At 44.0% G+C, this 144179-nt stretch overlaps 1 protein-coding gene across 2 annotated transcripts; it reads right to left on the bottom strand.

The window, feature by feature from the left end:
- Positions 1-69706: 69706 nt before the first annotated feature.
- Positions 69707-122503, bottom strand: BOD1L1 (biorientation of chromosomes in cell division 1 like 1). 2 transcript variants are annotated; one of them, XM_040419094.1, is made up of 22 exons: positions 122300-122503; positions 113146-113270; positions 111106-111296; positions 107309-107920; positions 104740-104889; positions 103254-103423; positions 101157-101271; positions 99699-99831; positions 98806-98884; positions 90762-96128; positions 87647-88433; positions 86283-86329; positions 83990-84071; positions 83807-83892; positions 83624-83714; positions 83481-83536; positions 80056-80095; positions 75953-75999; positions 75792-75873; positions 73707-73881; positions 73441-73596; positions 69707-70761 (listed from the first exon to the last, which is right to left on the bottom strand). In XM_040419094.1, the coding sequence occupies exons 1-22, from the start codon at positions 122414-122416 to the stop codon at positions 70641-70643; spliced, it is 8829 nt and encodes a 2942-aa protein (XP_040275028.1). In that variant the 5' UTR covers positions 122417-122503; the 3' UTR covers positions 69707-70640. The 2 variants fall into 2 exon arrangements, with proteins under 2 accessions (XP_040275028.1, XP_040275029.1); XM_040419095.1 differs by having other exon boundaries at positions 87647-88432; positions 90779-96128.
- Positions 122504-144179: the final 21676 nt, after the last annotated feature.

The following is a 144179-nucleotide window of genomic DNA, read 5'->3' as shown; positions in this document are numbered from 1 at the left end:
TCGTAGGCAGGATCCAACTTTTCACAAGAGGACTTAATTATATTACAAGTTTATGCCTAACCTCCTGTTAGCAGGGAGGGAAGCCCCTCTTTAACCCTCCTTTGCCCATGTGAGGAACACTGCGTTGCTACGTCTATACATTCTTATACCCCTCGGGCCCAGAATTGCTCTTTCCTGTCACTATCTTAGACGGGGCAGTGACAACTGACATTTGTAGTTAGGAGAACCTCCAGAATCCATACAATATATTAAAATCTAATGCAATAGTGTATATTTTATAATACGATACACCCTGGACTCCATCGCAAAACCTGTGGCAAGCGGAGGAAAATATGTTATATTTAGCATTAAAGGGTTTTTCTGGGCTCTTAATAGATCAATATCTGATTGATAAATGGGAGCTGCAGTAACCCAGCATGGCCACTACACTTTGAACTGCGCTGTGTTTCTGGGTCCTTTCAAGGTTCTAGTTCTACAACAGCTTATCAGTGGGGTGTCGGACCCCCACGATCAGATATTCACGACCTACCCTTAGGATAGGTCACTAGCTCAGAAACCCCTTTAACTTTGGCTACAGTTAAACAGAAAACCAAATATGCCCAGAGGACGTTGCTCCACCATCTTACAATAGCTCCGGAGGTACTGTGGTGTATTCAAGTAGGAGGCACGTTACTAAATTGATGATGGGAATAATAGTATATAGAGCAGCAAAAGGTAGAGTTCAAAAGTATATCACTGTGTAGTCTCCTCCCAATTGCTATGTATGGGCAGCAACAATGATAGTAATAGTAGTACTCCTTGACTCTCCTTGTAAGGACACTTTGCAATCTCTCCAAATAACCACAGACATGCTTTTCTATACTTGTTAACCCTTTCTGCAGTTCCCAGTTGGCCACCTATTTATACAGACTGTACCCTTCATTGTGATAAGGCCACGTTTTCTCCCTCCAGCTACATACCATGTCATCCACATATCCCCATCAGTGTCATCCACAGATCCCCATCAGTGTCATCCACAGATCCCCCATCAGTGTCATCCACAGATCCCCATCAGTGTCATCCACAGATCCCCCATAAATGTCATCCACAGATCCCCATCAGTGTCATCCACAGATCCCCATGTGCGGTGCAGAATTTAGAACCGGATAGTCTGTCCGTCTCAATGTATGGTGGGTACCGGAGGCAATGAACCCTGTCCACAGCAGTAAGGTCTCTTGACAAAAACGAGCATTACCTTACTGACATTAAGCCTGCCACCTCCTTGATAGTTTCTGGACTTTGTAAAGGACCTTTACATGGACTGAGAATCCCGCAGATAATCGCTCGTTAGCGATTATCTGGTGGTGTAAATATACTGCCGATTACCCAATGAACAATCGAAACGCTCATTTCATCGGGTAATAGATCATTGTGTAAACAGCATCTGCTGCTGGCAAAACATCTAGTCATAATGGGGACAAATGACGGCATTAACGATCACTACTCTCCACATACTGTGGAGGAGATTACTGCATGTAAATGCAGTGATCTCCTCCACCTGCGAGCACCTAGACTGCAGGAGCTGACATATGTACAGTAAGGCTACTTTCACACTCGCGATTGGTGCAGATCCGTCATGGATCTGCACAGACTGATCTGTTCAGATAATACAACCATCTGCATCCATTAAGAACGGATCAGTTTGTATTATCTGTAACATAGCCAAGACGGATCCGTTCAGATAAGGCTACTTTCAAACTGGCGTTTTGGTTTCCGTTTGCAAGGGCTTTTCTATTGTGCCATATTGTGTCCGCGAAAACAGATCCGTCACCATTGACTTACATAGTGTGTCAGGACGGATCCGTTTTCACTGACACAATATGGCACAATAGAAAACGGATCCGTCCCCCATTGACTTTCAGTCCGTTTTGGCTATGTTAAAGATAATACAAACGGATCCATTCTGAACGGATGCATGCGGTTGCATTATCTGAACGGATGCGTTTGTGCAGATCCATGACGGATCCGCACCAAACGCGAGTGTGAATTGTTTCTCTACTAAGACTCCCCTAACCAAAGGGCGGGCAAAGTCCATCAATCTGGTAGTGTTAACTATATATTGCCCATACTTTGCTATTAGGTATACACAGTCTATAAAGAAATAACTGCTTTAGCAACAAATCACAAAATTTAACTCTGCAACATTAAATAAATTAACCCTTTTAGCAGTAATTGACCCTTTGCAGTAGTTCTCTGGGGCACTACATATGATATTGCCAAAGAGCATACATGCCTTCAGTGTACTTGCATGGATTTCCAGCAAACATCTTCCAGCCATGTTCTGTGACATCCATCTCGTTGACACATATCTGAATGTATGCATTTATAGAAGCAGCAAGGAGCGTTCCCTTAATAGTTCAACCCAACACTGAAGCAAATGCCAGGCCAATTCTAACAGGTTGTTACTCTTAGCTTCAGAGCAGTACTCCTCTGGAGTAGACAAACTTAAGCCTTGTTTGTAATATTAGACCCTCTGATTTTTTTTGGGCCGGTGACAACGTTTTTCGTTAGGGAAACGTGAGGAACACATCAGAAATAGCTACGGTAGTCACATAAACAATGTCTTTGAAGACGATCATGCCTTGTTACGCGCTCCACTAAATCTCTATCAGACACAAAAGTTCACGACCCTTTCAATTTCTACAAATAAAACAAAAATGAATCTCAGTGAAAATAAACTTTGAGCTCAAATTCATATTAAACAAGTTCAGCGAGATCTTGGCCAGAGCCCAGGTAGGATCAGCTCACTACTCCCTACTGCCATTAGAATGCGCTTGGCTTCGTCTTACAGAATCTTGGCCTGGAGACAGTGTAGTCCTTCCAACATAATAAAAACCTATCTGTGACTCATTACGGCTGACTAAATATGTATCCTGCCATTGAAATGTGAAATTTTATGAAAAATAATCCTTGAAATTTACAGAAAAAGATACAACAAATAGTGACCACAGGGTTTGTATCCCAACCCTCGATTTAGCTGCGGTTCTGAATAGTAGTGTTCAATTATGGGAGACACTAGGACATTTTTTTTATATAGGTCGTTATATAAACCTCTTTTTATTTTTCATTTTACAAGAGACCTCTTGAAGTTATGAATACAGCTATAGACATATAAGGTGCTAATTCCATGAACGTGTCACGCCAACTTGGAACGCGATTTTGTTTTTAGGTTTAAAATAACGTCTGGAATTGGTTCTTAAATTAAAGTGGTTTTCTGGGACTTTTATACTTATGACCTATAATCTGGATAGGTCATCAGTATCTGATCGGTGGGGGTCTGACACTTGGGACCCCAGCCAATCAGCTGTTTGAGAAGGCATCGACCCTTGTAGTAGCGCTGCGGTCTTCTCTCAGCTCGCCAAGCACAGCGCTGTACATTGTATAGAGGCTGTGCTTGGTATCGCAGCTCAGGCCCCATTCACTTCTATGGCACTGAGGCTGCCCCTATGCTATGTGACTAAGGAAACATGATGGCAGGGCCAGAGGCCACCCCATAAGCAAGGTACGCAACCGCGTAGAGTGCACTCTTGCAGGAGGCGCCGGCCCTCTGCCCGCCAAGCGCCGCCTCGTAGGTAATTTATTCACTTCACTTGCCTCTGTTGTAATCTCGCACAGGCGCACTGGCAGAGGCATCGTCAAGCGAAGTACGCATGCGCCATCTTCCAGTGCACCTTGTTCGACGATGCCTCTGCCAGTGCGCCTGTCACGGCTGAGGATGGGAAAAACCCTCAGCCGTGCGATGACAGAGGATGGTAGTCACGTCTTGGCCAGAACCACAGAACTAGGGAGCAGGTCACCTCCTATTGCCTACCTAATCTGACCCTAAACTCCTAGCGACATGAGCCGACACTTTGAAGGTAGGAGGACTCATGCTCTGGAACCTCGGGTCCTACTTGCCCTCCGCCGTCCCTACGCTAGGAGCTGGGTAGACTACCTGTTTCCTCCTGGACCATGGAGAAATAGGAGTCTAAAGATGGCTATAAAGACAGGGGGAAACGGAAACAGGCATATGCAATGGCAGGTAAGTGCAACTAGTACTACACACCCACCTGCCACAGACACAGGGCCTGGGACCCAAGTATCAGTGCTGCTGTCCACAAACACAAACGACAGAGCGCACACACCACACAGGACACCAGGAAACCATACGCTGCAAAGAATAGACATGACACACAAACACATCCTCATAACATCGTGTATAAACAATACATAACAATTTGTTTATGACCACAAGGGTGGCCCCCACTGGCAGATGGAAATACCAGGAGGGTGTCTCCAGCAAAGCATGGCTGAAGAACCCTCAGCTTCAGATCTCCAAAGAGGCTTTATAGCCCAAAGTGGCCACACCCACACAGACACACACAGGAGAGGGAGTTAACCCTTCCAACACTAACAGGGAGTGAAACCACTTAAAGGGGAAGTGTCCAAATGCACATCACACTGTAGCTGTACCCGCAGCAACACATGGTGGCAACCATGTCCTGGGAGTCAGCCAGAAGGCCGAGACACTGCCACCACATGTACACATACCAAACGTTGCCACGCGCAGCCACAGTGAAGGGAAGTGTCACAGTGCACACCTAACATAAACCTAGTGCACACCAGACATACAAAGTGCATAACATACACACACACACACACCTAACAGAGAGGCTGCTAGGTGCAACCGCATGCACATTGCCGCAAGCTGCCTAGCACCAACTCAGGCTGCTCTACTGCGACAATACCCAACTACTTGTTGCCCGCGGCACCACAAGTGAGGCTACACACTAGCGGCCCTCACCTGTGGTTGAACAACTAAACCAGACCGCCGGCAACCGCATGCGGTAAAGGAGTCACGGCCATGACCATGGCCGTGACAGCGCCTGTGCGATTGCACAGAGGCAAGTGAAGTGAATAAATTAGCTAGGAGGCGGCGCTTGGCGGGGAGGGGATCTGTGGATGACACTTATGGGGATCTGTGGTGGATGACACTTATGGGGATCTGTGGATGACATTTATGGGGATCTGTGGTGGATGACACTTATGGGGATCTGTGGATGAAACTTATGGAGATCTGTGGATGACATTTATGGGGGATCTGTGGATGACACTGATGGGTAATCAGTATAAAAGTCTTGGAATACCCCTTTAATATATCTTTTTGTGTTAAGAGCGCCAAATGCCCTGCATAGCTATAGAATTAAGGGGGTTGTCCAGGATTTTGATATTGATGGTATATCCTCAGGATAGGCCAGTGATGGCTAACCTCTGGTACTCCAGCTGTGATGAAACTATGACTCCCAGCATGCTCCATTCATTTCTTTCAAAAATAGTTTTTATTGAGATTTTCTTAGTGTATAGTACACTTAAAACATAAAGGTAGATTTATGTTATTACAAACATTGATAAAATATTTACTTGCTGTTTTGTTACAATATATTATTGATAGTATAATTGGTCGTAGTTATGGGTTCGTATAACTTTGTTACAGCATGTTAACAGAATAGGAAAAGGAAAACATGAATCCATTTTCTGAGAACAGCCAGGCAAGTGTGCATCTTGGGTGTTGTAGTTTTACCACAGCTGGAGTGCCGGAGGTTAGTCATCACAGGGATACGCCATCAATATCAGATTAATGGGGGTCTGACACATTGAACCCTCATGATCAGCTATTCTGCAGTACCTCTGGAGCTGAAAGTCAGTTCTGGGACTACACAGCTCTGTTCACTGTGTGGTGGACATAGCAGGTTCACTACTCTCACTGAAGTGAATGGGAGAAGCGCTGCAGTTACCAGCTCTGTCCACTAATCAGTGGATGGGGTTGTGTAGTTCCGGCACCAGAGCTACTATATCAATAGGAGTATGGGATGTCAGACCCCTGCCAAACAGATATTGATGGCGTATCTCAGGGATCAGCAACCTTCGGCACTCCAGCTGCTGTGAAACTACAACTTCCAGCATGCCAACATGCTCAGCTGTTCTTCTAACTCCCACAGAAGTGAATAAAGCATTGTGGGAGTTGTAGTTTTTGAACAGCTGGAGATCCAGAGGTTGCTGATCCCTGGCATATCTAAAGGATATGCCCTCAATATCAAAAGCTTGGAGGAAGATATTATGAGATTCTGTGCCTCCTATTACTTTGCCTCTTTACTAGTGCTGATCGCGAATATTCTAATCGCATATTTTTATTGCGAATATCGGCACTTCGAGAATTTACGAAGATGTAGACTACAGGTGAAACTCGAAAAATTAGAATATCGTGCAAAAGTTTATTTATTTTAGTAATGCAACTTAAAAGGAGTTGCATTAATGCAACTTAAAATTTTAATATTGTGAAAAGGTTCAATATTCTAGGCTAAAAGTGTCACGCTCTATTCAGCTAATTAATCCATACCCCCTGAGCAAAGGGTACCTGAGATTGTGACTTTGGGGTTTCATAAGCTGTAAACCATAATCATCCAAATTATAACAAATAAATGCTTGAAATATCTCACTTTGCATGTAATGAGTCTATTTCATATGTTAATTTCACCTTTTAAGTTGCATTACTGAAATAAATGAACTTTGCACGATATTAAAATTTTTAGAGTTTCACCTGTATAGTACTATATCTTTGCAATCACGAATATTCTAGATTTTTTTCATCAGTACCCTCACTGCTTCTTGCTTGTGGGCCAATGAGAAGGCTGCAATATCTTTGTCTGAGCTTAGCAACATCCCTAGAAACCAATAGGAAAGTTGCCTACCCCTTTACTACAGTGCCTTGCCAAATTATTCACTCCCCTTGACATTTTTGGTATTTTGTTACATTACAGCCTTAAGTTCAATATTTAGTTAATCTGAATTTTATGTGATGGATCAGAACACAATAGTCTAAGTTGGCGAAGTGAAATGAGAAAAATATATAAATAAAACTATTGTTTAGAAATAGAAAACAGAAAATTGGCATGTGCGTATGTATTCACCCCCTTTGTTAGGAAGCCCATAAAAAGCTCTGATGCAACCAATTACCTTCAGAAGTCACATAATTAGTGAAATTATGTCCACCTGTGTGCAATCTAAGCATCACATGATCTGTCATTACATATACACACCTTTTTTGAAAGGCCCCAGAGGCTGCAACACCTAAGCAAGAGGCATCACTAACCAAACACTGCCATGAAGACCAAGGAACTCTCCAAACAAGTAAGTGACAATGTTGTTGAGAAGTACAAGTCAGGGTTAGATTATAAAAAAATATCCAAATCTTTGATGATCCCCAGGAGCACCATCAAATCTATCATAACCAAATGGAAAGAACATGGCACAACAGAAAACCTGCCAAGAGACGGCCGCCCACCAAAACTTATAGACCGGGCAAGGAGGGCATTAATCAGAGAGGCAGCACAGAGACCTAAGGTAACCCTGGAGGAGCTGCAGAGTTCCCCAGCAGAGACTGGAGTATCTGTACATAGGACAACAATAAGCCTTACGCTCCATAGAGTTGTGCTTTGTGGCAGAGTGGCCAGAAGAAAGCCATAACTTTCAGCTAAAAACAAAAAGGCACATTGTGAGTTTGCGAAAAGGCATGTGGGAGACTACCAAAATGTATGGAGGAAGGTGCTCTGGTCTGAAGAGACTAAAATTAAACTTTTCGACTATCCAAGAAAACGCTATATCTGGCCCAAACCCAAAACATCACATCACCCACAAATCACCATCCCCACAGTGAAACATGGTGGTGGCAGCATCATGCTGTGGGCATGTTTTTCAGCAGCCGGGACTGGGAAACTGTTCAGAAATGAGGGAAAGATGGATGGTGCTAAATACAGGGATATTCTTGAGGAAAACCTGTACCACTCTGTGCGTGATTTGAGGCTAGGACGGAGGTTCACCTTCCAGCAGGACAATGACCCTAAACACACTGCTAAAGCAACACTTGAGTGGTTTAAGGGGAAACATGTAAATGTGTTGGAATGGCCGAGTCACAGCCCAGATCTCAATCCAATAGAAAATCTATGGTCAGACTTAAAGATTGCTGTTCACAAGCACAAACCATCCAACTTGAAGGAGCTGGAGCAGTTTTGCAAGCAGGAATGGGCAAAAATCCCAGTGGTAAGATGTGGCAAGCTCATAGAGACTTATCCAAAGCGACTTGGAGCTGTGATTGCCGCAAAAGGTGGCTCTACAAAGTATTGACTTTAGGGGGGTGCATAGTTATGCACATTGACTTTTTCTGCTTTTTTGTTCTATTTGTTGTTTGCTTCACAATATAAAAAAAAACATTTTCAAAGTTGTGGGCATGTTCTGCAAATTAAATGATGCAAATCCTCAAACAATCCATATTAATTCCAGGTTGTGATGCACCAAAATACAAAAAAAGTCAAGGGGGGTGAATACTTTTGCAAGGCACTGTATATAGGAAACTCTCCAGCAGCCATTTTCTGCTGTTTTTTGCAGTTCTGAGAGAGAGAGAGAGCAGTGACATTGCTGTGCTATGTGCTTTGCTGAGTCATTTGGATCCTTATTCAATTAGATAGTTAGCTCATATACACTCACCCAAAGAATTATTAGGAACACCTGTTCTATTTCTCATTAATGCAATTATCTAGTCAACCAATCACATGGCAGTTGCTTCAATGAATTTAGGGGTGTGGTCCTGGTCAAGACAATCTCCTGAACTTCAAACTGAATGTCAGAATGGGAAAGAAAGGTGATTTAAGCAATTTTGAGCGTGGCATGGTTGTTGGTGCCAGACGGGCCGGTCTGAGTATTTCACAATCTGCTCAGTTACTGGGATTTTCACGCACAACCATTTCTAGGGTTTACAAAGAATGGTGTGAAAAGGGAAAAACATCCAGTATGTGGCAGTCCTGTGGGCAAAAATGCCTTGTGGATGCTAGAGGCCAGAGGAGAATGGGCCAACTGATTCAAGTTACAACCGAGGTATGCAGCAAAGCATTTGTGAAGCCACAACATGCACAACCTTGAGGCGGATGGGCTACAACAGCAGAAGACCCCACCGGGTACCACTCATCTCCACTACAAATAGGAAAAAGAGGCTACAATTTGCACGAGCTCACCAAAATTGGACTGTTGAAGACTGGAAAAATGTTGCCTGGTCTGATGAGTCTCGATTTCTGTTGAGACATTCAAATGGTAGAGTCTGAATTTGGCGTAAACATAATGAGAACATGTATCCATCCTCTGATGGCTACTTCCAGCAGGATAATGCACCATGTCACAAAGCTCGAATCATTTCAAATTGGTTTCTTGAACATGACAATGAGTTCACTGTACTAAAATGGCCCCCACAGTCACCAGATCTCAACCCAATAGAGCATCTTTGGGATGTGGTGGAACGGGAGCTTCGTGCCCTGCATGTGCATCCCTCAAATCTCCATCAACTGCAAGATGCTATCCTATCAATATGGGCCAACATTTCTAAAGAATGCTATCAGCACCTTGTTGAATCAATGCCACGTAGAATTAAGGCAGTTCTGAAGGCAAAAGGGGGTCCAACACCGTGTTAGTATGATGTTCCTAATAATTCTTTAGGTGAGTGTATATAATACAGTTAGTGGGAGATAGTAGTGTTGAGTGTGAATATTCGAAAAGCAAATTTTTTTCACGAATATCGGCACTTTGAGAATTTGCGAATATTTAGAGTATAGTACTATATATTCGTAATGACGAATATATATATATATATTTTTTTTTAACACAGTACATATCAGGTGATCATCCCTCCCTTCTTCTAGCTTGTGGGTTAATGAGAAGGCTTTGTCACAGCTTAGCAACATCCCTAGCAACTAATAGAAAAATTTGCCTACCCCACGCCGGTATTTTGCACGCATTACGCGAATAATACATTGCCGATTTCCGCAATCAAGAATATAATCTCGAATTCGCAAATTCACTAATATATAACGAATATTCTACAAAATATTAGCGAAATATCGCAAATTCGAAACTTGCCCCTGCAACCTATAGTCAGTATAGGTTAGATAGTGATATAGTGTGGTTGATAGGTTCCGGTGCAGGGTGTTAGGTAGTGTGATAGGAATTACTGTGCTGTGATAGGGATTAGATTCCTCCAGTCTCAGAAATCTTCTAGCAACTTGAAAAATGTAGCAAAAGTGAGCCACGTCTGTATTGCGCGTGCAATACGCACATATTACATTGCTGATTTTCACAATCAAGAAAATAATGACTGGAGATCACAAATTCTAGAATTTGCGAATTTAAGGTGAATATTAGGCCAAAAATTGGCGAAATATAGCGAAAACTAATATTGCCTATGCTACTCATCACTACTGTTTACTTATCCTAATCCTCATGTAGTTTACTAAAGGGAGTAACTATATAAAAAAATCTGGAATGCTTCTTTAAAGTGTACCTGAGTTTTCAAAAAAAGTTTGCATAATGGATGCTTATTCATACAAACATAACTGTGAAGGAGCAGTCATTTTTGGGCTTTCCTAATTTTTTTCTGCCATATTATTTCCTGTTTTAGCTGCACAGCTAGATGTATTTCACTCAGAAGCCGCCATCACTATACTACTGTGACGTTCTTTCCCTTTCTTCCCACTATATTTATTTTTAGCTCTGGAGCCCACAGAACAGATAAGGAGGTATAAATCACACTTACAGACACACAAGAGGCTCCTGTGATGTTCAGAAGCAGAGTAGAAGCAGTTATTTTTTATCAGGCTCAGGCTTATCTCAGCTAACTGTGACAACCCCCCACTTCCTCTCAGCCATCTTCTGAGTTAGCAGGGATGGATCTTGCCTGCCAACAAGCGGTGGACTGCAAATAAGGTGGAAGTGAGAACCCTGGTGGCCATGACTTTATAGCTTTTTTCAGGTGGATGCAGGCAGATTTATTAAATGAAGTAATTTGCTAATTTGTTAGTTACACCATTCTCTATTAAATGACATTGTATGACAGTATAGTGACTTACACAGCAGTATACCTGTACGACAGCACACGGTGAACTTTCAGTCTGTATTAAAGCCTCCATTATATGGCAATATTCCCCCTAGAAGCATTGCTGAATACCTCCATCCAGACACAGGTGGCACCTTCATTATACATTCCGGTCTTTGCCATTTCCAGATGCTTAGCAGAAGAAAATTTGGTGTCATGGAACTCATTACATGTTCTGCTATTGACAGTCAACCACCATCACCTTTGTTTAGGTTGATGTCATGAACAAGAATCTTGGACTGATATGGAATGGGAACCGTATTTAGCGATTCATTCAGGTTCTGTTTGGGATCCAACGATGTTGGCATTTGAGTATGGAGGCCTTATACTGCCTTTGCTGTGGAACGAAACACTGCCTCAGATGCTAGTGTGATGATAGGGGGAGTCATCGTATATGACAGTCGGTCACCCCTAGTAGTGATGTGAGGGACACTAACAGCTCAGTGATATGTGTAGGACCTCCTGCGGCCACATGTGCTGTCTCTCATGGCGGGGTTTACAACTGGCATCTTTCAGCAGGATAATGCTCACCCACACACACAGCAAAGGGTTTTCCCGGAATGTCTCTATTAGAATATGACACTTCCTTGGCTGTCCGGTCAGCATATTTATTGCCAATCGAGCATTTATAGGACCATCTGGGACATCAACTTTATCAACCTACGAGTGTGCAGGATCTACAGGCCCAGCTGTACATCTGTGGGAAAATGTGCCACAGGATACCATAGGGAACCTCTACCCTTCCATGCCGTACCGTATCTCATCTTGTAACCAGGCTAGAGGCGGCCCAGCAGGATCCTAGAGTGCGTTATTTTTTTGTCAATGAATGTACATTCAGCACTCATCTCCACTGTATGGGGATGAATGATCGCTCATCGCCATATAGATTCATTGTTTGCTGGCAGAAGTTTCCTGTTCCCAGGACAATGTGCTGACGGCAAATTATGACTTTATTTGCTAAATAAACAGTGATCACCCAAAGAATGTGCCTTTGCTTTTTTACTGGGTGTTTGGTGCACACTTATACAGGGCAATTATTGGGAACAAGCATTCCTATTAATTTTCATATTCAATAATTTCCTGGGTCGACCAATGTAATAGAACCTTTACAATAAAGGGATCCAATTCCAAATCCCTTTTTTAACCAGTACAATGGTGGAATTACAAGGGGATTAAACTGGAGTTGCACTCAACCAGCTTGGGAGGGTGCACACTTATTGTAGGGGGCATTTATATTATTTTTAGGCAGCTTTATGCCAGCCTTTAAACCTAGACATGAGTGATAACCATAGACAGGAGATAATATTGCCCTCACTGTCAGTTTGCAGCGTTTTCTGCATGATCCTAACACAAAGTCTTGTAGAAATCCTGCAGAAAACACATGGGTTATCTCCAGCTGATCTGCTCCATCTCCCGCTGGTGGCTGGCAGAGGGTGCACTGCTTAACTAAGGGTCAGGGCATAACAATCATTTTGTCCTACTGCAGACAGTACACAATCTTTTTGCCATACTGCCAGTTGTCATACAGCCAGACCCAGGACAATGTGGAGGAGAGGAAGGAGACATGGCTGAGCTCCTGGATCACACAGAGAAGAAATGAAAAAGTGGGAGTAAATGAAGAGAGGAAATGCTGAATTAATTTTTCAGCATTTTTTGTGTTTAGTGTTCCTTTAGGATTATAAGATTCTCCCCCACCCTGAAGTTCCATGTCAATGCCCTGGCTGTAGCCAGTTGCAGCATAATCTCTATCAAGCAGCCTTTTTATTCCCTCTCATCCTTCCTATGGGATCATTTCCTACCAGGTCCTGAAGGCAAGTTGTCTCAATGTAATATGTTGTCAGCGTATTTCTCTTTTTTAGTGTGCCGTTATCTAGAAATAAATTACAATCAGTGAATGCCAGGAGTCCGGAAGGTGGACTTTCTCCTTCGGGAGTCCAGAGGTTGGCATGCTGCTTTCTAGTCTTTGCTGTTTTAATATCAAATTTGCCTTTAAGTTGGTTCAGGTTAAAAAATCATATACAGGGAAAAACCACCACAAATGCACTTTTTCTTTGCGTTATTGCCTGATGATCAACGAAGCCGCTGCCAGGATCCCGCGGCGCATCAGGCTGAGTTATAGTGCGCAGGCGCCGGATCTGGCAGAGGGACGGGAGGATTGCGGAGGCGGCACTGAGGTGAGGAAGGCAGCACTGTAGACAGGGAGGGCGGCGATTAAGACTGGGAAGGAGGCGCTGGGCACCAGACGGCCGGGCACCCTGTATTAACGGACGTCCCATTGGGCACCTTAGGTAGGCGATTGACAGGGTATAAAAAACAGTTTTTTGGGCTAATAGAGCCACAAGCAGGTTTAATAAGGCCAGTTTAGGATTCATGTTATTAGTACGGACATAGGCATATGTTTAGCTTATAGGGCTAAAATCTCAAGACAGAATCCCTTTAAGTCTCACTTGCCATTGCCAAGATCATTATATGCAGCATTTCTCATGAGGAGGTTACAGAGGTTTTCAAATGTCATCTAATTTGTCATATAACACATTCCAGATTTTACTGTGTTATTATTTGTTCAGCATAGAAAGTCATTATAAAGCCATGACGTGTGAAGACCTTACCTCATGATTTGTAGATGCACCTTTAGAAGAAATAAATTGGACTAATCATTTTCTATGAGTTTCTCTAGCCTCTCACATCATACCGGAGGAATTTTTGGCCCAGTGCTCCATTAACACAGCTTCAGCTCATTGATGTTTGAGGGCATTGGCTCATTCACAACTCTCTTAAGGTCCCACCACAGTGACTCAAAGGGATTGAGGTCTGGACTGAGCTGACAATTACAATACCATCAGAAATTCCATGTACAGCTTCTCAGTTGTAAATCTGCTGCTATCATGAGGATTGTTTTTCTGCCAAGTGACCGAATTCCAACCAAACTTTAGTTGTCTGTCTGATGACATCACCATTTATTCCTGAAACATTGTGCTATAAAGAGAATATTTGTGGGGTATCTAGATTCTGTGACTTCATATAACCCCCCCCTCCCAAATCGTCACACCTGTTGGTTAACTCCTTCATTGTGGATTCATCTGTTCGAAAAGTCAATTAAAAATTCTTGAGATTTTTTTCAAATGCACCTGAGGCCAGGTTCACCACACTATTGAGGTCAACGTTTGTTGTATATGCCAGGAAATTCCCACAACTCATTTATATGTCTAAGGTACCCATAATTGAGTCAACTGCCATATTTGCCATAAGTCCCTATTTTATATATTTTACTGTATTCAAATATATATATATATATATATATATATATACACACACACACACACACACACACACTAGTCACAAAAAGTTAGGCTGATGGGTAAAATTTCAAGATGAACCTAAAATGCATTCTAACCTTTACAGGTGAACTTAATGTGACCTTCTCTAAACTTTTGAATGCACATGTCCAACTTTTCAATGTTTCAGTACTTTTTGCACAACTTGTTGTTCTCTAACAAGTAGCTTAACGGCAAAATTCACAACAGGTGTTTGATCCATAAATCGCCCAATAAATTTCCTGGTTCAATTAGAATTGGTATTTTAACAGTCCTCCTCATCATGCTGTTCACATTTTGACATCATGAGACCAAGGCAACAGCCAACAATTGATCATTGCTAGGCTTCAAGCAGGATGATCTCACAGACGGATCCGTTCAGATAATACAAACGTCTGCATCCGTTTGGATCCATTTGTATTATCTTTAACTTATTGAAAGTCAATGGATGACGGATCCGTTTTCTATTGTGCCAGATTGTGGCATAGAAAACGGATCCGTCCCCATTGACTTACATTGTGTGTCAGAACGGATCCGTTTGGCTCAGTTTCGTCAGATGGACACCAAAACGCTGCAGGCAGCGTTTTGGTGTCCGCCTCCAAAGAGGAATGGAGACGGAACGGAGGCAAACTGATGCGTTCTGAGCGGATCCTTTTCTATTCAGAATGCATTAAGGCAAAACTGATCCGTTTTGGACCGCTTGTGAGAGCCCTGAACCGATCTCACAAACGGAAAGCCAAAACATCAGTGTGAAAGTAGCCTTAGGCCTCATGCACACGACCGTGCCGTTTTTTGGGGCCCACAAACCGCGGATCCGCAAAAAAAACGGAAGCTTCCCATGTGCCTTCCGCAATTTACGGAACGGGTGGCTATCAATATAATGCCTATTCTTGTCCGCAAAGCGCTGACAAGAATAGGACATGGTATATTTTTTTAGCGGGGCCGCGGAACGGAGCAACGGATGCAGACACATTGAAGTGAATGGGTCCGCATCCGAGCCGCCAAAACGGCGGCCCGGATGCGGACCCAAACAACGGTCGTGTGCATAAGGCCTAAAAGCTTTTTCAGAGCTGAGTTTTCACTTCGTGAAAACTCAAATCCGACAGTATATTCTAACACAGAGGCATTCCCATAGTGATGGGGACGCTTCTAGTTAGAATATACTACGAACTGTGTACATGACTGCCCCCTGCTGCCTGGCAGCACCCGATCTCTTACAGGGGGCTGTGATCCGCACAATTAACCCCTCAGGTGCCGCACCTGAAGGGGTTAATTGTGCGTATCATAGCCCCCAGTAAGAGATCAGGGGCTGCCAGGCAGCAGGGGGCAGACCCCCCTCCCTCCCCAGTTTTAATTTCATTGATGGCCAGTGCGGCCCCCCCCCGCTCTATTGTATTAATATCATTGGTGGCCAGTGCGGCCCCCCCCGGCCCCGCCTCCCTCCCTTTATTGTATTATCATTGGTGGCCAGTGTGCGCCCCCCCCGGGCCCCCCTCTATTGTATTAATATCATTGGTGGCCAGTGTGCGGCCCCCCCCGCCTCCCTCTATTGTATTATCATTGGTGGCCAGTGTGTGCCCCCCCCGGCCCCCCCTCTATTGTATTAATATCATTGGTGGCCAGTGTGCGGCCTCCCCTCTCCCCCCCCCCCGATAATTGGTGGCAGCGGAGAGTTCTGATCGGAGTCCCAGTTTAATCGCTGGGGCTCCGATCGGTAACCATGGCAACCAGGATGCTACTGCAGTCCTGGTTGCCATGGTTACTTAGCAATATTAGAAGCATCATACTTACCTGCTGCGCTGTCTGTGACCGGCCGGGAGCTCCTCCTACTGGTAAGTGACAGATCATTAAGCAATGCGCCGCACAGACCTGTCACTTACCAGTAGGAGGAGCTCCCGGCCGGTCACAGACAGCGCAGCAGGTAAGTATGATGATTCTAATATTGCTAAGTAACCATGGCAACCAAAACTGCAGTAGCATCCTGGTTGCCATGGTTACCGATCGGAGCCCCAGCGATTAAACTGGGACTCCGATCGGAACTCTCCGCTGCCACCAATGATCGGGGGGGGGGGGGGAGGCCGCACACTGGCCACCAATGATATTAATACAATAGAGGGGGGCCGGGGGGGGTGCACACTGGCCATCAATGATAATACAATAGAGGGAGGGAGGGGGGGGCCGGGGGGGGCCGCACACTGGCCACCAATGATAATACAATAGAGGGAGGGAGGGGGGGCCGGGGGGGCGCACACTGGCCACCAATGATAATACAATAGAGGGAGCGAGGGGGGGCCGGGGGGGGCGCACACTGGCCACCAATGATAATACAATAGAGGGAGGGAGGGGGGGCCGGGGGGGGGTGCACACTGGCCACCAATGATAATACAATAGAGGGAGGGAGGGGGGGCCGGGGGGGCGCACACTGGCCACCAATGATATTCAAACTGGGGAGGGAGGGGGGTCTGCCCCCTGATGCCTGGCAGCCCCTGATCTCTTACAGGGGGCTATGATACACACAATTAACCCCTTCAGGTGCAGCACCTGAGGGGTTAATTGTGTTGATCACAGCCCCCTGTAAGAGATCGGGTGCTGCCAGGCAGCAGGGGGCAGTCATGTACACAGTTCGTAGTATATTCTAACTTGAAGCGTCCCCATCACCATGGGAACGCCTCTGTGTTAGAATATACTGTCGGATATGAGTTTTCACGATGTAACTCAAATTCGATGGTATATTCTAACATAGAGGCGTTTCCATGGTGATGGGGACGCTTCAAGTTAAAATATATCATCGGATTGGAGAAAACTCCGATCCGATGGTATATTATCTCCTGACTTTACATTGAAAGTCAATGGGGGACGGATCCGTTTGCAATTGCACCATATTGTGTCAAAGTCAAGCGGATCCGTCCACATTGACTTGCATTGTAAGTCAGGACGGATCCGTTTGGCTCCGCACGGCCAGGCGGACACCAAAACGACTTTTTTTTCATGTCCGTGGATCCTCCAAAAATCAAGGAAAAAAAGGATCACGGACCAACGGAACCCCGTTTTGCGGACCGTGAAAAAATACTGTCGTGTGCATGAGGCCTTACTCTGTGCTTCAGAAGCCCTTCAAAAAGACTGGGATGCCATGCCTCAGCAGACAATAAGATGACTTGTGAACAGTATGGGACGTCGTTGTCAAGCTGTAATTGATGCTCAAGGCCCCATGACAAATTATTGAGACACTGACATTTTTGTGGGGGTATACACCCACCGCTGTTGTTAGCTTTTGTTTCAATAATTTGCTTGAGATGAGGAAATCACCATTGCTGCTTCTACTTAAATGCCCTACTTTTATCATATACAGTCGTGGTCAAAAGTTTTGAGAATGACACAAATATTAGTTTTCACAAAGTTTGCTGCTAAACTGCTTTTAGATCTTTGTTTCAGTTGTTTCTGTGATGTAGTGAAATATAATTACACGCACTTCATACGTTTCAAAGGCTTTTATCGACAATTACATGACATTTATGCAAAGAGTCAGTATTTGCAGTGTTGGCCCTTCTTTTTCAGGACCTCTGCAATTCGACTGGGCATGCTCTCAATCAACTTCTGGGCCAAGTCCTGACTGATAGCAACCCATTCTTTCATAATCACTTTTGGAGTTTGTCAGAATTAGTGGGTTTTTGTTTGTCCACCCGCCTCTTGAGGATTAACCACAAGTTCTCAATTGGATTAAGATCTGGGGAGTTTCCAGGCCATGGACCCAAAATGTCAACGTTTTGGTCCCCGAGCCACTTAGTTATCACTTTTGCCTTATGGCACGGTGCTCCATCGTGCTGAAAAATGCATTGTTCTTCACCAAACTGTTGTTGGATTGTTGGAAAAAGTTGCTGTTGGAGGGTGTTTTGGTACCATTCTTTATTCATGGCTGTGTTTTTGGGCAAAATTGTGAGTGAGCCCACTCCCTTGGATGAGAAGCAACCCCACACATGAATGGTCTCAGGATGCTTTACTGTTGGCATGACACAGGACTGATGGTAGCGCTCACCTTTTCTTCTCCGGACAAGCCTTTTTTCAGATGCCCCAAACAATCGGAAAGAGGCTTCATCGGAGAATATGACTTTGCCCCAGTCCTCAGCAGTCCATTCACCATACTTTCTGCAGAAGATCAATCTGTCCCTGATGTTTTTTTTTGGAGAGAAGTGGCTTCTTTGCTGCCCTTCTTGACACCAGGCTGTCACGGCGGACGTGCACAGTTAAACAGATAACACACCAACCAGGCTCTGGACGAGAGACGGGGGAAGGGTCACCTCCTAATAATCCCTGACCTCTTTCCCTACAATGCTCAGCCCACAGATCAAATCTTAAAGGTAGATTTGCTGTGTCCACCAGCCTATGCTAACAGAACCCTGAACTCCCTGAGATGGTGAAGTGGGGAGAAAGGAGCTGCCAGCTCGCACAGAACCTGGATGGGATAGATGACATAAACAACCAAAGACACTTATCTGCTGAGAGCAGGAACAAACAGCCAACCTTCCTTTCTAGCTTCTAAGACCACAATGAAGAGTATAATCCGCTCAGAGCACCTTAGCTGGAGACTATTTAAACTAATGACTCCACCCAGTGCACCTGATGCGAGGCGGATCCAGCACAGCATCAAAACAAATACTAGACTTGTGCTGCAATCCTGGCTGACCTCCGCACATCGTCAAAGTGGGGCATGACACAGGTTATCTTCCAAAAGTCTTTGCCTCACTGTGCATGCAGATGCGCTCACACCTGCCTGCTGCCATTCCTGAGCAAGCTCTGCACTGGTGGCACTCCGATCCCGCAGCTGAATCCTCTTTAGGAGACGATCCTGGCACTTGCTGGACTCTCTTGGACGCCCTGAAGCCTTCCTAACAAGAATTGAACCTCTTTCCTTGAAGTTCTTGATGATCCTATAAATTGTTGATTGAGGTGCAATCTTAGTAGCCACAATATCCTTGCCTGTGAAGCCATTTTTATGCAACGCAACGATGGCTGCACACGTTTCTTTGCAGGTCACCATGGTTATCAATAGAAGAACAATGATTTCAAGCATCACCCTCCTTTTAACATGTCAAGTCTGCCATTTTAACCCAATCAGCCTGACATAATGATCTCCAGCCTTGTGCTCGTCAACATTCTCACCTGAGTTAACAAGACGATTACTGAAATGATCTCAGCAGGTCCTTTAATGACAGCAATGAAATGCAGTGGAAAGGTTTTTTTGGGATTAAGTAAATTTTCATGGCAAAGAAGGACTATGCAATTTATCTGATCACTCTTCATAACATTCTGGAGTATATGCAAATTGCTATTATACAAACTTAAGCAGAAACTTTTCCAATTTCCAATATTTATGTAATTCTCAAAACTTTTGGCCACGACTGTACAGATGAAACTCGAAAAATTAGAATATCGTGCAAAAGTCCATTTATTTCAGTAATGCAACTTAAAAGGAATTTCATGAATTTAGCTTAAAATTAGAATTTTGGGAAAAGGTTCAATATTCTAGGCTCAAAGTGTCACGCTCTAGTCAGCTAATTAATCCGTACCCCCTGAGCAAAGGGTGCCTCAAAATTGTGACTTTGGGGTTTCATAAGCTGTAAGCCATAATCATCCAAATTATAACAAATAAAGGCTTGAAATATCTCGCTTTGCATGTAATGAGTCTATCTCATATGTTAGTTTCCCCTTTTAAGTTGCATTACTGAAATAAATTAACTTTGCACCATATTCAGATTTTTCGAGTTTCACCTGTAATATCACTGTAGCGTGAACTTTTTATGTTTTCCATAAATTTCCACCAAAAGCTAAATATCCCTAACTTTATATATATATAATTGTACCTAAGGGATCTTTTACAAAATATTAATAGTTTGTTTTTCCAAAACATCTACATTTTAAGATTTTAAGTCATGATTACATTTTGTGCAACTTTATGAATACTTTGCTTTACTTATTTTATGCCAATTTTGAAATCGATAGGGTAGACATTACTCCCATAGATGGCAGTAAAGAAAAATGGCCTCTGACTGTTTGCCTTTGATTTACAGTAGTATTGGAGTCACTGCACCTCTATTCTCGTAAATGCCCCCTTTTAAACCAGTAGTAAAACTTTTATTTCGTTTTTATGTATTTTTGTATATGTTTTTTGTTATTTATATGTTTTAGGGTGGGTTCGCATCTGCGTTCTGGATTCCGTTATGGCTTTCCGCTATAAAATGGTTATAACGGAAAATAACGGATTCCATAAGATGCAAGTCAAAACGGAATCCTTTAGAGGCATTCCGTTTTGATCTGTCTTAATAGAAGTCTATGGGGAATCATAACGGATCTGTCTGTGTCCCGTTATGCAAGACGGAAAACAAAGTCCTGTCGACAGGACTTTTTTCTCCGTTCTGCATAACGGAAACCAGACGGATCCGTTATACTTCCCCATAGACTTCTATTAAGACGGAAAGCAAAACGGAATGCCTTTTAACTCCTTAGTGACCAAGCCTGTTTGGGCCTTTATGACCAAGTGTTTGTTTTCCTTTTTTCATGGTCCCGTTCCAAGAGCTATAACTTTTTTATTTTTTAGTCTATATAGCTTTATGAGGGATTGTTTTTTACGGGACAAGTTGTAGTTTTTAATGGCATTTTGGGGTACACATAACTTTCTGATTAACTTTTATTAACTCTTTCTGGGAGGGAGATGGGGAAAAATAGCAATACTGCCACTGCGTTTTTACATTATAAATTTTACGGCGTTCATTTTTCGGTACAAATAACATAATATATTTATTCTCTGGGTCAGTACGATTATAGTGATACTAAATGCTTATATTTTTTTTTACGTTTTACTACTTTTTTTGCAATAAAACCCCTTTTATTAACCAAAAAAATTATTTTGCATTGCCACTTTACAAGACCCATAACTTTTTATTTTTTTTTCTATGGAGTTGGGTGAGGGCTTGCTTTTTGAGGGACCACTTGTATTTTTCATTGGTATCATTTTGGAGTAAATGCCGCTTTTTGATCGCTTGTTATTACGTTTTTTTCGGTGGAAACTAAGAATAAATTAGAAATTCTGTCTTTTTTTTTATTTTATTTTTACGGCGTTCACCATAGGGGATAATTTATGTAATATTTATGTAGTCCGGGTCGTTACGGACGCGGCAATACCATGGGAGATATTTTATTTTTGCAATTTTTTTCATTGAAAAGTGTATTTTCAATAGAAAAAAAGCATATTTTTTTATTTTATGGAATTTTTTATTTTATTTAATAAATGTGTATTTTTTTTTTTTTTACTACTTAATAGTCCCACAAGGGGACTATAATATACAGTATTTTGATTGCTTTTAAAATGAAATGCATTAGACTGGGCCGCCGTAAAAACGCGTTGGCCCAGCCTAAGGCCCCTTAGTGACCGCCGTAAAAAGGCGTATGGGTGGTCACTAAGGGGTTAAAGGCTTCCGTTTTGCATTCCGTCACAATACAAGTCTATGAGCAGCATAACGGATCCGTCCTTCTGTCTTATGGATTCCGTAATTTTCAGTTATAACCATTTTATAATGGAAAGCCATAACGGAATCCAGAACTCAGATGTGAACCCACCCTTATTTGTATACATATTAACCCCTTCAGGACTCTGCAATTTTTCACCTTAAAGGGAACCTGTCATCAACTTTATGGTGACCTCACTGAGGGCAGTATAAAATAGTGACAGAAATGCTGATTTCAGCGGTGTGTCACTCAGTGGTTGCCGAGAACCAGCATCATAATCATTGCAGCCCAGGCCTAGAAAAGAGTCAAATCTACCTGAGAAGAGTCATGGTTATTATAATCTCCTGCACTCCCGCCATCTGCTGATGATTGGCAGTTCTCTCCTAGAGAGAAAGGCAGAAAACTAGGTAGAAGTCTGTCATTCATCAGCAGGTGGTCAATTCAGACCGGCGGTTTGCGGCTTTTACCTGCGGTTGCGGCGGGCGGTGCCATCGGGTCCCCATGCGGCTGTGGGGGGGACCCGATGGCATGGAAGGCAGCGCGATGTCTAAGGAAGGCATTGCGCTGCCTTCCGGTGACGAGCCTGTGAGATCCAGCCCCCTGGATCTCACAGGCCGGAAGCTGTATGAGTAATACTCACTGTAGTGAAAAAAAAGTGGAAAAAATAAAGTTTCCCCCCCAAAAAATTTAACGTTTCAAGTAAAAATAAACAAAAACGTCATTTTCCCCAATTAAAGTAAAAAAAAATTGGTAAAAAATAGAGAAAAAAAAAAGTATACATATTAGGTATCGCCGCGTCCATATCGACTGGCTCTATAAACATATCACATGACCTAACCCCTCAGATGAACCATTTTTTGGTCACCTTACATCACAAAAAGTACAACAGCAAGCGATCAAAAAGGCGTTTGCCCACCAAAATAGTACCAATTTAACCGTCACCTCATCCCACAAAAAATGAGCCCCTACCTGAGACAATCGCCCAAAAAAATAAAAAACTATGGCTCAGAATATGGAGACACTAAAACATCATTTTTTTTGTTTTAAAAAAGCTGTTATTGTGTAAAAGTTACATAAATAAAAAAAAGTATACATATTAGGTATCGCCGCATCTTTTTCGACGGGATCTATACAAATATCACATGACCTAACCCCTCAGGTGAATACTGTAAAAAAAATAAAAATAAAAACTGTGTAAAAAAAACAATTTTTTTGTCACCTTACATCACAAAAAGTGTAATAGCAAGCGATCAAAAAGTCACACACACCCCAAAATAGTGGCAATAAAACAGTCATCTCATCCCGCAAAAATCATACCCTACCCAAGGTAATCGCCCAAAAACTGAAAAAATTATGGCTCTCAGACTATGGAAACACTAAAACATGATTTTTTTTGTTTAAAAAAAAGAAATCATTGTTTAAAACTTACATAACTAAACAAAAAGTATACATATTAAATATCGCCGCGTCCGTGACTACCTGGTCTATAAAAATACCACATGATCTAACCTGTCAGATGAATTCTGTCTTTCCTTCTGCGCCCTGGCGTGTGCCCGTACAGTAGTTTACGACCACATATGGGGTGTTTCTGTAAACTACAGAATCAGGGCCATAAATATTGAGTTTTGTTTGGCTGTTAACCCTTGCTTTGTTACTGGAAAAAAATGATTAAAATGGAAAATTTGCCAAAAAATTAAAATTCTGAAATTTCATCTCCATTTCCCAATAACTCTTGTGGAACACCTAAAGGGTTAACGACGTTTGTAAAATCTGTTTTGAATACCTTGAGGGGTGTAGTTTCTTAGATGGGGTCACTTTTATGGAGTTTCTACTCTAGGCGTGCATCAGGGGGGCTTCAAATGGGACATGGTGTAAAAAAAAAAAAACAGTCCTGCAAAATCTGCCTTCCAAAAACCGTATGGCATTCCTTTCCTTCTGCGCCCTACCGTGTGCCCGTACAGCAGTTTACGACCACATATGAGGTGTTTCTGTAAACTACAGAATCCGGGCAAGAAATATTGAGTTTTGTTTGGCTGTTAACCCTTGCTTTGTTACTGGAAAAAATGGATTAAAATTGAAAATTTGCTCTGAAATTTCATCTCCAATTGCCAATAACTCTTGTGGAACACCTAAAGGGTTAACAACGTTTGTAAAATCTGTTTTGAATACCTTGAGGGGTGTAGTTTCTTAGATGGGGTCACTTTTATGGAGTTTCTACTCTACGGTTGCATCAGGGGGGCTTCAAATGGGACATGGTGTCAAAAAAAACAGTCCAGCAAAATCTGCCTTCCAAAAACCGTATGGCATTCCTTTCCTTCTGCGCCCTACTGTGTGCCTGTACAGTAGTTTATGACCACATATGGGGTGTTTCTGTAAACTACAGAATCAGGGCCATAAATATTGAGTTTTGTTTGGCTGTTAACCCTTGCTTTGTAACTGGAAAAAAAATATTAAAATGGAAAATCTGCCCAAAAAGTTAAATTTTTAAATTGTATCTCTATGTTCCATTAATTCTTGTGGAAAACCTAAAGGATTAACAAAGTTTGTAAAATCAGTTTTGAATACCTTGAGGGGTGTAGTTTCTAGAATGGGGTAATTTTTGGGTGGTTTCTATTATGTAAGCCTCACAAAGTGACTTCAGACCTGAACTGGTCCTTAAAAATTGGGTTTTTGAAAATTTCTGAAAAATTTCAGGATTTGCTTCTAAACTTCTAAACCTTGTAACATCCCCAAAAAATAAAATATCATTCCCAAAATGATCCTAACATGAAGTAGACATATGGGAGATGTAAAGTAATAACTATTTTTGGAGGTATTACTATGTATTATAGAAGTACAGAAATTGAAACTTGAAAATTTGCAATTTTTTACAAATTTTTGGTAAATTTGGTATTTTTTTTATAAATAAAAATTATTTTTTTAAATTAAATTTTACCAGTGGCATGAAGTACAATATGTGACGAAAAACAATCTCAGAATGGCCTGGATAAGTCAAAGCGTTTTAAAGTTATCACCACTTAAAGTGACACTGGTCAGATTTGCAAAAATTTGCCTGGTCCTTAAGGTAAAATAAGGCTGAGTCCTTAAGGGGTTAATGACTAACTGAAAAGATGATGACACAATTGCAAGCTTTCAAAGCTATTCAGGTCTCTTCATCAGGCATCTTTTAAGACAGTGTCTGAAGATTCACATATTTATACACCAAAATACATAGGAATAATGAGGTAGATGAGACAAGTGATGTAAAGCAGATCAGTATGAGTGGAGGAGGAAACAAACAGTTGTAGCAGTAATATTACAATACACATCATCTATGTAACAGTAAGCCAAATTAAACTAGAAATCTGTAAAATAAATAATTGTTTTACTCACCAAACTTTATGCCTACTTGCTCTCTGTTATCAGCCATTAGCAGAGAACCACAGCCCCCCACCCCCCAGTGACCAGGTTACCCCATGGGAAAGGGGAACTAGGGAAAAAATAAAATGGTGCTGCGCCCCCTGCTGGGTGACACCCTGGTTTCTTCTCTTTTACCATAGATTGCAAAGACTGCCAACCAGGCAGTCTGAATAAATCAAAAACTCTTAACAGTGAAAACTCTGCAGCATCCACCATATTGTACTTTTTATATACAGATTTTTCTGCTTTTATTTTATTTGCATGCCATTCAGTCAATGCAGAAGAAGTAGGCACAATGAAAGGATCAATTTGTGATATTTTTACCAGATATTCAGTTCTGCTGTTTAGTTTAATGAAGTTTCCATAGACAATAGTAAGTTTTCTGCCCTTTATGAAGTGCTGAAAACTTAATTTGCAGTAGTGATACGTCTACAATCGCTGCCAGAAGACATGTTTTCTTTCCTTTAGATAGCTTAAGAATAGTTGGAAACGGTCCATTAATGTAATATATGCGTGTACAGTGCAAACATGAGGCTGCTGGAAGGACTTAAAGGGGTTATCCCATGATTAATGTAAAAAATAAAATAAAATCAGACATCATAGAGTACATGACGATCTCTTTCTCACAAAGTTCCAGCCCTGTACCTCACATGGATCCAGAGATCTCCCCATTCATTGCTCCAACTACTACTAGATTTATTTTAAACTTGCAGGTCAGGAGTAGTGATGAGCGGCAGAGGCAATATTCGAATTTGCAATATTTGGCAAATATTTGGGTGAATATTCGTCATATATTCGTGAATTCGAGATTATTTTCTTGATTGCGAAAATCGGCAATGTAATATGCGCGTATTGCGCGCTCAATACCGGCGTGGGTCACTGTTGCTACATTTTTCAAGCTGCTAGAAGTTTCCTGAGACTGGAGAAAATGGTCGGCACGGCAGAACATCACAATAGCTTTATATGCAGATAGAGCGCTCCAATATATTCGCGATTGCGCAAAACAGCAATTAATGATGCGCATATTTTTGCGCAGTACGTGCAACTTCACATTTTAGCAGGTCTGACTACATATTACTGATTGGTGCACTAAGTGTTGTCACACTACCTAACACCCTGCTCTGGAACCTATCAGCTACACTACAGTATAGGGGGATAGAACCTACACTGACTATCTCCCACTAACTATATTATATATATATATATAAGCTAACTATCTATCTAATGTAATTAAACAGTAAAGCACAGAGCACGGCAATGTCACTGCTGTCTCTCTCAGAACTCCATAAAACTACAGAAAATGGCTGCTGGGGAGGTTCTTATATAGTAAGGGGGTAGGCAACTTTCCTATTGGTTGCTAGGGATGTTGCTAAGCTCTGAAAAAGATATTGCAGCCTTCTCATTGGCCCACAAGCAAGAAGGGAGGTTACTGATGGAAAAAAAATCTAGAATATTTGAGAATACAATATATAGCACTATATTCTAAATATTTGCGAATTCTCGAAGTGGCGATATTCACGATTAAAATTCGAATATTCACGCCCCAACACCAGTCAGAAGTCGTGTCTTTTCTCAGCGGGTGTGTTCTTTTCACTGCAGTTCCACTTTCTGTATCAGGGCTGTAGATCAGGCTGGTGACAGTTGAAATAAGAAACTGAGCATGTGCATCCACCTCAGAGTGGACAGAGAGATGAGGAAAAGAACAAACAGTAGGTGGCGATATACAGATACACTTTACTGAATATCTCAGTGGATATACTACATTTTTAAATATATGCAATTATAAAAGTCTTCAGAAAAATGGTTTGAAAAATGTACAATATTTTTTGTGGGACAACCACTTTAACCCTCTCAAGATTTTCTGTTTTTTCATTTTCATGTTTTACTTCCAGCCTTCCCAAAGCCATAATTGTATTTTTTTATTTTTTCATTCACATAGTCGTATGAGAGCTTTTTTTTTTTTTGCAGGACACTTTCTAATGGCACCATTTACGGTTGCATACAATAATGTGGGAAGTGGGAAAAAAATTACAAAAGGGGTGGAATTACAAAAAACACCATTTGCCAGAGTTTTATGGGGTTTTTATTACACCGTTTCCAATGCAGTGAAAGTGACCTATTACTTTAATTCTCCCGGTCATTACGATTACGTGTGTTGTAATGTGTGTGGAGCTGTGTGAGGGTTCATTTTTTTTGTGGGCCGATCTGTACTTTTTATTGATACCATTCTGGGGTGTGTATAATTATTTGATCACTTTTTATTAAATTTGTTGTAGGAGGCAAAGCGAGCAAAAATTGGCCATTTTGACTTTTTTTTCTGTTTTTCCGTTTGTCGCATGGAATAAATATTTTAATATTTTAATAGTATGGGTGTTTTCGAACATGATGATACCCTTGATGTAAATTTTTCAAATTGTTTTTTTTTTTGTAGTTTTATTTTAAATTTGGTGGAAGGGGGGTGATTAGAATTTTTATATTGTTTTATTTTTTAATATTTGTAAAACCTTTTTTTTTTTTTTACTTTTTGATAGTTCCCCTAGCAGGGCTCCATAGAAACACAGTAATGTATTGGAGTCTATGAGAATAGCAATCCAATGATTGCTTGCTATAGTTAAAATTAAAAAATACACATCATGGGTATCGACACGTGCAAAAACGCCCATAATATTAAAATATAAAAATACTTATTCCATACACAAAACAGCAAAATTATCAAAAAGTCGAATGTAACCACAAAATGGTATCACTGAGAAGTAAAGATCGGCCACCAAAAAATGAGCCCTCACACAGCTCTGTACGCATAACTACAAAAGAGTTATAGGGGTCAGAATATTTTTATTTTCAAGGTTTTTATCTTTTTTCAGTATAAAAAAAAATATAAAAAATATATATATGGTATCGGCAGATTCATACTGACCTGGAGAATGAAAGTAACTGGTCAGTTTTACCGTATAGGAAACGTCGTAAGAACAAAACCAGAAAAAACTGTTGCTGGAATGCATATTTCTATGGCAAAGCAGCAGCGAACAGGAAGAGAAACGGGAGACGGCACGTGCACACCGCTCGCACCGTCACCTCATACAGCTGATCGGCGGGGGTGCCAGGTGTCGGACCCCCGCCAATCTGATATTGATGAGCTATCCTCAGGATAGTAAAAGCCCGGAGAACCTTTAAGGAGAGCTTTATTCAGATATATATTTGTAGTAAGCATTACCGACACATGAACCTTTTGGGTTACATGGTAAAATACACTTTACCTCCGCAGCCGGTGGATTTTTCTTGAAATTACTATTTTATATAGGAGAATGTGTGCTTTGTTATTTCGCTGCGGCAGGGGACGGATCAGGTGTAATTTAGTTGTATGAAAAGAAATGGAAAATTGACACTCTGACCCCGTGTCATGTAATCTCCAAGGAATGTGTCATCTTAGGTTAGTGCAGCAATATGGTTCATCCAGAACATTTGAACTGTTTCCTAGTAAAAACCCATCCAGTTGTCGGTGAGCAGGAGGTGGTTGGGTTACTGTCTCAGGTGTCAGATACCACACCTCCTAAACACCTGTTACTATAGGACTATTACAGATCACTTTACAGTGTTGATGTCTTGCTGTCATCCTGCAAATAGGACGTGTCAAATGTGTAACAGAGCAAGTCTGCGGGATGATTAATTACCTGTTGTTATGTCTTCTCGCTCATCACTTATTTAGCTCTACTTTGGGAGGGCGCTAAGACTAGAGAACGATAACTTTCCTGTGAATGCAACTATATCCCACGCTGGATGGCATGGTGTCATCATACGTCACCGCGCACAGGGTTTCGGACGAGATCTTCAAGCAAAATGGCGGCGGTCAGACCGTCGCGATCAAATGTTTTTTGCACTATTTCCGGTTAAATCGATTCGCTGCCATGAAGCTCGAGGAAATTCGGCTTCGTGGTGAATAGAATTTATCTTGAAATTCGAATTGAAGTACACTATTCATAAGTCCGCTGCAAGGAGAAAGCAGCTGCTCTCCAAAAAGAACATTGCTGCCCGTCTGCAGTTTGTCAGAAGGCTATTGGAACAATGTTCTGTGGACGAATGAGACCAAAGTAGAACTTTTTGCTTTGAATGAGATGCCACAGATGTCCACAGAAAGGAAAACAATGCATTCCAGCAGAAAACCTCATCCCATCTGTGAAATACAGATGGGATGAGGTTTACTCCTCTTTAAGGCGAGTATACAGTACATATACACTGTATATTATACATACATATTCTAGACATTGTTATAATTATGAGCCAAGTACAAATGTCTTCATTACAGGGTATCTGTCCTTGCTTTGTACATAAATGTATAAATTGGTGGTTTAGTAGTAAAATAATGCAATAGAAACCTAACGCTTACTCATTTCTACAGTATAACCAAAAATATCAGACAGTTTACTCTCTCTCTGGATGCTCGTAAAATACTGGAGGGGGTGTATATCTCACCCAGAATACTCAGATGGTTGAGATAAAAGAATCCAGGAAAGATGGGTGGTTTTAGCAAAGTGTAGTTTGCTGAGGCACTTTTCTTTAAAATGTTTTATGGGCCTGGATTTTAATGGAATGGTGGGTTGGTTGGTAGAGGAATGTGCCATTCCCTCCCCACTGCAGTACAACACTTTCCCCTAGCCTGAAGCAAACCCAGGAGTAGTTACTGGGATCATTATTGGGGGAACAAATACAGGGCCGAGAGTCACATTCAGTGTCAGTGCCTGGAAACTGCATGACCTGCTGGATGAGGAGAGCCTGACCGTGTGTTTAAAAAGTATGTAGGTGATTAGCGCCCAAACTGTGTTACTATTTATGGTTTATTTTGCTGTGGAGTCGTACACATGACTGTACAACTTGAATACCACTATCTTGTGTTGGATGGAAAATAAAGCATTGTTTAGGCTTTTAACCTGCTGAATCTAGTGAAATCTGTCACAGCCGACCCCACGCACACAGGGATAATAGATAGATATGAGATAGATAGATATGAGATAGATAATAGATAGATATGAGATAGATAGATAGATAGATATGAGATAGATAGATAGATAATAGATAGATATGAGATAGATAGATAGATAGATAGATAGATATGAGATAGATAGATAGATAGATATGAGATAGATAGATAGATAGATAGATAATAGATTGTAGATAGATGATAGATAGATAATAGATAGATAGATAGATATGAGATAGATAGATAGACCGATAGATAGATAATAGATAGATATGAGATAGATAGATAGATAGATAGATAGATAGATATTAGATAGATAGATATTAGATAGATAGATAGATAGATAGATAGATATGAGATAGATAGATATGAGATAGATAGATATGAGATAGATAGATAGATAGATAGATAGATAGATAGATAGATAGATATGAGATAGATAGATATGAGATAGATAGATATGAGATAGATAGATAGATAGATAGATAGATAGATAGATAGATAGATAGATATGAGATAGATAGATAGATAGATAGGTAGATAAGTGATAGATAGATATTAGATAGATAGATAGATAGATAGATACTGTAGATATATATATATATATATATATATATATATATATATATAGATGCTGTAGATAGATAGAAGACACATAGATAATAGATAGATAATAGATAGATATGAGATAGATAGATAGATAGATAGATAGAATCAGAAAAGTCTAGTGTCAAATAGGTTATGAGGTGACACAGAAAATAGAAATTGATGCTTGAACAGGTGAAGGAAGGCACAATAATCAAACCAACGATCAATGAAAATATACATAATCCTCCCATACGGCGATCAATGAGGTCAAAATACACAGTAGAAAAAATATGGAAGTGTAAAACCAGTTTAATAATTCCATTGCATGATAGATTAGACAATGTCCACACTGGGGAATATTGCATGCGACATTTGCTTCTTCATTATAGAGCACATTGGCCTCAGCTGAAATATGGCCAAGTTTGTACTGTATTCCATTGACTATTATGGAGAACGAGTGCACACACCAAATTTGGGAGATGGGGTCCCCTGTATGTAACATGCAGCAATCTGATTTTTTTATTCTTTTTTATTTTATGGTTTTCTAAGGATGCCTGGGCGTAGAAGGACACAGCTGATTTCTTTCAAAAGCAGCGCCACACCTGTCCACAGGTTGTATGTGATACTGCAGTTCAGTCCCAATCACTCCAATGAAGCTGAGCTGCAATTTCAGACGCAATATGTACAGGTGTGGCACTGTTTTTGAGCCACGTTGTTCTAATCTTGTCCAAGACCTTTATCTTAATTTAACAGAGAAAGTATTCTACGCAATATCTCTTCAAGCAGAAAACATCACTACCACTAGATGGCAGTAGTGACACAGTTTTCCTTTTTCTTTCTTGTGAGGTCTGTACTTGTTCCCATTATTTATTAGCTGATATAGCACTAACATATCCTGCAGCGCTGTACAGAGGATACCACCATTAACATCAGATTCTTTCCGCTATCTAAATATGTATCATGTGTTTAAGAAAAATGTTTGCAGTTTACTTGACCAGGGGGAATAGCTTACAGGAAAAAGAGGTGTCGCTTAGTTGGGCGCCAACATTTTTTGTGGCAACCCATTGGTGATGAAAAGTTAGACAAAAGTGTCTAATGATGTTCCAAATTTATCACCCAGCCTAAGCCTCAGCACATCTTTATAATGTGCATGCAGTTTGTACCATATTGTAGTTAACATTATTTTACATAGGCACTAATTCACTTAAAGGGGTTATCCCATGAGTATATGTAAAAAATGAAAATCAGACATCATATAGGACATGACAATCTCTTTCTAACAAAGCTAGAACCAGCCCTGTACCTCACATGGATCCAGAGATCTCCACATTCATTGCTCTGCTAGATTTATATCAAGCTGACAGCTCAAGGGGAGTGTCTTCTCTGCTGCAGCTCAGGGGGCGTGTCTCAGCTCTCCCTATCACAGCTCAGGAGGCGTGTCTCAGCTCTCCCTATCACAGCTCAGGAGGCGTGTCTCAGCTCTGCCTATCACAGCTCAGGAGGCAGTTGTAGGATGAAACTGAGCATGTGCGGCCTTCTCAGTGACCAGGTCAAAGAAATAAGAAAAAATAAACAAACAGCAGGTGGCGCTATACAGTTGCATTTTATTGAAAAACTCAATGGCTATGCTAAATTGTTAATTACATGCAATTACAAAAGTATTCAGATCCAGGCGCTGGTTTGAAAACTGTAGAATATTTTTTGTGGGACAACCCCTTTAAGGATGTTTGGAGTATATGTTATGTGCATGGAGTTTGTATGTTCTCCCCGTGTTTGTGTGGGTTTCCTCCGGATACTCCGATTTCCTCCCACACTCCATAGACATCCTGATAGGGAACTTTGATTGTGAGCCCCATTGGGGACAGTGTGATGCTAATGTCTGTAAAGCGCTGAGGAATATAGTAGCGCTATATAAGTGAGTAAAAAAATAATAATTATATGCAATTAAATGTGTTAGTCTAAGTATTTGGGTCAAACTGTATTCGATGAAGCAAGGAATGCAGAGTTCAATTACTTAGGTCACTAATACTTGTTTTTCCAGAACAGTGTAGATCTGTGTGTTGTAGCTGGACTCTAAGGCTCCATTCACGGAATTGCGGAGCCATTTATTTCTATGGGGCCGCACAATGTGCGGCCCCGATTTGGAAATGCGGACCCGCACTTCCGTTCCCGAAAAAAATAGAACATGCCATATTCTTGTCCGCAATTGCGGACAAGAATAGGCATATTCTATTAGTGCCGGCAATGTGCGGTCCGCAAAATGCGGAACGCACATTGCCGGTGTCCGTGTTTTGCGGATCTGCGGATCCGCAAAACACACATGGATGTGTGAATAAACCCTAATAGATGGCCCGTCCTCTGAAATTGGCCTACCTAATATAGCTACGGCAAGATCTTGTCTATGGAATCACTGCCATCTAGTGTCCTTTTTATATTACTGCATGTCAGTCTTTTTTTGTTAAATTTTAATTTATGAAATTAGGAATTTATGAAATATTTATAAATACATTTCTCATATCTTGCAGTCATGGTTGCTCCTTCCAGGTAAAAATTTGCCAGTTCAAGTTTGGGATATTTACCCCCTTTTCTGACCCAACACAATTTCAGTTTTTTCTAGTACAATTGCTTTGGAAGGCCATACGTTTTTTTTCTTTCAGTGATGTAAAGATTTTGGTGATATTTGGGGCTTTACTTTATGCCATGTTTATTTTAGCATTTTTTGTTTTTATTTTTTTATGCCAGGGAAAATGTCAAACAAGGGGAATAATAGTCTGTTTGACAAGTTTTAATTTTTATTTAATGGCATAAAATGCAATTGAAAATAAAAATTTGTTTCCTTCCCATTAGGGCCCATTCACACGACCATATTTTTCTCTCTGCCTCCGTTCTGCAATTTGATGGATCAGATACGGATCCATTCATTTCAATAGGGCTGCAAAAGATGCGGACAGCACACCGTGTGCTGTCCACAACCGCACATCCGTTCCGTGGCCCCACAAAAAAGATAGAACATGACATATTCTTCTCCTTTTTGCGGACAAGAATTGGCATTTCTATCATAGGGCAGGATGTTCCCATCCGCAAAATGCGTAAGGCACGCGGCTGGTAACTGTGTTTTGCGGATATGCAAATTGCAGTCCGCAAAAATTAATACGGTTGTGTGAATGCACCTTAATGGTGATTTTAATATAGGGGGCTATATAGTTGCCGCAGGTGGGGCTAGAATTTGCGGTGTGCTGTTTGGTTTTTTATTGCCTTTTTTATTTTTTATTTTACACATCATACAAGACCTTTAGGAGAGGCATTTACATTTTAATTTTATTTTTTTTAACTCACTGATTTCTTTTGTAACTGGGGCTGGCATAATAGCCACAGTTAAAGGGTGAATACAGCTCCCAGAGAGGTTGTACATCGTTTTTGTAAAGCCTCAGTGCAGAGCTGATCTGGGTCTACTAAGACCCAGTACCTCCTGCAAATACCAGTTCCCTAGTGATTACATGGTCGCTAGGACCACAGCAGGAAGCGATAGCATTGCCATTTCATGATCTGTATACACAGTGCTCATTGAACGCTGTGTATACAGTGCTGGAGAAGACAAGGACGGTAAAAAAAACCATCCCTGCCTTCTCTATGGGCAGTCCTGCTGTCACTGACAATGGGCCCCCACAGCTGCACAATTAGGTTTCAGCTACTAACTCTGTAAGGACATTGAGAAACATCATTGCAGAGTTAGGTGCGGACCACATGGATGTTTATAGTCAGTGGACGGTCCTAAAGCAGTTAACGAAAGGACTTCTGTTCCCCTACCTACTGCATCTACTCCTGGCTTTGACTCAAAAAACAAAATCTTGATGCTGTCCATGCTTGCCTGGCAGCAAGAGGAAGCCCAGGAATGGGGATGGTTGAATATAAAAGTTCATGTCATAAATAAAGTTTGGTAATAGAATTGTCTTGTGTTTCTTGTATGACATCATCCTCTATTTCTTGGGTTCCGTTTTCTGCTGGGAACTGTTTCTAAATCTAAAAGAACGTATACAGAAACAAATTAGTATGTTCTGCTATCAACAAGAAATAGCTAGGTAAAGTATTGGGTGGGCCACTGTTGCTAGGTGGGTGTGCAATGAGCAGGACCGTGGTACGGTTACACGGACGCCAAATTATGCAGTGGGTCAGGATATGAGTATAATAGTCTATAGTTTTGTTCGTGACGCCAAATGCAGCGTGCGCAGGGTACTGTCGCAGGGCCCTTTAAGGTGTTGTAACTGACGTAGCAGGTTAGGACTTCCAGAGTGGTGTAATGTCTCTGTTTGGTAGTATTAATGGTGTCAACGGTGTCTCCTACCTGAGTACGGCTGGACTCCTGGATCCTGGCTCACTTGCAATAAATTGAGTGTGGTGCTAGTAGGAGTAATAGAGGAAATTGCAGCAGTAATTGAGATCCAGACTTTGGTAAAGTTCAAACTTGTCTTTACTAGTTGCAGCTTTCATCCAAGCGAGATACAGCAATAGTCTTTGGTCCCAGCAGGTATTGGCAATGTGTGGCAGGAATACAGTGATACCTCGGTTCACAAACTTATTTCGTGAACTGACTCTGGTCGCGAACCGAATTGGTTGCGAACCGAGGCACATTTTCCCATAGGGTTCAATGTAAATCCGGTTAATCTGTGCTGACCTTTTTTTGGGGGTTTTTGAAGCACAAAAATATGAAACAAATTACAATACACATTAGTACAGTATAGTATAGCTCAATGGTTATTTTCTTCACAACCTTGCTGTCACCTTTACTACTGCTCTGCACTTTCTTTTTGCCACCATGCTTGCGCTGCACATTCTTGTCACTTGCATTTCCACTTTGCACATTGTCACTTGCATTTCCACTTTGCACATTGTCTCTTGCATTTCCACTTTGCACATTGTCACCTGCATTGCTGTTCTTGTCACCTTCATTGCTGCTCCGCACTTTCTTCTTTCCACTATGCTTCTTGGGAGCCATATTGGGTGTCCAGTGAACTGTACAGTACTGTATGTGCTAAAAAGCACACCAAAAATCATAAAATCACTTAAAATGTTTGCAGAGTACTCACAGTACTTCTTTCTGTGTCTCTTCTTCTCTCCACGGTCTTCCTACAGGAAGTCACGACCATGTGACAGCCTGGAAATAGCATTAAAATGGCCACGGCTCCTGTTCGTGAACCGAGGCGGAGTTCGTGAACCGGAGCATATTTTTATGAACTTTTCTGTTCGTGAACCGAGTTGTTCGTGAACAGAAGCGTTCGTGAACCGAGGTATCACTGTATATCTTCTGCTCTATCATATGCCTGATGCTTGCAGGAAAAGAACGTCTGCTTGTTAGCTCTGTAATGTGGCAGGAATTTGGCTTCTGCGCTTACTATCTTCTGCTGTCTGGGGACTTACTAGCTGAGGAGGAATATGGATTCTCCTAGTCTCTGGACTTTGACTCACAGTTATTGTCTCAGGTTATGCTTTTCCTGTAACTGGAGGTGGCTGCTTGCTTTCTTCCAGCTGAGGCTGCAAGACTCAGGCTGGGGATGATGATCAATGTCTCAGCCGAGACAAGATCCTGGCTTTGGATTCCTATATCTGGGAGCTCCTAACACGCACAGCCTTCCCCTAGCAGGGGTGGCTGGCACACTGACTTAACTTCCTTCCTTCCCCATGAGGCAGGATATGGGAGTAATCCACTCTGCTCATAGAGGGGGGAGCTAAACTGGAATGAACTATTCTAGTCTAGAAACACTAAACTGGCTCTAAGTCTCTGCTAACACATTGCTGCCACCTGCTGGTAAACATGGAAATTACAACAATATACATGTAACAAGGCTTTCAATGCACATTTGTGAGGATGTTATGTGAAAATACATTAGATGACACAACAAATACTCTTAACAGATTGTAGCGGGGTAAAAGAGTTTCGTAACACAACTCTGGGAATGTTACAGGTGTACCTTCTCTTGACCATAAAATGTTGGCGAATCATAGATTCCTGAAAACTGTGCTTTGGTGGAAGGCCGCCAACTAGCGCCAGCTGTTGGGTAGACTAGCACATACCCGGTGGTAGCTCTCATGAAGTGTAGGCGTTCCATTCCTGTTGGATGCCAATGAAATTTTATGAAGACATCTATCTGTCTTCAATATTGTTTCCAAAGGAATTCCTTTTGCTGCAGCTCTTGTAGTAGCAGTGTCTATTCCTGCATTTTTCATGGCTGTCAGGATCCATTCTCCAACAGTATTTGCTGTAGCTGTATGATCGGAAGATCTCAAGTTATGAATACGTTTGAGATGTCCTCTCTATATGACCCGGATCTGTCCAGATTCTTTTAGTGCCTTTACTAAGCACAGGGAAGCTTCATAGGAGTCTGTAACTAAAGTGTATTTCAATAGGTTGGTAATCTATGAGGGCTGTTTTTTATTTATCTTTTAAAACAGCTCTGCTGTTCTAGCTGCCATAGCTACCGATAGTTTGATATCACAGTCTCTCAGGGGAGTATTTGCTGTTGACATTTTATTTAAACATTCCATCCATGCTGAGGAATATTTAGGCTTAATAGGTCGAGAAGTGACTGCTGCTTTCATTGAATCTTTAATCACCAAAAAATGAAACTGACTTTTGTATATATGAAAATCCAAAAAACTTTATTGTAAATATATACAGTACAGACCAAAAGTTTGGACACACCTTCTCATTCAAAGAGTTTTCTTTATTTTCATGACTATGAAGGCATCAAAACTATGAATTAACACATGTGGAATTATATACATAACAAACAAGTGTGAAACAACTGAAAATATGTAATATTCTAGGTTCTTCAAAGTAGCCACCTTTTGCTTTGATTACTGCTTTGCACACTCTTGGCATTCTCTTGATGAGCTTCAAGAGGTAGTCCCCTGAAATGGTCTTCCAACAGTCTTGAAGGAGTTCCCAGAGATGCTTAGTACTTGTTGGCCCTTTTGCCTTCACTCTGCGGTCCAGCTCACCCCAAACCATCTTGATTGGGTTCAGGTCCGGTGACTGTGGAGGCCAGGTCATCTGGCGCAGCACCCCATCACTCTCCTTCATGGTCAAATAGCCCTTACTTTCAAGTTTTTCTTAAAGTAATGATGGCCACTCGTTTTTCTTTACTTAGCTGCTTTTTTCTTGCCATAATACAAATTCTAACAGTCTATTCAGTAGGACTATCAGCTGTGTATCCACCTGACTTCTCCTCAACGCCACTGATGGTCCCAACCCCATTTATAAGGCAAGAAATCCCACTTATTAAACCTGACAGGGCACACCTGTGAAGTGAAAACCATTTCAGGGGACTACCTCTTGAAGCTCATCAAGAGAATGCCAAGAGTGTGCAAAGCAGTAATCAAAGCAAAAGGTGGCTACTTTGAAGAACCTAGAATATGACATATTTTCAGTTGTTTCACACTTGTTTGTTATGAATATAATTCCACATGTGTTAATTCATAGTTTTGATGCCTTCAGTGTGAATCTACAATTTTCATAGTCATGAAAATAAAGAAAACTCTTTGAATGAGAAGGTGTGTCCAAACTTTTGGTCTGTACTGTATGAACAATACATACATGTATAATAAAAAAGGCAGCACAAGGCGGGACACACAGATGAGGAGCAGGACCCAAGGAGAGGCCAGGAGATCAGTGCACGAAATAACAGGGAAAAAGAATGCTAGCTAAAAGAGCATACCTCAGAACCTCATAGCATCAACGCCCCAAACAAAATGCAAAGGAGGCGATTATAGAGATTGAGGTTAAGATGAAAGGAACAAAATTAGACATGCCCTGAGTGGTGCAAAGATCTCTCGGCCAACTCCTGACCCAACGCTGTTTCTCCAGTAGACCTGGCTTCTTCCGGGGATATGGACGGATATGGACGGAAGCCAGGTCTACTGGTGAAACGGCGTTGGGTCAGGAGAAGGCATCTTGGAGAAGGCATCTGTGGTTTTGAGCTATGTATATAGCATAGAAAGCATCTTTTATATCTATTTTTATTAGAAACGTGTCTATTTGGAGAAGGTAACACAAGTCTGTTATTCTCTCCGTATGGAATTTCTTTGGCTTCAAAAATTGTTTAGGTCCTTCACATTTAGAACTGGTCTTATGGACCAGTCTTTTTTTAGGAAAGAAAAAATAAGGCTTATCCAGCCCTTTTTTTTTTGTCGCATCTGATTTGGATCTGATTTTTCCTCTAAAGACTGAGTTGTCTGAAAAAGGGAACAATTTTAGTGGTAGTGTGAGGCCATTTTTTATCATATTTATTACCAATGGGTCCCAGTGGAAACTGTTTATCCTAACTTAACATATGAATGGGGAGGAAAAGATACTTGCATGCTTACCTGGATAGGGTTTCTAAGAAGTCTGGGCCTGAGTAGTATTTTCGGGACTGCCCCTGATTTGTTTGGGTCTGTCCCCAAAACCTTTGTGAGCAACCATCTGACTGAAAGGGCTTTTTAAGTTGACTAGGTCTTTTAAGTTCATCAAATGACTTGTGAGCCCTATATCTCATGTTTACCTTTTGAATAAATTCTTGACCAAACAATTACTGTTTTCTAGGTTAGGGTAGTCATGAAACTTTGGGGCCGAGTCTGCAATTCCTACTGACATGAGCCAATAGGCTTGTCTGATATTAGTAATGTATCAGGCATTCTGAGAAAATAAGACCTCACCTTCCTGTTCAAGTTTCATTAACATAAAAAGCAATGGCCCAACTGTGTCTGCTACTTTTAATTGTAAATTTTTTTAATTTTTGGTTAGCAATGTCAGTTGGATATGCAGTTCCAGTGTTAGATGGCAAAGCAGGGTTTATTTCAGAGGCAAACAGAAACAGAATGTCAGGTACCCCTATGAAATTCTTGAGAATTAAGACATCCTTTTTAACCAGAACAGAACGAAATCCCAGTTGGGTGAACTCTTTAATTTCAGAAGATTTGGGCCTGTGGGAGACTTTTACCCAAACAGGGTTTACAGACTTTACTCATAATGGAAGGTATTGCATTTATTTGCCTTAAAAAACATTCATGCTTTCTTTCCAGATACCTCAAATGAGGTGTTGACCTTTTCTGAGGAATTGACAATTCAGCAACTCTTTCCATTTTAATAATAAGTTCCTCTTCTGAGGATATTGTTGATATTGGGGACTGTGCTGCCCGCATCTCTACGTCAGTTCCGTAAATTATAGAACATGTCCTATTATGGCCCGTAACGTGGTCTACAGACCCATTGAAGTCAATGGATCCTTAAAAAATGCGGATGGCAAATGGATAGTTTCCGTATCTTGGGGATCCAAGGTGAAGTGAGGATCATTTCCATCATTTGATGGAGATGGCACTTCCATTTTTTAAATTTTTCACCTTCTATAATGGACAGTTTTTTTATTATTGTCATTTATTTGGGCCATTAAATTGTTTGCCATTGCAAAAAATATATAAAATGACCTGGTTTATATAGAAAAAAACTTACATACAATGTCCTGGCATGTATAGAGATATATCTGTAGATTCCAGTACATTTTATATGTGAATATTTAATACAATATGAATACTACTGAGGTTTTAGCCATAAGTGAGATGGGGAAACAGCTCTCATTGTCTGAACATTGTTTGTATAGATTAAATTAAATTATCTGGACTGACATTCTGCTTTTTGGCCACAAGACGCCGCTGTTTCCTAAACACAGCTAACAGACTGCATATATTTCTATATTCATGAGAGGTGGAGTTTCAGAGCCTGGAGAAGAAAGGGAGCAGCCATCTTAGAGGAAGCTGAGACTGAGGAACTGTGTGAGCAGAGGATATGACGACATCCAGGTGTGGGAGTGAAAGAAAACCGAGGGCTGGGCCCACAGGTACAGAGGGTACACGATGCCACACAGACACAGACAACGGTTCTTTCCCAGCAGTTGCATTTACTGAACAATGTAGTGAACAAGAAGCTGAGAATATATAAAACAGATTGGTACACAGAGAATAAACCAACACTAAATGTAACACTATCTAAGAAAAAAAACAGCAAATGTGATGTTTTCCCCAAAGTCCATTAAGCAGCCTAGCTGCACTTGTATGTTCCTGGTCGAGTTCCTCGTTGGGGTGCACCCTAAGTATTGCGTAATAATATTTGTAATCCACAGGGAAATTCTGTCTGTCTCTTGTAACTTTAATCTTTACTCCAGCTCCCAGCATGTAACACCCTATGAGCAGCCAGTGAGATAGGAAGGTGTCAGCGTATGAGTCCCGTACTCAGCAATGTAAATGTACTTGGAGCGTTATTGTATGTCCAAATGCCACTTCAACAGTGTGGTGCAATGTGACGCGGCAAAGCCGCACTTACAGTTATTTGAGCAAGTTATTGGTGCTTTTTTTCTTATTTCTGAACTGGATCCTACAGACACGACACTTCCAGGATCGTCGCTGCAAACCTCCCCTTCGTGCTGTCACCAGTCTCCACCGTGAGCCGGTCCATTCCCTTCCAGATTCATCAGAGATCTCCTCTTCTGGTTTCCAGCAGCACCAAGCACAGCCTCTGTCTGCTCACTTCCTACTTCAACAGGCACCTCCTCCCCGTACACAGGGAGAGTGTGATGCAATAAGTAATTTGCTAAGTGCAGTGTCAAACCATGCATATTCAGTTTGCTATCACACTTGTAAAGGTCCAAAACAGCCCATAAATTAGCTACTTACCAACTTTGCAAACTAAATAGGTTATAGTATTCCTCTGATAGGCAGCTCCAATGTAGACTTTTATCATCTTATCCTTTGCTGCCATCTACAGACCAAAGTGAGATGTTGCAGTAATTATACAATTTACAACATAGCAGCGTAATACATTTAAGATCGCTTGCCCCACATCCTTACAGAAGCATACCTCAGTGACCAAAGCTGCAGCTAAGTGAAGCTGATCGTGTCCAAGACCTTGATCCTGTCCAGAGGAACGAGGTCTGCTTCCAGTAACGCTGATGAGAGCTGAGGAGTAAAGCTACATACACTGCGGTACCGCATGCTTGTTGGAGTGGCATTTGTTCTGTCCAGAGCCACCAGCGGAGGCAGAGCAGACCGGGGGTCGGTAAGATCGTGCACGCACCTCATTACAGTGTTGGCGCCTAGAGACTGAGACCAGGCTTGTAGTTATTTAGTTAGGGTCTCCCACAAACTCAAGCCAGGCTGGCGTTTTGCTCAGGAGGAATAATCAGGCACATGCTACAAGACCAGTTATGGGAGGGGGAATACTGTAGAGCACTGTAAGATTGTAAGCTGTTGTGCTGCACCATAGGCTAGCCCGCACTGTGGCAGGTGCAGTACTATGAAGTGCCTTTTGCGCTGTGGCATTAGAAGAATTTTGATATCTCTGACTTTTAGTCTAACCAGACTGTCTATTACTCTCTAATTCCTCTAGCGCCGTTCTACGGAAACAGTATGTTTAAAGAGCTCACCAACTGCTTGAAATAACTTCTTTATTAACCTCAACTTTTCTTCATATATAACACTGCCGCCTCCGCAGCAGATAGTCCATGTACATAACACGTGTTGAAAAGATATCACAAAATGGCGATATGCATAAGATGGTGATTCAACTGTTCAATCTTGTCATTCAACATAAAATGGTGGATATATTTCTCTCTTGAGTATCTGTACTCTCACTTAAAGTTATTTAAGCACTTTATGATCTCTCTGAGAGGTATATCTAAAGTCTAATAGTTCACTTGCTGAATTTGGTCGTAATTTGCAATATGCAGTTAGCAGTAACTATTTGCAGATTGGTTGAGTATAATCTGGTATGGTTGTATGCAATTTGGATTGCAATATGGAATTTGAATTTGGATTGTGAACTTTGTAGTTTGCAATTGGTGGAACTGTAAGTAAACACACACATAAGGATACTTTCACACTAGCGTTTTTCTTAGAGTTTCGTCCTAGGGGCTCTATACCGGAAAAGAACTGATCAGTTTTATCCCCATGCATTCTAAATGGAGAGCAATCCGTTCAGGATGCATCCGGATGTCTTCAGTTCAGTCTTTTTGACGTTTTAGGACGGAGAAAATACCGGAGCATGCTGCTTTCTCTCCGGCCAAAAAAACAGAACACTTGCCGGAATGCTGGATCCGGCATTAATTTACATTGAAATGTATTAGTGCCGGATCCAGCATTAAAAATACCGCAATGCCGGATCCGTCTTTCCTGTCTGCGCATGCGCATGCGCAGACCTTTAAAAATGTAAAACAAAATTGAAACGGATCAGTTTGTCCATATGAGAAACGGACAGACAGATCCGTTCTTGCAATGCATTTGTGAGACGGATCCGCATCCGGACCTGTCTACAAATGCTGTCCGTTTGCATGCAGATTGCCTGAACCGGCAGGCAGTTCCGGCGACGGAACTGCTATCCGGAACACTCTGCCGCAAGTGTGAAAGTACCCTAACTGGTTCAGTATACAGTTCTAATCACTATATTAACAGTAGGAACATTATATAACTGTTTTAAATACCTATTTTGGTCTCTCTGCTTCCATGAAACACAGCTCTTAGTGGAGTGAATGTCTGTTCAGCTTCTCTCTCTGGTAAATAATAATTTTTAGCAGCTCCTGCTAGGGAATTTCCCACACAGGCTGTGTGTGAGGCTGGCTGTGATTGGCTAAGACTCCTGCTGTGTTTGAGGCTGGCTGTGATTGGTCTAGACTCCTGCCCAGCAACAACAGTTTAACTCTATGCTTTCTGTTGTTTCTGCTGTGTCATTGAGCTTACCTCACATCTATATAATGAATCTTAAAGGCATATTATCTTTTCTGCTTCTGTGAACACAATATATATAACAGTTATATGACATCCAAACATGAAGTCACTGTAAATAACTCTGCTTTTTCTTTAACACAAAAACATAGGAACTGTATTAAGGTTATTGGCAGGTCTAGCTGTATAAACATATAAGCTATGTTAGCAACCTGGGACAGGTCTTAGCTGGCCAGCTACACTCCCACTAAAATTACCTATGATTCTATGTTCTTAGTGGTAGGACTTAAACATGAATTTGAGGAATTTTCCATCATGTTCTCAACTTTCAAGTGTCTTTTATAACTCTTAAGTAGAACAACTAACTTCTATACAGGATGTTCCAACTTGAGTAGAGTAGTGAGACGTTTTCCTTTTTTGTCAAGTTTTGAGTCTCCTATTTGTAACAACACTCTTCTTACTAGTTTCTCTTCATCCTTTTGAACTTCTAGAACTTCCATTGACTTCTAGGTAAATCTTCTTCTTTCACTAACACTATGTCACCAACTTGGACATTTCTTCTGGGTGTTTGCCATTTACTTCTTAGCATAAGATTGGCTAAGTACTCTTTTCTCCATCTATTCTCCTTTTAGCATATAAATCCTCTTGGTGAACTTGCCAGGTGGTGGCTGTATGTAATCAGACTTGAGGTAAAGTAAAAGGTTGGGAGTTAAAGGGTCCAAACTTGTTGGATCGTTGATGTTATCAGCTGTAAGTGGACGACTGTTAACAATAGACATTGCTTCATAGAATAGGGTCGTAAGTGAAGTTTATCTATTCTTCCGGTGTTCCTTTTCAACACTGAACTTAACACATTTCTTACAGTTCTGATTTGTCTTTCCCAAACTCCTCCTGTATGGCTTGCCTGTGGAGCATTCATGTGAAAATCACACTGTTTCTCTAACAAATACTCTTACTTTTTCTTTATCGATCTCTTTTAGAGATTTCTTCAATTCATTCTTTGCTCCGACAAAATTACAGTAGTTCCTTGGTCAGATCTAACCTCACTGACAGTACCTCTAATGGCTATGAAACATCTCCAGGCGTTGATGAATGCGTCAGTTGACATATCCTCTAACATTTCCAGGTGAATTGCTCTGGAGATTAGACATGTAAATATTAGTCCATATCTCTTGTACTCCTTGCGGTTCTGTTTTGTGATGAATGGGCAAAAACAATCCATTCCGCTATAAAGAAATGGTGGTGATGGGTTTACACGATCTACCGGTAAATCTGCCATTCTTCGTTCTTCAGTAGGTCTATGTGCTGTGGGGAACCATACTCTCTTGACCAGTGTACAGAGGCAGGGACACCAAAACGTTCAACAAAAGTCCTCTTTATTTAGGCTTTTTCATCAAAAGTACAGCCAGATCGCAGCTGGATCAAACAGTTGTAGCACGCTCTGACAGTGTTACTTCACACTGTCTGCCTTTTCTCCAGACTGAGACACACCTAAGATCCAGCAGCAGGATTAAATAGGATCCCTGGACATGAGCATGCCTCAAGTCCCAGACTGGAACCTGAGGAACAGGCACCCACCCAACACATTGCATGTTCCCAGTAAAAGCCCACCCTGAACTAGCTGAACCAGCTACACTATCTATTTTCTGTGTCCACCAGCTAACTTAGTGGACACCTAGACTAGGGCTTTTACTCCACCAAGGCCTGGCACCTTGGTGGCACATTCCTGGTAAGCAAGCTGCTTTAGAATGCTTCCTGCAACATTCTGGGTGACACATATCTCCCCTCATAGATGACTCCTATCACCGCCTCACATACCCCCCCCCTTTGTTCAAACCTGTGGGGGTGAACACATGCCATACAGAGGACTCTGGACAGGGCGTCCGCATTCCCCTGCAGCGTCCCCGACCTATGTTCCACTGTAAACTTGAAATTTTGCATGGAGAGGAACCATCTGGTGACCCGAGCATTCCTCTCCTTCGCCTGACTCATCCACGTGAGAGGTGAGTGATCGGTCACCAGGCGGAACATCCTCCCCAGCAGATAATAGCGTAGTGATTCAAGTGCCCATTTCATGGCGAGACACTCCCTCTCCACTACACTATACCTAGATTCGGCTGGCGTTAGTTTGCGGCTCAGGAAACTAACGGGATGCTCCTCCACATTAACCTCCTGAGACAGTACAGCACCTAGACCTACTTCAGAGGCGTCTGTCTGTACAATAAACTCGTTATTGAAGTTGGTTGTAACTAGGACCGAGGTCCCACACAACACCGACTTCAGTGACCTGAAGGCCTCCTCTGCCTGAACACTCCAGCGGACCATCACAGACTTCCGTCCTTTCAGGAGGTTCGTTAATGGAGAAGACAACGTGGCAAAGTTGGGAATAAACCTCCGGTAATATCCCACTAACCCTAAAAAAGCTTTTACCTGCCTAGTCGTAAGAGGTCTGGGCCAGTTCTGTATGGCTTCTATTTTATTTACCTGAGGTTTAATGACTCCCCGTCCAATTACCTACCCCAGGTACCGAGCCTCTTCCAACCCTATTGTACATTTCTTCGGGTTGGCGGTCAACCCCGCTTTCCGGAGAGAGTCTGCCACCACCTGCACCTTGGGTAAGTGACTCTCCCAGTCCGTGCTAAACACTACAATATCATCGAGATAGGCCGAAGCATACTGACGATGGGGCCAGAGGATGATATCCATTAACCGTTGGAAGGTGGCCGGAGCGACATGTAAGCCAAAGGGCAACACCTTATACTGAAACAGCCCTTCGGGGGTGACAAAGGCTGTTTTCTCCTTTGCAGCCTCCGTTAGGGGTCCAAGACCGAAAAAGTATCGTGCTTGCCCTAACAGTTATATCTATTCATCGACCCGAAGCATGGGGTAGGCATAAAACTTTGATACTTCATTGAGCTTCCGAAAGTCGTTACAGAATCGTAACGTTCCGTCTGGTTTTGGTATAAGCACTATTGGACTAGCCCACTCACTCCGAGACTCTTCAATGACCCCTAGTCGCAACATCGACTTCACTTCCTCAGAGATGGCTTGTCGTGGAGCCTCAGGCACCCGATATGGCTTTAAGCGAACTTTGACCTGGGGCTCGGTGACAATGTCATGTCGGACTATGGAGGTGCGTCCAGGAAGTTCGGAGAATACATCCCTATTCCGACTCACAAACTCTCTGACCTCCTGAACCTGTTTAGTAGACAGGCCATCTGCTATCTTCACCGCAGAAGAGGCTTTCTGTGGGATCACTGGTGGCACCAGAGCCTTCCCCGCAGTCAAGACAGAGAGTGGGCGGTTCCCAAACATACTATCCCTATCTCTCCAGGGCTTTAGTAAGTTAACATGGTATACCTTCTCTGGCTTTCGCCGACCCGGCTGGTATACCTCATTGTTCACTGGTCCTACTCTCTTCATCACTTCGTAGGGTCCCTGTCACCTAGCAAGGAATTTACGGTCAACCGTGGGCACAAGTACCAGTACCCGGTCGCCCAGGTTAAAAGTCCTTACCTGGGCGGCCCGGTTGTATACCCGGCTCTGGGCCAGTTGTGCCGCCCCCATATGCTCCCGGACAATCGGCAGAACTGTCCCTATTCTTTCTTGCATTTTCTCTATGTGTTCGATAACACTCTTGTGTGGGGTGGGCTGTTGCTCCCATGCTTCTTTCGCTACGTCAAGCAACCCCCGAGGATGTCTGCCGTACAATAGTTCAAAGGGTGAGAACCCAGTGGAGGTCTGGGGCACTTCTCGTACAGCGAATAATGCATACGGCAGCAAAAGATACCAGTCCTTCCCATCTTTGGACACGGCTCTCTTGAGCATGGTCTTTAAAGTTTTGTTAAACCTTTCCACAAGTCCGTCTGTTTGGGGATGGTAAACAGACGTGTGTAAGTGTTTAACATTTAACAATCGGCAGAGTTCCTTCATGACCTTCGACATGAAGGGAGTCCTCTGGTCTGTCAAGATCTCCTTAAGTATACCTACCCGAGAGAACATGCCCATTAATTCTTTGGCTATAAGCTTAGCCGATGTATGGCGCAGTGGAATTGCCTCAGAATATCTGGTAGCGTAATCTAAGACAGACCACCAAGATATGCTGGTGACCTCTGGCCGACTTATTTATAGGGCCTACCAGATCCATGGCTATCCTTTCAAACGGTACCTCTATGATTGGCATAGGTACCAATGGACTACGGTAATGGGGCTGGGGGCTGGTTATCTGACAAACAGGACAGGACTGACAGAATCTCCTAACCTCCTCATATATCCCGGGCCAAAAAAAACGCTGCAATATTTACTCTTGGGTCTTTTTCACCCCCAGATGACTTCCCAGTACATGCGTGTGGGCCAAGTCTAACACCATCCGGCAGTAAGGCTGGGGTACCACCAGCTGCTCTACTACCTCTTGTTGCACCTTGTCCACCCTGTACAATAGGTCTTGGTTAAAAGCCAGGTGGGGAAACACAGATTCTGCTCCTGGGTGCTGAGGCACGCTATTGATTACGGTTACCCCTTCTCTTGCCCGCATCAATGTAGGATCCTGGAGCTGGGCTGTCCCGAACGTTTCTCGGGACACCTCCAGGTCCGGGATGGATGGGGTCTCTACCGTCTCACCAGACAACACCTATCCTATCGGGATTACACTCTATATCTGTGGTGGTGACCCCTATGGCTGGTACCCCAGCATCGGGGTCGTCGGGTTTAGGGCCCGGACAGTTTCCCCCCCTAAGAGAATGCGTACCGTTCTTCCACAGTGTCCAGAACATGGGTAAGTCTCTTCCCAAAAGGGCGTCATAAGGGAGATGTCGCCCCACCCTGACATCTTGTACTTCCCTGCCTGACGCGGACAGGGTAACCCTCATTGTGGGATACTCCCGGAGGTCTCCATGGATACAGATTATGGCTATTTTCAGATTTCTTGGTATTTCTTCTGAAATCAGTGACTCATGCACAAGGGTTACCAGGCTCCTAGAATCCAGCAGCGCCTTGACCAGGTACCCATTAACAGAGACCTGGCACAAGGGAGGTGTATCAGCGGCCTGCAGGGGGTCAGCAATACACACAGGCCGTGCATAGAATTAGGACCGGTGAGCGAACCCACAGTCCATGGGTTCAGAAGTCATAGGGCAGTTAGCCGCAATATGTCCCGGGCCTTGGCAGCACCAGCACCGAATCACAGTGGCCTCACGGGTCCCCGGGACTCGACTCACAGGAGTTTTAGTAGCGTTCCTCCCCATAGAAGGTCGGGCCCTTGCTCCAGGCTTCATAGGCTGGGAGGTGGGCTGGCGTCTCTCTCTCAACTGAGCAGAGTCCCGCATCAAGTCCTGGGTCACCATATACCGCTCGACCAGGTTAACCAACTGATCATGGTTGCCTGGGTCTCCTTGGCCCACCCAGCGCTGTATGGCCCTCTGCAGCGTGCGCACAAAACGGTCCACTACCACCCAATCAATTATTTGTGAGGGACTCAAGGTCTCCGGCTGGAGCCACTTCTTCACCAGGTGCAGCAAGTCATATGCCTGAGACCTGGCGGGCTGGGTCTCTGAAAAAGCCGACTGGTACACCCTTTGTCCTCTTTATTTGGGCTTTTTCATCAAAAGTACAGCCAGTACATCCAGATCGCAGCCGGGTCAAACAGTTGTAGCGCGCTCTGACAGTGTTACTTCACACTGTCTGCCTTTCCTCCAAACTGAGACACACCTAAGATCCAGCAGCAGGATTAAATAGGATCCCTGGACATGAGCATGCCTCAAGTCCCGGACTAGGACCTGGGGAACAGGCACCCACCCAACACATTGCCTGTCCCCAGTAAAAGCCCGCCCTGAACTAGCTGAACCAGCTACACTATCTATTTTCTGTGTCCACCAGCTAACTTAGTGGACAACTAGACTAGGGCTTTTACTCCACCGAGGCCGGGCACCTTGGTGGCACATTCCTGGTAAGCAAGCCGCTTTAGAATACTTCCTGCAATATTATGGGTGACACATATCTCCCCTCATAGATGACTCCTGTCACCGCCTCACAGTGCCTTTCTGCAGACTACACATTTACTTACCGTATTTTTCGCCCCATAAGACGCACTTTTTCCCCCCCAAAAGTGGGGGGAAAATGCCCCTGCGTCTTATAGGGCGAATGCTTCCATTTTAAATCGCAGTCTGCGACGCTGCAGCATCGCAGACTGCGATGTATGAGCCGGGAGAGAGGAGGGGCTGGAGTCCGTAACTAGGGGCGGGGCCCGGTGCAGTCACTGTACTCTTACACCGGGCCCCGCCGCTCACCGCAGTATTTAAAAACATGATTCCTTATCCTGTTATTAAGTTTAACTAATGCTGCGCTCTCCCATGTCCCCCCTGTATCCCCACAGCACTTACGAACACACTTCCATAGCAGGCAGAGCGGACGGCACCAGTAACGTCACTCACTGACGTTGAGCGCCTGCTCCGCCCACTTTATGAATGAAGCAGGCAGAGCAGGCGCGCAACGTCAGTAAGTGACGTTACTGCTGCCGTCCGCTCTGCCTGCTATGGAAGCGTGTTCGTAAGTGCTGTGGGGATACAGGGGGGACATGGGAGAGCACAACGATAGTTAAATTCAATAACAGGATAAGGAATCATGTTTATAGATAATTTGGCGAGCAGAGGGCCGGTGTATTGGGGGACACTGTTATGAGGGGGATCTGTGGATGACATATAGCAGTGTCATCCACAGATCCCCCCCATAACAGTTCCATCCACAGATCCCCCACCCCATAGCAGTACCATCCACAGATCCCCCCACCCCATAACAGTGCCATCCACAGATCCCCCCACCCCATAACAATGCCATCCACAGATCTCCCACCCCATAGCAGTACCATCCACAGATCCCCCCACCCCATAACAGTGCCATCCACAGATCCCCCCACCCCATAACAATGCCATCCACAGATCTCCCACCCCATAGCAGTACCATCCACAGATCCCCCATAACAGTGCCATCCACAGATCCCCCATAAAAGTGCCATCCACAGATCCCCCATAACAGTGCCATCCACAGATCCCCCATAACAGTGCCATCCACAGATCCCCCATAACAGTGCCATCCACAGATCCCCCATAACAGTGCCATCCACAGATCCCCCATAACAGTGCCATCCACAGATCCCCCATAACAGTGCCATCCACAGGTCCCCCATAACAGTGCCATCCACAGGTCCCCCATAACAGTGCCATCCACAGATCCCCCACATGACAGTGTCATCCACAGATCCCCCATAATAGTGTCATGCACAGACCACCATTAATTCGAAACCCACCAAAAGCACACCTTTTGGTTAAAAATATTTTTTTCTTATTTTCCTCCTCAAAAACCTAGCTGCGTCTTATAGGCCGGTGCGTCTTATAGGGCGAAAAATACGGTATATACTTTGCTATAACTTTGCTTCCTTTCACTATTGAAAGGGATTTTTCATAATTTTACTATTTGATACATCACAGATTATACAAGGCCTCATCTCTTGTCAAACACAGTACCCCGAATTAGCACAAATCTCACCCTGACAGTTGCTGGACACAATAGCACCTTCCTCCCTTAGGGCTCTTTCACACTTGCGTTATTGTCTTCCGGCATAGAGTTCCGTCGTCGGGACTCTATGCCGGAAGAATACTGATCAGGATTATCCTAATGCATTCTGAATGGAGAGTAATCCGTTCAGGATGCATCAGGATGTCTTCAGTTCCGGTACGGAACGTTTTTTGGCCGGAGAAAATACCGCAGCATGCTGCGCTTTTTGCTCCGGCCAAAAATCCTGAAGACTTGCCGCAAGGCCGGATCCGGGATCAATGCCCATTGAAAGGCATTGATCCGGATCCGGCCTTAAGCTAAACGTCGTTTCGGCGCATTGCCGGACCCGACGTTTAGCTTTTTCTGAATAGTTACCATGGCTGCCGGGACGCTAAAGTCCTGACAGCCATGGTAAGTGTAGCGGGGAGCAGGGGAGCAGCATACTTACCGTCCGTGCGGCTCCCCGGGCGCTCCAGAGTGACGTCAGGGCGCCCCAAGCGCATGGATCACGTGATCACATGGATCACGTCATCCATGCGCATGGGGCGCTCTGACGTCATTCTGGAGCGCCCGGGGAGCCGCACGGACTGTAAGTATACCGCTCCCCCGCTCCCCGCTCCTACTATGGCAACCAGGACTTTAATAGCGTCCTGGGTGCCATAGTAACACTGAAAGCATTTGGAAGACGGTTCCGTCTTCAAATGCTTTCAGTACACTTGCGTTGTTACGGATCCGGCAGGCACCTCCGGCAACGGAAGTGCATGCCGGATCCCAACAACGCAAGTGTGAAAGAGGCCTTAGAAAAGGCTATTTAAAATCACACCTCACATACAATGACAGCAACCTATGACAAGTCATTCAACTTATTAGCATTTAGATCAACCTGGTCAATATGTAAAATAACCCTTTCATGTATTGTATATAGCAGATACCAGTATTGTTTAACAAAGTTTCACTTGTATCTTGTCACATATTATGTTCCCACCCCAATGCCTCCTAGAATACCAGTATTGTTTCAATTGTACCTTGCCACACACTATGCTCCCACCCCCAAGTGCCCTATAAGTATGTGCTGTGAAATACAGATTTCAGATATTGACAACCTATGTTGAGTCTGGGCTTTCTTTTATCTCCTGGCCAGAGCAAATCGGATATTCGTTGTACAGGGAAATATTTATGGGTTGGAGGTCTGATGCCTCATCATATAACCATCATAAACCTGCCTGGATGAAAACCGCTAACAACTATCCAGTAACCACCTTCTCTCAAACAGCTTTGGGTAAAGTTTATTTCTTGATGCAAGGATTTGTTGTGGTAGTGATTAGGGTTGAGCGAACCCAAACTGTAAAGTTCGGGTTCGTACCGAACTTTAGGATTTTTGGACCCGAACCCGAACTTTTCAGTAAAAGCTTGGGTTCGAGTTCGGTGTTCGGCGAGTTAATGGCGCTTTTTGAAAGGTTGCAGAGCAGCCAATCAACAAGTGTTTTACTCATGTGCCCTTAGAAGCCATCACAGCCATGCCTACTATTGGCATGGCTGTGATTGGCCAGTGCAGCATGTGACCCAGCCTCTATATAAGCTTGAGTCACGTAGCGCTGCACGTCACTCTGCTATTACTAGTGTAGGGATAAGATACTGCTGCTGTGAGGGAGAGAATAGGAAAGAATCTGTTATCAGAAGTGCTTGTTAACTCTGCGATCTACAGCGATTTTGTTTTGTGGGTACATTTGCGGCTTTTGTTGCATTTGTGACAATCAAATACAAACTTTAAATACTGCAGTTATATTCTGGGTTTAAAAAAACACCCATTTTTTGCTGCATTTCTGACAGTCCAATACAAGCGTTAGATACTGCTGTTATATTCTGGTATTAAAAAACACCAATTTTGGGCAAGATAATACATTTGCGGCATTTGTGACAGTCAAATCCAAATTTTAAATACTGCAGTTATATTCTGGGTTTTAAAAAAAACACCTATTTTGGGCAAGATAATATATTTGCGACCTTTGCTGCATTTCTGACAGTCCAATACAAGCGTTAGATACTGCTGTTATTTTCTGGTATTAAAAAAACACCCGTTTTGGGCAAGATAATACAAACCGGATTCCAAAAAAGTTGGGACACTAAACAAATTGTGAATAAAAACTGAATGCAATGATGTGGAGATGGCAAATGTCAATATTTTATTTGTAATAGAACGTAGATGACAGATCAAACGTTTAATCCGAGTAAATGTATCATTTTAAAGGAAAAATACGTTGATTCAAAATTTCACGGTGTCAACAAATCCCAAAAAAGTTGGGACAAGTAGCAATAAGAGGCTGGAAAAAGTAAATTTGAGCAGAACGAAGAGCTGGAAGACCAATTAACACTAATTAGGTCAATTGGCAACATGATTGGGTATAAAAAGAGCTTCTCAGAGTGGCAGTGTCTCTCAGAAGCCAAGATGGGTAGAGGATCACCAATTCCCACAATGTTGCGCAGAAAGATGGTGGAGCAATATCAGAAAGGTGTTACCCAGCGAAAAATTGCAAAGACTTTGCATCTATCATCATCAACTGTGCATAACATCATCCGAAGATTCAGAGAATCTGGAACAATCTCTGTGCGTAAGGGTCAAGGCCGTAAAACCATACTGGATGCCCGTGATCTCCGGGCCCTTAAACGACACTGCACCACAAACAGGAATGCTACTGTAAAGGAAATCACAGAATGGGCTCAGGAATACTTCCAGAAACCATTGTCAGTGAACACAATCCACCGTGCCATCCGCCGTTGCCAGCTGAAACTCTACAGTGCAAAGAAGAAGCCATTTCTAAGCAAGATCCACAAGCTCAGGCGTTTTCACTGGGCCAGGGATCATTTAAAATGGAGTGTGGCAAGATGGAAGACTGTTCTGTGGTCAGACGAGTCACGATTCGAAGTTCTTTTTGGAAATCTGGGACGCCATGTCATCCGGACCAAAGAGGACAAGGACAACCCAAGTTGTTATCAACGCTCAGTTCAGAAGCCTGCATCTCTGATGGTATGGGGTTGCATGAGTGCGTGTGGCATGGGCAGCTTGCATGTCTGGAAAGGCACCATCAATGCAGAAAAATATATTCAGGTTCTAGAACAACATATGCTCCCATCCAGACGTCATCTCTTTCAGGGAAGACCCTGCATTTTTCAACAAGATAATGCCAGACCACATTCTGCATCAATCACAACATCATGGCTGCGTAGGAGAAGGATCCGGGTACTGAAATGGCCAGTCTGCAGTCCAGATCTTTCACCTATAGAGAACATTTGGCGCATCATAAAGAGGAAGGTGCAACAAAGAAGGCCCAAGACGATTGAACAGTTAGAGGCCTGTATTAGACAAGAATGGGAGAGCATTCCTATTTCTAAACTTGAGAAACTGGTCTCCTCGGTCCCCAGACGTCTGTTGAGTGTTGTAAGAAGAAGGGGAGATGCCACACAGTGGTGAAAATGGCCTTGTCCCAACTTTTTGGGGATTTGTTGACACCATGAAATTCTGATTCAACATATTTTCCCCTTAAAATGGTACATTTTCTCAGTTTAAACTTTTGTTCTGTGATTTATGTTCTATTCTGAATAAAATATTAGAAGTTGGCACCTCCACATCATTGCATTCAGTTTTTATTCACGATTTGTATAGTGTCCCAACTTTTTTGGAATCCGGTTTGTATATTTGCGGCCTTTGTTGCATTTGTGACAGTCAAATACAAACTTTAAATACTGCAGTTATATTCTGGGTTTAAAAAAACACCCATTTTGTGCAAGACCCTACATCTGGGGCCTTTGCTGCATTTGTCACAGTCAAATACAAGCGTTAGATACTGCTGTTATATTCTGGTATTAAAAAAAAAACATTTTGTGCAAGATAATATATTTGCGGCCTTTGCTGCATTTCTGACAGTCTAATACAAGCGTTAGATACTGCTGTTATATTCTGGTATTAAAAAAACACCCGTTTTGGGCAAAATAATACATTTGCGGCCTTTGTTGCATTTGTGACAGTCAAATACAAACTTTAAATACTGGAGTTATATTCTGGTTTTAAAAAACACCCATTTTGTGCAAGACCCTACATCTGGGGCCTTTGCTGCATTTGTCACAGTCAAATACAACCAGTCAATACTGCAGTTACATTGTTGGTTGACAAATTAAAAATTTTTGTGACCGTGAAGTAATTGTATAAAATTTGCCTGTCACACTGTTGTGTGACCTCAAGAAATTTTTCCTCTTTATGACACCGACACTGCCTTACTCTCAGTGAACTTAATTGTTGACTATTGGCGGTTACATTGTCGCCTGACATAAACCATCTATTAGTTTGGTGGGTGAACGCAAAGAATGAGGAGAGCGTCAAATAAGGGACGTGGCCCCAGTCGTGGTGCTGCTGATGGAGCTCCTGTTGCAGGGAGAGGATGTGGTCGATCTGTGCCAGCTACACGCACAAGTGAAACACCCTCCTCAGGTGCGAGTAGGCGACAGAACCTTCAGCGTTATTTGGTAGGGCCAAATGCGGCTCTACGAATGGTGAGGCCTGAACAATTACAGGCGATAGTAGATTGGGTGGCTGACAGTTCCTCCAGTTCCTTCACATTGTCTCCCACTCAGTCTCCTGCTGAAAGATCAGAGTTGGCACCTGCAGCCCATGTCCATCAGTCTTTCTCCACACCCTCTTGCAAATCAGCCAAGCAGTCTGAGCTCCAAGTCATGGAGCAGTCTCTTCTGCTTTTTGATGACTCTGTTAGCAGGGTTTCCCAGGGCCATCCACATAGCCCTGCCCCAGAAGTGGAAGAGATTGAGTGCACCGATGCCCAACCACTTATGTTTCAGGATGAGTACATGGGAGGACCACCGCAGCATGTCTCGGATGATGACGAAACACAGGTGCCAACTGCTGTGGCTTTCGAAAGTGTGCAGACCGACAAGGAGGGCAGGGGTGAAGACTTGGTGGAAGATGATGTGGAGGATGATGAGGTCCTCGACCCCACATGGAATCAAGGTCATGCGACTGACCTACGTAGTTCGGAGGAAGAGGGGGTGGTCGCACAGAGCCACCAGCACAGCAAAAGAGGGAGAAGGGTGCAAAAGCATCTGTTACATTCTTGGGTGACATTTCAAAATTTTTGCAGTGAATAAACCCCTGCTCTGCATATGTGACAGGAACCTAAATTTAAAAAAATCGTCTGTTCCATTGGTGGGTATCATTAACCCATTTTTGCCGATGAGAAAGGCCCCTGCTCTGCATAGGTGACAGGGACTTAAATTTCAAAAATTCATCTTTAATTGACGCGAGCCCCCCTCCTTTCATTCGATCCTTCTGCTTTAACAACTTGTCTCACATTTCCGCTCGATCACATTTCATCCATTGACCTCCCTTGGATGTGGTAGGGATCAGGCGGAAGTTATCTAGAGTCAACAAAGCGGCAGCAGGGCCTCTCCAGTCTAACGTTTCCTAATCCAAAATACCACAGTGGCATTCCCTATAATTTTTTTAATTAATCATTACAATAACAGGGCATCTTAAGAGTCCTGTATTGTCATTTATCGTCACTACCTCCCCGAGTCGGGAGTGGGTAATTGCCTGCTTCAATAATTTGTCCCACATTTCCGCTCGTTCACATTTAATTTCATCCATTGACCTCCGTTGGATGTGGTATCCCTTTCTCAGGCTCCCTCTCTGGCATGGAACCCTGATTCCCCATTACCCGTGATCCCCATGGTAGGCGCATGAAAGAACGTTGATAGGGAAGATTTCCAATTGGATCGTGGACATCACGGGGACGTGCGACATGGTGGAGCAGCATGTGTGCACATGCCTACACGAACTGACTGATGGGTCTGCCCCCTTCAACTTCTGGGTCTCCAAATTGGGCACATGGCCTGAGCTTGCCCTTTACGCCTTGGAGCTGCTGGCCTGCCCTGCAGCCAGTGTATTGTCTGAACGTGTGTTTAGCACGACTGAAGGGGGTTATCACAGACAAGCGCAGCCGCCTGTCCACAGCCAATGTGGACAAGCTCACGTTCATTAAAATGAACCAGGCAGGGATCCCAGAGGACTTGTCCGTACCTTGTGCAGAATAGACATGAATACCGGCCTCACCCAGCCATTGTTGTACTCCAGCGCACTTTCTCTTTGTTTTATTTTTTATATTTCCCAATGTTATAAATAAAATTAAAATAAATGAAAATAAAAAACAAAACCAAAAAACACTGTTGGCTAGCTCCTCCTCCTTCTCCACTGCCGCTTCCACCTACACCGCCACATCCACCGCCTCCTCAACCTCCTACTCCATATGGACCTTCTCCTCCTAGATCAAGATTATTATTTTATTTTTTTACGTATTTTATGTTATTTTAAGTCATTTCCCTATCCACATTTGTTTGCAGAACACTTGCCATGCTCTTAACCACCTTTTGCAGCCCTCTAGCCCTTTCCATGACTTTTTTAAAGGCATTTTAGTGCTCCAAAGTTCGGGTCCCCATTGACTTCAATGGGGTTCGGGTTCGTGGTCAAGTTCGGTTCAAGTTCGTGTCCCGAACTCAAACTTTTTTGTGAAGTTCGGCCGAACCCGAACATCCAGGTGTCCGCTCAACTCTATATAGATTATACACCTATATGGAATAATGTTAATTTGAGAGGAATTCAAAAAATTAAGCACTATGTGAATTTGGAAAGTAAAGGAATTTGATGGTTGTCACAATTGTTTGAAGGTGATGTGTTGAAAAATTTTGGAACACTGAGACAAGAATTTGGGATTCTGGATAAAGATTTATTTAAATATTTGCCATTGAGGGATGCAATTGGGTCAACACAGGCAGATTCTCAAAAATATAAAAAGGCTCCTATGGAAAATAAAAAAAAGGTTCTGGACAACAGAAAAGAAAAAGGGAGTACTGTATATTAGGAAGATATATTTAAGTAATCAATAAGAGTATTGATGAAAATGAAACAGGGAACAATCAAAATCCTGGCAAAAGAGAAGTGGAAAAGGGATATTGAAGGTATATCGGAAGAACAATGGGAAAATTTATTAAGGAATAGGCCATTGGTCTCAATGAAGGTCTCTCATGGGGTTTCCCAGTTTTTTTTAATTCATAGACTGTACCGCTCTCCAATGTTGCTAAAAAAGATGGGTCTGAGATCTTCGGTTGAATGTCCTAGATGTGGTTTGGAACAAGCAGGTCTCTATCATTTAGTTTGGAGGTGTCCCAAATTATCCCGTTATTGGTCAGAGATAGCAGATACTATCAGAAAGATTTTGGGAGTACAAATACAAGGAGATCCAGTTGCCTGTATTTTGGGAGGTACATTACAATTTCGTCTTTTAAGAATGGATAAGAGGGTACTTTGCAAACTTTTATTTGAGGCGAGATTTGTAAAAAATGGATTGCGAAGGATCCACCCTTGGTAGCGGATTGGAAGAGTTCAATGGAGAATATGATTAAAAATGGAGAGGATAATTTATAACAATAGAGGAAAGAAGGATTATTTTGATAATTTTTTGAAAAGTTGGTTAAATAGTAAGGTATGATATACCGTATCAGATTATGAATTGGGAAATGTTTATGGGATTATTATTTTTTCTCTCAGGGATGGGAGGGGTGAGGGGAGGTAGGGTAAAATGGGGATTTGAAGAATATTTTTTATGTGTATGGTTATATATTTTGTACATTTTTTTGTATATGAATAAAAATAAATAATAAAAAAATATATATATATCTGATCGGCAGGGGTCCAACAACCAGCCCCAGCTGTTCTGCGGTAGCTGCAGTAGGTCCAGTGCCGGAAGTCGGCACCAGTACCACAGTTCTGTCCATATCTGTAATGGATGGAGATGGTTACAGCAGCGCTGTTCCCACTGAAATGAAGGGGAGCAGCTAAGCCATAATCTGCTCCGTCCACTACACACAATAGATGGAGCTGCAGTTCCCTTGACAATCAGATATTGATGGCTTATATTGAGGCGGGCCATCAATAATAAAGTATCTGAAAATTACTTTTTATATTACCTGTCTATTTTATAGACCTCACTGCGCTCTGATGGAACCTCTGCATAGAACATGGCAGTGGTATCCTGTACTGATATTCTATGGTAGAGCTTTCAGCGGAAGGTACAGGCTGGAGCAGGGGATGTGCTCCCATCAGGACAGTGCTCACTGCAGCGCATGGAATAAAAATCAGTATCCATACACCGCATACATGGCTGCTGTGTACGGATTCTCTATCCACTGAAGTGAATAGCACTTCAGGAAATCTGAAGTTCAGGGGTCTAGTTTGGAGGTAAACTTAGAAAATAAATTAGGTATATTTAAAAAATTATTTTTAGGGTATTTCTAACACTTTAAAAAATGTTAGTTGAATATTTAGGGAGATTTTAAATGTATGGCAGAAATCTCATTGAACACAAACTTTTTATTTCCCAGTTATTACTCCCTTTCCCCCACATTCTTCTAAGGGGCCATGCACATGGCTGTAAGCATTTTACAGTCCGCAAATCGTGAATGTGCAAAGCACGGATAGCGGCCACGTGCATGCCACTTTTTTTTTTTTTTACTCCTGCAGAAATGTCCAATAGTATAGAACTTGTTTGGTTGTTTCTATTGCGGGACCATGAAACAGACTTTTGTGGCCCCATTGAGATGAATATGGATGGATGTGGACCAAAATTACAGCCGTGTGCATGAGCCTTAATGCAAATATGCACAACGAGCAGAGCCGCCGGTGGAGCCATTCAGTATGAAATGGGATAATATAGTAACACCAATGCCATTTTATGGGGCAGCTCTAATATCTTAATATATGATGTGTTCAGTTCTCCTGGATGATAAGTGTTGGTTTATTCCCCTCTCATTATGGCGGCACACATATACATTAGGTCATATATATATTTAGTGGGACTTTGTGGAGATAGCGGTGTCCTGAATGAGCTATCTTATGTGTATATACAGTGTGTCTGCCCTCTGTAGTCCTAATTCCCATGTGATGCTGCCATACTACTGCATCTGCCAGCACTACTGTCATCATTTCCCCCGTTCAGTGACACCATCACTGGGGCAGGGCTGCAGTGTCCCATGGTGTCCTAGCCACAGAACACTGCCCCTACTTACACACATTCATACATGACATAATACTGTGTCTGTAGAATGATATGGTAATGCTAAATAACAAGATGTTATATGATGTCACCATGTAGCTACGGACCTGCCCATGGCCTCAGACGGGACTAATAGGGGATATAAAGTAATTGTGGCTCCTCAAGCTGTGAGATCTGACAATGGGCCCCTGTGTCTAGACACATGTAGCGTTCCTTCTCACCTTACCATACAATGGACAGAAAACCCTGAAGACAAAGTCATTGCATATTGCTGTATCAGAAAGTTACTCCCTGCACATGTTCTTGTGGCCCCTGCAGCCATGCAGCATGGTTTTCCAGCGTTCATATTCTTTATGACCAGCTTTGTCACCCATTCCATATGTCATGCTGCATATTATGGATTTTTCCTTCTACGTTATAACAATCTTACTGTCATATACTGTATTTTTCGCCCCATAAGACGCACTTTTCCCCCCTCAAAATTTGAGGGGGGGGGACGTTAATGCGTCTTATGGGGTGAATACAGAAAAAAAAGTCGCTGGACATCTTATACTACCTGGCCGCCGCTGCGGGTGCTGGGAGGAAGTGGCCGGACACCGCTGCACATGGTAAGGAAAGCAGGGGCTGGCCGGTGCTGCAGTTGGTGGGAAGCAGGGGCCAGCTGTCTCTGCGGGTGCTCCGTGTTATGGACCGGCCGGCCGCAGCAAGTGCTGGGTGATATTAACCGGCTAGCCGGAAAGTGCACTGTGAAAGGTTGTCTTCTCCCAGTTTCACCCCGATCGCTTAGCTCTTCGCCCTCCAGCGCTCGCCCTGTGTCTCCCACTTGGGCTGGGACACTGAGCTTTTTCCAGCAGTTGAGCCGGGAGGGTTTGGGTCCAGGGTCCAGAGTCCAGCAGGGCGCCTCCCGCACACTGCCACAAGCGCGCCTCCTCCTGGTGGGGTACATTACAGACCGGCCTACTGATGGCAGCAGAGAGCATGATGGGAACCTGTATGTGCGAGACGCCGGGGGAGGTTACCATGCACACATCATTTCTTCTTCACTATGTTACACAGGGGCCACAAACAATGGGGCCCATGACCCTGCTGTAACTAAGAACACCACTAGATGGCATCACCCCTGATGAGTTGTGTGCTATAATCATCTCTGCAGATCTCGCAGTTTGATTGCTCATGTCTGGGCTCACTGCTCTTCTTCCCCTGCTGGACATACAGTATATCCCCACTCATCAGAGAGCAGGCTATAGTGGAGGTCCTGTTCCGCCCGATCCTGGTCACCCAGCCTGAGGTCACAGCAGAAGTCCCAGCAGGTTCCCTGAGAGCTGTGTCATCTATAAGGTACCCCTAATAAAGTGACCCCTTATTAAAGTGTCAAAGGATAGCCTCCCCCTTCCCCAATAAGTGTGTCAGCAGCAGATCCCCCCCAATAACATTGTGTCAGCAGCAGAATAGGCTACTTTCTCATTAGTGTTAGCAGTGTCCGGTAGGAACAGCCTGCCGGATGCATACTAACGCTAGCCCACGTGTGCCACCGGAAATCCACTGCAGCCACATTCACTATACCTTTTGTTCAAAATATATTTTTTCCTATTTTCACCCTCTAAAACCTAGGTGCGTCTTATAGGGTGAAAAATATGATATAACATTTCTAGAGACGTGATCAGATGATAGATTTTTTTCTGGAAATATATACACACTTTATATCATGCTCCATACTTTACATATATGGGTATATATTGTATATATGTGGGAAAAAAATATGGATTGCACACTGATGGCATACTGCTAGGACCCAGCAGCCGGAGGAAGATATTCTGCACAGCAGGTGGACTGGCCAGAGGAGGTCTCTGTGCAGGTCCTTATATTATCCAGTCCCAGAGATCAGACCCCCATGATCAGAATATTATGGCATGTCCTAGAAGTATGCTATAGCATTCTGTGATGATAATACCTCAATTTTTTAAATATATTTTTTATTTTAATTACATAATAAGAAATCATACAATTTTCTAATATACATGTATTTATCATTCTTCCTACATCCCTTTCTTACATCAGGCAGTTGACCCCTATATACACAGGAGAATGGTATAGCCCATGTATCAGTCCCGTGTAATGTATCTATGGCCTACATGAAACATGACATACATGTGCTGGGACAGCACACAGGACACATCCATGTGATCACCACATAGGACTGGTGGTGGAAGAATGATTTTATTATGGACCGACACCATCATTCATCTCTCCAATGGATACATTACACAGGACCATTAACCATATGACATTTTTATTCTTTACAGAGAGGCTATTGCACAGATATAATAAATGTCTGTGAGCAGAATGTTCTATCCATGTATATTCGAATATTGTATGACTGCCTGTTCTCTACACAAATAAATGCCATCATTAAAACTGCAATACCTCTGTAAGTTAGTACATAGAAAAGGTACTTCAAAAAATTAAATAAAAATGCAGTTAGAGTCTTTCTATACATTAACCGGTCTTCTTTGTAGACCTGCAGAAACAGCTCTGTGGCACCACAAATATGAAGGTTCATGTTTCACACGATATAGTAAGAAAGATTCAGTAAACTTTACTAATTATAAATGGATTTTTGCAGCATTTCTTTAAGTTGGCAAAAAATAAGAGATTAACTGTAGGCCATATGATATTTAGCCCAAAACCGCATTGTTAAAACTGCGAAATTGTGAATTTTTGAAAAGTCAGTAGCGCTGCTTGCTGTATTTGAATAGACTGTTTTGCATTTAAAATGGCCGCCTAAGAGACACAGAGCAGCCTGGCGGGAAACGACCAAGTGACACCACCTTCCATTGCAGAGAAAGTTAGCGCAACGCCCCATATGCAAAGTGATTATTGAAAGTGCCGCCTTCCACTCCAGTAACGGTCCGGGGAGGCCGGGTTGTATGTAAAGTGCGGCGGAGGCTGGCCAGGTTGTCCTCCAGAGACAGAGCCTTCACCAACAGGTCATTCAGGTAGGCAATCACTGCCACCCCCCGAGTGCGGAGGAGAGCGATAAGAGGGGCCAGGACTTTCGCGAAGACCCTTGGGGCGGACGCTAAGCCGAAGGGCAGAGCCACAAACTGGAAATGCAGAGAACCCACTGCGAAGCGAAGGAACCACTGATGGGCCACAGCAATGGTAATATGGAGATATGTGTCGTGTACGTCAATGGACGACAAAAATTAGCCCTCCTCCAGGGAGGCAATCACTGACCTGAGCGACTTCATGTGGAAGTGCCGGGTCCGAACAAGGCGGTTGAGCGCCTTCAGATCCAGAAAAGGGCGGAGGGAGCTGTCCTTCTTGGGTACCGTAAAAAGATTTGAATAAAATCCCTGGAAGCGTTCCGAATCGGGGACTGGAACGATCACACCGAGGGATTGAAGGGAATGAATAGCCTGGAAAAAATCTGCCGCCTTTACGGGAGACTTAAGGGGATAGCGACATGAAAAAACGACCCGAAGGAAGAGTGGAAAACTCTATCCTGTAACCGGAGGAAACGATCTCCAGGACCCATGCGTCGTCCACACTTACACGCCACGACACCTGGAAGTCGAGCAAGCGGCCCCCCACATGTGGTAAAGCGCAGTCACGCAGAAGAGGTTTTTGCAGACTGGGCTTTAAAGGCTTGGGGGCAAGAATGCCAGGCAGGCCTGGCCTTGAAGGAAGGCCCCCCCGACTTCTTCTCCGAGCGGGAGGAAGAGTCCTGAAAGGAGCGAAAATTTTTGGACCTTGAAGTCGCCAAGTGAGGGCAACGGCGGTTCTGGGGGAGGAGGGAGCTTTTTCCTCCCGTGGCCTCTGAAATAAGCTCCACCAGGCGTTTCCCAAAGAGCTTTTCACCCTGAAAAGGGAGAGAGATCAGCGCCTTTTTGGAAGCCACATCTGCCGCCCATGAACGGAGCCAGACCGTACGGTCGATGGCCACAGAGTTAGCAGCCGCCCTGCTAGTCCGGCAAGCTGATTCCAGGGAGACATCACATAGGTACCGGGAAGCCTGGAGAAGCTGAGAGGCAAGAATGGAAACCTCACCTGAAGCAGAATCTGGCAGCAAACGGATGAGCTGCTTGGCCCAGACCATGCAGGCTTTGGCGACCCAGGAGGCGGCAAAAGCAGGCTGAACAGCGGAGCCTGCCGCTACAAAAACGGCCTTAGCCAAGGAATCAATCCTCTTGTCAGCGGGATCCGACAAGAAAGCCGCATCAGCCAAGGGAAGGGCGTCAGTAGGGGGCATAGGCGCAACGCACTGCGCGCAGAGCGAGTTAGGTTGCGGGGAAGGAAAAGCCTTACTGCACTTAGAGCAAGCATAGAAAATAGGCACCCGGGCTTAAGGGTCCGTACTAGCAGAGGACATGATGGCAAAAAGAGACCAACTACAGAAAAGATGGGGACCCCAGCGAGGAAGCGGCACCCAGGAGACCACAAAGAAAAAGGGGGACCGACTGGGAGGCAGGCCCAGATGTCCAGCACATGCGTCCCTGAGCCCTATGAACAGACGCCCTGGCCAAGGTAGAAGGGATCAGTGGTACAGAGGGGGGAGAGGGGAAGGTGTACTTACCCTCTGACGTCTTCAGGCGCAGCAGGGTCACCCCATCAGCAGACTCAACACGGGGCCCTTTGGAATTCTGGCAAGCCATGAGGACTGGGTGACCAGCTGTACCGAAGTGGCAGCCCACGATGGAAACATAGAATGTGTCGGCAGATAAGAACCATTTGGCCCATCTAGTCTGCCCAAAATACTGAATACTATGGATAGCCCCCGGCCCTTATCTTATATAAAGGATGGCCTTATGCCTATCCCATGCATGCTTAAACCCCTTCACTGTATTTGCAGCTACCACTTCTGCAGGAAGGCTATTCCATGCATCCACTACTCTCTCAGTAAAGTAATACTTCCTGATATTACTTTTAAACCTTTGCCCCTCTAATTTAAAACGATATCCTCTTGTAGCAGTTTTTCTTCTTTTAAATATTCTCTCCTCTTTTACCTTGTTGATTCCCTTTATGTATTTAAAAGTTTCTATCATATCCCCTCTGTCTCGTCTTTCTTCCAAGCTATACATATTAAGGTCCTTTAACCTTTCCTGGTAAGTTTTATCCTGCAATCCATGTACTAGTTTAGTAGCTCTTCTCTGAACTCTCTCTAGAGTATCTATATCCTTCTGGAGATATGGCCTCCAGTACTGCGCACAATACTCCAAATGAGGTCTCACCAGTGTTCTGTACAGCGGCATAAGCACTTCACTCTTTCTACTGCTTATACCTCTCCCTATACATCCAAGCATTCTGCTGGCATTTCGTGCTGCTCTATTACATTGTCTTCCCACCTTTAAGTCTTCTGAAATAATTACTCCTAAATCCCTTTCCTCAGATACTGAGGTCAGGACTGTGTCAAATATTCTATATTCTGCCCTTGTGTTTTTACGCCCCAGGTGCATTATCTTGCACTTATCCACATTAAATTTCAGTTTCCAGAGTTCTGACCATTCTTCTAGTTTTCCTAAATCCTTTTCCAGGATGGAGAACCCCCTGCAGCAGGAGAAACACCTGCATAAAAAGGAAAAGAAAGAAAAAATAAAACAAAATAGCAGCAAGACCTGCAGAAAAAAAGCAGGTCGTGTCTGCCTCCTATAGACACTAGAAAAAAACTGGTTTGCTCCTGAATCTGCAGTGGGTATAGCCCAGGAGGAGCCAACACTTTTTACTTCTAGTATCAGCTGGGAATATACCCATGGTGCTGTGTCCCCCAATGCATTCAAGAGAAATAGCAAAGAGTACATTAGATTTGTCTCATATTTTGCTTGTACTATATTAGGCTACTTTCACATTAGCAGCAAGCTGTTCCGGCAGATGAACAGCCTGCCGGATCCGTGCTGCCGGAAGTCTGCTCTGGCCCCATTCACTATAATGGGGGCGGGCCGGAGGCATGTAGTTTTATTCCGACTGCCTCTCTGCATCTTTACTGTGCCCACCACCTTTATAGTGAATGGGGCCGGAGCGGACTTCTGGCGCCACGCGTGCACTAGCGTTAGCACTGATCCGGCAGGCTGTTCCGCTAATGTGAAAGAAGCCCTACACTGCAGTTTTTCTGTATGGAAAACTGCATTGTATGGAGGTACCCTTGCAGGGTGAGATCCAACACCAAAAATCACAAGCATAATGGATATGCTGAGGATTTTTTAATCTGCACAGCAGGTCAATATACACATGGAACGAAAAAGCTAAGTGTGCATGAGATTTGTCTAATCTTATACACTGCTGGTAGGAATGAGCGAACTTGTGTTTCAAGGTTATCTAAGAAATTAGGGTCCGTGATAGCGGAATCCATAACGGAATTCTTAGATAACCCGAACTTGAACCTTCTACGCAAAGTTCACTCATCCCTAACTGCTGGTACTGTATTACCCTGCAGTTCTGCATGAGAATCCATGGGGGAAAAAACCCACATGTAATCCACAACGTGTGCAGCCTAACAGTACTGATTACTCAATCTAATTTAAATGGGTTTTCTGGGCTTTTACTATTGATGACCTGTCCTCAGGACAGGTCATCAATATCAGATCGGCGGAGGGCCAACTTTGATCAGCTGTAAGAGGAGACTGCGCATGCAGCGCGCACGTGTTGTCTCAATTCTCTCTTCCTGTTCCCTCTGTGGTCTATGGCAAAGAGACCGTAGACCGCAGCAGTGAACGGGAGATGTCACATGCGCACTGTGTCTCCTCATACAGCTGATCGGCAGGGGTGCCAGGTGTTGGACCCCCACCAATCTGATATTGATGACCTATCCTGAGGATAGGTCATCAATAGTAAAAGCCCTGACAACCCCTTTAATATCAAACCATAAAGATTGGTCACTGGAACCTAAAACTTCTCTCAACTTCACCGCAGACATCAGATCTGCATTTTTTTTATACTAAATCTAAGATGCCATCTCCTCTGGTTGATGACTTAACAAGCTGTTTTAGAGACGCTCCTTTAAGAGCTTCCATGACATGTAAGTGCAGTAGGTATATTCCAATCAGTAAGCTTATTAGATGTAGATATCAGGACCTACGTTATTGATGGGAGAGAGCTCTGACGGGTAAAGCCAACACGGGCCAGACCTCGTAGAGTCCATGAAATGTCAGGTGAAGGGATCTCTAATTAACTCCTGAAAAGAAGTCCTAAGCAGGACAGAAAAATGATCTCCATCAGAGCCTATGATTTCCGGCTGGATAAATGATTCAAGCAATCTACGATTTCACTTTCATTCAACACTCTTACATTTCTAATAATTAGAAATAAATATTTCAGAGCGACTCCGTTTGGAACCAGTCTATAATTTATGTAAAAAAAACAAAACAAAAAAGAAAAAACAGAAATTAAGAAAGGATTCTTTTTTTCACAGAAAATCTCAACTGTACAAAGAAAACAAAAGCCCAACAACATAAGTCATAAATAATACACAAAAGGCAATAAAAAAAATGCTGTAACAACGCTAATCATTAGCCTGGCCGTCGCCTATAAAAGGGGCTTTCTAAGATATAACATGTTGATAATGGAAGGGGTTCAACCACTGGGACCTCACGATCACCAAAATGAAGAGACGTATGGTTCCCCCCATTGCACTTTTCAGACAGCAACACTCCGATCCAGAAGCAGCTCGTGGGTGTTCTGTCCGATACAAGTCCGAAAGGATAAAATATTCTGTAAAGGTCAGATAGGAGCAGGTCTCCAGACAGATGGAACACCGGCCATGTAAGGTATACGCTCAATTCACCGCTATGGGACTTCCACAAAGAGCCGGGCAATTTTCAGAACTATAGCGATGAATGGAGGGTGGCACCGCATGCCCAGCTTCCTCTTCCTTCACTTCAGGATTCCATTCTGGAGATAAAAGGTGGCACTCGCATCAGACATTCATAGCATCTCCCTAGTGCCACATGGGACAACGCCTTTAAGTCTAATCATTCTGATGATCATTGGTGGTTCCAACAGTTGGAAATGCCATCAATTTTACATCTCAGAAATACCCATTAGAGGAGCCGTCACCTCTCCTGACAGGTCTGGTTTAGTATGGTTACTTTCATACCTCCAGCATGTCTGATACGATGGGATGTTCTGGCAGAAATGTCGGCTGCTTGCAGGACAATAAACGCTGCATGCAACAGTATTTGCCCAGTGGCCAGATCACCTCTGGATTCCATTATAGTCAATGGGGATCCAGCTGTGAACTGTAGAATCTGGCAATGGCTGCCGGATACTTTCACTGGAGATTTGAAAGTAGCCTAAATACTTGCATGTAATAACAATTCTGGAGCATCTTTATTACTGCAGATTGTGCCATTCCTCTGTTACCCCTACTATAAATTCATGAATAAATTGCCAACAGGATATTGCCACTATGTACCTGTATGGTCTGTGACCGCCAGCGCTGATTGGACAGCACAAATTGGACTGCGCAGTGACAGAAACCCAGCTGGAAGCAACTTTGCCAATGTATTAATAAACATTTAGTAGGAATAATAGAGAAACAACACAGGTATAAGAAAAAGATTCTCCAGAATGGTCATTTCACAGGGAGTACGTTTACTAAAACAGGCATGTCAGAAGAGGTGACTACTCTTTAAAGATTAAAATACTGAAACGAGTAACTGCCGTTAAACTATGGTCATCGGGTAACAGGAAATTTACAGAGGACATGTGATAAAGAACAGACTGTACAGGTGTTAACAGGCGAGAAAAATATGTACAAATTCAAAGGAATAAGAAGCACTGGAAGGTTGGGCTTTCAGCAGAAGCAGATTTGGTTGTATTGGTTCCTATTGATGTTCAAAAATATCTAACCACTAAAAAAAAAAAAAAACTTGAATATTTCAATAAAGACTGTATATTTACAATGAAGGCAGTTAGAAAATGTAGTCACAAAATTATATAGAATTCATCAGCGTAAGGGGTCTCAACCACAGGGGTGCCCATGAGCATCACACATCAGAACGTGGGGGGTCAGGAAGCTAGGACCCGAATGAACGGACTTCAGGACAGATGACTATAGGGCCAGTTCAGTTTGGACAATGGTGCAATCCTAGCTCCCACCCCCCAACAATCTAATATCTGTCAGACAATCATATGGAAAGGCCCTTTAAGAGATTGTATGGCAATAAAGAAACATTGCTGCTTGCTTGACTCTTAGGTCCACAAATTGGGTCTAGTATTGTCATTTGATAAGGGTTGCACTGCAATACCAGATACAGCCTATGGACACTAGTGGCACTGTTTGAACACCTTTGAATCCAAAACAAGCAATACAATTTAGTTATTAACAAGCCTTAAAGGCTATGTACACCATTGGTTGCATTTTTTTTTTTTATTGTATTGTACTTATTTTGAGCTAAAAAAAATAAAATGATGAGCCGTTTTCCCTGCACAGCTTTGAGTTTATCTACTAGCAGGATCTGTATTTTCTCTGTTCTGTCAGGCAGGGAGCTGATGGGCTCCTTATCTGTGACCTCCTAAACACTCAACCCTTACCTTACTGATAAATAAGTGTTTATGACCTTTTTACTAATTTAGAGATATGGGTGGTACAAAGTGAAAGTACCAGTCACACAGCTAGAACAGTTAACCCTTTGTGACAGAACGGCTCAATGTTTTTAATAAAGACCAAACAAAATATTTATTTTTAGCCCAAAATTTTGTGTACATAGCCATGTAGCAAGGTCCACGTCTATGCTGGATTGGGTGGGAGCGAGGTCTGGATAACCCTCTGGCTTTAAACAAACTTTTCACATAACATAGGCACAAGTGAGAGTTTGGGCCCCCACTGATCGCTAGAATGAAGGGGCCTCTGGCACTCTGCTCTGTCACTATGGCTAGGATTTGAGCTAAAAACTGAAGAGGGACGGTGCTAAACAAGTGCATTGGGGCCCAGTCTTCAAGCAATAGGTGGGTTCAGTTATCAACAATTAGAAAATACAGTCTCTTCCCCACGGGTTGTGCCTGGTATCGCAGCTCCGATCTTTTCACTGTTTTTCTGGTCCACAATGCCACCCCCCCATGAAACAAAAAAATAATAATCTGCACGTTTCTACGACATGTGAGAACGTGCTAACACCAGGGGGGGGTCACTTACAGAACAGCTGATGTCAGCTATATAATAGTCCATGAAATAATGGTAGACAGGCAAGAAAGGTGAATTAAGAAAGAGAAAGGATCTATGTATAATCTCTCAGCCCATATGTTACAGATCTGTACAGTATATTGCAGAACACTGGGGAGGACGTATCTGTACAGTTCATGAACCCAAATGTCGGAGTCTCTGCTCACAACTAAAATAGGAAAAACGTGTGCCCCGTAGTCTGATGCCATCATAGTGTATTCATTTACATATCTAAGCACCTTTCCAACAATGGACTTTTTACACAGAGTATTAAATTAGAATACAATAATACAAAAACATGAACTTTATACAGTTATTGGCGCTTTATTCTTTTTGCTGCCGTTTCGTCTGATGTCTGTTGACCTCGCGATCTTGGCGTCGACGGGCTGGCTTCCCTCCGTCTCTTTGCTCCACTTGCTTGGGGTGGAGTGGACCTGGTGCAGAGAGTCAATGAGAAAAACGTTTTTAAGGAGAGTGTCTCACATTGCACTAAGGACATCGTATATCAGTGTGGCACCGCTCTGACAATAAATTAACGGGCACTGTAAAACATGGCAGGGCTATATTTATTAACCCCTAAACGACCGGGCCTGAAAAAGCCTTAATAACCTGTAATTGTGATTTACTGCATGTGGTGGTTTAACGGCCCGAACTCTAATCTGTTGGACAACTAAAATAATTTTGTCAATTTATTATTTTTTTTTAAACATGACACAAATTAATGATTTTTATTTTTAGTTTTTTAGTTTTATATAGGGAAAAATATGAAAAAGTCTTTCAAATAATATCGCTTTCTGCTTTAAATAGGCAAACTGATGCCTAAATAATTATTAAAATGGGTTCTCTATGTTGTGTCCGTCATTTTGACATACAATATGTATATTTTTACATGAACGGGGGCAACTATTTATGGTGGGCATATTTTTTCCTCTCGTTTGTATATTTTAATTTTTTTTAACTTTATTAAACATATTTTTAGCACACAGCATGTCCCCAATAGGTCATTAAAGGCCATCTGTCAGCAGATTTGTACCTATGACACTGCCTGACCTGTTGCATGTACAATTGGGACCAACACAGATGCCTTCAGCTGCCATGTTCATATGTGTCTACATTGCTGAGAAACAGGATGTTTTATCATATTCAAATGAGCCTCTAGGAGCAACGGGGGCGTTGACATTACTCCTAGAGGCTCAAGTCCCTCTGCAACAGCTGCACCCTCTCCTTGACAGGACCAGGCAGTGTAAACATCATCACCCCAGGCCCTGTCTATCAAAGTGCAGAGGATACAGCAGTTGCAGAGAGAGCAGAGTCACTAAGTGTAATGGTAACACCTCCGTTGCTCCTAGAGGTTCATTTGCATATATTAAAACATTATTTTTCACAGTAATGCGGACACGTGTGAACATGGGACAAACACAGATGTCTTCAGCTGCCAAGTGCACATGTAACAGGTCAGCCAGTGTCATAGGTACAGATCTGCTGACAGATGGCCTTTAAAAAAAACCTTTGGGGGATATTTACACTTTTTTATTTTACATTTGTCCACTATAACTGGGGAATCCAAAGGAGCCCCAGGTCCAGCAAAAAGCTGGATAGGATGGGACATCACTAAAAAAATAAATAAAAAAAAATCTCTGAAAACCCCTTCTCACTCAAGTTTATTTTCAGCAATTACTCTAGTTCCCATACTTATTGGATTGCTTCTTTTTTCAAATATACCTCATTAGCAGTTTTCTCTTATTCCCCCCATGCTTGAATCCTACTTCCTGGTTTGTCATGTGTGCTGACATCAGCAGATCATGTGACCCTAACCACACCTCTTGATCTCACCAATGACCCTTCCTACGTCCTACATTACAAGACTTCAATGCAGGATGTAACCGCAACTGAATAGCAAAATTGATTTGTCACAGGGAGCAATCGTAGACTAATAACTTTAGAATAAGGCAGTTTGGATAAATGGATTTGGGGAAAGTGATATAATTGTACCTCTCCCAACAGATATCGCTGGTATATTAGTGGCTTTAAAGGGCACCGGTTACCTCTATTATGTTAACCTTGAAGCTCAGAATTCCAGCGGGCTGTCACTTCTGGGCAAGAATTCAGTACTTTTACACGGACAGGGCGAACCTTGCAGCACACGCTAGCGCCGAGAGGGAGAGGAGTCCGATGAGACTTGTGGCTCTGCCCTCCCCCACCTCCTGCCGATGCCTGGGAAAGAAATCTGCCAGTCATAAGCAGGAGAAGGAGGGCCATGAGTCTCATAGGACCCATCTCCCTCACATCGTTAGCATGTGCTGCAAGGTTCGCCCTGTCAAGATCGCAAAAGTACTGAATTCTATCCAAGAAGTGACAGCCGGCTGAAATTAGTCGGCCTGTCACCACTATATGCTGTCCTCAGAGAGGGCAGCATAGTAGAGGTGACAGGGACCCTTTAAGCTCATTTGTGCCCTACTTTGTGCATTAGTCACAAGTCAAGGACAAATAGTAGAGAGAATGACTGCAGGATCTCCGACTACACAGAGTGTGTTGTCTGTTACCATGGAGAGTTAGGTCTGTCAAGTAGAAACGCTTGTTAGCGATGATCTGTCTGTGTAATGGTGCCGGCGATTACCCGTGCTCGTTCATCAGGCAATCACAATCTTTAAGCAGGTTTAAAAAAAATATATAAAATAGTTCGCCGGCGGCATATTGTGCTTTCTAATCACATTCTGCTGCTGCCGATTTTGCATGAGGACGCGTGATGGCATTAGTGATCACTTCTCCTCATACTGTGGAGGAGGAGATCGCTGCAGGTAATAGCAGCGGTCTCCTCCAGTGATGAGCACGCTTTCTTCCTGACAATCGCATGCAAAATCTTGCAGTATAATACAGCCCTTAGGTCTGCATAGGAGCTGCAGAAACAAACTCTAGGGCATTTTTAATCAAGACCTATCACAAACTTGTTTCAGTTCCTGTGCACTGAGAGAATAACAAGAACGTTTGTGAAAAAAAAACAAAAGCAGCTTACATTTCAAGGCCACCTAGTTCTGTGTAATGTGGCACTGTCCCCACCATGATCGGCAGAGGCATTTGATGCAAATACTATTTTAAAATCTTCAGACACTCACCGATTCTTTGTGTTTTTGCCAGCCTTGGACTCTGGTGATACCTTGCCAGTCTTGGACTCTGATGATACCGCTTTACGTCGTCTCTCTGCTGGGGAAGATTTCTCAGGACTGCTTAACTTGGACGCTGCTCGAGTTGTTGGCTTGTGGGGCAGTTTCCTACAATATATGTATTCTATCAGATATACGTTTGCAGACTCTGCCCACAATATTATCTAAATGTCATCTTTGGACAGGTATCCATCATCGATGAAGCTTAGCTTTGATACCTCTGTGCTTCTAGACGAGAGGCTGCTCGGGTGGTTGCTCCTTGTTGACCACCTTCCTCGTCTTCACTGTCATCATCATCATCATCATCATCATCATCATCATCATTATCATCTTCGTCTTCCTCTTCCTCGACACATTCTGACTTCTTACGCTTTCTTTCTGGTTCTGAACAGTCTGCATTGATAATGTAAATATACTACATTATATGGAGATGCTAATAAACATTACCAAAAAGTGCAAGCTTCCAAAAAAAAATTAGATCAGAGTTGTGCCAGAATAGACTACAAGGATTTTCCAGGATTTAAACTAAGAATAGGCCATGTCTGACTGGAGAAGGCTTTCTCTCTGGGATCCTGACCAATCATCAGAATGAAGGGGCCACTGCACTCCGCTACGAAAGCACAGTTGGGGGTTGGGCTCCACTGATCAAAAATTGATGTCCTTTCTTAAAAAGGACCTGTCGCCACAAAATGCTGTGAAATCTGCAGGCAGCGCGTTATTGAGCAGGGAAAGCAAAGCAGATCGATACACAGTTTTGTAAGAAGCAATTCAGTAAATCTTGTAATTTACACAATTATATCTCTTCTCTTCTTGAGTTTAAAGTGGCGCTGTACTTTCAGTAAACTTTTGATAAGTTACAGGGACATAGTTTAGAACAGGGTGAGTCTTAGCTCTGAGACCATAGAGCATATTTGGGAGGTTCAGTATATCCCCTTGCTGCACCGCATTCTGTTTGGTGCTACTACTGCAGCGTCCCACAGGTGTGTGTAAATGGGACACTTTAAACATCTGTATTTGCAATGTATGGTGTTTCCTATTATCTGGCTGGCAATGTCATTACATCCATTCGCCCCTAGGTGGTGCTGGCACCACATAATATATACAGCTTTGGGTGTGTTAATAAAGTTAGTTGGAGTTAGTTAGTAGTTGGTGAGAGGAGGAGAAGCAAGTTCATGGAGGAGAGAAACAGGCTAAAGTCACCATGTAGCCGTTTTCCTTTCCTCTGGGCCCTGATCAAGCCTGGAGAAGACGACCACAGCAACCAAGCACCAGACAGTGAGTCTATGTACAAAGATGCAGAGAGCCTAGCGAGGGTAACAGCTAAACCTAGCTTATGGACCTCATTAGCACAAGTGACCAGGAGTAGCTTTCCGACTGCCTGGACACAAATGGACAGTTAGTGCGCAGAATTGTCCTTATCCACTACACAAGCCTTCCGGGTCATAGTGGAAAACCTAAACCTTTTCAGAAGAGTATCCTGCAAATAATGAAGCAGAAGTGTTTGCCTGCCACGAGGGAGATCGCCATTAAAGGATAGCTAGATATATCAGCAGACTTAGTACCGGAGTGCTATAGAGTGAATTTAGGATTACCACCAGGGTCATTGCCTGTAAAGTGTCTGTTTTAAAAGGGAAAACGCCTTCATTGACAACTGCTCCTACCTGATAATAGGATTACAAACTTATTATTACTTATGCTATACAAAAAGCTTTCCATTGATGAACTGTACAACTCTCCAGAGACTATTGATTTGCAGTAAATGTTCAACTGGTTTATAACAAACAACTCCTCATTCTTACTACTGCTACTCTCAACATTTGCACCTCACGAACCAGGGGCCCAGCCACCAAAGCACCTTACACCCATTACCATCAAGGGCACCTCAACTTCCATCTGGCTGGTGTTCCCTGCAACAGAGAGTGCCCCGGAGGATTTCGTGCTGTCTTCCTCATGACTGCTAACCGTGAATACAAACAACTACTGCCCCCTTCGGTCCACCGTGAGCCTCACGTGTTTTCCCCTGCGTGTCCCGGTCGCTGCACTACCAACCAGATGATGTTTAGAGAAGTCTAACAAACATCTGTAAGGAGAGGCCACCTATGGTGTTATTTCTCATGGCCCTCACAATGAGGAGGAACGCAAGCTGTCTATCTGCATTCCAGTGATATTGTCAATCTACTCCCTCATCATTGAAGCGCTTATGTTTTCTATCACATGGATGGACATTTACATACACTCATGGCAATCAGGCTCCTCACACTACTTCAAAACAATGATAAGAGACCAGCACATGGATCTTCTACCTGTCTCAGAAGAACTTAGTGACCGTTTGCTCTTCCTTCCTCTCCTGGACACTGGCGCTGGACTTCTGTCTGAGCCGCTCTCCTGAAAAATGACAGCGCATTAAATTTCAGTTCTATCACCATCATTTTGTCATTATTATCAGTGTGTTAATGTGACTTACTTGAGATATTTTAGGGTCGCTTTCATTCTTCTTAGGGCTGGAAACATCTAAAAAAAAACAAAAAAACCCACAAACATTTGTTACAGTAAAGGAAATAAGTAAAAACAAAAAAGGGTAGACATTTAGCCAATCTTTGTGATTCATTGATCAACTGTTTTAGGATGTGGCATCCAGGTCACATTTAAAGTATAGAAAAGAAAATGCCATGTTCTTGCTGTGCCTACAAAACCATGATTAACCCCTTCACGACTGCCATACGGCTATATATGTCCTATCTGCACATACCAAGTATATAAAATGTTCTGGCAGCTCTCAATCGAAGCGCTGCAAAGTGCTTAGATTAAAGCTTCTGCCCCTGCCCTGCCGCTGTCAGGGACAGTACAGAGTCTAGTAATGCCGACAAGGGACCAATCAGAGTGGTCCCTTGTCGGCGATCGCTCTAATTGGTTAGTCTATGCAGACTAACCAATTGGAGTGCAGGAGTGTAAAAAATGCCGGTTTCAGGCTCTGATCTGCACTCTGCAGATCAGAGCCTGTAATTAGGCATTAGATGATCTTTGCCCCCAATCTGTGCCCCCTGCCCCAATCTGAGCCCCCATCTGTGCGCTGTAATGTGTCCTGCCAGCCCCTTCCGTGCCCTCTGCCCGATCAGCGCCAGCTGCCCATCTGTGCCCCCTGCTTTTAACTTTGCTGGCCGTGACTTTAACTGTTCACTGCCCCCATTTATGCCCCCTGTTGCGGTCCTACTGAATTTGATGGCGGTGGATAAGCAGCGAGTGTCAGCTGTATGCTGACACTCTGCTATACCCCCTTAGATGCCGCGGCATCCATGGTGTTAATAGAGGAAGGAAGCTCCCTCTCTCAACCATCGGGCTGCCGCGCTGCCATGGCAGCGGCCCAATGGTTGCCATGGCCATCGAACGATTTCCAAAAAGGCGTTCAGTGTTGCCATCAGGAAACCTGATAGTACTATACTTTGCAATGCAGATCCAAATGGCACTTAAGAAAAAAAAAAAATGCGAAAATAAAAAAAGTTAAGGACGTTTCACATATCTGCTCATTTAGAAACAATTTAAAAAATTGAAAAAATAAAATAAACTACACAATTGGTATCGCCGCGTCCGTAATAACCTGATCTATAAAATGATTATGGTACTAATCCCACATGTTAAACGCTCTAAAAATAAAAAACTATGCTGTTTTTTTTGCCTCACCTTCCAAAAAAAAAAAAATGAATAAAAAGTGAACAAAAAGAAGCCCTCATATAACCATGTTGGTAGAAAAATAAAAAAGGTTAGGGTCTTAGATTTTATGAAAATAAAAGTTGTAGAACATTAACCAATACAAATTTGGTGTTGCCATAACCGTATCAACCCACAGAATAAAATCATATCAACTATACCACATAGAGAACCCCATAAAAAATGAAAAACGCTGACAGAAATGCAATTTTTGTCTGCTAAAAAATGGAATAAAAAGCGCTCAAAAAGTCATAGACCCCAAAATTGTACCAGTAAAAATTACAGCCTGCCCTGCAAAAAATTAATAAAAATCAAGCTCTCACATAGCTATATTGATGAAAAAATCTAAAAGTTATGGGTCTAACAGTTTGTGAAACCAGTTTTGAGTAATTCAAGGGGCGTAGTTTCTAAAAAGGTAATTTATGGGTGGTTACTATTTATGTAAGGATTTCAAAGTGACTTCAGAACTGAACCAGTCCTTGAAACAGTCGGTTTTGAAAAAGCCTTTTAATGTCCTAAAAAAATAAAATATATTTTTTTTTATATGATGCCAACATAAAGTAAACATATAGGGAATCTTAAGTAAAAACTCTCTAACGAGGCATCACTAGCTGCCTTTAATGCGTAGAAATACAAATTTAGAAAATTAAATTTTTTTAAAAAAATTATGTAAATTTGGGAATTTTTATAATATAAAGGTCAACGCTATGATCCCAAATTTACTCCTAACATCAAGTACGAGATGTCACGAGACAACAATCTCAGAATGGCTTGGATAAATAAAAGCGTTCCAAAGTTATTACCACATAAAGTGACACTTGTCAGATTTGCAAAATTAAGCCTGGTCACCGAGGTGAAAAATAGCTTGGTCTTGAAAGGGTTAAGATACATGGGAGACCCCCAAAGCATTATGGGTTATTGAGTGCAGAATGATGGGGGAAAACTTGATTTATTTTATTTTTTATTCAAGACGGCAACATAACAAAATGTGAAAAAGTGAAAACTTTCTGGGAAGGCTTTCCACTCAAGTTAGCGAGGGTGCATTTGACAAGTTGGTCAGTGTTTTATCTGCGACGTGCCCGTTGCTGATCTGTTTCTCGCTCTCCATGTGTCATCTGTATTTTCAGAGCATCTCCTACCAATGATCAGTGAAAACGAACAGTGGTTTTCACAGACGCATAGAAGTTAATGTGCACATTTGGTCTGCGGACCAAAGTAGTGAATGAGCACATTGAAATCAATGGATGTGTGTGCTGTCCCTGAAGAACATGGACAGCACATGTCCGTGATTCACTGATAAAAGAGGCCGTAGCACAACTATGGAGATCTAAATACATATATTGAGCCACACGGCAGAAACGTTGAGCGATATGGCAGGGTTAACATCTGCGTTGTGAAGTCTGGCACTGTATCTGAAGTACATGCCGGCTTTCAGCTGGACAAAAAAAAAAAAGCTACATGCAACATTTTTTGTTCGGCCAAAAGCGGCTGGATAAGGGTACTTTCACACTTTCGGCAGAGGATTCTGGCAGGCAGTTGCGTCGCAAAACGTATGCAAACTGATGGCATTTGTCAGACGGATTTGTATGAGAAATACATTGAAATGCCGGATCTGTCTCGCCGGTGTCATCTGGAAAAACGGATCCAGCATTTATTTTTTTTCACATTTTTTGCGGTCTGAGCATGCGCAGACCGCAATGCCAGATCCGTTTTGGCGGATCCGGCACTAATGCATTTCAATGGAAAAAAATTCCGATCCGGCATTCCGGCAAGTGTTCCGGAATTTTGGACGGAGATAAAACCACAGCATGCTGCGGTATTGTCTCCGTCCTGAAAAGGCAAAAAGACTGAACTGAAGACATCCTGATGCATCCTGAACGGATTGCTCTCCATTCAGAATGCATGGGGATAAAACTGATCAGTTCTATTCCGGTATTGAGCCCCTAGGACGGAACTCAATACCGTAAAAGAATTAAGGCTACTTTCACACCTGCGTTTAGGTGCGGATCCGTCTGGTATCTGCACAGATGGATCCGCACCTATAATGCAAACGCTTGTATCCGTTAAGAACGGATCCGTTTACATTACCATGAACCATTTTTTCTTCAGGATAATGCAAACGGATCCGTTTTGACTTACATTGAAAGTCAATGGGAGGTGGATCCGTTTTCAATTGCACCATATTGTGTCAGTAAAAATGGATCCGTCCCCATTGACTTACATTGTAAGTCAGGACGGATCCGTTTGGCTCAGTTTCATCAGACGGACACCAAAACGCTGCAAGCAGTGTTTTGGTGTCCGCCTCCAGAGCGGAATGGAGGCTGAACAGGGGCAAACTGATGCATTCTGAGCGGATCCTTATCCATTTAGAATGCATTGGGGCTGAACTGATCCGTTTTGGGCCGCTTGTGAGATCCCTGAAATGTTTCTGGCAGTGTACGGTGGTATCTGGCTATGCTAGGCCGGATAAGGTGAATTGCGGCAGTCTGTTCCTCTGCCGGAACAGACTGCCAGAGTTCACAACGCAGATGTGAACACAGCCTAAGTCAGGGCCTGTAGCCAGCAATTTATTGCATGTCAAAAGGGTTAAGGTCTGGAGTCTATGTAGAGCAGTAAAGTTCTTCGACAGCAAACTTGGCAAATCTTCTCAAAGGGCCTTCCCTATCCTACTGATAATGCTCATCTATGGATCTGCATGCCTCTAATCCTACTCTTAGGTGGGATATCCACAAATTTCTGATGTGCCCTGTACGCAATACATCCTGCGATCAGTCTGACTTAGTGGTGGTGATTACAAGCCAAAGTATGCAGTTCCTACGACGCTATGAAAGGGGGTTGGTTGGGTCTCCTGAGGTTACGTACCTTTATCCCCTTTGTCATTCTTGTCAGATTTATCCTTTTCCTGGAGAAACAAGAAATATGACAGTTTACACATAAATAAGCTGGTCAGAAAATATTACGCAGCACAGGATTGTGTCTTTTTCCCATTGTCATTTCTTTTTTTGTTTTAAACACTGCATGGAAGAGCGAATGGGATTTCCAAAAGGGCGCTTTTTGTGGCAGAGCATAAAAATGGAACTGACAGTGTAGTCAATGGGGTGGGGATTTATCAGGAGGGTAATATCTGAAGTCAGTTTGCAGTAGTCTTTTGCACCAAATGTATCACATGTGGCATGGTACATTTTTGTTACATCTTGTGCATCTTTAGACCTAACACTTGTCTATAAAAGTTGCTTCAGTAACACACTTGTACTGGAGTACGATTTTTTTACGACTTTTTAAGACATTGTGATCAATCTGGATTTAAAGAGAACCTGTCACCGGGATTTTGTGTATAGAGCTAAGGACATGGGTTGCTAGATGGCCGCTAGCACATCCGCAATACCCAATCCCCATAGCTCTGTGTGCTTTTATTGTGTAAAAACGATTTTATATATATATGTAAATGAACCTTAGACGAGTCCAGCGTTCTCTGACTCGGAGCCCAGCCATGCCCACTGTGAAGGAGCCCAGCATCGCCCCGCATCCTCCGAATCTCCTCCTTGCTCCCCAACGTCACAAAGCTAGAGCGCCGTAATCTCGCAATGCGCAAGCTAGCGCATGTGCAGTTCGTTCCCTGAGGCTGATGCCAGCACAGCGAAGGAACACTATGCTGACACTGTGCATGCGCTAGCTCACGCATCGCGAGATTATGGCGCTCTAGCTTTGTGACGTCGGAGAGCAAGAAGGAGATTCGGAGTATGCGGGGCGGTGCTGGGCTCCTTCACAGTGGGCGGTGCTGGGCTCCTTCACAGTGGGCGGTGCTGGGCTCCGGAGACGTTATTAGTAGCCTCATTTACAATATTATAAATATATATATATATATATATATATATATATATATATATATATATATATATATATATATAATCGTCAAAATCCAGGTGACAGGTTCCCTTTAAACTCATTAACATAGCTAACCATGCCTACTTTATCACCCAAAAATGGAGTGAGTGGTGTAAAATTGTAAAAAGTCTCAAAGTCTGTGCAGGGGAGCCAAAAAGTCGCAACGCCCCTATTTTGAGACTTTGCGGCCAGTATTCTGGAGAGCGGGGTGTGATAAAATTCCCTATATGTGGACCAATACTTTTTTCCGATTCTCATTTACATTCCTTGGATCTATACCATAAAAAGCTAGGCATCCCTTCACAACCATTTTTGTTGCGCCAATGCAACTAAAATAAAAGTACCAGGAAAAAAAAGTGAAGCACTAAAAAAATAAGAGGGAGATTTACCATGAGGGGAATTTTTTAAATGAGTCTTGCAGGAGTCTGCACTGCTGTAATTTGTGCAAAATTTATCAAATGCGGCAGACTGTTTGATAAATGTGGTCTAGCACTTAGACGTTACTGAACTTCCTATGGCACCTTTACTGGAGGAAGAGTTGAGCTGAAAAATCTGGCTTAAAGGGGTTCAGCTCTGAACCCGGACATATTCCCTTCTTTACCCCTCTAGTGCCCCCGATCGTGCAGGGCACGGGCTTTTTTCTTTACAATGGCACACTGCTAGGTGGAGGCTTCTAACCAGCAGTGTTCCTGGTGACGTCACCAGCTCAGATGAATGGGCTTTAGCGCAGCCCTATCTTTTTTACAGGCTAGGGCAGCGCTAAAGTGGGCTCACTGCCAGCAGTCCCCATGGAGAGTCCGGGAAGTCACCAGATCTCCATAAAATGCCTTTGCGCGCAGGGCAAATGAGAGCGTCGGAGTATGAAATGCTCTGATGCTCATATCAGGGTGGCTGGAGGGGTGAAGATGGGTATATGTCCAGGTTCAAAGCCCCTTTAAATTAGTTTAAGAGGCTAATCGTACCCATTTTACCACCCACTTCTCAAAACTAGACTGAGGGGTGTAAAAATATAAGAGGTCTCTAAATTTTTGCACATAGAAGCTCAAATGTGGCAAAGTGATGTTTCTGCAACTTTTTGAAGCCAGAACTCTGTAGTGCCTTCAAGCTGTGGACAAAAAATGTATCAAGGCAATTTGGTTGAATTTGATTTTAGATGCACTGGGGCAATAAATGAAATATAGTTCTAAAGGTGGACATAGCCTTTAAAGTGAATCCATCAACTTTGAGCAATGTTTTATCATTGCATTTTACTCATTTCGGCCTATAAATAATTAGTTCAATTGGTCTTTAATAAAAATTATCAGCTGTTTTTGAGTTACAGGGGTTAAAAATCTGTTTGCAGAGTATCACTTCTCAGTCCCGTCAGCTGATGGCCATGTGTAGCTCTCGTCTCTGATCTCCTGACCTCATTAAAACCATATTCTTATCAGTTTGATAAGCGTTTCCCTATAATGAGTGTTTGAGCTGAGAAGATCAGAGTTAAAGGGGTATTTCTATGTCAGACAATGGGGGCATATCGCTAGGATATGCCACCATTGTATGACAGGTGCAGGTCCCACCGCTGGGACCCGCACCTACAACGAGAACTAAGCGGGGAGCGCTGTGGCTGGAGGACCCCGGATTTCCCAGGGTCCGTCCACCACCAAACGCTGCTCCCATAGAAGTGAATGGGAGCGCACCGAGCACTCGCGGCCCCTGCTCCCATTAATTTCTATGGGGCAGACAGCAAAAGCCGAGCCAGCAGCCCCATAGAAATGAATGGAGGGCGGCTGCGCATATGCAGTGCGCCCTCCATTCATTTCCCGACTCCGTTCTCATTGTAGGTGCGGGTCCCAGCGGTGGTAACCGCACCTATCAGAAAATGGGGGCATATCCTAGCGACATGCCCCCATTGTCTGAGATGGGAAAACCCCTTTAAGGCTTTAGATGAGCCGTCAGCTGACGTGACTGAAAAGCGATACTATGCAAACAGACTGATTTATTAACCCCAGTAACTCTAAAAAAATAAAAAAAATAAACACCAATTAAAAAAATATTTTTTATCCTAAAATGATTAAAATGTAATAAAAAAATTCCTCAAAAGGTGTCCATACCTTTTAAGTATAAACAGTCCATACTTACATTATTTACTATAGCTAAATGTCTTCAACTATTACCCTTAGGTGTTTGTGTGGTAAAATTATTGAACCAGCTCCCAAAATAAATAAAAAGTAATTTAAATTTTTTTTTATAAAAAATTATTTAAATAAATAAAAAGAAATCTATTCTCAAAAATATTCTCTCCTTTGACCTAGTGATTGTGTTGCTTCTAAACATCACAGATTGCCTACACAAGAGATCTGAGAATGTGGCGGAGAACCACAGAGCTGACAATTGCATGCCATTGTAGTAGCGATCGGTACCTCTAGAGGGCGCTGTGCTTCTGAAGACTGCTTTGCTGCAGCCGCTGCGGCCTCTTCTGTGGGAGAGAAGCACAAACAGACATGAGGATCACTGGATGAACAGAACATGTCAGAAATAAACTAGAAAAGTGGAGGACGCTCACCAGCCTGCTTGGCCATGGCTAGAAGCAGGGTGCGCCTCTTTGGGGGCCTGCCCCTTTTTCTTTTTTCAGGTTGAGCAGCAGGCAGAGATTCCTAAAGTAAAAAAATAGGAAAAAATGTATTCCATAGCAGCCATGGTAAGACACAGCAAGCGTCAGCTTATACAGGTAGAAGACACTGCTTACCACTTTACCAGTACTGGGGTCTGGTTGAGTTCCCTCTGCTTTCCCCTCTTCCTTTAACTCTTTCTCCTCACTTTTTTTGGCAGGGTCTGTGGTATGAAGCAGATTTACACCCGTCATGATCCTAAACAGCATAGCGATCATTCCGTGCCGCTCATGGTGATCTCCTTCTACCTCCATACTAACCTTCATGCTTGGTAATACTGTCAGGTTCTTTCGGCCCATCCATCTCTGAACCGGGTTTGACTTTGTCACCAAGTTCTGGAGCCTAAAGCATAAAAAAATGCAAAAAAACCCCCCATCAAATTAAAGGATGCTTTGATCCGAGACGTTCAACACAAGGACAAGCGGTTCAGCAGTCAAATACGTCAAGGCCTAAGGCCATCAATGGGAGAGACAGAAAAGTGGAGACAACGGTGCACCTTCAGCTATATTAACAGGCACAAAGGTGCATAAATGGTTAAAATTAATTGGACATGCCTAAAGGAAATGTGGCACCAAAAATTTTTTCTGACAGCTAAAACTAGATAGTAACGTGTATTCTTTTTTTCTGATTGCAGATTTATTTCTTCTATTTCCTGCACATGATTATGGGGGCGGCCATCTTGCCTGATCTGTTCTGTTATGGCAGCCCCATGGTCAGGAGAGGACCTCATTGACTTCTATGGGAGAGTTTTCTAGGCAGCTCTGTGACCTGTGCAGAGGTCATTGTACAAGGAAAGAATTGTTGCTGGATCCTATCGTATCTGTGCACATAGGTGATATCATTACAGGCAGGATTACAATGACAGATAAGCAGATAACTGCAATCAAGTGATCTGTACAGAACAAGAAGTGGCGCCTATTAGGCTTAGTGACCAGTGTGAAAACTGCAGGATTTTATGTTTTTTGTTGAAATATAGACATTATGATTATTTCAGTGACATAGAAAATTTAATTAAAAAAATATATATGTTAAACATTTTCTGATGACACATTCCCTTTAACCCTTTCACGCATTTGGATGTAACTGTACACCCTAAACTAATTTCAGCAAATTACATGTTAGAAAATCCAGATGCCGCTTTTACTCTTCTGAATGCTGCCATGCCCCCAAACAGAGGTATGAGGTGTTGCCGTATTTAGGAAAAAATGCATAAATTTTGGGGTGCATTTTCTCCTGGTAGCCCTTGTGAAAATGAAAAATTTGTGGCTAAAGCAACTTTATATTGGAAATAAAAGTTAATTTTTCATTTTCAAAGCCATGTGTTTCTAAATTCTACCAAACGCTTGTTGGGTCAAAGCATTTACTTCACCACTAAAATGTATTCCTTGAGGGGTGTAGTCTCCCAAACGGGGTCACTTTTGGGGGGTTTTCTTTCTAGGGGTACCTCAGGGTCTCTTCAAACGTGACATTGCACCTGAAAACCATTCCAGCACAATCTGCCCTTCGTTAATACTATGGCGCTCCTTTCCCTCTGCACCCTGCCGTGTGCCCATAAAGCAGTTTACGACCACATATGGGGTGTTTCTGTAAACTGCAGAATCAAGGTAATAAATATTGAGGTTTCTTTGGCCGTTAACCCTTGCTGTGTTACAGGAAAACTGGATTTAAATGGATAATCTGCCCCCAAAAAATGAAATTTTTTAATTCCCCCTCCTTTTTGCTTTAATTCTTGTGGAACACCTAAAGTGTTAATAAAGTTTGTAAAATCAGTATTGAATAACTTGAGGGGTGTAGTTTCTAAAATGGGGTCATTTAGGGGTGGTTTCTACCGTGTAACCCCCACAAAGTGACTTCATAACTAAAATAGTCCTTAAAAAAGTGGGTTTTGGAATATTTCGTGAAAATTTTAAAATGTGCTTCTAAACTTCTAAGCCTTCTAACTTCCTAAAAAAAACAAAACAAAAAAACAAAAACATATGGGTAATGTAAAGTGATAACTATTTTATGAAGTATCACTATCCGTCTTAAGGCAGAGAAATTCTAATTTTGAAAATAGTGAATTTTTCCCAAATGTCTGCACATTTTGGATTTTTTGTATGCATAAAGGTAAAACGTATAGAAGTGCCTGAAAAACCTGTCTCTTTATTTTACTTACATCGAAACAGATCAGGAATACGAGGATTGGTTCTGCCCCAACAAAGTGTAAAAATGGTCGGCGTGCCATTTGTAGGGTCTATGAAGATGTTCTGACCTACAACTCCAAAGCTTTCCACTGTATAGCCCCCCCCCCCTTGTAAGTAGAATGACAGATACTAACCAGACGGTGGCGTTTTTCACCTCCATCTTTTGAATGGGGGTCTGCTGCTACATTTCACACAAGTTCCAGAAACATTCCCAGTGCAAATGGCAAATGGACACCGCAAAATGCAACCACTTGCATAGATATTGTAAGTGGTCTGACTGGTGAGAAGTCTGAGTGCGTCTGACAATGTCGGAGATGCATTGACATTGGTCTTATAAATCATGAAAATGCCAACCATACAGATTACTCACACGAGAGTCGCCGTCCTGTGCAGACTGTACACGCTCTATGATGGGTTCTGTGAAAAAATGTAATGGAAAAAAGAATGAGCACAAAGTATTTTCTCTGAAGACATCAACCCATCTCTTTTTGGAGCCACTTTTAGGCCTCATTCACACATACGTGGACTTTCACGGACCACGGTCAGAGAAAACCCGTCCTGCCGAGTGCACAGCGTCATTGGTTGCTATGACGCCTTGCGCCGCCGCACAGTAACACTCGTATGAACTATACGAGTGTATCACTGTACAGTGGCGGCAGCACGAAGCGCACGGCGTCATAGAAACCAATGACGCTGTGCGCTCGTGCACTCAGCAGGACGGGTTTTCACGGAAAATCCATGTATGTGTGAATGAGGCCTTAAAGAGCACTTGTCAGCAAGATAAATCCTATTAAGTCAGATATTCTGCATGGTAGGGTTGATTCTGCTGATTTAAATGGTACCCATCTGTGATAATTGGTTCTTGTGTTCCGAAGGGAAAAAAAAAGAGACTTTCCTTCTCTATGCAACTGAGGGCTTCAGTGCCCCAAGGAGTGGGGCCTGGTTACTCCACACACCTGTCCATATTCCCCCTGTGCACTGGGGATCTAATTTGCAAAAATAATAGATGTATTTCTTTCTCTGGAATGCCATCACCGACAGGCATCATTTTAATCAGCAGGATGAACCCTACCCTAGGCAGCAGTCCTGGTTTAATAGAGTTGATTCTGCCGACAGACCATATTGGGGAGCTGCCTAAAATTTTATCTTACGTAGGCAATTGCAGAGGTAGAGGATAGTAACCTGAGGGCCTGTCTGCTGATGGGATGTAGTGAAGATGAAGCACAATAGCTTATACTTGAGGGAACAGTAACTGTTGGGCCATCCCTCTCATAAAATTCCCTGTAAACCTGCATGCATCCAAAGCTCGTGTCTCCATATGGTGAACTTCCAAATAAATTGAACTACAACCATTAATACAAACAGGCATTACATACATAAAGCATGTCTGCCACGTAACAAGGTCATCTATGATTTATAATGCACTGTTTTCCCTGAAGAATTTAGGGTCAATGGAAGGTTGGATCTTCTGAGGCCGATACACAAGGCACAAAGTAGACTAACCAATATGTTTTGCATTTGAGGTGCCCTAATATTCTCCTCACCCAGGACACATTGTACACATACTATCATCAGGGCTTATACAGCTAGTTAGGGACACGAAAACTATCCTTTAATAAAAATAAGAAAATGGCGATGGAAGCATGGTTGTCTCCAGGTAATGGAGATACCTTTAGCACCATCTACATTATATAGCATGCAGTATGTGAATTCAAGGAAACAGACAATACCTACCTGACGCAAGTACTGATATTTGGTTTTCATGGGCATCAGCTGAGGTAGTGTTGTGGCACTCTTTTGCTTGCTTATTATGGTCTTCATTTGTCTGGGGAGTTTCCTCAGACTCTACGACTTTGTTGCTGGGCTCAACAGTCACCACATGTTCAGACACCATACCCTGGCTGGGTTCTGATGGAACATCTTCATCAGAGTTTGAGGATTTCCTCCCATCAGATGTGTTAACAGGAGCATTTTCACTGTTGTCCGTAGAAAGAATGTGCACTTTGCCATCTTCTAAATGCTCTTCTGACAATGCTGTGTGAAGCATATTTTCTTCTTCAAACATGTGATGTGCAACTTTATCAGTATGTGATGTCTGACTGTCGAAAAAGGTATTGCTTGCTTCACTAGGGCTCTTTGTAAGAGAACCTTGAGACTCAATTGAAGCACTAGTGTCCAAGTCACTGGTACATTGGTATTCAGTGTTTAAATCATCAAGTTTCTCCTCAGAAATCTCTGCAGCACCATGTGTTAAGGACTCCAGTGCAGAATGATCAGCAACAATTGCACTCTTCACTGAAGAAATACATTCATTTTCGGAAGTTCTACTCAATGATCTCACCGGTGCGATACTGAAATTTATAACACCTTGAAATACTTCACAATCTTTTTTTACTTCAACTTCTGCCACAGTCTCTTCTTCAACATGTTCTTCCACCACTGCCTCTTTCTCAACGCCTGCCTTCACCATTGCTTCCTCCGCAACTTGTTCCTCTGCCACAGCCTCTTCTGCAACATGTTGCTCTGCTACAACTTCTTCCACAACTTGTTCCTCTGCCACTGTCTCTTCCTCCATCCCTTCCTCAAAACATTTCCTTGCCACTGCCTCTTCCTGTTCTTCCACCACTGCCTCTTCTTTAACCTGCTCCTCCGCCATTGCCTCATCCACAACATGTTCCTCAGCCACTGTATCCTCCAACACTGCCTCTTGCACAGCCCGTTCCTCCAACACTGCCTCTTGCACAGCCCGTTCCTCCAACACTGCCTCTTGCACAGCCCGTTCCTCCAACACTGCCTCTTGCACAGCCCGTTCCTCCAACACTGCCTCTTGCACAGCCCGTTCCTCCAACAATGCCTCTTGCACAGCCCGTTCCTCCAACACTGCCTCTTGCACAGCCCGTTCCTCCAACACTGCCTCTTGCACAGCCCGTTCCTCCAACACTGCCTCTTGCACAGCCCGTTCCTCCAACACTGCCTCTTGCACAGCCCGTTCCTCCAACACTGCCTCTTGCACAGCCCGTTCCTCCAACACTGCCTCTTGCACAGCCCGTTCCTCCAACACTGCCTCTTGCACAGCCCGTTCCTCCAACACTGCCTCTTGCACAGCCCGTTTCTCCAACACTGCCTCTTGCACAGCCCGTTGCTTCAACACTTCCTCTTGCACAGCCCGTTCCTTCAACACTGCCTCTTGCACAGCCCGTTCTTCCACCACCGACTCTTGCACAGCCCGTTCTTCCACCACCGACTCTTGCACAGCCCGTTCTTCCACCACCGACTCTTGCACAGCCCGTTCTTCCACCACCGACTCTTGCACAGCCCGTTCTTCCAACACCGCCTCTTGCACAGCCCGTTCCTCCAACACCGCCTCTTGCACAACCTGTACAGCCCGTTCCTCCACCAATGCCTCTTGCACAGCCCGTTCCTCCACCAATGCCTCTTGCACAGCCCGTTCCTCCACCAATGCCTCTTGCACAGCCCGTTCCTCCACCAATGCCTCTTGCACAGCCCGTTCCTCCAACACCGCCTCTTGCACAACCTGTACAGCCCGTTCCTCCACCAATGCCTCTTGCACAGCCCGTTCCTCCACCAATGCCTCTTGCACAGCCCGTTCCTCCACCAAAGCCTCTTGCACAGCCCGTTCCTCCACCAAAGCCTCTTGCACAGCCCGTTCCTCCAACACCGCCTCTTGCACAACCTGTACAGCCCGTTCCTCCACCAATGCCTCTTGCACAGCCCGTTCCTCCACCAATGCCTCTTGCACAGCCGGTTCCTCCAACACCGCCTCTTGCACAGCCCGTTCCTCCAACACCGCCTCTTGCACAGCCCGTTCCTCCAACACCGCCTCTTGCACAGCCCGTTCCTCCAACACCGCCTCTTGCACAGCCCGTTCCTCCAACACCGCCTCTTGCACAGCCCGTTCCTCCAACACCGCCTCTTGCACAGCCCGTTCCTCCAACACCGCCTCTTGCACAGCCCGTTCCTCCAACACCGCCTCTCGCACAGCCCGTTCCTCCAACACTGCCTCTTGCACAGCCCGTTCCTCCAACACCGCCTCTTGCACAGCCCGTTCCTCCAACACCGCCTCTTGCACAGCTCGTTCCTCCAACACCGCCTCTTGCACAGCTCGTTCCTCCAACACCGCCTCTTGCACAGCCCGTTCCTCCAACACCGCCTCTTGCACAGCCCGTTCCTCCAACACCGCCTCTTGCACAGCCCGTTCCTCCAACACCGCCTCTTGCACAACCTGTACAGCCCGTTCCTCCACCAATGCCTCTTGCACAGCCCGTTCCTCCAACACCGCCTCTTGCACAGCCCGTTCCTCCAACACCGCCTCTTGCACAGCCCGTTCCTCCAACACCGCCTCTTGCACAGCCCGTTCCTCCAACACCACCTCTTGCACAGCCCGTTCCTCCAACACCGCCTCTTGCACAGCCCGTTCCTCCAACACTGCCTCTTGCACAGCCCGTTCCTCCAACACCGCCTCTTGCACAACCTGTACAGCCCGTTCCTCCACCACTGCCTCTTCGGCAGCCCGTTCCTCTACCACTGCCTCTTGCACAACCTGTACAGCCCGTTCCTCTACCACTGCCTCTTGCACAACCTGTAAAGCCCGTTCCTCCACCACTGCCTCTTCGGCAGCCCGTTCCTCTACCACTGCCTCTTGCACAACCTGTACAGCCCGTTCCTCCACCACTGCCTCTTCGGCAGCCCGTTCCTCTACCACTGCCTCTTGCACAACCTGTACAGCCCGTTCCTGCTCCTCCTCCACAGCATGCTCCTCCTCCACAGCCTCTTCCACAGCCTGCTCCTCCTCCACTGCCTCTTCCACAGCCTGCTCCTCCTCCACTGCCTCCTCCACTGCCCGTTCCTCCACCACTGCCTCTTCCATACCCTGTTCTTCCACTATCTGCTCCTCTGCTGCTGTGTCAACCTCAAGCCGTTCCACTGCCTCTTGTTCAACCCTACTGTTCATGAGATTTCTTGGGTGTTCTGCAGTATGTATTAAATTACTGGAATTACGATCTACAGAAATTGAAAAAGATGAATCTTCACTTGCAGTTCCAGTACTTGTGACAAACCCTTCCCCCTCTTCTTCATCTTCTTTAGCTCCAGTACTTGTAATGGCACTTTCATCATCTTCTGTAGTAACTCTGGAATCTATGCTTGCAGGTCTGCTCATGATACTACTGCTTTCAGTGCCTTCTGTGGCACAGCAGGCTTTGTTATCTTGCTTTACACCATAATTTTCTTCAGAAATGCCTGTACTGGTGACAGCACCTTCACCTTCTTCCAATACAGATTGGTTAGCTGGTCTAGAAACATCATGCTCTGTTGGGACATTAGCAATGTCCTCAAACTGTACATTCTCAGCGGATGCATTTCTGTCAGGATCTTCAGCATCCCTGTTATCAGCAAATGCCTCCGATTCCTGACGTTCATTTATATCAAAATCATTTGTATGAGAAACCGCCACTTCTACAGGACAGTAAGCTGTAATACTGCCTGTATCAAAACTGGCTTTGTCTACACAAGTAACATGACCATAAGCTTCAGAACTGCCTCTATTACCAGATAACCCTCTTGCTCCAGTACTGGCACTTGTTACCACACCATCAGTTTCTCTGTCTCCGAGCTGTCTAGATACACTGCAGACATGTTTTTGCTCTTCAGAGCTTGCACTGCTTACAGCATCCTCTTTTTCATAGGTTACATCATTCTCTCCATCTTCAGAGCTTGCCTCAATGCATCCTGAATCATTGTTAGCATCTGCTCCTGACAGATAAACTGCAACTTCTTCAGAAGTACCAGAAATGGCAGTGTTGCTGTGGTTATCGTCAAAGCTTGATTCCACTGACATTTGTAAAGTTTCACAGCCGATTTCACTCCCTACATTTCCATCTCTTTCACCAAGATCATGCTCTCTTTCCGTGCTGGAAGACGTAGTTGCATCATCGACAACAGGTCTGTTGATGGATGCTTCTGTTTGGATTTCTTGGACTATACCATCATTAAAGCTTGAAGAACTGGCTGCTTCATCATTCCTGCTTGGACCCAAATCCTGTTTCTCTGCTTCTAAACTACTGCTCATGAAGTAATCTGATGATGTGGCATTATTCTCATCAAAAGATTCCATAGCATTGCTCGAACTAGCGGCTGTAGCTTCACTATTAACATTTCCATCTTTAATTCCACAAGAATCATTATTTATGGATGTGGATGAATAAGCATTGTTGGAAATAACAGCACACGATTTGTCATCTTCTATGCTGCTATCCATCATATCGCTGGATGTAGCGGTCTGTTCATTTGCCTTATCTACAAAGGCGCTTTCAACATTCTCTTTAATCATATCTGCAGCCACTGTGCTTGACGATGCCGGTACTTCATCATTTCTTACTGTGTCTTCTGTACGTAACATGTTCAAAACATCAGAAGACGTTGCAGTACCTGTACCCCTATCTAAGTCCATAGCACATCTCATGCTTAAGTCTTCTTCTGTACTGCTGTCCATTGCGACACTTGAAGATGCCGTAGGTTGAGCACTGGGATACAAGTCTAAGCTGGCAACATTCCTAGTTGAGTTGCTCGATGAAGTGGCTGTAGTATCAGAACTATTTCCAGGAGAAGATCTGTCAAAACGATCAGTACTGATGTTCACTGCAACGCTTGAAGATGCTGTAGCTTCTGTGTTTTCGGAGGTTAATGTGGCTGGGTGATTTGTAATACTTTGCCTGAAAGAGCTTGAAGAAGATGCTGCCTCCTCAGAAGTCTGTCTTCGAACCGAAGGATCTCCACTGCTTGAAGATGCTGTGTTATCCTTACTTTGTTCCTTAAACTTGTTGCTTTGACCTCCTCCACTACTAGAACAGCTTGAGGTGCTTCCAGAGTACAAGTCTCTTCCTATGAACACTTCAGTACTACTGTCCATGGCAAGATCTGATGAGTTTCCCGGATACTCTTTGGGAGTTCCAGAAGAGATGAAGTTTGTACATGTGTCACTCATACCATCTTGCTCTGTGCTTGATGTGGCCCGTGTATTTTTGCTCTCCTCGGCATTACCAAACGTATGGTTACTTCTGCGGGTATTACTAGAAGAACTTGCCGCACTATCGCTCTCTCTTTCTAAACAGTCATCAGTCATACTGTTATCCAATAAATTACTGGATGATGCTGCAACATGTTCGCCATCTATTTCAGATGAGACCAGAGAGACTTCAAAGTTCAACCCCCTACTACTATTGACCACACTACTTGAAGAGGTGGCTGTGTGCCTTTCCGACATCCCAAGACCACCATCAATCTCTGCTGCAGTGACGGAAGAGGTTGCTGCTTGTGTGGTTATATTTTCAGAAATGGCAGGCACAAAGTAACTTTCTGAAGACGTTGCTATATGTGCAATGGGACTCTCTGTACCCTCGGAAGTGGTGTCAGAAGATGTTGCTGTCTGGCTATCATTACGTGATTCTCTTAAAGCAGGAGAACCTTCAGCATTGTTCGATGAGGAGGCTGCATTCTCCTGAGTACTTTCTGTGGATTCTCTAATGGCACTGGATGTTGCAGGCTTAAAGGTAATGATACTCACTTGTTCGGGGAGATTATCACTGGTACTTTGTGAGCATGTTTCTGAACTTTCTGTGTTGTCATGGAATGGTTTTCTATCTGTGCTTGAAGTGGTAGTTGCATCTTCAAAGCTATTTTCTGATAACATAGTAAAATCCCCGTCATCTTCTACAAAGTTACCATCGGCAGAAGCTGAAGAAGTATATCCCCTGCTATTATCAAGGTTTACCGTATCCACTTCAATGCAGATTTTATCAGTGCCATTATCCATTGTGGTATTGGAAGAAGTGGCCATATCTTCACCAAGAAGCCTTATTTCGTTAGTAGTTTCTATAACAGAGCTGGATGAAGTAGCAGCATCTTCACATTCGATTTCCTTTACACGTTGATTATCCGTCCCAGAAAGTACAGAGATATTGCTACCACCCTGACCCCAGATGGCTTCCATTATGCTACTTCCCACATTTCTTTCTGTGCAAGTCACGTTCACAGAACAGGCACCACTTTGGACAACTGCAGAACCATCTTCCACTGCATTAGATCCCTCAAAATTTTCAATTTCGGATGTATCAATATCCATAGCAGATGCTTCCCTTTCTACATTATTACCAGTGACAAGATTATCATGCTCCAAAGAATGAATTGGAACTGAAATGGTCACATTTTCCTTCTTAATCCCGTCTTTCGTGCATTTTCCATCCTCTTCAGCAAGGTCACTTGTGGAAATCTCCCCATCATTGGAATCTGTAATTTCAGAGTACACGTCATCGGGAGACAGACTGGAGTTGTCAATATTACTGGGTTCGGAAGCAGATTCACTTTGCCCCTGAGCAGAATTTTCTAACTCTCTAGGTTGCAAGTGACTTCTGCCACCAATTTCATAACCTGGATTCTTTGATTTCTTGGCTGGGATTCCTGCATCAGTCTCACTTTGGATAGCAACAGGGTTTTGTGAACTTAGCAGGTTCATTTTATTACGTTCACTATTGTCTACAGATGGTTCAGTTGAAGTACTGGAGTCATTAGAAGCGGTCATAGCTTTAATGGCACCACTACTATCCCTTGAATCACTGCTTCCATGTTTTGTCTTGGGTTTGAGCATGATAGATTTCTTTGAGGTAGTAGCTTCTGTAACAGAATAAAAGCTCGAGTTCCCAAGACTTAGTATGGATTCTGCAGCTTCATTATTGGCCTTTTCGGTGCTCTCGGTTTGTGTTTTCCCAGGCTTTTTGTTCTCTCTCGGTCGTTCAACATCTTTTGGCTCGCTGCCTGTAGCAATACCTTGAGTGTCAGTTTCGTTGTCTAATTTCAATCCCTTTTTAGTACTGCTGCCTTTAAAGCTTTCACTTCTATGCTCAGACACAGACTTTTTACTTGACTTCCGATCTGAGCTGCTTGAACGGTCTTGGAGTTTCTTTTCTTCTGGATACTTAGAGGATCGTTCTTCCAATTTGCCACTTTCACTCTTTCGCCTCTCATCCTTATGACTATACTTTGCTTTCGAGATTTCACCAGAATATTTCTTATCCACCTTAAGCGAGTCACGATCCTTGCTGTCCGGCCGAGCCCTTTCCTTCGATTTATCGCTATGTTTGGACTTGTGACTGGCATCTTTTGCTGTGCTGCTTGAACTCTGAGGAACAGGATTTTCCTTTCGCTCATCTTCTTTATCTTCAGATTTCGATTTTTGATACTTCTCTGTGGATCCTTCCACCACAATCCTCTCTTTTTCACTCTTTTGGTTTGCATCTTCCTGGTCATTCTGTTTAGGTGATTTACTACTGCTTTTAAACTTTGCTTTGGCATGAGTCTTTTCTTCAGAAGAACTGTGGCTTCTCCTTTTGTCTTTAACACTTTCCTCCTGCCTGGAATTATCAGAGTTAGCAGAATCAGCTTCATTCTTATCAACAGGTGAAGACTTGGATTTTTTCTCTGATGAACTGTGTGACCTTTTCAATTCTCTGTGTTGTCTGGAATCCCCGGCTAATCTCTTATTCCGGTTCTCAGGTCTGGACTTTTCAGTGGACTGATGTCTCTCTCTTTTACCTCCATCTATTTTGCTTGAATGATCAGATGATCTCTCATCTTTGCTGGATGATAATGACTTTCCATCAGTTTTTTGCTTATTTTTCCGATCGTTTCGCTCCTCTGAACTTGATTTACTTTGATTGTGCTTACTCAACTGTTCTTCCTCTTTTGAAGTCCTCTTAGATTTTTGAGAATCCGACTCATCTGTTGCTGGTCTTTGTATACCATCCGACTTGTGTCTATGCTTTGAGGATATACGCTCCTCTGAGTAAGTCCTCTCACGCTCATGCTTAGGAGGCTTTGGTTCCTTCCTTAAAGTGCTCTTGGCATTCTGTGAATCTCCTTCATTACTATCCTTTTTTGTATGTTTTTCAGATCTGTATACATTTTTAGGCTTTGGATAATCCTCAGAAGTGGAGTCTAATCTCTCTACATGTTTCCTAGTATCTGAGGTTTCATTCTCTTGCATTTTTTCTAAAAGTGTTGTTTTCTTCTTAAACTCTTTGTCTCCTCTTGAATCATTTTTGCTTTGCTCGGAGGGTTCTTGCAGTTTTCTCGATGCTTTGCTAGCATCAGTCCTTGTATTAGACTTGGGTTCTCTTGTGGATGAGGAAGATCTGTCCAGTGACTAGCAGAGATAAGCAAAAAAATAATAAACCTTTCATTTAATAATGCAAATAATTCCACTGTGTTCTACCAGTAATGTAGCAAATATAAAGACATTTTCAGAGATCCCATAAAATGTAGGAAGAGAATGTACTAAAACTCACTTGTCCGGTTATCCCACCGTTGCTGCAGAAAAGACATACCCGACGACCCCACGTGAGAGCTGAGGCGAGTGATTGGTGCAACGTTCTCATGTGGTAGTCGGACATTACAAATGCAGCAGGAGCTCGGACAGGTAAGGCTTTTGTTATTTTATAATACTTCCACATTTACCTACATTTTTTTCGGGTCTCGGAAATCCCTTTATAGCTTCATCTATTCCACAAATACCACCTAGAATACCTATTGGTATAATGCAGCTTTTTCCATAGGTTACTATTGTATGCAGAGATAAACCTAATAAATGTAATACCTAGTTTGAGAAAAAAAAAAAAAAAACTCTTAACTTTATGAATATTTTAGGATATACTTTCTTGCTGAAAGATGTTGCTTTTTAACTAGAAATCAAGGTGTGGAATCTCCTTAAAGGGAACCTGTCGTCATGTGGATATTTGATTATAATCTAACTAATTATATACAATCATTAACTACTAAAAAGTACCTTAGATGTATTCACTTACTGGTGTGACAGACGGTTATCTCATAAGATGCCGCATGCTAATGAGCTGATTGGAGTCCGGCGTGATGTCATTGAGTCCAGCGTATATTTAATTCAGAGCTATAGCCACTCCCCTGCCCACCTGCTGCTGGTTCATATGGAAACAAACTGTCATTCAGCAGCAGGTGGGCGGGGAGAGTCAGGAGCTCATGAATATTCATGACTCATCATTATCAGCTGGAGCTTTTCAATACAAGATGTTGGCAGATTGACTGGGTCAATTAAAGAAAGTGCATTAGCATTGTGCTAAGAGAATCAGTCACTTATGTTGCCCTTAGTTAGGACACCATAAAACTGGTGACAGGTTCCCTTTAAGTAAAGCTCTAACTGAGCGTTGCTAAAGAGTCCATCTTCAGTGTGTACTGAACGCTGATGTCTGTGTGTAACATACAGAGGCCCTCGGCCTGCCTCTTGTCTTGTTACCCCAGGTCCTGCCTCCCTATATGAGCCCTGTCTCTGCCTAACCGATTTGCTGCTGGCAGTAACTCCTGGCAACTTGCTAGTCCTTTATCTAGCCCATTAACAAGTGCACCAGTTGAAGAAGCCACTCCGGGTCACCGGTACCGGCGACTGATTACGAAGATGACAATGAAGGATTGAAGTTGTCTGAGGAAGAGGTGGTGTAGGCTTTTTTTCTTCCATGTAAATGCATTTCCCTAAAAATAAGCAGCGCGGGTTTGGTGTGAGCTTGGCTAGTTTAGCTGGTTTTTCTGAGCCTCTCACCGTAAACGCAATGACGAGAGCGGTGAACGGGACTGCCAGCGTTTACAGTAAGTGTACAGTAATAAAGCACACTTTCATGCAGAATACTGCAGTGCTCCTCTCGAGCTCTTCCCAGTGTGAAGATAGGTATACGAGCGGCCCTGCAGTGTTCTTCGCTAACAGTAAGCGTGCTCTGTTACTGTATACTTACTGTCTGCTTTATGCACTGTCCCGACACCCATTTTCTTCCCTGCGCTTACTAAGAGAGAAGCACAGGGAAGAGAGCTAAACTAGCAGAGCTGCCAGTGGTTAGAACTGAACTAAATAAAGTGATTTTCCGTGATTTTTTCCTTATAAATGTTGCCATGTACATCCGCATATTCAGTTATCATATCGTGCAGGATGTTTTGTATCTTTTTTCTGTGATTTTTGATCAATTTATGTGCTTGAAGGAGTGGCACCTTCAAGTGTGAATACGCTCCTATTATGTGGCGAGTAGCATTCTTGTGCGCTTTTTGCCCCACCTATCCCACATGAGACTTTGATTAGGTGGTACATACAGCTGTGCGCGCTCCTCCTCTCATTGGTTGCTGGATGCACATAGAGGTGACGAGGAGCAGCACACTATATGTGCAGGGTCTGCTCTCCTGAACATAGATGCCCAATGGCATAGGTAGGTTTAGAGTAGGACCTGCCGGACTGAGACCAACTTGTCGCTGGTAGGTGGGCACAGATGTGTTTTCATTAAAATATATACGCTGAGAGTCTCAGATGTTATCAAATCAGAGTGAGGGCTTAGTTCATATATAATGTTTGCATCTCTTGTGTTATCGCATTATTTTCTGTGATTTCTTTCCTTTTAAATGTTGCCATGTACATGCGCATATTCAGTTCTTATATCATGCAGGATGTTTTGTATCTTTTTCTGTGATTGTTTCAAATAAAGTGAGGCAGAGATAGGGACAGTGAGACAAGAAGCAGACAGTAAGACAACTGTGAGTATGTACGCAGTTGTCTTCAGCGATCAGTAGAGTGTTGACAATGGACTGTCCTCAGCAGTGCTCAGTTAGATTGCATTACTAAGGAGACTCTTTACACCCTGTTCTCTAGTACAAAAAACATTTCCCTAATAAAGAATATTACAAAAAGGTTTAAACCTACATTAAAAATAAACTATAAACTAAAACGACAGTCACATAAGACACTGCCCTTCTGATCATTTATTAATGACTTCTCTATCAATACACAGGAACATCCATCCAGCTATTGCACTACCCACCTCATTAGACTTTTGTGTATCCCTTGAATCTTCATCGTGAAGTTCACTCTTTAACTTCAGACTGCTGGCAGGATCAGTTCTATATAGAACCAATGAAATGGTTATGTTCCATAAAAGTCATAATAAAAAGGTTAGGACATGGTTTAAGAATAAATACAAATATCAATTCATTTAACCTGTACTGGTGTCGGCCTTTCCCAAGACTGAATGAGAGTGGAAAAAGTGGGGCAACAAACCCCTTACAGTAAATTACACAAAGTTACCGTTGAACCTGTGACCATAAAAACACAAGGCCACAGATCATGGAAAGATACGGATGCATATCTATAAGTGCAATGTATGAAGTGAACACATTGCACCTGCACTGAATCCTGACCCATTCATGGCTATGGGTCTGTGCACACGAGCGTCGTCTTTCACGCATCATTTTTGCATTATGTGAGAATCCCAGCATGTTCTATATTCTGCGTTTTTCACGCAGCCCTGGCCCCATAGAAGTGAATGGGACTTCAGTGAAAAACGCATCGCACATGGATGTAATCCGGATGCAATGCGTTTTTCACTGATGGTTGATAGCGGATGTGGTTTGTAAATCTTAATTTATTTTTTTTCACGTGCGTGAAAAAACGCATCAAAGCTGATTGTACCAGCGCGGAAAAAACGGACACTGAAAAAAACACTGAACGTAATTTCAGACAAAACTGAATGAACTTGCTTATGGTGCGAGTTTCACTGAACGCATCCTGATGCAATCTGTATCGTTTGTGTGAAAGAGGCCTTAAGGGAATTGCTAATATGATTCTCTTAAAGCAATGTGGAGCTTCACGTCTTGTTCAATGAAAACCCATGTCTACAAAGAAAATGATTACTGTAGTAAACGTAACGCATCATACCTCAGTTCACTCTTCTTTTTCCTGCTCAGTGCAACTTTTTTCTCTAAAAACATCTGTTCTTTGAGCACTTCTTTTATGCTGCTGGACTTTGGCTTCAGACCTTTGGAAGGTTTATCGGCAGTGCTTGTTCCTCCTGCAATTAAAATGAAAAAAATATACACATCTCACATCTACAGCACTTGGAAAGCTAAAACCCCTAAAATTTTACTTTTAATAGTATAAAATAAAATATAATAAGCCCTCACATAAAGACGATAGCTTATAATAATCACAAGTCCACAGAAAAACTAGTGTGACACGATATACTAGATGTACCAAGATGGCTACTAGCGATATAATTGGAACAAGTAAATAGGATTATCTAGGGCATAATATATCATACACGTAAACAGTGCGGGCCACTTGGTGCGGTTACTCACGGCTCCCGTGATTTTTGTGTGAGGAAGTAACTCACGGTTACTGTGATTTGGGAAGATAACGCCCACCGGGTTGGATGTCTTGTCCCTGGGTGTCACTTGATGGATAGATCCTCGGTTTCGTCGCTCTTTCTTCTCACTTTGTAGATGCAGCATCCACACGATATCTGCTGTAGACATCCAGTTTCAGGATTTCATTCACCGACGCAGAACATGACCCCAGATCCTCTCAGATAAGCGCAAAATGGCTTACCCGAGAGGATCTGGCGTCATGTTCTGCGTCGGTGAATGAAATCCTGAAACTGGATGTCTACAGCAGATATCGTGTGGGTGCTGCATCTACAAAGTGAGAAGAAAGAGCGACGAAACCGTGGATCTATCCATCAAGTGACACCCAGGGACAAGACATCCAACCCGGTGGGCGTTATCTTCCTAAATCACAGTTACTTCAGCACCAAGTGGCCCGCACTGTTTACGTGTATGATATATTATGCCCTAGATAATCCTATTTACGTGTTCCAATTATAACCCTAGTAGCCATCTTGGTACAGCTAGTATATTGTGTCACACTTGTGATTATTATAAGCTATCGTCTTTATGTGAGGGTTAATTATATTTTACTATTAAAAGTTACATTTTAGGGGGTTTTGCTCTTTGTGTAAGTCAATATTCTATAACTCCGCTACTTGTGTCTTTATGAGACACTTGGAAAGCTAGTAACACCTGACAATATCTTAAAAGGGGTTGCCCCACCAACACACCCCCTGTCCATAGGCCCTATTCAGACATATAGATCTAGATGAAAGTCCCCTAGTTGGAACCCCCTCTATGTGCTACAATGGGGAACATCTGTAAAGAGATGGCTTCCGCTCTGGTGGACCAGTCATATCCATGCTTCAAATGGAATATCATTCATTTCAATGGCTGGCATATGTATGCATACATGTATATACTTCACATGCACAAGAGTACAACTCCTTCTAGAAAACAGTAGGCAGTTTAATATTCATTATGATTTATGGTGTGAGATTTGGAGGTTTACCATGATTCTTCATTTTCAAAGCCTTGCTCTTCTCCAAGGCCTTCTGTTTGCGCTTTTCTTCCAGTCTCTCCCTCTTTAATCGTCTCCGTAACAGCCGCTCTTCCTTCTCCTTGGCCTACAAGAAGAAAATCCACAGATAGCGCCAGAAGATCAATCTCTGTGATAAGTTACAGAATATCCTGGCACAAGGTTATATAGAACGCTACAAGGCTTGATAATAATCGGAAAGGAACAAAAGGTCACATTCACGGGTGGAGGTAACATCCAACATCCTCCAGGCTGGCAAAGTGTCAGTGACCACCAGGGTTAGGAGACCCAAGAGCCCCTTCACCGTGCTGTGTGAAGAAGGGATTAGGCACAGGCTCAGGGAATTACAAACTTTACAGATATTCATGTTTTAAAGCCCCAGATCCTGCTCTTTCCTCAGCTCATAGTTCAGGCCGTGTGATTGAATAGAATTTTTTTCCAAAGAATTGTGCTCTTAAAAAAACAAAAACAAGGGACCCGTCACCTCTCCCGTTTTATTAAATAACCGTATTCGCTACGAAACCTTCTGTGCCACTTCTCAGTTATTCTTCCTGGAAATGCATGAATAAACTGACACCTGGGCATTACCACTGTCCTACACAGTGAAGCCGTCCAATTCGTGCTGACCGGATCAGCCTGTAAGGAGAGACCCCTTTGACAAGTGGTAACTCTAAATTTAACAATGTAGTCATAGATTTGTAGTAGGAATAACAGAGGAACAACAGTTCTAAGAAAAGAAGCTTCAGTATGTTTATTTCATGAGAAATACAAGTATGTACTAAAACGGACAAGTCTGAGATCCTCATTGAGGACTGGACGCCTGATATTACTCGCTCTTAGGCGATACTGCTGCTGCCTGAACTATCCAAGGAGCTTTGTTATTTGTAAGGAAGCTGCCGGACCATTAGGTGCTCTGCTCTGAAGCTGTGGAGGGAGGCTTGTGCATCAGTGCTAGCAGAGTGGTGGCCCACAGGGGTAAGCAGCCTCCTGGTGGGCAGTGGGCATTAGTGAATGCTGGACAGGGTGCCTGCGCCCCTGAGTGGGGTCTGGACTGGCGTGAATCCAAGTGATAAAGTACAGGGAAGTCAGACGCAATATGTTGGACTGTACTTTATCACTTTGCTATAATTGCCTATTGTGCATTCACTGAGCATTACAACAGAAATAATGGAAATGCTGCACCGCGCACATAACTGACCAGAAAAGACTCTACCGATTATAATGGAATCGGTTCCGTTTCCGTTCGGGTCCTGTTTTGCATAGAAGGCTTTTTAGTCCAGTCTTTTTGACAGAATCAGTGGCAGAAGCCCCGAATGGATCCTCCAATGCAGATGTGAACAAGCCCCTAAAATTATGTAGGCCTACATATTATATATTAGAAACTACTGCAACTTTCCTACTCCTCCTCGACTTAGGCTACTTTCGCACTGGCGTTTTGGCTTTCCGTTTCCGAGATCCGTTTCAGGGCTCTCACAAGCGGTCCAAAGCAGATCAGTTTTGCCCTAATGCATCCTGAATGGAAAAGGATCCGTTCAGAATGCATCAGTTTGCCTCCGTTCCGCCTCCATTCCGCTTTGGAGGCGGACACCAAAACGCTGCTTGCAGTCTGACAAAACTGAGCCAAACGGATCCGTCCTGACACACAATGTAAGTCAACGGGGACGGATCAGTTTTCACTGACACAATATGGCAACAATAGAAAATGGATCCGTCCCCCATTGACATTCAATGGTGTTCAAGACGGATCAGTTTTGACTATGTTACAGATAATACAACCGGATCTGTTCTGAACAGATGCAGACGGTCGTATTATCTGAACAGATCTGTCTGTGCAGATCCATGACTGATCCGCACCAAACGCAAGTGTGACAGTAGCCTAAAAATACTCCTCAAAAATTGTATGCCTCATTGTACGCCTCATTGCTGATATCCCATTAGGAGTAATGGTGATAAGACAAAGATGAATTTATTGTGGGCGGCAAAGGTCCAAAGACCTGAAGAAACCCCAGAAAACGGGGAGGAAGATGAAACATCCCCATAAAAATATTGTACAGTAAGAGATGCACCCACCACAGACTGCCGGCGCTGTTCTACGGTCAGTTCATCATCTGAATCGCTGTAGTATTTGGAGTACAGGAACGGCTTATGAACATAGGCCTGCCGGGTGCCTTTGGTCTTGGTTTCCCCGGGTTCACCGGACAACTTGGCTTTATTCTCGGGGTCTAGCTTGACCTCTTCATCTGAAATAAAACGTCTCTGTGTAATATTCCAATGACTTAGCGGCACATTTTAGCACTTTGACACGGCACATAGGGAGGGAAATCCAACAGCTCGCACTCATTTCAGTACAAACATGGCAGATACAGGGGAACAATAACCGGAATGGGCGATCATTTCTGCATTGAAATAAGTGACCGACACCAATGTGAATTCCTGTCATATAGAAATACATCCTCACACAAGGGAAAAAAAAGGATCAAAATGGCCAATTAACCATTCTTTCTTTTACCCCAAAAAATTTGATAAAATGTGATCAAAAAGTCACACACACTCCATAATAGTATCAATAAAAATCACAGATTGTCCTGCAAAAAATGTGTCCCCACACAGATCAGTAGACATAGCTATAAAAAAAAAAGTTATGGGGATCAGAATATGGTGACGTAAAAAAAAAAAAAAAAAAAAAAAAAAAGAAGAATTTACTTTTCTCAAAGTTAAAATTTATTCTTGCACTATTTAGACATAAAAACCTATACATAAGAGGCATCATTGTAATTGTACTGACCCAGAGAATGAAGGGCATGGGTCGGTTTTGCCGCAAACAGAACACCGTGGGAGAACAAGACCTGTAAAACTGTGGAGGAATTGCGTTTTTTTCCAATTCCACCCCATTTAGAATTTTTTTCCCACTACATTGTATGTCATATTAAATGGCGGCATTAGAAAGTACAACCTGTCCCGCAAAAAAATAAGCCCTCATACAGCTATGTGAACAAAGTTGAATGCTGCTACAACTCTGATATTAAATGTCACAGCCACACACGTCATGTTTATTTAGGCTACATGCACACGACCGTATGTTTTACGGTCAGCAAAAAAAAAAAAAATGGATGGCATCCGTATGCCATCCGTTTTTTTTGTGGATCAATTGTAACAATGCCTAAAACGGACAAGAATAGGACATGTCATACCAGAGTATTACTGTACTGCAGCGGCGGCATGAAGCGCACGGCGTCATAGCAACCAATGACGCCGTGCGCTCCTGCTGTCAGCAGGATGCCAGGCCGGGTTACCACGGACCACTCACAGCCGTGTGCATTCGGCCTTATACTGCAGATTTTCACAGAGCAAGTCTGCACCAAATCAGCTTGTAACACGTGCAGATTCTGAAACGGATTGTTGCAGAAAATTCCCCCCATGTTGTCCGAGATGTACTTATCCAGATAAAGCCATAATTGACATACAAAAATAATGGAATCTACTGTTTAGTCAAACGAAGAGGCAAACAAATTGTAACGGACGACAAAAAGCGCTCATTTGAAAAGTTAGAAGTTACCATCTGAAGTAATTTCGCCCTCTTCTGTACTATCCGACACAGCATCTGCTTCATCACTGTCTTCTTCAAATGAGGATAAGTCACTGGTGTGCACAGAGCTGACCGTCACATCCGAAAAAGCATCCACGTCAGAATCGGGTAAGGCACATTCTGTAAAAGGGCGACATTAATATACTGAATAAGGCACAGAGAAAGAAACTGATTGCAGGATAGACCTGAACATCCTGGAAATAACGGTGTGTCAGGGGCTTTATCAAACTGGTTTCCATCGTTTACTAGCTAAATACAAGCCTAAGATCACGGTGCACAATGCCAAGTATCAGCTGGAGTGGTGTAAAGCACGCCACCTATGTAGTGCAGGTGGGGAAATGTGCTCTGTGGAGTGAAGGATCTCGTCTCACTATGTGGCAGTCTGATGGATGCTTAGAGAATGCAAGTTAAGCTACTTTCAGATATGCATTGTGGCTTTCCGCTTTTGAGATCTGGCAGAGGATCTCAAAACCGGGCGAAATCGGTTCGGTTTTGTCCCCATGCATTCTGAATGGAAAGAGATCCGTTGAGGATGCATCAGGATGCTTTCCGTTTTATGACCGGACACAAAATCGCTGCAAGCTGCGGTTTTGTGTCTGGTCATTGAAACGGAAAAAAACGGATCAGTCACCAAAAACAATTTAAGTCAATGGTGCAGGATCAGTTTTTTTTTTGAGCCATTGACTTTCGATGTATTTAGTGACGGATCCGGTTTGCTCCGTTTTGATGTCATACAACCACATCCTAACGGAACGGATGCATCCTGAAGTGCAATCAAAACGGAACTGTTTTGGTCAGGTTTTGAGATCTTCTGTCGGATCTCAAAACCTGAAACCAAAAACGCAGATGTGAAAGTAGCCTTACCACAACGGACAGCGGCAACTGTAAATTATTGGTGGTGGAGGAATAATGGTTAGGGGTTGTTTTCCAGGGCCATTTCTTTCCAGTGAAGGGCAATGTTAAATGGGTTTCCAGGGATTTTTTTTAACCAATAAGCTATCTTTTGGATATCTGATCGTGGGGGTCCGACACCCGGGACCTCCGCCGATCAGCTGTTTGAAAAGGCTTCGGCCCTTGCAGTAGCACCACAGTCTTCTTGCAGCTTTGCCTAAGTGATGTGAGGTTCATCAGTCACATGGCCTAGGCACAGCTCAGCCCCAATGAAATGAATGGGGCTGAGCTGCAATACCAAGAACAGCCATGGTACCAATGTACTGCGAGCCCCGGTGCCTTCTGATCAGCAGGGGTCCCAGGTGTCAGACCCCCACCGATCAGATACTGATGACCTATCCTGAGGAAAAATCCTGGAAAACTCTTGACATGTCTGTTTCAGTAACATTTCTTCTAAGGGCTATTGCTGTTCTTCCATTCTTGCTAGAAGTTTATGGCTAAAGGTACAGATGGGTGTTACCAGTTGGGGGGGGGGTGTCCCTGCACAGTCTGTCTCTGTCCAATCGATGCTGTCAGTAGCACGCTGTGCCAGGACATGCCCACCACTGGTAATGCCCATGTGTACCTTTATCCATAGACTTCTAACAGGAATAAGAGAAGAACGGCAAAACAGATTCATAAACAATTCTCCAAGGGGGATACATGTAGTTAAGAGAGGTGACAGGTCTACGGCATACAAATACACTTTACACAATTGTATGCTTCAATCGGATGAATCTAGGGTGGAGGAACCTGAGGAGATGAACAGATCCCTGACTTTAGCCCCATCTCATACCTCTGGGAATGCAGACTGATCTAACATTAGTGCCCGACCCCACAAATGCTCTTTGGGCTGAGCTGAAAATCTTCTAGACATCCACCCATAAAGAATGGAAGCTGTTCTAACTGCAAAAAGGGGGCCTAATAGGTGTCTGGGGATGGGGTGTGAAACCAGGGATTTATTTGGAGCCGGGATGGAATTCCCCCCCCTAATAAATGGTAACTGACAATGCCTCATAGCTCATGGATCCAGACAGTAGGATTATAGGTTGGACTTGATGGACCTGTGTATCGATGTAACTGTCTCACATGATTTTGGAATGGGATATCTAGCAGCTCACGTATGTCTGATGGTCAGGGGTCCATATAGTAAATGAAGAATAACCCTTTTCAAACGCACTTGCAAAAGGAAGAACATGGAAAATGATTCCCAGTGCTGTAGAAGTCTCAGCGCCAAAATCTGACTTAATGCCACAAAATTTGCAAAAAATGTGATAAATTCCCTCCATGGCATCTTTTCTCAATCAATCCATGTTTTCTCCTGCAGATTTTAAATATATATATTTTTATTTTTTTTATTTTTACAGCTAGATAGTTTAGCAGACTACACTATTCTGTCAAAAAGCAGCGGAAACGAGACAAAACCTGCAGCCAGTGTGAACATCGCTTAATCCTACACTGGCAATAGCCTGTAAGGCAATTCACTAAAGTGGCGCAAACATCAGTAGATTTCAGTTGACAGTCCATAAATAACCGCCTGAAACCCAGAAGAAGGGCCTGCTACACCCTGAATGGAATATAAAACTGCGAGGTGCGAACAAGACCCTACCTTCCTTCACAGAGTCCGCAGCTCTTTGCTTGCTGCTACTCTTTTCGGCATTGCTGTATTTAGCAGGTTCGGTGTCCCCTTCCTTCTCCTTCCCGGACTTCTCTTCCTTCTGTCTCGTGGTGCCATCGCTCCGCTTCACGTGTTCGTTCCTCTTTTCTGTCCTAATTTCTTTATTCTCCTCCTTCCGGTCCGATTTCTCAGTGACCTCAATTTTCTTCTCCACTCCTTCAACAGATTTCACTCTCTGCTCGTCAGTGTCGTTTGGAGTGTCTTTGCTCGGCGTGGAGCTAATTGCTTCATTGACTGAATTTTTTATGTCCTCGGCTGGAGGCGAGAGGTCATTCATCTCTTCTGCCTTGATAAGCGGCTCCACACTACTTTCACTTGGGCCTTCAGGAGCGGGCTTGTCGTTCTCCAGAGCCTCTTCTGTGGAAACCTCAAAGGTCTGCTGTGGAGGGGCTTTTCTCGACATTTTGTCAGGGTTTTTAGGATTACAATTCTCCGACATGGCCCAGGCAGCCGTGGCTTCTTGATTCAAGGAACTTATAGTTTCCAAAATGGACATTGCGTCGTTAGCGACACTGGTGCTGGGTCCAACCATAGATGCAGAACCTTAGGAAGAGATGGAAAAACAAAACAGTTCATCTAGGACAGTCATAAATGGCTAATAAATCCTTTAATCCATAAATTCTGATAATTCCGCTATTGCCTCTGGTACAGAAAAGTAAGATATTCTGAGATTTAATGACACGGGAACCAGACAACTGGGCAGAGAAAAGCAGTCACAGTGGTCACACAATTCTTGATGGTCTCTGCATCCATGTGAACTTCATATACTTCTCTAGGACACTTAGAGGCATCTGATATCATCTTAGATCATCTGATAATCCAGCGGCCACCATCAAGTTGTGCTAGTCTCATATCAGAGTGGGGGGATTTGTACAAGCGGCTCCCACTCTGGTGGACTCAAACCACCCTGATGACCACCATTGTAAGGAGTTCACACTACCATCAGAGGCTCCATTCTGCATTTCTGTCAGAAGCAACAGGAGGAAAAGTGCAGCATGTAGCACAATTCTTCCTGTCAAAACAACAGACACCATTATAAGTCAATGGGGTCAACTGGAGTCTGTCACATACAACTGGGGTCACACAGCGATCTTGGCCACGACACCTACTGCACGACCAAAGATCACTGTGCAACAGTGCCGCCAATTGTAGTTCTTGTAATTCTGTGGTCGGGGCAAAGTGCAAGTCGAGCTGCAAACCCATTCATTTCAATAGCTGCACTGCCACAAAGCGATCTTTGGTAGCACTACCGCTGTCGTGACCAGAATCGCCATGTAGACACAAACCACAGAACTGGCACTGTTGTCATGGTTCCTGTTATAATGGCAGTGTGAACAGAGCCTTCGTCATCATCGCTGCAGGGAAAATGCCTGGTTGCTGCATTTTATAGAGCAAACCGCTTTAAAGAGGTTGTCGGAGATAATAAAAAATCTCAGACAACCTCTACAATACTTTAAAATAAAAAAACAAAAACAATCATATACAATCATCGCTCATTCCAGCACCGTTCTCCGCCGCACGGTATTGTCGAAGCTGTTTGCTTGCAAACGGGAGCAGTGACAAGCTGGGAGGTGGCATAGGACCGCTGCAGCCAGTCACTGTCCAAGGCAGTCTAGGACTGAGGATCAGGTGCTGCACCCCTGCATGTCCCAGTAGTCGGCATCTCAACACTGCAGCCAATGACCCCTCAGCTGTAGACCGTGATTGGCTGCAGCGTTCTTGTGTCATACCATAACCAAACAGCGGCAGCAATACCACAGGAGTGCCACAGAGAACGGCACTGGAATAAGGGGAAGTATATAATTATTATTATTATAAGCGATTGTAGAGCTTGTCCAAGATTTTTGATTGTGCCATCAGCTCTCCTTCACCCCTGTGCCATCAGCTCTCCTTCACCCCTGTGCCATCAGCTCTCCTTCACCCCTGTGCCATCAGCTCTCCTTCACCCCTGTGCCATCAGCTCTCCTTCACCCCTGTGCCATCAGCTCTCCTTCACCCCTGTGCCATCAGCTCTCCTTCACCCCTGTGCCATCAGCTCTCCTTCACCCCTGTGCCATCAGCTCTCCTTCACCCCTTGTGCCATCAGCTCTCCTTCACCCCTTGTGCCATCAGCTCTCCTTCACCCCTTGTGCCATCAGCTCTAACCCCCTTGTGCCATCATCTCTAACCCCCTTGTGCCATCATCTCTAACCCCCTTGTGCCATCATCTCTAACCCCCTTGTGCCATCATCTCTAACCCCATTGTGCCATCATCTCTAACCCCATTGTGCCATCAGCTCTGACCCCATTGTGCCATCAGCTCTAACCCCCTTGTGCCATCATCTCTAACCCCCTTGTGCCATCATCTCTAACCCCATTGTGCCATCAGCTCTAACCCCATTGTGCCATCAGCTCTAACCCCATTGTGCCATCAGCTCTAACCCCATTGTGCCATCAGCTCTAACCCCATTGTGCCATCAGCTCTAACCCCATTGTGCCATCAGCTCTAACCCCCTTGTGCCATCATCTCTAACCCCCTTGTGCCATCATCTCTAACCCCATTGTGCCATCAGCTCTAACCCCATTGTGCCATCAGCTCTAACCCCATTGTGCCATCAGCTCTAACCCCATTGTGCCATCAGCTCTAACCCCATTGTGCCATCAGCTCTAACCCCATTGTGCCATCAGCTCTAACCCCCATTGTGCCATCAGCTCTAACCCCCATTGTGCCATCAGCTCTAACCCCCATTGTGCCATCAGCTCTAACCCCCATTGTGCCATCAGCTCTAACCCCCATTGTGCCATCAGCTCTAACCCCCATTGTGCCATCAGCTCTAACCCCCATTGTGCCATCAGCTCTAACCCCCATTGTGCCATCAGCTCTAACCCCCATTGTGCCATCAGCTCTAACCCCCATTGTGCCATCAGCTCTGCTGCCATGCTCCTCCTGACACCCGGATTGCACAGTGTCATTGGTTACTATGACGCTGTGCACTCCAGGCGCCCGGCCTTAGTCGCGCCCCCACCCCCTCGGTTTCACTAACTTACCTTTCCAGCAGGGGCGCTGCGGACACTCCATCGTTCCGCGCTGCTCTGCGCCTGACGTCACACAGTGCGTCAGGTCACGGCGTGCGTACGTCAGGAGGTCAGAGCAGCGCGGGGCCATGGACGTGCTGTGAAGTGTCCGGAGGCCGCCTGCTGGAAAGATGAGTATTCCAAGCGCAGCGGGAGACCACGGAGCAGGAGTAATAGCAAGCGCTTCACTCCCGCTCCGTGGTCACATGACACAAACGAATCTTCGATGCAAAAAAATTTGCATCGAGGATTTTTTTGTGTCGAATCACTCGATTTAATCGAGTAATCATTTCAGCCCTAATCCCAGACCACTCCTTCAAAAGGTCTGGACAGGACAATGATTTCGACCATAAAGCCACTTTCAGACAAAAGAAGGGCTTTACAGACAACTCGCTCAGACCTCTTGTAGTTCAGCAGATGGCGCTGATGTTCCATAAGAGTCTGCAAACTGCATCCGTAATATGAATGCAGGCTTGCACCCATATAATACCCATCTAAAAGTGACCCAAGGATGCACTGAGTGGCGATTTCATGGAACTTTAGCTCAACTTACAGTTCTTACTTCTCTCCAACAGTCTAAGCTGTGAGCGCCTGCAAAGCTACCATCAGGATTTGGTGCAATGTGCAGCCACATCACATTCAGCCACAACCTGAAAACAGTAAAACCTAAGTACCAGTGATGGCGAGAGACGACTCCGTTTTCTCTTCCACTTGTTCGTGATTCACATTTGCATCTTCTTTGTTGTTTAGCGTGGCCAAAAAATCTTGTACAACTTTTTCCACTTGAGGTCTGAAGGTGTGATTTATCTTTGGGTCCACAACTTGGGATATAATGCGGTCAATGCCAGACTCAAGCATTCCCGACCTACAGTAGCGTAGGAAAAAAATAATAATAATAATTTCAATCTAAATCATGTGGCTAGCCAACCTGAGCGAGATTAATCTCCTGATTTGACTGGTGGAGGTCAGTCTACGGAGACCTAGAATGAAGGGGATGCAGTGCGGAGCAGAGAGCCGTGCCTCTTCTGCTGCGGTTGGCTTCATTAGGAAGGAGCTACTAACGTCACATTCTCACATCTCCCCAATGAAGTTGAGAGGAGCAGACATGAACTAAAAGGGGTACGGTGGTCTACACTGCCACAGCCCTTCTAGCTATAGAGATGGGGGGGGGGGGGGGGGGGGGACGACGACTCCTGGTTGACTGCTACAGCCATCACTCAGGACTGAGGGGAGGGGGTTATGAATACGCTCAATGCACAGAATGGAGGGCACTTCAGCATGAGGGACCGCCCAGAGGGCACTTGTGGGAGATGCGGTCGCCATGTATGGTTTAACTATTTTCCCTATCACCCGTCTAATGCTGATGGCACTTGGCAGTATAGAGGTTTCTATGATGACACATATAAGCATGTTAGTTAATGGACTTGCAATGTGTAACACTATTGAGTGTTAAAGGGGTATTCTGACGATATACATTTATGGCATATGTGAAAGATGCATCCTAAATGCCTGACAGGCGGGGGTCCCAACTATTGGGAGAAGAAGGGTCCTGGGACTAGTGTAGAGCAATGCAAAGTGGTTGGCAGCTGTGAAAAGGGACCTGGCATGAGTGCTGTACTAAAGTCTATAAAGTTTACGGAAACGGTCAAGCACACATCCCGGGCCCCGCTAGCTACCAGATATTTATCATATATCCCAGATAAGCCATGAATGTCAGAATATCTCTGATTAAATGGTTGAATATTAGACATAACACAGGACCTGCTTTCCAGCACACTTAAAGGGGTTTTCCGGGTTCAGGGCTGAACATGGGTATAGGCTGTCCTTTATGTGTAGAGTACATATTAGAGGAGCATTTTGTTGCTCCGACGCTCTCCCTTGCCTCGCGGCATTGCAAGGCTCTGTATTGTGCCGGTGGTGTACCGGGCTTCTCCTCATTAAGCAGAGACTTAAGCCTAGCAGTGAGCCCAGGGACGTCTCCGATGGGTGGTCCCTAAGCGCTGTCGGAGGTGGATACTATGCTACTTTGCCTCCAAAACAATCTTCAGCTCTAGAGACCACCCATCTGGGGTGGTGACGTCAACAGGCTCACTGCTAGGTGGAAGTCTCCGTTTAGCATAGTGAGGAGATGCCCGGCACAGAGCCAAGGGGGAACTGCTCCGATGCTTAAGTCAGGGGGGCTGCCTGGGTGAAAATGGAGGCATGTCCGGGTTTAGCTCTGAACCCGGACAACCCCTTTAAAGCGGTTGCCCCACCTGGGACATCTATAGCACATTGATAAGATATGCTGTAAAGGTCTGATAGGAGTTGATCCCAGATGTGGGACCTGCTACCATCTTCAGAATGGGGCCCGAAGAGAACAGTGAGCACGCTGTGTATGCACGGCTGCCATCCATTCACAGCTATGGGATTTCCAAAAATAGCTGAGCATTGGCTTGGTTATTCGCCGGAAGATCCACATTGGTGGCCGGAGGGGTGGCTGCAATTGTGCGGCTTGCTCTCCATTCATTTCGGGTCCCCGTTCTGGGAGATAGAGATGGGTCCCGGAGGAGGGATCCACAACCCTCAGAAATTCACGGCATATCCAATCACTTTGTCATAAATGTCCCAGATGGAACTACCCTATTAATTAAATCTGCATAGGGTCTTCAGGGCGGTTCCTTAATGTCATACTGTAGATGAAATAGATCATCGGCGCTCAGCTGCGTACTCACTTGAGCACCTGCTGCCTGATGTTATTCCTCAGCTGGTTCTTGTTCAGATGAGGACTCCACGTGTGGTTTGCCAGGTGGTTGGACACGAAATTGTCAACCCGCTGTCTCAGATTTTGGTAGGCAGGCTGCAAAGAAAAAGAAGACTTGGTCAAAAGCTAGCCCCGTTACACAAACCTACATGCACCCAGCCACAGCACAGTTCTGCGTCACAGCACCCAAAAAATCCGTAGCTCCAAACTGTGCATCACTTTGCCTTCTATGTCACATAGGGGTTAATTCTCGATGAAAGGAAAAAATGTTTGGCTCATGACAAGTAAGGTGGAAATTCTTCACAGACGACCAATGCAGAGGCCCCACCGAGCACTTACTCAGCACTGAGGTTCGTTCTCTGGATCGTTGGGGGGTCAGATCCCAACCGATCATAATGTGATGGCTGAGAATAGCACATGGAGCAGAATTCCTGGATAACCACCATTCTTATACTGCTCGACAGGTGACAACATGACATTAGCAACTGAACAATGAAATATCGGTGTATAATTCGAAAAAAAAAAAAAATCTGCTCTAAGACAAGAGAAAGATGTAGCCCTATAATGCAGACATCTGCGAGTATCAATTTTGGGGGATAATGTGACTGGAAGTGGTGGTCCTAGTCGACTTGTGGGCAGGGAAAAGCACTGCTGCAAACCTTCATTCTAATGATCACTGGGGCCCAGGCAGCCCAACAATCAATACCTGCTGACATATCCTAGCACAGGGATCAGCTGCCGTGAAACTACAACTCCCAGCAGGCAAACATGCTCGCCTGTTCTTCTAACTCCCACAGAAGTGAATGAAGCATTCTGGGAGTTGTAGTTTCTGAACAGCTGGAGCACCGGAGGTTGCTGATCCCTGGCCTAAACAGTCGGCCTATAGACAAGCGAGGTCCGTTCCTCTGCACATCACTTCCGTTCAAAAGTTGGCTAGAAGTGCGGCTTAAAGGGAACCTGACAGGTGATGTCTGCTGCCCTACCTGAGGTCGGTCATATATACAGGTGAAACTCGAAAAATTAGAATATCGTGCAAAAGTCCATTTATTTCAGTAATGCAAATTAAAAAGGAATTGCATTCATGCAGCTTAAAATTTGACTTTTGTGAAAAGGTTCAATATTCTTGGCTCAAAGTGTCACACTCTAGTCAGCTAATTAATCCATACCCCCTGAGCAAATTGTGACTTTGGGGTTTCATAAGCTGTAAGCCATAATCATCCAAATTATAACAAAGAAAGGCTTGAAATATCTCGCTTTGCATGTAATGAGTCTCATCTGTTAGTTTCACCTTTTAAGTTGCATTACTGCAGTGCTTCTCAAATAGTGGGGCCAGGCTCCGTAAAGGGGGGCTCGTTCAGGGCCGGCCTTTGGGGTGTGCGGGCTGTGCGGCCGCACAGGGCGCCATAGCAACAGGGGCGCCGGGCGGCCGACAGCTCGCAGTGTAATATGCGGCAGGGAGATTAGCGCTTCCATTGTGGAAGCGCTCATCTCCCATCTGATCAGAGGCTGGCGCAGGCACTGGACGCGATGTACGGAGCGGGGTCGGGGGAAAGACTGGGAGGAAGAGCTGGGGGCCGGCAATAGCGGTGGGGCGGTGCGGTCACTGTACTATAGCCCCACCCCACCGCTCCCTCCGGTATACTAATAAAAAAATGTATTATTGAATTAAAAGTTATTAAACATGCCCCCCTCACTCCTAATAGTACCGTATATCCAAATTTCTTCTGTATAATGCCGGCAGGCGGGCCGGCGCGTCCCTCAGTGATGTCACGTGCCTGTGCCGCCTGCTTTATGAATGAAGCAGGCGGTGCAGACAAGTGACGTCACTGAGGGACGCGCCGGCCGCCCGCCGGCATTATACAGAAGAAATTCGGATATACGGTACTATTAGGAGTGAGGGGGGCATGTTTAATAACTTTAAACGGCGGCAGCGGGCACACGGAATCTGTGGATGGCACAGTTAAGGGGTGGGGGTCTGTGGATGGCACATATATAACAGTGCCAGCCACAGATCCCCCCCCATAAGTGTCCGTCATCCACAGATCCCCCCCATAAGTGTCCGTCATCCACAGATCCCCCCCATAAGTGTCCGTCATCCACAGATCCCCCCCATAAGTGTCCGTCATCCACAGATCCCCCCCATAAGTGTCCGTCATCCACAGATCCACCCCATAAGTGTCCGTCATCCACAGATCCCCCCCATAAGTGTCCGTCATCCACAGATCCCCCCCATAAGTGTCCGTCATCCACAGATCCCCCCCATAAGTGTCCGTCATCCACAGATCCCCCCCATAAGTGTCCGTCATCCACAGATCCCCCCCATAAGTGTCCGTCATCCACAGATCCCCCCCCATAAGTGTCCGTCATCCACAGATCCCCCCCATAAGTGTCCGTCATCCACAGATCCCCCCCATAAGTGTCCGTCATCCACAGATCCCCCCCATAAGTGTCCGTCATCCACAGATCCCCCCATAAGTGTGTGTCCGATCCACATTTCTTTCTTTTTTTATTCTCTTATACGTTAATAAGGATACAGTGTTATGCAGAGGTGTACTTCTAACAATTTTATAGACAAATGATACTATTTACAGTCGCGCGGGGGACGCAAAATGTTTTCTTCTTCCTAGGGGGGGCATGACAGAAAATAATTGAGAAGCACTGCATTACTGAAATAAATGGACTTTGCACCATATTCAGATTTTTCGAGTTTCACCTGTAGGCTTAGGTGGTTTGGAGCAGAGTGAATATGGACAGACAGTAGACGGGGCAATAATCAGGCCGATTATCGGGAATGAATGTTCTTGCGAACGCTCGTTCCGGACTAGCTGCCCAACTAAATGTGCCACGAACACCTGATGAATGAGCGAAACGTTCAGTTATCGGGTGATCCTGTCGTTCATGCCGGCACCACTGATCAGTTTTTGGACAGCAGATCGTGTGGTCTAAAAAGAGACCTGCTGCCCGAAAACAATGATTCTGTATGAGGACAAACGATCGCTATTCACCGCCACTTAACGAGCAGCTGACTGTCGGGAAGGAACGCTTCCTACCGGACAATCTGCTGCTCACCGGCACTTCTAAAGCCAGCTTAAGGCTACCTTCACACTAGCGGCACGGACCTCCGGCAGGCTGTTCCGTCGTGTGAACAGCCTGTCGGATCCGTCCTGCCGCTAGTGACCGTGTGCCCCCAGACTGCCGCTCTGTCCCCATTGACTATAATAGGGGCGGTGCGGAGTTCCGGCGGAGGCTCGGCGAGAGGCTGCCGGAATAAAACTATGTCCGACATTTATTCCGGCAGCCTCTCGCCGTGCCTCTGCCGAAACTCCGCTCTGCCCCCATTCATAGTCAATGGAGACGGAGCGGCAGTCCGGGGGCACACGGTCACTAGCGGCAGGACGGATACGACAGGCTGTTCACCCGCTAGTGTGAAAGTAGCCCAAGGCCCCTGATTATGGTGCTCACACAGTGACTGACCAACTTCTGTGTACACACTGAGGCCTTGTCCACAGTTTCGTGTCAGTGCCACGTCCGTTATATATATATATAAAAAAAAAAAAAAAAAAAAAAAAGTGTCCGTGTATCAGCTGTGAAGGATCCGTAATGGGACCCATTACGGATCCTTCACAGCTGATACACGGACACTTTTTTTTTTTTTTTTATAACGGACGTGGCACTGACACGAAACTGTGGACAAGGCCTCAGTGTGTACACAGAAGTTGGTCAGTCACTGTGTGAGCACCATAATCAGGGGCCTTGGGCTACTTTCACACTAGCGTTTTTTCCCCTCCGTGTGTCATCCTTAATTCATGGATGTTGCTCAGCTGAAAATTAATTTCAAGAGCATTTTCTGTCTTCCATGAAAAACAGGCGCACCACGGATGCCGTCCATGTTGTGTCCATGATTTTCACGGGTCATTAGACTTCAACGGGCACGCTTGGTCCACATCACAGATCAAAGTAATGCACGTCTCCATGATTTTTTTTACTGACCCACGGTCAGTTAAAAAAAATTACGAAATGTGAACAGACACATTTAAACCAATAGGTACGTGTGATGTCCGTGGAAAATGCAGACAGCACACGTCAGTGAAAAACGGAAATGTGAAGAAGGCCTGATAAAGGGATCGCTGTCTATCACCCTGTTTGGGCAAGGTAATCAGGGCTCTCCTAGGAGTCCTGTCAGGATTTATTCTGCTCTAAATCTTATAAACCTACATACATGACAGAGCTCAGCTTCTCTCCCTCCAGCAGGCAGCAGAAATGTCCTGACAAGTTCCCTTTACGGAGAGGGGAGTCATCCCCGGGCCTGATGCAGGCAGCCATAGTCTTTATCCATGTGCTGCGCACACAGAGCCATAGGTCTAAATGCAATGACCACGCGCGCCTCTGTTTCCCCTTGGTCCGTGTGGAGAAACTCAGGGCGTCCATTACTTTGGTCTGTGCCTCTTGAAACACGGACAGAGATCACTGGAAACTTCTGTCTATGTCAGAGGTGGAGCCCACTGCTGTATTAGGGCACAGAGGTGGGACGCACTCAATACACCCCTAGGACTGCTTCAGACAGACATAGTACTGCCTCCTCTATAGGGAGTGATAGGATAAGACACGACATAGTACTGCCTCATCACTCCCTATAGAGAGGACACGACATAGTACTGCCTCATCACTCCCTATAGAGAAGACACGACATAGTACTGCCTCATCACTCCCTATAGAGAGGACACAACATAGTACTGCCTCATCACTCCCTATAGAGAAGACACGACATAGTACTGCCTCATCACTCCCTATAGAGAGGACACGACATAGTACTGCCTCATCACTCCCTATAGAGAAGACACGACATAGTACTGCCTCATCACTCCCTATAGAGAGGACACGACATAGTACTGCCTCATCACTCCCTATAGAGAAGACACGACATAGTACTGCCTCATCACTCCCTATAGAGAGGACACGACATAGTACTGCCTCATCACTCCCTATAGAGAGGACACGACATAGTACTGCCTCATCACTCCCTATAGAGAGGACACGACATAGTACTGCCTCATCACTCCCTATAGAGAGGACACGACATAGTACTGCCTCATCACTCCCTATAGAGAGGACACGACATAGTACTGCCTCATCACTCCCTATAGAGAGGACACGACATAGTACTGCCTCATCACTCCCTATAGAGAAGACACGACATAGTACTGCCTCATCACTCCCTATAGAGAAGACACGACATAGTACTGCCTCATCACTCCCTATAGAGAAGACACGACATAGTACTGCCTCATCACTCCCTATAGAGAAGACACGACATAGTACTGCCTCATCACTCCCTATAGAGAGGACACGACATAGTACTGCCTCATCACTCCCTATAGAGAGGACACGACATAGTACTGCCTCATCACTCCCTATAGAGAAGACACGACATAGTACTGCCTCATCACTCCCTATAGAGAAGACACGACATAGTACTGCCTCATCACTCCCTATAGAGAAGACACGACATAGTACTGCCTCATCACTCCCTATAGAGAGGACACGACATAGTACTGCCTCATCACTCCCTATAGAGAGGACACGACATAGTACTGCCTCATCACTCCCTATAGAGAGGACACGACATAGTACTGCCTCATCACTCCCTATAGAGAGGACACGACATAGTACTGCCTCATCACTCCCTATAGAGAGGACACGACATAGTACTGCCTCATCACTCCCTATAGAGAGGACACGACATAGTACTGCCTCATCACTCCCTATAGAGAGGACACGACATAGTACTGCCTCATCACTCCCTATAGAGAGGACACGACATAGTACTGCCTCATCACTCCCTATAGAGAGGACACGACATAGTACTGCCTCATCACTCCCTATAGAGAGGACACGACATAGTACTGCCTCATCACTCCCTATAGAGAAGACACGACATAGTACTGCCTCATCACTCCCTATAGAGAGGACACGACATAGTACTGCCTCATCACTCCCTATAGAGAAGACACGACATAGTACTGCCTCATCACTCCCTATAGAGAGGACACGACATAGTACTGCCTCATCACTCCCTATAGAGAAGACACGACATAGTACTGCCTCATCACTCCCTATAGAGAGGACACGACATAGTACTGCCTCATCACTCCCTATAGAGAGGACACGACATAGTACTGCCTCATCACTCCCTATAGAGAGGACACGACATAGTACTGCCTCATCACTCCCTATAGAGAGGACACGACATAGTACTGCCTCATCACTCCCTATAGAGAAGACACGACATAGTACTGCCTCATCACTCCCTATAGAGAAGACACGACATAGTACTGCCTCATCACTCCCTATAGAGAAGACACGACATAGTACTGCCTCATCACTCCCTATAGAGAGGACACGACATAGTACTGCCTCATCACTCCCTATAGAGAGGACACGACATAGTACTGCCTCATCACTCCCTATAGAGAGGACACGACATAGTACTGCCTCATCACTCCCTATAGAGAGGACACGACATAGTACTGCCTCATCACTCCCTATAGAGAGGACACGACATAGTACTGCCTCATCACTCCCTATAGAGAGGACACGACATAGTACTGCCTCATCACTCCCTATAGAGAGGACACGACATAGTACTGCCTCATCACTCCCTATAGAGAGGACACGACATAGTACTGCCTCATCACTCCCTATAGAGAGGACACGACATAGTACTGCCTCATCACTCCCTATAGAGAGGACACGACATAGTACTGCCTCATCACTCCCTATAGAGAGGACACGACATAGTACTGCCTCATCACTCCCTATAGAGAGGACACGACATAGTACTGCCTCATCACTCCCTATAGAGAGGACACGACATAGTACTGCCTCATCACTCCCTATAGAGAGGACACGACATAGTACTGCCTCATCACTCCCTATAGAGAGGACACGACATAGTACTGCCTCATCACTCCCTATAGAGAGGACACAACATAGTACTGCCTCATCACTCCCTATAGAGAGGACACGACATAGTACTGCCTCATCACTCCCTATAGAGAGGACACAACATAGTACTGCCTCATCACTCCCTATAGAGAGGACACGACATAGTACTGCCTCATCACTCCCTATAGAGAAGACACGACATAGTACTGCCTCATCACTCCCTATAGAGAGGACACGACATAGTACTGCCTCATCACTCCCTATAGAGAGGACACGACATAGTACTGCCTCATCACTCCCTATAGAGAAGACACGACATAGTACTGCCTCATCACTCCCTATAGAGAAGACACGACATAGTACTGCCTCATCACTCCCTATAGAGAAGACACGACATAGTACTGCCTCATCACTCCCTATAGAGAAGACACGACATAGTACTGCCTCATCACTCCCTATAGAGAGGACACGACATAGTACTGCCTCATCACTCCCTATAGAGAGGACACGACATAGTACTGCCTCATCACTCCCTATAGAGAAGACACGACATAGTACTGCCTCATCACTCCCTATAGAGAAGACACGACATAGTACTGCCTCATCACTCCCTATAGAGAAGACACGACATAGTACTGCCTCATCACTCCCTATAGAGAGGACACGACATAGTACTGCCTCATCACTCCCTATAGAGAGGACACGACATAGTACTGCCTCATCACTCCCTATAGAGAGGACACGACATAGTACTGCCTCATCACTCCCTATAGAGAGGACACGACATAGTACTGCCTCATCACTCCCTATAGAGAAGACACGACATAGTACTGCCTCATCACTCCCTATAGAGAGGACACGACATAGTACTGCCTCATCACTCCCTATAGAGAAGACACGACATAGTACTGCCTCATCACTCCCTATAGAGAGGACACGACATAGTACTGCCTCATCACTCCCTATAGAGAGGACACGACATAGTACTGCCTCATCACTCCCTATAGAGAGGACACGACATAGTACTGCCTCATCACTCCCTATAGAGAGGACACAACATAGTACTGCCTCATCACTCCCTATAGAGAGGACACGACATAGTACTGCCTCATCACTCCCTATAGAGAAGACACGACATAGTACTGCCTCATCACTCCCTATAGAGAGGACACGACATAGTACTGCCTCATCACTCCCTATAGAGAGGACACGACATAGTACTGCCTCATCACTCCCTATAGAGAAGACACGACATAGTACTGCCTCATCACTCCCTATAGAGAGGACACGACATAGTACTGCCTCATCACTCCCTATAGAGAGGACACGACATAGTACTGCCTCATCACTCCCTATAGAGAAGACACGACATAGTACTGCCTCATCACTCCCTATAGAGAAGACACGACATAGTACTGCCTCATCCTATCACTCCCTATAGAGAAGACACAACATCGTACTGCCTCATCCTATCACTCCCTATAGAGAAGACAACATATTACTGCCTCATCACTCCCCATATAGAGAAGACACGACATAGTACTACCTCATCATCCTATTACTCCCTATAGATAAGACACGACATATTACTGCCTCATCCTATCACTCCCCATATAGAGAAGTCAGACATAGTACTGCCTCATCCTATCACTCCCCATATAGAGAAGTCAGACATAGTACTGCCTCATCCTATCACTCCCCAAATAGAGAAGTCAGACATAGTACTGCCTCATCCTATCACTCCCCAAATAGAGAAGTCAGACATAGTACTGCCTCATCCTATCACTCCCCAAATAGAGAAGTCAGACATAGTACTGCCTCATCCTATCACTCCCCATATAGAGAAGTCAGACATAGTACTGCCTCATCCTATTACTCCCTAAAGATAAGCGGCTAAAGAAGTGTCCAGAAGCCGCTGATCTCATCCACACAACAAGCCGGGCAGGCTCAGTGTCTGTGGAAATGGTTCACCCACCAGGTGCAGTTCTGGGTGATGCCAGGATACCCCCTACAGGTATAATGGTGGAGGGGGGCATATCCTAATGGATGACAGAGGGGGCTGATCACTGTCCTCATAAAAACTCCACCTGCTCCCTCCATATCCACACAATAAGACTGCTGCCCCCTCCTGGCACTAGGCAGGCAGCAGTCCTGCAGCCCATACCCCACATCCTCCTCACCTTCGTGTCCACATCAGCCAGGCAGTCTCTGCGGAACTGATCGAACAGACCCTGGCTCTTCAGGTGGTTGACGATCAGCGACACCAGCTTCGGATCCCCGGGCGGCAGGTTGGCCATGATGTCCACTGTTGTGACCCGGCGGCGGCAGCAGCGACCACCTCAGCACTCATCACCCAAAACAAACGCAACCGCTGCGCCCGACCCCTGACCCGGAAGCACTAGGGAGTTGTGGGGAAAATACAATTTCTGAAAGAAAGCGGGACCAGTGTGCGCGCTGACGATGAGTGTAAGGGAGGCAGCGACATCTAGTGGTGGAGTCGGCTCATGGTAAAGACGTAGGAGGTCTGATGGGTTTAGCGACCTCTAGTGGTCGAATAGGGTTATAGCGTACGCATGCGCAGTAATTTGAGAGTGATAAGCGTACAGGTGCGACCTCTAATGATAGATCTCAGTTATTGCATCCATACCAGTTATACTCACACACTTATGTCTTATAATCTTATGCTCCTGTATAATATAATATAGGCTGCTGTGCGCAGGATCAGTGCGAGATAATTACAGATCTGATTGATGTATCAATTTAAAGGGAGTATAACATTAGGATGGGCCAGGGTTCAGCAACCTTCGTAACTCCAGCTGTTGTGAAACTACAACTCCCAGCATGCACTCTTACTCGTCTGTTCTTTTAACTCCACTGGCATAGGCCAATGTTCGACTGATATAAGGGTCCAACCTCCAGGACCCCAACCCACAAAACTGATACGGCCCCCCCACCTAAGCCAATTTCTTACCCTAACCCCTTTGCCACAATGAAAGCGCTCATTCCCCATGGTCCTTCTGCTGCCCCCCCCCCCTGCCCCTACCTGGTGCTGCCTGAGGCGATCGCCTCACCTGGCCTCATTGCTGGTGCACCCCTGCCCAACCATCAGGACACCTGCTCCCCTTCAGAATCACAGACATTTTTGCCCCATAAAAAAAACAAAAAACTTTCCCCCCCTAATTTGGGCTGTCCCAGATTGAAAATGGGCAGGGCTAATGTAAACCCTGCCCATAGGCAAGTATTCCCAGGCGGGGCAGGATATTTCAAGGGGCGGGGCTTAGATGCCCCGATTTTACCAACTAAAACGATGGCAAGTCCCTGCTGTCCCTGAACCATGCAGCCCTATGCAGGAGCCTAGTTTGCCCTGGGTTGTCATAATGGTTTGTTCTGTAGGACTAATAGAAGACTATGGACGACAGTCGGTGAGAGAAAATGGGGCACATTTATTAAGCTCACGAATGGCGTATTTGAAATGCCTCAAATTTATGAGCTTAATCAGCTTAATCGTATTTGGTTTAAGTCTGACATCTAGTGGTTGTTTTCTTGTACGACAGGTTCATATTCACTAAGGCTACTTTCACATCTGTGTTCTTTGCAGGGGATCAGAAAAAACGCATCTGGTCAATAATACAACCAGCTGCATCCATTCAGAACGGATCCGGTTGTATTATCCCCAAAATGAACAAGACGGATCCTAAAACCATTGTATGTCAATGGGGGACGGATCCGTTTTTTTTTTGTGTCTGAAAAAACGGATCCGGCACCATTGAGTTTCATGCCGTCTTGATCAGTATCCCATGACGCACACAGAAACGCTACTTGCAGCTGTTTTGTTTCCTGCGTGGAAACGCAACCAAACGAAACGCAATGCATTCTGCTGCACTCTGTTCCAGTTTGTTCAGTTTTGTTCCCATTGACAATGAATAGGGACAAAACTAAAGCGTTTTCCTCCGGTTTTGAGACCCTCTGATGGATCTCAAAACCGGAAAGGAAAAAGCAGATGTGAAAGTAGCATAAGACTTGTCTCATCAGTTCTCCACCTGTTAGAAATCTACCAGATCTTCCTCTGTCGTGATAGTCGTCATTACTATTACTGTAGCGTGTGGCGGGATCTCTAGAAAAGTGCTCCACAGGACAATATATGGAGCAGAACAATATACATCGATGAGCAAAAGGGTAACAATGTTGTGAACTTTTGACTTTCAGGCTCCATATCTCACCATCCATTACAGCTTCCAACGTGGTGAGACTACCATCATTTTACAGAATCCCAGCTAAGACAGTAGCTCGTCAGAGGGTCAGTATGCCAAGGTAGTATAAAGTCAAATATGGAGTATTCACAGAGTACCACCCTGATTAAAACGTAGCCTTTAATCAAAGCGCTAAAATTACCCAACACAAAATATGCAAAACACAAAAGAAATATTAAATCAAAAGAAAGGCTGTGTAAGTACAGCAGTCATTCGTATTCCATAATACGGGATAGGGCGGATTTCTAGGCAGGATGGTGATGGTCTGATGGGGGACCTTTCCCTGATTCTTACCCTATGCTATCGATCCCTGCCTATAGAACGGAATGGCTGCCCCGATAGGGGCGATCCCGTATTCAGGAACCTCCTGCAAGCCCTCGGATGGCCTTAAAGACAAATGTGCAAGGCACCTAGATAAGGTGCCCTAAGGTGGGTCTATTAGATACCCTACTATAAATACAAAAAATAATAAACACTGAGTACATCAAAAGAAAACACACAAATGAATGCTAAATACATCAAAATAGATAGATGCTAAATACATGCTGAGTACATCAGAGTAAATAAGTGCTGAATTCATCAAGGTAAGTCATTATGTAGTGTCCCACTACGTAAGGGTGGGCACTACTCAAGGGTCAATTGGGTCACGTTGTTCTCCACCTCCTGTGGAACATGGTTATGGTATTTTATATTGCATTGTAATGTATACTTTCATGTTTATTTCCTGTGTACCAGGCCTGCTAGGGGTGTAGTTTCTCCTCCCAAGCTGTAGAGGGAGCTAGGGAACCCCCTAGTATATATAGTCAGGTCCAGTCCAGGGAGTGGGTGTGTTTTAGAAGCCAAGATTCACTTCAGCCAGGCAGGAGCTGAGGTCCAGCTTCTAACATGCAGCTAGATAGCCCAGGATCCTAACCAGTTTCTAGGAGAAGAAGTTCCCTCCTGAAGTTATCTTGCATTAAGCAAAGTACATAAAGCTGAAAGCTGAAGGGCAGAATTTTATTGTACAGCAAGAGGATTTATGCCAGAGGAAGGTTTCCCTACCCAAGGATAAAGCCAGCTATTAGGCATTCGGGCCTTGGAGAAAGTCAGACAGGATTCTGCAGAAAGTACAGCCTGATCTGTGAGTTTATTCCCTCTGAGTAATCTTGCTAGGATTCTACCTGCCATTAATGTAAAGCCTGCCTGTTACCAAATCTACTTCATATGGAACTGTCTGAAGCCTGTATATAGTTGAACGGTTCAGTAAAGAGGAGTTCTAGTTCACCATAAACGTGTGTACCTCAATTATTCCTCCAACAAATCGGTGTGCCACCGTTACCGGCACTGGCGTCACGAACTGTAAGGGATCTTGCCACAGGCACTCTAAACTTCCAACACCCAGGGCACCTCACCTACCACCCGGCCTGGTCCCTATATTCAGAGAGTGCCCCAGAGGATCTACATGCCAGCCTCTTCATCACTGCTGTATAGAGATGTCGCGAATATAAAATTTTCCGTTCGCGAACGGCGAACGCGAATTTTCGCAGAAATGTTCGCCAACTGGCGAACCGGGCGAACCGCCATAGACTTCAATAGGCAGGCAAATTTTAAAACCCACAGGGACTCTTTCTGGCCACAATAGTGATGGAAAAGTTGTTTCAAGGGGACTAACACCTGGACTGTGGCATGCCGGAGGGGGATCCATGGCAAAACTCCCATGGAAAATTACGTAGTTGACGCAGAGTCCGGTTTTAATCCATAAAGGGCATAAATCACCTAACATTCCTAAATTGTTTGGAATAACGTGCTTTAAAACATCAGGTATGATGTTGTATCGATCAGGTAGTGTAACGGTAACGCCCGCTTCACAGTGACAGACCAAACTCCCCGTTTAACGCACTGCAAACAGTCCATTTGCACAACCGCAAACTCCCCATTTGCACAAGGTTGGATACCAAGCTAGCCATGTCCCGTTCCTTGTCCTCACTGATGTCATTGAAGGTCTCTTCCTCCACCCAGCCACGTACAACACCAAGGGTCCCCGAAAGGTGACAACAAGCCCCCTGGGACGCCTGCTGTGGTTGGTCTTCCACCTCCTCAAAGCCACCTTTCTCCTCTGACTTCTCTTCTTCAGACTCCTCTCTCTGCGTTGCCTCTCTATGCGTTATTATAAGGTGTGTTAAGTAGTACTATTCATATCAGTTTAATCCCTGTTACGTCCACTATCAGGGGACGTGTATATGGAATCGATTTTAGGAACCGGGAGATGGAAAAAGATGCTTGGTCGGTCCTCCTACTTCAAATTTGGGGCACTGCGCGTGTAATCTAATGTGCCGCCAGATAGGAGTGGTGTGTTAAGTAGTTCTATTCTTATCAGTTTAATCCCTTTTACGTCCCCTATCAGCTTTCAGGCAAGTCAACCCCAAGACGGCGTGATACTGCCGTATCCGGGATGTGGAATAGCCCCTGGGGAGCTGGGGGGGTGCCGTTGATGTGGAGCAAGAAGCAGCAGCAGAAGAGGACTCAGCCAAGGAGGTTATGGAAGAGGATGGAGTAGGAGGAGTAGAGGAGGTGGCAGCAGGCCTGCCCGCAAGTCGTGGCGGTGTCACCAACTCCTCTGCAGAGCCACGCATTCCATGCTTGGCAGCCGTCAGCAGGTTTACCCAATGCGCAGTGTAGGTGATATACCTGCCCTGACCGTGCTTTGCAGACCAGGTATCAGTGGTCAGATGGACCCTTGCCCAAACACTGTGCCAGACATGCCATTACTTCCTTTTCCACAATAGAGTACAAGTTGGGGATTGCCTTTTGTGAAAAGAAATTTCGGCCAGGTACCTTCCACTGCGGTGTCCCAATAGCTACAAATTTTTTGAAGGCCTCAGACTCCATCAGCTTGTATGGTAAAAGCTGGCAGGCTAAGAGTTCAGACAAGCCAGCTGTCAGACGCCGGGCAAGGGGGTGACTTTGTGACATTGGCTTCTTACGCTCAAACATTTCCTTGACAGACACCTGACTGTGGGCAGAAGAGCAGGAACTGCTGAAGGTGAGAGGCGGAGTGGCGGATGGTTGAGAGGGGGCAAGGAGGACAGCAGTGGTTGACGTGGCTGAAGATGCTGGACCAGGAGGAGGATGGCGGCTTTGAGTTTGTGTGCTGCTTGTACTCATGTGTTGATCCCATAGGCGTTTGTGATGTGCGATCATGTGCCTTCGCAAAGCAGTTGTACCTAGGTGGGTGTTGGACTTCCCACGACTCAGTTTCTTTTGGCACAGGTTGCAAATGGCATCGCTGTTGTCAAAGGCAGACACACACAAAAAACACTGCTGAGCTCTGCAATGACGGCATTCTGGTGGTGGCAACAGCATGTGTTGATTGGCGTGCTGTCTGGCTGACCCCGGGTGCCGATGCATGCTGTCTGACTGTGCCACTAGCTCCTTGCGACGACCTCCCCCTGCTTCCAACTCGTCTCCTCCTCCTTGTCGGGTGGTAATAATTCAATTAAGAATTATTAATTATGGTCATAAAAATAATTAACCATAAAAAAATAAAAAAATAAAAATTTATAAAATTTGTCATAAATTCTTAAAATCATGAACTGGTGAATTGTAGACAACCTAATTGATACAATTCACATCTGAGTCCGACTATTTCCTCAGATAAATAAGTTCTTTTTGACGTGAGATAACGTTAATGATAAAATGTAGTTCTGCATTATACAATAATACACAGGTATTATAAAAATATGCAGATTTATTGGTTGCAAGGTTATAAACATATATAAGTAAATAAACACACTGATACATGCAAATGAATATATATAGCGTTAATATAAAGCATTACAAGCTTAACAATACATGTGAGTGGAAATAACTTGTCACATTATAACCAAGCTAGTATTTGGTTAGGATATCAAAATATGAACATAAGTTATATACATTACTTCTGTTCAGAGAAAACCTCATGATATCAGGATGGGCATGTCTAATCCTAGACATCATTATAGAATGCTAAATACATTCCGCCCCTCTAACTAACTACACATCACATGACTTCAAGATGGGCAAATCCATCCAAGGATATAACTTAGAAGAGATAACTGTATCCTTCCGCCCCATCCTGGACTATTTTCACACATATAACTTTGGTAAGACTATTAAGACAAATAACAGGGATCTAGGATCTTAAATGGAAAGGACTTGAAACAGGTCTTTCCTGTGGGAATCCATCACTTAGCTTGGCGAAGAATGTTCTATCAATATATATATATATATATATATATATATATATATATATATATATGCATATATAAAAGCAATCATTTAATGCTTTGCTAGATTATGAGTCTTGATTCTTCTGCAGGTAGAATGAAGCCTCACAATATCCTAAGACTACATCTCAATATGGAGATGATCAATTAATTTATTTATTTATTTATTCGCCAATCTAGATGGTATAATTTCACCCACATTATCTAATTAGTCTTAATAAAATGACATATCATTTTCTGTGTCTCTTACCAAGTCCTAGTAGGAATCTCGCTTCTGCTCCTAGGAAAGCTGGGTGGTCCATCATAGCACATCTCACCATGACTTTCATCTTGATAGACCTCAACTTCTCCTCTCCTCTCTCTTTCTTTTCTCCTTTCTTTCTTCCTTTTCCCTTACTGTGTATGGCTTATGATCACAAACTTATCAGTTATACACACCTTCCTAGTTTGGATCTTTCCAATCATTGTCGGATGGGCGTGATCATTGATAAAAAATGTGACATCATAACCTTACCCAGAATGCACTTTTGCTACTGTTGTAATGTCACCTACTGATACCTAGGTGGCACTGCTGTATAAGCTATCTGCATCATAGTATAAAGGGTTAACTTATGTAAGTCTGAATATACATTTTGACCTTAGAAGCTTTAATTCAAAGCCATAGGGATTAATTCTGACACTTGTAGCAATTAGAGACAGACCTCTAGGCGTCTCACTTAAAGTTTCTCACACTGTTGATTTATGGATCATAAATAACTTGTTTTCTCACAGAGATATCAGTACCTCCTCTGTCATACCAAAGATGTGATTAACGGTTACAAAACACACATCTTCACAGACACTCTTCTAATGAGAAATATATATAATATACTGGATACATGTTGTCTTCGTAACATATAACAATATAATATAAACAAATATATATATATCCTATTGATTGTCTTATGCTAAGGACTAACTAAGGCTCAATAAATGAATACATACATATTATATATTTTGCTTCATTAATAAATGCCTAATTGTATAGGTAATTATCACCAGCTGCATAGAGCTCATCTTTACCTCCCGTCATAAATTTAAAAGTAAACAAGGAGGCTTCTTCTCAGACTGGTACATTCATGGGAAGGATAACACTGAAGAGTATAAACCTTTGTGTGACCTTAATTTGGCCTACTCAAGACATACAAAATTGCAACTATAGTCGAGCATGGCTCTTAAAGACAATGAACATCCATCTTGACAATAATGAATTGGATATCAATGCATTTACCTATGAAAAGGAACAACACCCTCTCTGTCTCCCCATCTGAACTTTCCCCCTGTTCTTCTTCTCTTCGAGCGGGCACCCACGTGACATCCACGGACACATCGTCATCCTCAACCACTTCACTTGTATCTAACAACTCAGCAAAGGAAGCAGCAGCGGGTACAACATCATCATCATCATCACACCGTACGTCCATGTGTGTAATGCTGCCTGACTGAGACATATCCCTGTTATCTCCATCCTCTGGCAATAATGGTTGCGCATCACTCATTTCTTCCAACTGATGTGTAAATAACTCCTCTGACAGATCAAGTGAAGTGGCTGTGGTGCTAGTGTTGGTGATGGCAGCAGGCGGGTGAGTGGGAACTTGAGAGGTGCCCGAAGCTGAGCTGGAGGAGGATGGTGCGTCAAGGTTCCGAGCGGAAGCTGTAGAAGATTGGGTGTCCTGTGTTAGCCAGTCAACTATGTCCTCAGAACTTTTCGAGTTCAGGGTACGTGGCCTCTGAACACTGGGCATTATTCTAGGGCCAAAGGGAATCACAGCACCACGACCACGACGGCCCCTGTGGGGTGGCCTGCCTCTGCCTGTCATTTTTTTTTACATTAGTTAAGTTGTACTATGTGTGCAAGCTACTGTGACACCGGATATGAGTGGCAATGTGCACTGGCAGAAGTTGGCAGAGTAGACGCTGTAGGCCTGACACACACGTTTGCAGACAACTACCGTAACTACTATTTTATCTATTACAGTCAAAATTGTATTTTGTTTTTAAATATACACTACTGTTACACCAGATATGAGTTGCACTGGTGTGACACTGTGCCCTGGCAGGCCCTGAAACGCACACTTGTGAAGGAAACTGACTGCTATTATTTCACAGTCAAAAAATATATATATTTTTTTAAATGCAAGTTATTGTAACACCAGATATGAGTGGTGGCACTGGGCAAGTGGGCACAGTATACGCTGTGAGCCTAACACACACGCTGGCAGGAAACTGCAATTAGATTACACAGGAAAAAAAGGGCTTTTTGGGGTGCTGTCCTTACAGCAGAGATCAGATGAGTCCTTCAGGACTGTAGTGGACACTGAATACACTAGCCTAGCTATCGATTTCCTTATTGAATCATCAGCAGCTACACTGTCCCTCCTCTCACTAAGAATGCAGCTTCCGAATGAATCTAAAAAGGATGCTGTCTAGGAGGTGGGAGGGTCTGGGAGGGAGGGTCTGCTGCTGATTGGCTGGAATGTGTCTGCTGACTGTGAGGTACAGGGTCAAAGTTTACAAAATGATGATGTATAGGGGGCGGACCGAACATCACACATGTTCGCCCGCCGCGGTGAACGCGAACAAGCTATGTTCGCCGGGAACTATTCGCCGGCGAACTATTCGGGACATCTCTACTGCTGTACGCCTGCCCAGGGTATACTACAAACTGTGAGTACAAAGAGCAACCCTCGGTCTGTTAACTGACCCCCGTGACCTCACATTCGCTCACCCTGCAGGACTGGCGTACTGCAATTGGTCAATACAGAATGATGAATAGATGCTCAGTACAGTTTCTGCAAGATCAGATTGTATCCTGATTAACACAAAACACCTTCAGTTTGCAAAGGTCATCGCAATCAATTTATAGGACCCTTATCCCAACGCGTTTCACCCAGTGTGTAAGAGGGGCTCATCAGGGGACATAAATGCAGTATTTAGATAGGCATCAGAGGATTATTTCACAAATGACCCAACCTGGTGTCCAACAATTTTTTGTAACACCAGTTGATCAAGGTAAAAGATAGACGTTGATATTCATTCAGCAAAAAGGTAATAGTCAGAAGGTAGGGCCGATGGCCTGCAAACACCCTCACATCCGATATAAGTAAATAATATACATCCTCCCATAAGATGTAAGGTAGATACTGCTTAATGAAAGACTGCAGAGGAGTAAGGTACTTGTGTGCCCCATATATTAGATACAGGTCAGATGTCAACCAGTATGGTTACTGTTAACCGGGATACACGGGCCGCTGTAATATACTGTCTGAAATGAGAGAAACATATCAAGAAGATGCATATGGTGCCATAGAGAGGAGGTGCTACTCAGTGCTTAAAAAGCTTGTAACATACAGTGTGTGTGGCGGCATGGCGGGCAGACATGGATTGACAGCATTTTTAAATATGCCGCCGAAAAAGCGAGGGGCGGTGTTGCTGGGCGTGTACTATGATGCTTACCTTAGTAACAAGATGAGCGTCCTGGCAACATCTAGGGCTTAGCGCCAGTCACGTGTAAACTTGGTAGGTCATGTGAGCGCATTCACGTACCCGTCCGTACAGCATCATAGACCATGTGATCAGTAGAGGTCACAAGGCCAGCGCTGCACAATGCACTGTTCTATGATGTAGAGGATCATGTAATGGAATGAAACACTTTGGGCACCGATGAGTAATCGGACAGTATATAGTGAAGTAAGATGCAGCAGAAAAATAATATAAGGAGGAAATGAGGGAAGGAAAGATTTATGGCCCACCTATTGTAGCAGATCTTAGTAAGACCCATATTACTGTAAATAACAGTCAATTATGAGGGGTACAATCAAACAGTAGAGGGGGTAAAGAGTACCCAGTAATGGGAATGGCCACATATTCCCAGCCATAACAGATTTGACCTGGGACCGATATATTACCCACTCAGTAAGATACTATGGTTGACCGGCTACAAGAAACATGAGAAGTACATTTCTTCATTAAGACCACAGGGCGAAATCGTATTTAGCACATATATTCACCTGGACTCCTTTTGTTTTAGGATATTATCGAAGTCTCCTTCCCTGATGGAATGTTTTATAGTCTCTATCACGGAGAATCGTAGGGTCTTAACATTCCCTCCATGATGGAGTAGACCGTGCCTTGAGAGAGGTTTGTCGCGTTTATTGCGAACATCCCCAATATGCTCCAAGATTCGTTTCTTAAAGGCTCTGCAGGTCTTACCCACATATTTCATTCCGCATTCGCAATGAGCCAAGTACACTAGACCTACAGTATTGCAGTTGGCAAAAGTGCGCGCTGTATAGGTCCGTTCTTGGGCACTATTTGAAAAAGTGTCACCCACTGCAATAAAGGGGCATGCCTTGCATTTACCGCATCTGTAGGTACCTAGTCTCTTATACAGCAACCAGGTACTTCAAAGTTGGGGGCTTCAAAGTGGCTGTGGACCAATGTGTCGCCTATGCTGCGTCCCCGTCTGAACGTTATGGCTGGATAGTCTGGAAGAAGGTTTGTCAGATCGGGGTCTGTTTTCAAAAGAGACCAGTATCGTCCAAAGATCTCCTGAACATGTTGGGATGCGGTATCGTATGTACCGAAAATTCAAATTATTTCTTGTGGACATTTTTTACCTTCAGATTGAAGCAGTGTGGACCTATCAATCGACTCAGCATTACTCCATGTCTCATATAGACACGAGTCGGGGTATACCCTCTGTTTAAAGCGATGAAATAGTTGTTGGGCCTGTCTGGAAAAATCCCTGTGGTCTGAGCAGTTTCTATGCACCCTCAGGAACTGTCTCTTAGGGATGCCCTTCCTCAGTGGTGTAGGGTGGAAGCTATCCCACCTAAGCAGGCTATTGGTTGATTTTTTTTTACGGAACAGAGTGGTTTTGATGACATTGTTCTTACCACTTTGGATTTGTATATCAAGAAAGTTAATTTCATTGCGATGAAGTTCATATGTGAAGTATGACCCTACATAATTAGTGTTAAGCTCATGCATAAAAAGTTTAAAGTCATCCTGTGTTCTGGACCATAGTAACAAAATGAATCTGGTCCAGTGTGTCATGGTCTCGGAAAAAACAATGGTATCCTCCCACCAGCCCAGGAGCAAATTAGCGTAGGTAGGTGCGCATGGACTACCCATCGCGGTGCCCCTGAGCTGGTGGTAGAATTGACCATTAAACACAAAGTAGTTGTGCGTCAATACAAAGTCCAAGAGTTGAATGACCAGATGGTTGTGTTCCTTCAAGTCATTGGATCTGGAGTTGAGAAAATACTTGGCAGCTGCCAAGCCTTTATTTTGAGCAATTGATGCTAACCAGGTGTCTGGCTCCAATATAATGCCATCGATGCATCTAAGTAAATCTGTTGTGTCCCATAAATACGATGGTAGGGCTATGACGAATGGGCTGAGTATTTGGTCAATGTAAGTACCTGCATTTTCATTGAGGCTCCCTATCCCAGATACTATCAGTCAGCCCCTGAGGGGACTAGTTCCTTTATGTATTTTTGGAAGACCATAGAAAGTGGCCACCCTGGGGTTGGATGGTTCAAGATACTCAAATTCCTTCCAATCTTAAAGTTTCCCCTCAAGGGCCTCCCGCAGAATCTGGGATAGCTTCTGTGAATAAAAAGAAGTGGGGTCAGATTTCAATACTTCATATTTATTTGTGTCAGATAGAAGTGATAGACACATGTCCTGTAGAGATGGCCTTACGGTTCGCCCGGCGGTCGTTTCACGGCGAACTTTGCTCGTTCGTGGTTTGCCGAACAGGCGAACATATGGAGATGTCCGCCGGCGCCATATTCTTTTGCATTTTGCCGAACTTTGACCCATGACACATCCATCAGGTGGTACAGGACAGCCAATTGAGACGTTTCAGCACATGGACACACCCCTACCTTATAAATAAACCTGATCTGGCCCCCAGTTTACATTCAGTCTTTTGCCAGTGTAGGGAGAGGTTGCTGTGTGGAGCAGGGACAGACTGTTAGGGACACCAAACGCTAGCTAATAGGGCCACAAAAGTCCTTTTAAGAACTAGTATAGGTGTGCTATCGATAGGTGTGATATACTGAGGGGTGTAATACACTTATAATATACTTTCTAACATGGAAAGTATAATATAGTGAATTTGTATTGTGCAGCATTTGTGTGCGGTTCTGTTGAGATACCGCAGCTATACAGAGGGACAAACGGTATTGGAACAACTAATTGCAACTGGTGTGATATACCAGTTGCCCCCCAAAAAAACTGATTGAGGCAGGGGTGTGATATACCTATAATATACTTTCTATATAGTGCATTTGTATTGTGCAGCAGTTGTGTGCGGTTCTGCTGAGATACCGCAGCTATAGAGAGGGACAAACGCTATTGGAACAACTAATTGCAACTGGTGTGATATACCTGTTGCCCCAAAATAAACTAATTAAGGGGTTTGATATGACCTGTGGCCAGAGCTGGCACAATTTGCCATGGAACTCTTGGCTTGCCCCTCGTCGAGTGTCCTGTCTGAAAGGACGTTCATCGCAGTCGTATTTAAAGCATTGATCTGATGAACATACCAAACTCACACTCTATAACATAGAGACTATAATCAACAGAGGGAAAGTTATACTCACTTATGGTGGATCAAATTGACACTTTTTCAGTTTTTTGGGACGACCTTTTTATTTTTGAATATATTTTTATGTACTCAGCTTTCAGAGATTTTATGTACTCAGCATTTATTTTATGCACAATATTATATGTATTCAGCTCTTAATTATGTACTCAGCTACTAAGCACTTATAATTCATGGTGAAAGTATAGGCACAAAGTCCACTAAATTTTAGGTGGTATATATTGGATATATTTCCCCTAAAACTTGAAGTACCACTGGTTTACCATTAATATACACGCATTTGAAACGTTATCACAATTTACATGTACCGATTTATGATCTACAGCTGAGGAACAGGAAATTGCCTCTTCGCCAGTGATCATAAAAAGAGGAAGCAGCATTATATTGAGATCACTACATTTCTATATTTTTATATTTTAATTTTAATTTCATGTGGAATGTATAATAAAGGTATCTGCACATTTTAATTTAAAATTCAGATGGTGAGTGCCTGTTTTTCTTCTTCCTTTTTATAAATTTTTATCTGTTGTGACGGGGTGAGTCACTTAAAACAGTGCACCATTACCAGGTTTTGAAAACGAGGGAGAGCCACTATAGATTTATTCTATAATTTTTGGGGCCTGTAATCTAACTGGCCAACAGTAAAATTGTTATACGGTGACCGCCTAATATATCTCCAGCCACATTATCAATTGTTCTTTTCTGTACGGTGAATGAATAATTTTTGGGGCCTGTACTCCACTGGCCTGCAGTAAAATGTATATCCATTGACCATCTAATATACCTCCAGCCACATAATCACTTGATTTTTTCTGTCCGGTGAATGCCTAATTGTTGGGGCCTCGGAGGAATTCAACACCTGTGACGACCACGTGTTATCGAATTTCACCTATTATAATTTGGGGTTTATTCAAGAGGGGGGATTTCGTTAGCCATGTTTTTAATCATATATTTTTAGTTCTTTTAAACATATGTATTTGACATTTATTTGCACTGGCCTGAAGTAAAATAGATATCCAATGACCGTCTAATATACCCCCAGCCACATAATCACTTGATGTTTTCTGTCCGGTGAATGCCTAATGTTTGGGGCCTATACTCCCGTGGCCTAAAATAAAAATGTTCTAGGCTCCGGCAGGCCACATTTTTGACAGTTTCCTTTAAGATGCATAAAAATGGCCCCTGATTAAAATACATATTTTTTGTGGGAATTTTTGCCATTGATCCCCTTCTGGTATGTCACTGTCCATGTTGTGGGATGATTTGTGCACTTCCAGTAAGTATTTGGTGGCTGCAATAATGACCTGAAGGTTTTTGAGGTTTGCCTGCCATTAAAGTGAATGTGGCCCGCCGCAAACTGACTGTTCGCGAACATTTGATCGCGTTCGCGAATCGTCCCGGCCAATGTTTATCCATCACTAATGTCCTGATACTGTTGAACAGACATGACAACCACATTCTCCCCCTTGTCCGAGGGTTTGACTACAAGAGCCTTTGTTCATAGTTAAATGCCGTAAGACCTCCATTGGTGTTGGTACAATGTTTTTAAGGTCCCTAGTTACGGATCTCAGAAACAGGTCAATATTTGCTTTTTCCAGTGTTTTTGGAGGCATTTTTGTGGTCTCGTTTTTAAGAGTGGTAAAGGGACCCTGTCCTTTTGGGCGATCGTTTTCATCCAGTAATCCCACCAGATCATCAAGTCCTTGTAAATCACTGGGATCAATTCCCAGTTCAAGACTTTTTTATCAGAGGAGCAGAAGATCTTATGCCACCTTAGTTTTCTAGTGAACAGGTGAAGATCTTTCATCCATTCAAAAGAATTAAATCATGTGGTGGGTACATACGATAGTCCTTTGGTTAAAATCTTTTGCTCCATATCTGATAAGGGTGTTTCTGACAGGTTCAAAATAACCGACTGAATAGAGGATGATGTTAATACCGCTTGTTCTGTTGGAACGATGACTGTGCCCGGTCTCTCAGGGTATAGGCATTCAGAGGAGTCTGGCCTAAAAAAGATGAAGCATCCATAATAGAAGATGTTAAAGAGGGTGAGGTGTCTGAAGAGGATGTCCCACCTGGGGCTGTCCTTGGGGATGGTTCTCCCATTTTTGGTTGTTACCAATTTGTGCTGGTTCCCTCTCCCCTAGTACCAGGGAATTTTGAGGGTCCCATTGTCTGACAGGGTAGTAGTTGGTTTGTTGGTTATCCCTAAATTGTGCCCTCAGGGTGGATAATCTAGACATTGCTCTGGTCCTACCTCTGCCCCTCCAGTATGGTCGCCGATTTTGGTATTGATGTGACTGACTGTAGTCTAAATCAGAGCTGTCTGATTCATATGCAGAGCTTTCAGTTATTGATCCCTTCTGATTGGGCTGTATTACCTCATATGCAGTTTTGTTTCTAAACTCAGTTAAGTCCTTGATAAACTGGCGATGTTTTTGTTCAACTAGGCTAGATTTAAGCCTCTCTATATTTTGTTGTAGTTCCGATTCCTTTTTAGAGAATTCCGGGTGGTCCCTAAACTTCACTGCTATCTCAGTTTGGTTATTGAGCTGTTTTTATATTACCTCTATATTGACTTTTTCATGGTCTAATAACAATCTCATTAAGCGTAAAGAACTTTCCGTGATCTCCACTTCCCACTTAGATAGTAAATCTGGAGTGCATATACGTTTGGCTGGTTTAATATAAATACGTAAACGCTTTGGTATAATGGAGTTTTTGATATAATTATCGAGGGACTCAATTTCCTACCAAGATTTCTGATGTTCTTTATGGATGTTATATAGGTCCCTAAAGGTGGTCTTAATCGATGGAGTGGTTGTTTTCAGAGAAGACAACTCCTTCTCAGAGAAAATATCATTTGCTTCCAATAACCATTTATTTTTATCAACCTGTGTGCTCAAGAAGCCAAGCCCGTCAGAGGGTCAGTATGCCAAGGTAGTATAAAGTCAAATATGGAGTATTCACAGAGTACCACCCTGATTAAAACGTAGCCTTTAATTAAAGCGCTAAAATTACCCAACACAAAATATGCAAAACACAAAAGAAATATTAAATCAAAAGAAAGGCTGTGTAAGTACAGCAGTCATTCGTATTCCATAATACGGGATAGGGCGGATTTCTAGGCAGGATGGTGATGGTCTGATGGGGGACCTTTCCCTGATTCTCACCCTATGCTATCGATCCCTGCCTATAGAACGGAATGGCTGCCCCGATAGGGGCGATCCTGTATTCAGGAACCTCCCACAAGCCCTCGGATGGCCTTAAAGACAAATGTGCAAGGCACCTAGATAAGGTGCCCTAAGGTGGGTCTATTAGATACCCTACTATAAATACAAAAAATAATAAACACTGAGTACATCAAAAGAAAACACACAAATGAATGCTAAATACATCATAATAGATAGATGCTAAATACATGCTGAGTACATCAGAGTAAGGCCTCATGCACACGACCGTTTTTTTTTTGCGGTCCGCAAAAACGGGTTCCGTTTTTCCGTAATCCGTGACCGTTTTTTCGTCTGTGGGTCTTCATTGATTTTTGGAGGATCCACGGACATGAAAAAAAAGTCGTTTTGGTGTCCGCCTGGCCGTGCGGAGCCAAACGGATCCGTCCTGACTTACAATGCAAGTCAATGGGGGCGGATCCGTTTGACGTTGACACAATATGGTGCAATTGCAAACGGATCCGTCCCCCATTGACTTTCAATGTAAAGTCAGGAGTTAATATACCATAGGATCAGAGTTTTCTCCAATCTGATGGTATATTTTAACTTGAAGCGTCCCCATCACCATGGGAATGCCTCTATGTTAGAATATACCATCGGATTTGAGTTCGATCGTGAAACTCAGATCCGACAGTATATTCTAACACAGAGGCGTTCCCATAGTGATGGGGACGCTTCAAGTTAGAATATACTACGAACTGTGTACATGACTGCCCCCTGCTGCCTGGCAGCACCCGATCTCTTACAGGGGGCTGTGATCAGCACAATTAACCCCTCAGGTGCGGCACCTGAAGGGGTTAATTGTGCGTATCATAGCCCCCTGTAAGAGATCAGGGGCTGCCAGGCAGCAGGGGGCAGACCCCCCTCCCTCCCCAGTTTTAATTTCATTGGTGGCCAGTGCGGCCCCCCCTCCCCTTTATTGTATTATCATTGATGGCTAGTGTGCGGCCTCCCCCGGCCCCCCCTCCCTCTATTGTATTATCATTGGTGGCCAGTGTGCGGCCCCCCCCCGGCCCCCCTCTATTGTATTAATATCATTGGTGGCCAGTGTGCGGCCTCCCCTCTCCCCCCCCCGGATCATTGGTGGCAGCGGAGAGTTCCGATCGGAGTCCCAGTTTAATCGCTGGGGCTCCGATCGGTAACCATGGCAACCAGGACGCTACTGCAGGCCTGGCTGCCATGGTTACTTAGCAATATTCCAATATTAGAAGCATTATACTTACCTGCTGCGCTGTCTGTGACCGGCCGGGAGCTCCTCCTACTGGTAAGTGACAGGTCTGTGCGGCGCATTGCTTAATGATCTGTCACTTACCAGTAGGAGGAGCTCCCGGCCGGTCACAGACAGCGCAGCAGGTAAGTATGATGCTTCTAATATTGTAATATTGCTAAGTAACCATGGCAACCAGGCCTGCCGTAGATCGGGGTGGGGAGAGGGGAGGCCGCACACTGGCCACCAATGATATTAATACAATAGAGGGGGGGCCGGGGGGCCGCACACTGGCCACCAATGATATTAATACAATAGAGGGGGGTCGGGGGGCCGCACACTGGCCACCAATGATAATATAATAGAGGGAGGGAGGGGGGGCCGGGGGAGGCCGCACACTGGCCACCAATGATAATACAATAGAGGGAGGGAGGGCCGGCGGAGGCCGCACACTGGCCACCAATGATATTAATACAATAGAGGGGGGGCGGGGGGGCGCACACTGGCCACCAATGATAATACAATAGAGGGAGGGAGGGGGGCCGGGGGAGGCCGCACACTGGCCACCAATGATATTACAATAGAGGGAGGGAGGGGGGGCCGGGGGGGCCGCACTGGCCAAGAATGAAATTAAAACTGGGGAGGGAGGGGGGTCTGCCCCCTGCTGCCTGGCAGCCCCTGATCTCTTACAGGGGGCTATGAAACTCACAATTAACCCCTCAGGTGCGGCCCCCCCTCCCTCCCTTTATTGTATTATCATTGGTGGCTAGTGTGCGGGCCCCCCCCGGCCCCCCCCTACCTCCCTCTATTGTAATATCATTGGTGGCCAGTGTGCGGCCTCCCCCGGCCACCAATGAAATTAAAACTGGGGAGGGAGGGGGGTCTGCCCCCTGCTGCCTGGCAGCCCATGATCTCTTACAGGGGGCTATGATACGCACAATTAACCCCTTCAGGTGCGGCACCTGAGGGGTTAATTGTGCTGATCACAGCCCCCTGTAAGAGATCGGGTGCTGCCAGGCAGCAGGGGGTAGTCATGTACACAGTTCGTAGGATATTCTAACTAGAAGCATCCCCATCACTATGGGAACGCCTCTGTGTTAGAATATACTGTCGGATTTGAGTTTTCACGAAGTGAAAACTCAGCTCTGAAAAAGCTTTTATGCAGACGGATCTTCGGATCCGTCTGTATGAAAGTAGCCTACGATCCCGGACACGGATGCCAATCTTGTGTGCATCCGTGTTTTTTCACGGACCCATTGACTTGAATGGGTCCGTGAACCGTTGTCCGTCAAAAAAATAGGACAGGTCCTATTTTTTTGACGGACAGGATACACGGATCACGGAGGCGGATGACAAACGGTGCATTTTCCGAGTTTTCAACGGACCCATTGAAAGTCAATGGGTCCGCAGAAAATCACGGAAAACGGAACAACGGCCACGGGTGCACACAACGGTCGTGTGCATAAGGCCTAAATAAGTGCTGAATTCATCAAGGTAAGTTATTGGTCAATACAGAATAATGAATAGATACTCAGTACAGTTTCTGCAATATCAGATTGTATCCTTTTTAAAATCTTTTTATTGATTTTCAATAAAGGGGGTTACAAACAGTCAGCAAAAACAAAGGATGCGATAGCCACTTACAATGATGTATGACAATGTTACATATACTGTTAATGCACAGTCACAAATATCAAGCTATTACCATATCAGAATAAATAATAGGGGACTTTTGCGCCCACATTAAGCAAATAAAGGTAGGTAGGAGCTCATTATATTTAATAATAATAATCTCAATATTATTATCACTGCTATCAATATTATTTAAAGGCGGAATCTGCAGAGAAAGGTGGGGGTTAGTACCCTATGACAGCTACGACCAAGTGATAGATACATCATCATCCTTTAAAAATTATTTTAGAAAGGGTTCATATGTAGAAGCAGTGATATGTCAATACTTCCTTAGTTATTATAGTGGCGGCGCCAATTAAAGTAACATCAAAGTACCTGATAACAATAAGGTACAAACATCTAATAAGGGAAGGAGGGATAGAGATGGGGAATGGGAGGGTGGAGTATGGAGGGATTTAGTACCTGTATAAATCAAGATATGAATCAAGATACGAGAGACACGCTCTAAGAGAATACCATGTAAATAGAGGGACTGGTCTGAAGCAGCAGGTACAATGCTACAACAGGTAGCCAATTGCAGGCTGTGATGGGAACGAGCCTCACTAGCGTCACCCGCCTTGCTAAGGAGGATTGTTCCCGTTGCAGCCTGCTATTGGCTAAGCCCCCCCCCCCCCACGCGGGATGTTTTCATGCATGCATGACATTTGTTGTGGTGTGAAGTCGTTCTGAACTCAGTTTGTATCCAATAGATACAATGGGGGAGATTTATCAAACTGCTGTAAAGGAAAACTGGTTTAGTTGCCTGTAGCAACCAATCAGATTCCTCCTTTCATTTTCCAAAGGAGCTATGAAAAATGAAAGGTGGAATCTGATTGGTTGCTATGGGCAACTAAACCAGTTCTACTTTACACGAGTTTGATAAATGACCCCCAATGTGTTCAGTCTGATGTTCCCTGTGCCAGGGCCAGTATGCAGTTGAGTTATTTTTATTTTTGTTTTGGGTTTGAGTGCATATCAATAAAGTCTAAGTTCTCTGTGTATCATACATCCGTGGAACCATCTGTGGGTGTATGTAAAATCGCTAACCTGTGTACATATATAATATTCTTTAAACACTAGAAATCTCGATTAAGGAGGGTACCTATTATAGGGGTATATATTATAGAACTGGTGTGGAGTTATTTGTTTCAGCTCTAATAATATCCTATTCTGTTTATTAGGATATGTTGGACTATCTAGCCACCTTAAAGGGGTTGTCCCATGATAAATATTCTACAATTTTCAGACCAGTGCATTGATCTGAATACTTTTGTAGTTGCATGTAATTAAAAATTTAGTATAGCCACTGAGTTATTTAATGAAATATATCTGTATAGCGCCACCTGCAGTTTGTTCTTTTTCTTATTTCTTTGTCCTGCTCACTGAGATGGCCGCACATGCTCAGTTTCATCCCTCAACTGCCTCCTGAGCTGTGATAGGGGGAGCTGAGACACGCCCCCTCAGCTGCAGCAGTAAAGACCCTCCCCTTGAGCTGTCAGCTTGATAATAATCTAGCAGAGCAATGAATGGGGAGATCTCTGGATCCATGTGAGGTACAGGGCTGGTTCTAGCTTTGTTAGAAAGAGATTGCCATGTCCTATATGATGTCTGATTTTCATTTTTTACATTACTCATGGGATAACCCCTTTAAGCTTATATCACAGGCACAGGTAGTCGTTCAGATCATCTCTAACAAGTGTTCGCATGAACGCTTGTTAGCAATGATCTGGCAGTGTAATACTCGACGCAAACGCTTGTTCATCGGCCAAATGGAATCTTTCAGCAGGTTGAAAAATTATCATTTCCCGGCTGTGGCATTATCATTTCATGCTGTCTTATCATGATTTGCTGCTGACAAACAGTGATTCAGTATGAGGACAAGCGATGGCATTAGGAAAACTGGCTTAGTTGCCCATAGCCAACCAATCAGATTCCACCTTTAATTTTTCTGAGCTCCTTTGAAAAATGTAAAGTGGAATCTGGTCGCCATGGGCAACTAAGCCAGTTTTCCTTTACACCAGTTTTGATAAATCTCCCGCTTTGTTTTTAGAGAGAATATTTTTCTTTGTTGTGAATTGGTCTAAACTTTTCTCCCTTCTATTGTGGCTGACTGAGGGTCGGTCAACCGTTATGTTCTGTGACATTATAATTTAGATACAGAGGGGGGTCATTTATCAAACTGGTGTAAAGTAGAACTGGCTTAGGCTACTTTCACACTAGTGTTCGGAGCGGATCCGTCTGATGTTTCATCAGACGGGTCCGCTCCTTTAATGCAGACGTTCGCATCCGTTCAGAACGGATTCGTCTGCATTAAAACTTAGAAAATTTTCTAATTATGAAAGTAGCCTGAGCGGATCCGTTCAGACTTTACATTGTAAGTCAATGGGGAACGGATCCGCTTGAAGATTGAGCCATATGGTGTCATCTTCAAGCGGATCCGTCCCCATTGACTTACATTGTAAGTCTGGACGGATCAGAGCAGCGTTCAGGTGTCCGCTCACTGAGCGGAGTGGAGGCTGAGCGCTGGCAGGCGGATGCATTCTCAGTGGATCCGCCTCCATTGAGAATGCATTGCGGCCAGACGGCTGCGTTCAGGACCGCTCGTGAGCTCCTTCAAACGGAGCTCACGAGCGGACACCTGAACGCAGGTGTGAAAGGAGCCTTAGCTGCCCATAGCAACCAATCAGATTCCACCTTTCATGTTCCAAAGGAGCTGTGAAAAATGAAAGGTGGAATCTGATTGGTTGCTACGGGCAATTAAGCCAGTTCTACTTTACACTAGTTGGATAAATCTCCCCCAGAG

This window comes from Bufo bufo, chromosome 2, assembly GCF_905171765.1.
Source record: "Bufo bufo chromosome 2, aBufBuf1.1, whole genome shotgun sequence".
NCBI lineage: Eukaryota > Metazoa > Chordata > Amphibia > Anura > Bufonidae > Bufo > Bufo bufo.
This window is presented reverse-complemented; position numbering and strand designations above follow the sequence as displayed.

Bases quoted from the DNA above. Each gene is read 5' to 3' on its own strand.
- BOD1L1 (XM_040419094.1), bottom strand. From the start codon at position 122,416: ATGGCCAACCTGCCGCCCGGGGATCCGAAGCTGGTGTCGCTGATCGTC. The intron at 101,272-103,253 runs GTGGGTGCATCT...TTCTTCTTGTAG, and splicing joins AACAGCGCCGGCAGTCTGTG to GCCAAGGAGAAGGAAGAGCG. The intron at 70,762-73,440 runs GTGAGTGTCTGA...TCTCTGCACCAG, and splicing joins GGCAAAAACACAAAGAATCG to GTCCACTCCACCCCAAGCAA.